We start from the raw sequence: 144179 nt of genomic DNA, 5'->3' as shown, positions 1-144179 counted from the left end.
GTGAATGGATTTCTAAAGATCAGAACTGCTTAGGACTGTGTGAAAGGTGTAAATTTCCCAGAGAAACAGGGCAGCACCTAATCCTAATGACATGCATACATTATGAATAGCTTTGCTATGCTCTTTGGTAAAGTCAGTGGCTTTCCGCCTTTGAACATGAAAGGAAAAAGATGTTAGTAAGAATCCTTTAGGGGGACAGGAACTACATGTTTGCTTATGCTAAGTTATGGCAAAGTTCAGTTTTATTCTGTAAATAAAGAGTTGTCTTCATAAATATCAGCTATTTCCTTTAGTTTAAATAAAGTCCTCTTTATAAAAAAAAATCTAATTAAACCTCTTCAATAAATAAAGTGATGTGGTTGATTTAAAGATATATTAAGATGGCAAACCTGTTTTGGTTCCAATAAGTAATCAAGCATATTTTTCTTAGCACTAGCTTTAACTGACTCATCTTTACAAAGGGGGAAATTGCTGCATGAAATAGATCAGGCAAAAACCAAGCATAATGTTTAATTGACTTAAGAGGATGGGAACGAGACAGAAGAGAATCCAGCACAGTAACCTAATTTTTTATAACTGTTCATGCATTTTCTTAATTTACACTGATATTTCTTTTCTCTCTTTAATCTCCTGTGGCAGTAGATCTGGACATAATGCTTTAAATATTGTGATCTTTGATCTTATTTCAAGAACCAAAGCTTTATGAAGCCTTTATATATTTAGAGAAAGAGGCATAAAGCTTAAGCATGTGAAACATTAAATTTTGTTTTCATATATGAAAGATAACTGCCATATATATATGGTTTATCAGCCTAAAGAAACAGACAATATATTTTTAGATTACATTTTGGCTTTTCATATAAATTATACAGCTTCAAGACCATTTGCTTCCTGGATATTTCCTGGCACTCTTTTTGGGTCTGCATTTCTGAAAGCTGTCAATGTTACACTCTGAGTACCTGATACTCACGCACGTGAACTTGAACATCTTGTGGTTAGTATTTATGATCAGTATGTGGAGCTAGACTGAAGGGCGGTCACTTTATTTATCCTTTGCTAAAACCAATGTTGGTTAGTCTGTCACCTTCTTAAACAATAACTGCAATTATACACTTCATCACATCCATCTGTCAAAACATGAGTGAACATCGATTGTGGCGTATCTAGAAATACTCCACTCACTTCCATTTTGCTTCTTATATGCTGATGCACCTACTCAATATTAATTTCCTTCATAGTTAGACTGTGGAAAAAAATGGAATGGACTCTTGTGGGATAAAACTAGCTAGGTGATCTTGGTCAAGTCACATCACTTCTCTTGGCATCATTCCTCATATCTAAAGTAAAATCCCTTGTCTGAGTAATCTTTAAGAACTTTCCAACTCCACACTTCCTCAAAAATTATCATCTCTGTAGAGAAGTGGTGAAGATAATATTTATGTCAGTTGACATTCTGTTTTATAAGGTTTGAAAACGTTATTTTATCCTACCTGTAAATTGTAGTGGCGTTTCATTCTGGAATTTTGATTCGTCAGTAGTCAGCAGATACCATCAGTTCATCTTCAGAAAATGCCTTCATTCAACCACAGTCACTGAGATATGTTTAGGAAATAAAATAATAAACAAAACATAGTTCTTGCTCTCAAAGAGATTATGGGGTAGGGTCAATGAGGACGTGCACAGATAAAAGAGGGAGGGGTTGTGGGCAGAGAAGAGGAGGTCTCCAAGCAGAGGAAAGGAAGGAAGCAAAGTATTGAAGATGTGATGGCTCCTGGCTTATTTAGGGAAAGGCAAAGAGTTTGTTGTTACGAAAAATGACATTGAGATTGTCCTCAGTAAATATTGATAGCATACTCTTACACTTTAGCTGAAAAAAGAGACCAAAAATAAACCAGGCCCCCAAATAATAAAAGATTGTAAATTGACATTTACATGGAACACTAGAGTGATTTTTTTCATTGGGATGTAACTGACGTATAACACTGTATTAGTTTTAGGTATACAACATAATGGTTTGATATATGTATATAATGTAAAATGATGGAGTTATTTTAAGAGTGTTGCTTGGATGGTTGTATAACAGAGGAAGAATAATATTATATGAAATGATAAAAAGTAGTTTTGTAATTTAATACCCATCTTGAAACAATATTGCAATGCTGATCTCATCAGATGCTTTATATTTATATATTTAATTTCCCTTTGAGAAATCAGGTTTGTGCATTATTATGTCTTGTCCATAAAACCTGTTTATTTGGTGTGGGAATACCATCATTTCCTTCTCCACCACCAATGGCTACCTATGTGACTGAAAGGAAATTGCAGTGAATCTTCCAACAAGTAACTGCCACCCTGGGAATGATCCTCTGTGGATTTATGATTAAATTCTGGCTTTCATTGCTTTGGATGGAATAGCAGGGAAGGAGTGGAGAATCTGGTGATCTGGGAGAATCTGATGATCTCCATCATAATCCCCTCCCTCTCTTTCTCACTTTAAAATACAACATTGTGGTGAGGTAAGAAAAACCCTTGCTGTTCATTTTCCTCCACTACCAGAGGGAGAGTTGGGGGTAATTTTAACAATTTTTTAGAAACTTTTAATAAAATTTCGTGTGCCCACAAACACATCGATTCTATAAGACATTTGAGAAACATCTTAGAATAAAATTGGTAATAAAAACAATTCCAATTATATAAGGTCAATATATAGTAGGTGATTTTAAAAAATGACAATCTATGAGTGGGAAATCACAAGCCCATACAGCTTTGATTCAGTAAATTCAAATGGCGGGCCCTCAAATATTTTGGTATCATGTTTGAAAAAATAGTTGAATTTTTTTCCTAGTGGGAAGTATGGACTTTACTACAGTGTTAAATGTTTACCTTCTAGTACCTACAAAATGTTCTGAAACCAAAGGCCTATTTTGTGTTGTTAAGAAATTGTAACTTTAAACTTGCTGAAAAACTCATTGGCTCTAGTCTTCCTAAAAGAGTGTTCTTAATTGCAGTTTCTTTATTTATTTATCTAATAGTCAGTAAATTCCACATTTATTTCTGGCTCGTTTTCAAAAAGGATAAATTAACCTGAAAAGTAAAGATAAGAGTTCATATTTTCTGCTAGGAAGTGATTTCTATTTCTAAAACAGTGGCTGCTAAAGGCACTGTGTTAGTGAATGCTTGGGAGAGAGCAAGGAATTGGTAGTAAATCTTTGCAGAATGCTGCATGTTCAAAAAAAGGACTGGGAAACTCATACCTATAAAAGCAAAGCCCTGGAGTGGAAAATGATGTTTACCATGGTATCACATTAGTACTGTGCTTTAGCTGAGTTCCATTTTTCAGTCACAGGGGGCAAAGCCAGGATTTGAAGCCAGGTAATAACACAGTGGTCCTGTGAATTTAGAATCATAAAGTCTGGGTTCATGTTCTGACTCTGGTATTTTCTATCCATGTTGGAATCGTTAACTCACTCCATCAGGAGGCCTGTCACCACCCACAGCCCGTGTGGCGTCACCACTATATCTAGGGGACACCATCCCAAGGTCAGACCACTGTCCAGGTTCAACTCCAGACACCAGCATCCTGATCCCTTTCCTTCAAGAAGGAAACCAGCTCAGTGAGCCTAGATTCCCAAACAAATTACAGGAGGATCTAGAAATACTTTCTGCCTTAAAACTCTAATGTCATTTATAACTCTGAACAAGGGAATCCAAAATTCAAGACATAATGATTTGACCATTACTTAGGGAAATTTTTGGCCAAAGATCAAGGATGATCCCCTTCTTCCCGCCAGGCCTCAAGTTAATTTAAGAGTTAATTAACTCTTTTTGTAAGGCAGCTAAGTAAAATGTTCAGAACTCCAAGAGCTGGACATCAGGCAGCATGTTTTGATAACAAATTCCCTTTATTTTCTACGCAAGAAAATATTAAATAATATTCAATAAATACTATTTAATAAATATTAATAATAATTGCACTGATTCTTCAGCCTTCTGATGTTGAGCTCTCTCCTTGAACTCTTTCAGAGTTCTCACTGCAGCAGGAGATTCTCCAGGCTGTCTCAGCACTGACAGGCAAAAAGACATGGCATGGCTTTTTCCACCTGAGTGACTTCTCCTCCTCTTTAACACCTAAGATTTATTGACAGTGATGATGTCCCATTACAATATTCCCTTTCTGTATTGGGCACTGAGCAGTGAATTGCTGCCCCTAGCCCTCATCAAAGCTGTGCCGAAGGAACAATCCAATCCTCATGGCAGAGAGAATGCTTCAAAGACTACAGGGCATCTTATGCTTTCATTCTCTTTGCCTTGTTAGGAATTCTCTCATAGGAAAGGCACAGCCCAAGCCTTTTAGCCAGTTTAGTAAGTCCATGTATTCACAGGTTTAAGAAGTATTGTCACATAGGAAAGGGCCAGTACTTTCTTTCCACCTTCTAAGATGAAATTACAGAGGATCTCCTGGAATGGCTAACATTCAGGGTGGGAAGAAAAGGGGGGGAAATTACTTGCTCATTCTTTGAAACTGGAAACATAATAGTGGGAAAGAGTAAATTATATCTCAGTAAATTAACTTCCACTCAAAGGTAAATAAAATACAGGACTGGTTCCACAGGGAGTTTAGAATCTGGGAGGCAAATATGTACATAAAACTCTCCCATGAAGCCAAAAGGGACAAGAGCAGTAGTGTTATAAGAGAACACAGATAAAGACTCATTTTAATTTATCTTTTGCCAACTTTTAGGGATATGTGAGTTTAAGTGTATACTACACTAATTTAGTAAAAATCTCATACTTTGCCTTTATGCCAGGCCTAATATAAGGAATATTTAAGGTTACCATTGTTGTTAAATTGGCTCAGCTCTGATGAATGAAATGTCTTGTGTACAGAATGACAAGCTACTCATTAAATATACTCATTGTACAATGGGTGTGATGCCAGCCTTTTTTTCCCCAGAGTTTGTCAAAATAGGCATTTATTCTCTTACTCCCAATGCTTTCAAGTTAACAAATAACCACATTCTGCAAAATAAAACATGAAGTTGTTCTGTAATTAACAAAAGAAAAGAGATTCTACCTACTGAGAAAACAAGAAAGACATTAGAGAAAAAAGAATATGTGACCTAAAACATTGGTAGAATTTTCCATGAACAGATGGAAGGAAGCTCTGTCAAGTGAAGATTATGAACAAAGATACAGAGGTGGAAGGGTGATGTGTGCACTGAAAACAGCATGGCTTTCCATTTATCTGATGTGTCAGAGTAAAGAAACTCAACTAGTAAAGGAATTTGATCTGGTTTGTTCACTGATGTAACTTCTGTATCTGGAAATGTGCCTGGCTTCTAGCTGGTGCTTGAAGAAGTGAGTAGGTGAGGTGTCAGATGCCCAGACTATGAGCAGTATTTGAGAGCTCTCAAGGGCTAAGGCATTTGGATTCCTGCAGTGTGAGGGAACTGACTAGGATTCTGTAGAAGAACAGAAACCAAGCTCAACTAAGCAGCAATGGAGTTTATTTGTGACTATCATGACACCCCAAATCAGGAAAGTATCTCGATTTGGGGAAAGACTAGAGCCAGAAACAGGAAGTCATCAGGAGTTTGCTGGCTCTTTTTAAAAAATTATTTATTTATTAAAAAAATTGTTTTATACAATTTTTAAAGGTTACTTTCCATTTACAGTTATGACAAAATATTGGCTGTATTCCCTGTGTTGTACAGTAGTACATCCTTGAGTCTGTCTTACAACCAACACTTTGTACCTCCCACTCCCCCTCTCCCCACTGGTAACCACTATTTTGTTTTCCATGTCTGTGGGTCTGCTTCTTTTTGTGTTATATTCACTAGTTTGTTGTATTTTTAGATTCCACGTATAAGCAATATCATACAGTATTTATCTTTCTCTGTCTGAGTTACTTCACTTAGCATAATGCCCTTCAAGTCCATCCATGTTGCTGCAAATAGCAAAATTTCATTCTTTTTTATGGCTGAGTATACATATATCTCTCATCTTTATCCATCCGTTGATGGACACGTAGCTTGCTTGCATGTCTTGGTGGTCGTAAATAATGCTGCTATGAACGTTGGTGTGCGTGTATCTTTTCAGATTAGTGTTTTTGTTTTTTTTGGATATATACCCAGGAGTGGTATTGTTGGGTCATATGGTAGTTCTATTTTTGTTTTTTTGAGAAACCTCCATACTGTTTTCCACAGTGCCTGCACCAATTTACATTCCCACCGAGTACAAGGGTTCCTTTTTCTCCACATCCTCACCAACATTTGTTATTTGTAGACTTTTTGATGATTCTGGCTCTGTCTTTTGTCACTATTTCCTCTTCCACACCTGCATGATTCCTTTCTCTCAGTGCCCTGGCCCACTTGGTCCTGAGTCTGCATTGGGAGGGCGAAGTGGCGCCCACAGCTGTCAGAATCACATGTCGCACCCTTCCCTGTCCTGGTCCTCTGTAGCCAGGAGCACAGGTTCACCTCTGGGGATCAGGTAGGGAGAGCTGTTGGGAGGACTGTTATGAGCAGACACTCAAAAAATTGACCTCTGTAATAAGTGATTAGAAGGCATGAAAGCATGTGGTCAGGGGTGTTCTTATTTTCTCTAAACTATAAGGACCATTCATATGTAACATGTTAGTCTAAAATTTAAAAAAGTACTGCCTGTTAGTTCACATATTTCCCACTTCCTCTTCATCTCTAACATCCTGGTAATTATTTACCAAACATTGGTGCATTGGTCACCTGTCTCTCCAGCTCCTTTCAACATTGCCTAGACTCTACCAGAGACTGAAGAACACTATTTACCTGCACCTCACGACTTGCGGGATCTTAGATCTCCGACCAGGGATTGACCCTGGGCCCCAGCAGTGAAAGCACTGAGTCCTAACCACTGGACCACCAGGAAATTCCCTGAATAGCTTTAAGTGTTCATGCTACCTTGGCTAGCTTTTGTGGACGTATAGGATTTTTGAGCTGGCACAGGAAATGATCTTACTTAATTTTTTTCTTTTATAGATAAGGAGATGGGCCCATGAGTAATTTATAAATAAGGGTTAGTAGATGGTTTTCGAACAGAGACATGCAAATTACATTCCTGTGATTCTAGAACAGAGAAAGAAAGGAGAACTTTTGAGTATGTTGTAAAGAACAAATGGACCAAGAGCCTTAGTTTTATTGCTTTGCAAGCAAGGTGTGGCCTTGAATAAATCTCAATAAGGCTCTGAAAACCCTCAGTATTCCCAACTGTATCATGGGAATAATTATAATAATATTAATAGTATCTATCACACTGTCCTATAGTAAGGAATAGAACAATTAAATATTGAAGGTGATGTCATTTAATAAATGGTAAAGCACAGGCAAGATAGTTATCAACAATAAGTGGGTTAGATGGAAGACAACCAGGATGAAATATTTACTGCAAAGTATGCCACATGATTAATCTACACATAGTTAATTGTGAGCATATGCAGGACCAAATGCTAAAGACTGCTTCAGTTTTAAAGTACAGTGTGTAACACAGAAAGCTGCACTCTCATCTCCTGGAGTTATAAATAGTTTAGCATGAATTCTCCATTGTTTTAGGAAAACCTGATACACATGCCTTTCATAATTCTATTGATAGGTAATACTTAATTGGAGTCAAAATACATATTTGCTTACTAAAACATGTTATTATAACTAAGCTGTAGGTTGTGTCCACAAAATGGGGAAATATATTGCAGTTAAAGATAATAGAACCATTGACAGAGTGGGAACATAATCTTGTTTAACCTCTAATCACAGATGAAGGTGGGGAAATGTAAGTTCTCACAGAAGAGTTCAGTGACTTGCTCAAAGGCACATGCTCATGAGTGCTGAAGTAAAACTCACATCTTCTCACTCTGGGTTCTTCACTATAACAAACAATCTGCTATTAAAAAACAATATTAAAAATGAGAAAAATTTCAAGTAGATTCCCAATGGAAAGCCATTGATCTGTCATAAAGGGCCTCCCAATTTTCTTCTGGTGGAATAAAAAAGACAAAGTTTTATTCACAAGCTCTATAATTTGTAAAGATAATAATGATTCATAGTAGGAATAAAGTAATACTTTTTAACAAAAATAAAATTCAAAAACAACACTAAAGTTATTTGCTATACTTGAAAATAGCTATATTTAGTTTTAAACGTTTTCATCTTTCAGTCATTAGGTATTTGATATGATAGAGCAATTAGGAATGAAGGGGAAACAGAGGAAGCCATAGTGAGAGAGTCAAAAGGCAGAGGGAAATGATGAGGCTGAGAGAGAAAAGAGGTTGAGAAATAACACAGAAATCCGGCTGGTGAGAAAATATTTAATGTTTGGCCACTAGATGGCGATGTAATGCAAGGTGCTACTTCGACCTTTTTTTTTTTTTTAAAAACAAGCTATTTGCTGATTTGTATTAGGTACCATAGAGTGAGGCGAGGATGAAGCCGAGAGGATACTGCAGAGGTCTCTGGTGCATGTGTGTATGTGTGCGTGTGTGTGTTTGTGTATGTGTGTCCTGCCCCCGTGAGACTGCAGCCCTTGTAAATACTTGGTCACCTTTTGCAAGAAGGATCTGAACAATTGCAACTGAAGGCACGTTGTTATCATCTGGTCTTTGGGAGATGCTCTTCCTCATTGCAGATGGGTAATTTTCCTTTTTATCAGGTAAGCCGTCTGGTTGTTTCGTCACGATCTTAGGCACGTTCGTTCCGGTTATTTTGGAAAAAAAGAGCCCGTGGAAATACAGTTTGGGCAGAGCAGGAAGTCCATTTTTGCATGTGAATTCGGACCAACGGGTCCCCCTCCTCCCTCTCTTCTCCTCCCCTTCCCCTTCCCCCTCCTCTCTCCACCTTCCACGAACTGAAATCAGGTTTGTTTTGCAGTTCAGCATTTTGATACGAGATGGGATTCTTTGGCCTGAAATAGCTTGGCACCTGGCCAGTTCTTGCCTTTGCTTGCCTCCATCCTATTCAAGGTCTCCTTTTGACGCCCCCTCCTCCTTCACTGGTGCTTTAGAACTGGACTAGCCGAGCTGTGAATAGAGGTCGTAGTATTCCTAAGGATGGAGCAAAAATTAGATCTCAGTGTTAACCCCACAGGAAGAAGGAAGGCAGCGGGACAGCTGCTGGGGCCGGAGCACTGCAGGGGTTTGAGGCTCCTCCGGCAGAGGCTGGGCTTTTGAGAAGGAAAGCCTCATGCCTTGGGCCAGAAGGGGACAATGATTTAATCTCTGTAACTCCGATTGAGCAGGCTAACAAAGGAGCTGGAGGGTAGTGGGAAAGAATCCGTTGTTCCTGGAATGCCAAATGGGAAAGGTTGAATTACTGTTAATTGCACAGAGGTCACTGTCCGCGGTAATACTGCAGATGCTGTTCAGTTCCCAGTGTGAACCGTCCTGCTTTTCCAAACAGCACAAAGAAAAAAATGTCTCTGGGTGGACGTGAGGCTTTTTCAGAGGTCTTTGTTGCCACGGATCCCCTCTCTCCTACCTGTTTGAGGTATTTGTTTAAAGGCACTCCCCCTTCCCCCGCCGCCTTTACTTCCCTCATTTCTTTTTGTTCCCTTCAGTGACTTCATGACAACTGTCGCTCCTCTTTAGCAAATCAGTCCAAAAAGAGTGGTGGTAGGTGCTTTTTCACATGTCCCACGAAATGATTAAAGCCAAAGCAGTGTAACATTCTCTCCATATGTGCATGTGACTAAATATTTCTCAGGTGCAGTAGCAAACTTGCGAATTGCCGAATGCGGTTGCTATCACACCTATAAAATGTGGCTTCTTTTTTCTATGGATTTCCAGGTTCACGTGGTATTTCTGATGTGCTAGTGTAGTAACAGAACATATTTCTCCATTAAGTACTTTCAGTCATCCCAAGAGGCTGATGCCAAACAGAAATCGGAAAATTCCATGCTGAGGTTGGTGATCCCTGCTTTCGTTTGTCCAGTCCAGTCGGCAGGTCGCTTACCTTTCCTATTTGCTGCAATACCTGGCACGCCAGGGTGATGCAACTTGGAGCTCCTGCACGTTCACCAGTGTCTGACACTTTTCTTTCCCCTCATTTGTGCATTTGGGAAGCTGAACAACTCCGGTGAAAAACTTTTAAGCCTCTCCTTTGTGGCCGCTGCTTTTGTAATTGCTGTCAAGCCACTGCATCCCTCTTGAGCAGTGTTGTAATTTAGGCCTTCCTCCACAAAGCTCCTTGAAGAGATTTTTAGATGGTGTCTATTTTAGGAACATAATGTGTAGACAGGAATGGATGGCCACTGAGATTTACAGGAAAACAATTTCGTGGAGAGGGTGAGGTAACGTTATAAACCACCAGCACAGAGCAGCAGTGGCTGGTTATATCACATGAACTGAGCAAGGGAATTAGTTTCCAAGAAACTCACTGTAGCTCATGTGTATGGCTTTTTTTTCTTTCTTCCCTCTTCACATTGTTGGTCTGTTTTTTCAAATATCTCTCTAGGTGGCCAGTATGTCCGGAATGCTCATACTGGTAAAAATAATATGTTGGATTTTGCTGCCAATACTAATAGTCTCCGTTTACATGGCCCCCTCCTGCTGGGAAATCTGGTATCTGGAGACTCATTTATTAGGGCAGTTTCCCTTTAAGGCATGGTTGAGAGGTTTGCTCCATGTATGGGAGGGGAGGGGAAGGCACAATTGGAGGCCTGATTAATTATACAGTATCCAAGAAGGCACTGGGGGATCTCAGCCAGGATTCGGCTTTACCAACCAGCGATACCAGGGGCAAACGGACAGGCCAGAGACCCAGAAGTAAACTATTGCCACCAACACAGGGAATGAAAACTCTGGAATCTCACAAGAGGAGTCCAGTAAGAAACATTCTAGTTCCTTGTGTAGAGGGCACTGATTCAGAGAGGGAAAACGGAAGCGCATCTTCTCTGGGTGTTGCAGACAAGGAAGGGAAAAATTGGGGGTTCTTTTGGAGTTACCTCTAGGATGTTACAGACAAAGCACTCCTCATGGGTTTATATTTGTATGAGCTCACACAGGGACGCGTCCCTGCAAATTTTAGCCTGGGGTCCCATACAAGGTATTATTTTCCTCCTGGGTAGTTGGAGAGGCCTAACCCATCATTCCCTCCCTGTAAATACCAAGAGCATAGGCCAGATCTCCCAGCGACCTGTGAAGCGGAGGTAGGGGGGTGCAGGAAGAGATTATAGGGAGGGTGGAGGCAGAGTGACAATCCCAGCTATTTGGGGCTGGGATCTGTGAAGTAATCACTTCCCTTTGAAATTCTGATTAGTCAATTAAGCATGTTTCACAGATCAATTTAGATGATACTGCTCTAGGGTAGGGGTGGGGAAGAGATCGATTCTCAGAGCAACTGTGGTCAGAAAAAATAAATGAAGCCAAATTTTCCCAAACTGTCCCAAACTGTGCTTTTCCAAATTTTTCTTTTGTCCAGGTTCCCATTTATTAATTATTTTATTTAACAAAGATATATAGCATTTACTCTGTGCCAGCCACTATTCTAAGCAGCACCTTACAAATATTTTCTCATTTAATTCTGTGAGGTAGGTACTATTATTAGTCACACTTTATGGATGAGGAAACCAAGGAAGCACAGCAAGTTAACTTGCCCTTAGTTACAGTTTGTAGGTGGCAGAGCCCAAACTTGAACCCAGGCTGTCTGGCTGCAGAGTCTGTGCTCTTGACTATTCCTTATCACCTGTGTGGTGGTAGAGCAATGGCTTAGCCCAGATAGTAAAGACTCAGATTGGTGCCATCTGTACATGGCAGCTATAATTCATCTGCTCCTTTACATGCCAAAATTTCAAAATACTTTGGTTTAGAATGATTCTCTATATCTGCTTGATTTATTCATTTTTTAAAAATGTGCCTTTCTGTACTATTGGAGAGTCCCTGTTCTAGGTGCTGGAATATGGTAAATAAAACAAAATTCCTGCCCACGTGGTGCTTTCAGTCTAAAGATGGAGTTGGTAGACGAATCAATGTGTAATGAAATAATAGTGAATACATGTTTTTTGAAGAAAAATACGGCAGCATGAGGCAATAGCGAGGATGAAAGGGGCCTGCAGAGAGATAAAACAATGTTCAAGAGGTGCAGAAAGTAATTTTTATCTGAATGAGGTGAGAGAAGAGCATTCTGGGAAGAGGGAAGGGAGAAAACACAAGTCCCAAAGGGCACAGTGTCTGACAGGTATAAGGAATGGCACCTGCCTCATGAGTGATCACGATAGCAGAAGAAATGGCAGGAAATGGGGCCAGATCTGTGGAGTCTCAGTGAGTGTGCTTAGGACTCTAATTTCCCTGGCGTTTATAAAAAACATATCAGGGAACAATGTCAAGTCAATTTAAGTCCCATATTTAATGATAAGTTACTAGGTTAAAAAAAAGAAAAAACACCTAAACCAAGTCATTTTCACACATACACAACGTTTTAACAATTTGTAAAGTTCTGTGAAAAATGTTGTAGTTCCTGGTATGCAGTGAAAGTGGCTTAAAAGTAGTTAAAAGACACTCTTTGGTGGAAAAAATAAAAAAACCAGTTTGAATGAGGTCATTGGTTAGATTGCTATAAACTATCAGTTAAAATAAAAAGCAGCCCCTGTCACCCAGTCAGTCTTGCTTGCACTTGAGGACTTTCCCCCTGAAATGACCAAACTGAGGAGGTGTGGGCTGGGAGTGGACATTAAGGATGGAAACCAGTCTAGAGGGGTCACAACACAGTAGGTGTTGAGAGGGTTTGAACAAATCATATTTTTGCAAGTGAATTCATATTAATGTGATTTAAAAACAATATGGTAAAACACAAGCATCAGCTCTCGTTTTTATCTATATTAAACCTTTTGTTGTTATATTTCTGTTTCAAAATTCACATTCTAATGGTTTATCTTTTTATTGCCTGGCTATTTGCTCCCACTCTCTCAGTCACCTGCTAACACTGTAGTTCCTTTCTAGCAAATGTGAGTTTCTCTTCTAACTTAGAATAAACCTCGCTTCTTAGTTTATCCCTGTAAATGGTGAAAAGTCCTTGCCTCTCATATGGCCTCTTCCTCCTTTGATACTCCACCTACAACCTCGTCTTTAATTTTGATGAAGTGTCTATAATCTTTGGCTTTAATTTTTTTCTTCTGTCACTTGTGTTTTTGATGTCATATATAAGAAACCATTGCCTAATCCAGCGTCATGAAAATTTACTTCTCTTTTTTCTCTATGAGTTTTACAGTTTTATCTCTTACATTTAGGGCTGTGATCTATTTCAAGTCAGATTTCATATGTAATATGAGGTAGGGGTCCAACTTCATTCTTTTGCACGTTGACATCCAATTGTCCCAGCACCATTTGTTGAAAAGACTATTCTTTCCCCATTGAATTGTCTTGTTTATCTTGTTGGCCATTCCATATTTAAGTGCATCTGTGTTTTTAGCATGTTACTATTAGCAATAATTTCATATGCTGGGTACTAGGGGTGACTTTTTTCTTTAAAAATGAGCAGTAAGATTCTCCCTTCTGGAGAATCCATATAACTTTAAAGCATGAAACAATTGTCCCATATGCCTTTAACTGTTAAATGCTTTTTGACCTAACTTCATGTCAACTTTTAAAATTATAATTGAAAGCATACTCATTAATGACTCTACTGGAAATGTAAGGAGATGGTATAGAGTTCAGTAATGAGCTAACATTTTGGGAGAAAGATTACTTACTAATTATTTTTAAGAAAATCTCTACTGTATTGCACGTGCTGTCCCAAACTCATACAAATGTTATCTGTATAATATATGTTGCTAGTCTGCTCTTGCTTTCTAAGCACCATTGAGGGGAAAACGTTGAACTTGAGGTGGAGGTGTGCCTTTCAAATAGGGTGAGTTGTTGTATGAGTTTGTCGAGGCTTCCATAACGAAGTACCACAGACCTGATATCTTAAACAACAGAAATTTATTTCTCACATTTCTGGAGGTTAGAAGTTCAAGATAAGGTGTCTGCAGGCTTTGTTTTTTCTTTCTGAAGTCTTTCTCCTTGACTTGTGGATGGCAGCCTTCTCGCTGGGTCCTCATATTGTTTCGTGTGTGTGTGCGCGCGCGTGTGCGTGCGTGTGTGGGCATTCCTAGTGTCTTTTTTTGTATCCAGATTTCTTCTTATCAGGGCACCAGTAAGATTGTAATAGAAGCCATCCTAATACATTTTAATTTAATCCCCTCTTTAAAGGCCCTATCTCCCAATACAGTCACATTCTGAGGTTCTAGGGGTTAGGGCTTCAACACATGAATTTTGAAGGGGTCACAGTTCAGCCAATAGCAGTCGTCTTTGGCTATACTTACGACTGCTAAAATAATGAGCAAAGATGATTGAAACTGATAAGTCATTTTTTATTGTCAATGAAATTGTTGTTGTTGTTAATGGTAGTCTTTCATTATTCATGCCTTCTTCCCACTGGATAATACGGAGTTGTCTGTGTATTTGTTAATAGTCAAATAAAGGCAATTAATGAGGTTTGCATTTAAAGAGACAAGATGAATAATAAAGTCCACAGAAGCAAAATGGCAGTGACATTGATTCCACTTGTATGCCTACAATGTCATGTTCATTTTCACAATCTATGGTAAGTTTACTAAGCTAAGGCTCTTATTTGTTTCAATGAGAAAAGTGACAAAAAGTGATATAAAATATTAGGTATTCAGGAGAAACATAAATAAAATAATTAATTTCAAAGTGTTTCAATTAACCTCAGTTTCATTTGGGACACACCTAAGACTCTGAGACTGAGGTTAATTTAAGTATACGAGTAATGTCTTGTAAAGTTACTACAGCTCACATACTTGAGGGATAGCTAAAATCTAGACACTGGAAATGACAGGAGTAGGGAAAACTATGACAGTCAGGTAGCCCAGATTTTGGACTTTTTGGTGGTTTCTGCAACAAGCTGTTATCTTCTGGAATGAATCAGTTCAACTGTTTTCAGGCTTTTTTTTTTTTTTAAACATTCAGGTTTAAGATTAAAATTCCAGGAAGTGACCATCTGATTGGTCACGGTTAGTTGTGACTCTGTCCCTTTAGTTAAGGGTGAACTGGGTCCCTTGACTGACAGTCCCACCAAACTATGCCCCATTTGGAAAGAGTAATTCCACCAAACAAAACTGAAAACAATCTACATACACAATGTTAGAAGAAAGGTTAAATAAATCATCATCCATGCAAATAGTGAGATCTTATAGAGCTTCCATATTTCAAGGAGTATTTACTTCCATGCAAAATTATTCAGGATATAATGGTACATAAAAAAGTACCATAAAAACATAGCTATCTAGTATGATTTCAATGAAAAACAAAAAAAGTATATTTGCCTAGAAAAAAAAAAACTTGCAATAATGTGATAGTTATCTCCAGTTTATGGGATTGCAATTTCAATTTTCTTTTAAGAAAATAAAATATTACATCTTATTTTTCTAATAACAAATTAATACATGCTAATTACATAAAGCAAAAAAGAAAGTATTAAAGAATAAATGATAAAATGACCCCTACAATGCAAAATTATCAGTGGTAATAATTTATTTTATATAACAAAGTATTTTTGTACGAATTCTCTAAAATAAACATGTATTGCTTTCAAAATCAGCATAAAAGTTAGCATACATTATTTTTCAAATGGAAGTGGGTTAGTCTATTTTGTACAAAGATGTTTATTGTATCTCTAACCAAAATAGTAAACTCAAAGTTATTTAGGGAACAGTTGAGTATTTGAATATTTCATCAGCCCAAAACTCCTCTATATACTATATATAATATAGTATTTTTGAAAAATTTATAACAAATAGATTACTTTTGGGAAAGGATCTAACATAAAGTTAGTTTTGAAGTGTCAAAAGGGTGTTGTCCAGAAAATTGTGTAATTTGGTAATATAACTTCTCCCTTTAGAATTCAGCAAAATTTGGGGAAAGTCATCTTATATTCTTGGAGCATCTACTATTTGCAATGGATTGTTTTAGTAAGAACTGACCTCAGATTGAGAACTAAGAACAAACAAACAAAAATCCCTGTAAATATTGACAAGTATGTACATAAATTTTTACCTATTTAGAATAAAATTTCTCAAACTGAGAAAATCAAGTTATAAGGTTATCATCATTACCAAATAGAATGATGACAAGAGTAAATTAGCACTTTACACTATTGAGCCGGAGGTGGCAGGATGGAGCAATGAAGGTAATTATTAGTATTTGTTGCATTTGGAGATGTGAAGTTATTTGTGTTGAAGGTGTAGTGGGAGGGATCTGTGTGAAGAGGAAGAGATGGTTAATGACAAGTCTTAGGTGACAATATCAGATTTTTTTTTTAACATCTTTATTGGAGGATAATTGCTTTACATTGTTGTGTTAGTTGCTGCTGTATAACAAAGTGAATCAGCTATACGTATACAAATATACCCATACCCCCTCCCTCTTGCATCTCCCTCCTACCCTATCCCACCCCTCTAGGTGGTCACAGAGCACCAAGCTAATCTCCCGGTGCTATGCAGCTGCTTCCCGCTAGCTATCTATTTTACATTTGGTAATGCATATATGTCAATGCCACTCTCTCACTTCGTCCCAGCTTACCCTTTCCCCTCCCCATGTCCTTAAGTCCACTCTCTAGGTCTGCGTCTTTATTCCTGTCCTGCCCCTAGGTTCTTCAGAACCACTTTTTTTTTAAGGTTCCATATATATGTGTTAGCATATGGTATTTGTTTTTCTCTTTCTGACTTACTTCACTCTGTATGACAGATTCTAGGTCTATCCATCTCACTACAAACAACTCGGTTTCGTTTCTTTTTATAGCAGAGTAATATTCCATTGTATAAATGTGCCACATCTTCTTTATCCATCCATCTGTTGATGGACACTTAGGTTGCTTCTATGTCCTGGCTATTATAAATAGTGCTGCAATGAAAATTGTGATACATGACTCTTTTGAGTTATGGTTTTCTCAGGGTATATGCCCAGTAGTGGGATTGCTGGGTCATATGGCAGTTCTATTTATAGATTTTTTAAGGAACCTCCATACTGTTCTCCATAGTGGCTGTATCAATTTACATTCCCACCAACAGTGTAGGAGGGTTCCCTTTTCTCCACACCCTCTCCAGCATTTATTGTTTATAGATTTTTTTGATGATGGCCATTCTGACTGGTGTGAGGTGATACCTCATTGTAGTTTTGATTTGCATTTCTCTAATGATTAGTGATGTTGAGCATCCTTTCATGTGTTTGTTGACAATCTGTATATCGTCTTTGGAGAAATGTCTATTTAGGTCTTCTGCCCATTTTTGGATTGGGTTGTTTGTTTTTTTCATATTAGGCTGCATGAGCTGCTTGTATATTTTGGAGATTAATCCTTTGTCAGTTGCTTCGTTTGCAAATATTTTTTCCCATTCTGAGGGTTGTATTTTCGTCTTATTTATGGTTTCCTTTGCTGTGCAAAAGCTTTTAAGTTTCATTAGGTCCCATTTGCTCGTTTTTGTTTTTATTTCCATTTCTCTAGGAGGTGGGTCATAAAGGATCTTGCTGTGATTTATGTCATAGAGTGTTCTGCCTATGTTTTCCTCTAAGAGTTTTATAGTGTCTGGCCTTACATTTAGGTATTTAATCCATTTTGAGTTTATTTTTGTGTATGGTGTTAGGAAGTGGAGTGTTCTAATTTCATTCTTTGACATGTAGCTGTCCAGTTTTCCCAGCACCACTTATTGAAGAGGCTGTCTTTTCTCCATTGTATATTCTTGCCTCCTTTATCAAAGACAAGGTGACCATATGTACGTGAGTTTACCTCTGGGCTTTCTGGCCCATTCCATTGATCTATATTAGGTGTTAGCTCTTCTCTAAATGCTTGATAAAATTCGCCTGTGAGGCCATCTGTCCTGGGCTTTTGTTTGTTGGAAGATTTTTAATCACAGTTTCAATTTCAGTGCTTGTGATTGGTCTGCTTATATTTTCTATTTTTCCCTGGTTCAGTCTCGGAAGATTGTGCTCTTCTAAGAATTTGTCCATTTCTTCCAGGTTGTCCATTTTATTGGCATATAGTTGCTTGTAGTAATCTCTCATGATCCTTTGTGTTTCTGCAGTGTCAGTTGTTACTTCTCCTTCTTCATTTCTAATTCTGTTGATTTGAGTCTTCTTGCTTTTTTTCTTGATGAGTCTGGCTAATAGCTTATCAATTTTGTTTATCTTCTCACAGAACCAGCTTTTAGTTTTATCGTTTCCTTCATTTCTTTTTCATTTATTTCTGATCTGATCTTTTTGATTTCTTTCCTTCTGCTAACTTTGGGGTTTTATTGTTCTTCTTTCTCTAATTGCTTCAGGTGTAAGGTTAGGTTGTTCATTTGAGATTTTTCTTGTTTCTTGAGGTAGGATTGTACTGCTATAAACTTCCCTCTTAGAATGGCTTTTGCTGCATCCCATAGGTTTTGGGTCGTCGTGTTTTCATTGTCATTTGTTTCTAGGTATTTTTTGATTTCCTCTTTGGTTTCTTCAGTGATCTCTTGGTTATTTAATAGCATATTGTTTAGCCTCCACGTGTTTGTTTTTATTACATGTATTTATTTTTTTCCTGTAATGGATATCTAGTCTCATAGCGTTGTGGTTGGAAAAGGTGCTTGATACGATTTTAATTTTCTTAAATTTACCGAGGTTTGATTTGTGACCCAAGATAGGATCTATCCTGGAGAATGCTACATGAGCACTTGAGAAGAAAGTGTAATCTGTTGTTTTTGGATGGAATGTCCTATAATATCAATTAAATCCATCTTGTTTAATATCTCATTTAAAGCTGGTGTTTCCTTATTTATTTTCATTTTGGTTGATCTGTCCATTGGTGAAAGTGGGGTGTTAAAGTCCCCTACTATGATTGTGTTACTGTCGATTTCGACTTTTATGGCTGTTAGCATTTGCCTTATGTAATGAGGTGCTGCTATATTGGGTGCATAAATATTTACAATTGTTATATCTTCTTCTTGAATCGATCCCTTGATCATTATGTAGTGTCCTTCTTTGGCTCTTGTAATAGTCTTTATTTTAAAGTCTATTTTGTCTGATATGAGAATTGCTACTCAGCTTTCTTTTGATTTCCATTTGCATGGAATATCTTTTTCCATCCCCGGACTTTCAGTCTGTATGTGTCCCTAGGTCTGAAGTGGGTCTCTTGTAGACAGCATATATACAGGTCTTGTTTTTATATCCATTCAGTCAGTCTATGTCTTTTGGTTGGAGGATTTAATCCATTTATATTTAAGGTAATTATCAATATGTATGTCCTGATTACCATTTTCTTAATTGCTATGGGTTTGTTTCTGTGGGTCTTTTTCTTCTTTTGTGTTTCCTGCCTAGAGAAGTTCCTTTAGCATTTGTTGTAAAGCTCTTTTGGTGGTGCTGAATTCTCTTAGCTTTTGCTTGTCTGTAAAGGTTTTAATTTCTCCATCAAATCTGAATGAGATCCTTGCTGGGTAGAGTAATCTTGGTTGTAGGTTTTTCCCTTGCATCAGTTTAAATATGTCCTGCCACTCCATTCTGGCTTGCATAGTTTCTGCTGAAAGATCAGCTGTCAACCTTATGGAGATTTCATTGTATGTTATTTGTTGCCTTTCCCTTGCTGCTTTCAATATTTTTTCTTTGTATTGAATTTTTGATAGTTTGATTAATATGTGTCTTGTTGTGTTTCTCCTTGGATTTATCCTGTATGGGACTCTCTGCACTTCCTGGACTTGATTGACTATTTCCTTTTCCATATTAGGGAAGTTTTCAACTATAATCTCTTCAAATATTTTCTCAGTCCCTTTCTTTTTTCTCTTCTTCTTCTGAGACCCCTATAATTCGAATGTTGGTGCATTTAATGTTGCTCCCGATGTCTGTGAGACTGTCCTCAATTCTTTTTATTCTTTATTCTGCTCTGTGGTAGTTATTTCCACTATTTTATCTTCCAGGTCACTTACCCATTCTTCTGCCTCAGTTATTCTGCTATTGATTCCTTCTAGAGAATTTTTAATTTCATCTATTATGTTGTTCATCATAGTTTGTTTGCTGTTTAGTTCTTCTAGGTCCTTATTAAACGTTTCTTGTATTTTCTCCATTCTATTTCCAAGATTTTGGATCATCTTTACTATCGTTACTCCGAATTCTTTTTCAGGTAGACTGCCTATTTCCTCTTCATTTGTTTGGTCTGGTGGGTTTTTACCTTGCTCCTTCATCTGCTGCATATTTCTCTATCTTCTCATTTTGCTTAACTTACTGTGTTTGGGGTTTCCTTTTTACAGGTTGCAAGTTTGTAGTTCCCATTGTTTTTGGTGTCTGCCCCCAGTGGGTAAGGTTGGTTCAGTGGGTTGTGTAGGCTTCCTGGTGCAGGGGACTGTTGCCTTTGTTCTGGTGGATGAGGCTGGATCTTGTCTTTCTGGTGGGCAGGACCGCATCTGGTGATGTGTTTTGGGGTGTCTGTGAACTTATTATGATTTTAGGCAGCCTCTCTGCTAATGGGTGGGCTTGTGTTCCTGTCTTGCCAGTTGTTTGGCATGGGGTGTCCAGCACTGGAACTTGTTGGTCATTGAGTGGTGCTGGGTCTTAGCATTGAGACAGAGATCTCTGGGAAAGCTCTCGCCGATTGATATTTCATGGGGCTGGGAGGTCTCTTGTGGACCAATGTCCTGAACTTGGCTCTCCCACCTCAGAGGCCCAGGGCTGACAGCCAGCAGAACACAAAGACCCTGTCAGCCACACGGCTTTTGGGAAGTCTGAGGTCTTCTGCCAGCATTCAGTCGGTGTTCTGTAGGAGTTGTTCCACATCTAGATGTATTTTTGATGTATTTGTGGGGAGGAGGGTGATCTCCACATCTTACTCCTCTGCCATCTTGAAGGTCCTCTCTCTTCACACCTCCTGTTGCTAGTGGATCCACATTTCATCTGGAAAGGTCATAAATCTGGCAATCTCACTTCAGGCCTAGCCCATCCACCTTTTTTCCCTTTGTGCTTGGTCTGTTTCACTAGCTCAGAGCTGGCCCCATGCAGAGGCCTTGCTATTGGTCCTTCAGATCAGAGTTCCTCATTAAATGGCAGAGCCAACACCTCAGCTCGGGACTATCTAGATTATTTTAAAGCACATATTAATAATTTAAAAATTAAAGACAAATATTGAATAAAAAGGAACTAGAGTTCAGTGTTTCTGAGTATATATTCAAAGAGGAGGGAAAACTAAGAGAATTCTGTCACATGAAATATTTCAATCTAAGAAATTCAGTGGATTTGAAAATCCTGGAAAGAGTTACTTTGAGACTTGACAGATGTTCCCAGGCAGCAGTTTTGATATTACCCTGGAATGTGATATGCCATTTACAAAGGCCAGATATTTTGGGCTATATATGTCAGTGTGTTGGTACAAAACCAAAGAGGCAACAGACTGGTTTCAGGTGTAGAATACCATAATTTCTGTGCTGCCTGGCCCTTGGTGTTTCACGTTTTGGGTGATTTGAGGAGTCTGGAAGATTGCACACCAATATTTAAGGCATTCAGAGGACTATAGATCAACCTGTATGAATGAAGACAAGAGTGTCCTTTGAAGAAATTCCGAAAAGGAAGTTTGGACATAGTAAAAAAGTTAAATAGAAATCAGTAAGCAAAGAAAAGAAGAGGGTGAGCTCCATAAAACTCTCTATAAGAGGACAAAGAATGGAATCTCAGATTTCTCTTCTCTGGAGCCAAAATTTATCTTGCTCTCCCTTACTCTCATTTTTTTTTTTCATTACTAGGCATTTTGTTTTATCCTCGGATTTTGCATTTCATTTCTGACCCTCCCTCCATTCAGTGGGTTATGTGAAAATATTTCCACAGTAGTGTTCTCAGTGTGGTCAGAACCTTTGATGCATATAGAATGTAGTCCAAAAAATAGAAAAATTATTAACACGATTTCAGCAGTTATTTTCAAAGTATGGTCCATAGACCTCCTTGAGTTCTCTTGAAACCTTTTAGGGTGTCCCTCAGGGCAAGAGTATTTTCATAAGAAAAAACATTTTTTGCCCTTTTCACCGTATTGACGTTTGCACTTAGGGTGCAAGAGCAATTAAAACTCTTAGCCTTAACACTTATCAAGACAATGGCACCAAACTGTCCTAGTCGTTGTTGTATTCTTCATCACCATTCACCCCCAGTAAAAATAAGTAAGTAAATACATAAGTAAAATTAAAAGCCAGTTTTACTAAACATGAAGCAGGAAAAAGTATTAATTCTATTTCATCTAGACACATAAGTACACTTGTTTTAAGTGTTCTGTGTGCTGAACTGGGAAGTACGCATAAAAAGTAGCTTCCACAAACCAAGGTATGATGATGATTGACTCAAAAAAAAAGTACTTGTGCAATTATTTGAGTTGCAAGCTGAATTAGCCAGTTTTCTATGGAACACCATTTTTCCTTGAAAAAATGACTGACAGACAAATTGTGGTTATTTAGACTTGGATATCTGGCAGATGAATTTTTGAAATTGAGTGAAGTGAGCCTGTCATTTCAAGAAAAATAACTGAGAATATTTGTTACCAAGGACAACATTTGAACATTCAAGAGAAAAATTAGAACTTTGGAAAACTTGTATCTGCCACCATAAGTTCAACAACTTCTCAAAATTTAAAGGATTTTCTGGTGTGATGAGTGGTGATATTAACAAACATTTCAAAGATCTGCATAACTCAGTCAACCAATATTTTACAAATGAGCAGTGTATAATGATACAAAATCACACATGAATAATAGATCCATTCAAAGTGCAAGGTAAAGCAACAGATTTTAATGTAGCAGAGTACAAGTTCATTGATATGGTTTTGGATTCCATTTGCCTAGTTTTGCTAGACTATCAAAGAAGACTATTCACAAGGCTACTATTGAATATGTATTGAAATATATATTGAATATATTCAATATATTGAACATATATTGGAAAGGCTGTTAAAATTTTTCAACTACATATCCTTGTGAGGCCAGATTTTCTTCATCCAAATGTAAATTATAACATTGAATTCAGAAGCAAATTTAAGAATCTAGACATTAAGCCAGATATTAAAGAGATTTAAAAATTTATAAAATAAAGAATAGCAAAGTAATAAAATAAATAAAAAATATTTTTAAAATCTCAGTAGATTTTTTCTTTTAGGGCTATGATTATTTTTCACTTAAAATATTATTTTAACATGCTATTGCTTTCTTATTGTTATTTATAAATTAATTAATAAATATTTTCATGATTTCTCTATTTTAATTTCTAATATAGTACATGTTAATAAACTTAACCCATATAAACAAAAGCTTTTGGGGATCCTCAATAATATTAACAATATAAAGAGGTCCTGAGACCAAAAATTTATATGACAAGGACGAATTTGATAATTCATCTTATTCTGTGGTACACTTATGTCTGTTACAATATGGACATGCCTTAGTTGAAATTATTATAATGCAGGTAACTGAGTCCCTTGAAGTTATGCTGAATAAGGAAAATATTTATCATATTATACTCGTGTGTTTTCCATTACTGTAATATGAGCTGCACATATCAGTTTAACTCAGTAAGTTCTAGTAAAAGTAAGTAAAAAGTGTTGCAAAGCAAATCAGATATTATAAAAGATAAATGTTCCAATACTCTTGTTTGGATTTTCATCATCCCTCAACTAAAACAATGTAAAATTTTTCTATTGGTCTTTTTACAAGTACCCACCTTTCCTTCTTAGAATCTGCCATCCACACAGTCACGAGTGACCTAACAGGCACATCAGATCTCCACTGTTTATAAGAGATATCCAGGGGTAAAAGCCTAGTTTCTTCAGGATGGCTGGCTTCTGTGAGCTGTTGAGATTTATGTCTTCCCCATGGTCTATCTACTCTACTATTAGTCTTGCAGAAATAATTGTGTTTCTGTGCATATCTGAAGCTGCTTCTGTCTCTAAGCCTGTTTCTTTCTCTGCCTGAAAAGCCACGATCTCTTCTTCCCTCAAGAATGATTCATTTCCTTTCTGTGCTATGGCTGTGCCCAGTACATACTTAGATCGTTGCACCGACTGCACTTTACTGTGCTTATTTCTCAGCCTCCCTAAGCTGTACTGTGCCTTCTCTGCAATACGGTGCCATCTATTTTCTGATGTGACTGACGATCATCATCACTGCCTAGTTCAGTTTGGGAGGCACCTAAGTACTCAATAGATGTTTGCTAAATGAAAATGAAACAAAACAAAAACATTTTAGGGTAACCTTTAATAGCTGACAATTCTATACTTTAAATGATGGTTTTGCAAATACCATTTTTGTAAAAATATGCTTAAGAAGCACATAATAATTTTAATATTTTTATGCAAATTCCAAACTCCTATCACAGAGCTCATTTATGCTATGGTTAAACACTCCTTTTCAAAGTAATTCTGAATATGGTTTTTTTTTCTTATTTTTAACTTTAGATGTTATGATGATTCAATTCTGAGAAATTCTGTTACTTCTCTTTTAATCATTTGGAGTCATACTTTGGTTTTTGCTTGAGTCAAATTTTTAAAAAAATTATCCAAGTATTATCTTTTTATAGTTATAAAAATTAGTAATAGTTATTACAGAGAACTTAGAATATTTTAAAAGTATAAAAAAAAATATTTGCAATCTTATAATCTTTTATGTGATGTTTTGCCCATAAGAATAATAAGGTATTGCTTTTGATATTTAATAATTTCCTCTAAATAATTTTTTTTGTTGTTGTTTTTTGGGTTTTTCTTTTGTTGTTTCTTGGGCTTCCTATGGTGGTTTGCAATTTTTAACCTATCAGGTGTTATATCTTGAATATCTTTTTCATGCTGTCAGAAATAATTCAAAAAGATAATTTTAATGGCTCCATAATATTCCATCATAGCGTTTTATATTTGTTTCATTATTCCAACTGTCATAGAAATTTAGTTTCTTTCTAATTGGATAATTACTTTTGAGGTAAACTTAAATAAAACATTAAAAATACCAAGCATTTTACATTTCTATTAGTAGTCATTAGATCTTTTGTTGTATAAAACAGAGTCAAAAACGTATGCTTTTCTTGATTAGGAAACAGAACTCCCACAATGTCCACATAGTACACACAAGAAGAAGGTACAGTCAACTAACACGTGTGGGACAATTTCAGGTGTGTGGTTTTGTGCAGTGGGCTCCTTAGCTTTCACCTTTGGTTCTTCCTGGTCCCCACTGAGAGTAGAGGTTGAAAATAGGACTTGGCTCACTACTTTTATTCACTCCTCCTCTCACCATTTGTTCAAAATATATCCTTTTGCATTAGTTTATTAATTTTCCCAAACTTTTCCCTACTTTTAGAAATAGAGACAAAATAATTTAAATATTAACATTGAACAACTATACAAAAACCATTGCATTGTCTAACTGGTTTCTGATTTTTCTACCACTTTCCAGTAGCAAATAACACTCTTCTTAGACATCCAGATACAGTTTTAAAGAGATTTTAAATGTCCCTTAAAATATGTCTTTAACGAGCATATTGAATAATATGAGATTTAGAAGGGAGGTAAGGAAATGGTAATGGTTTTACAGTTCGCATTTTTTCTTCAAATATATGTAGTTATAGGTTTGATATTATCTAAGAAAGAATCATTAATATCTTCCATGATATGGAAGAATCACATTATATCCCCAAACCAGGGTAGCATTACAGTGTTAAAAACAACTCATTTTGTCTTAAAGTCTAGTAATTTATATCCTCTAGCAATAAACCTCAGTGTATGCATCTAGTTCTCAGAGCATAATCTACACGTCAGAGATTTGAAAGTAGTTGTTATTTTCAAGGTCACTCAAAATGACCTGAGAAAAATTTATTTTTTCTCCGGAATTTGGTAGTGGTAATAGACACGTAATTACCTTCTTTCTTCTTAGCACAACTCTAATTCTGTGCAGGTGCCACTCTCCCCAGGACATTCAAGGGTCAGGGGAAACTGATCTCTCCTAATTCTTCACCCAGTTCTAGGGGTGGGCTGATTGGCCTAAGGGTGATCCCATTGCCATTGCCAATGGTTGGTTTAGCAATGGGCTCATTATCTCATACTAATGAGATATAAGGGACATCCACCAGTGGGCTTCTAAGAAAACTCACTTCTCACCTAAGAAAATTTCACAACAAAAGATGGTCTTTCTTCTTCCTCTGGGTGTTGCCTCTCTTGATGTGACACCCTTAGCTGCTGCAGACCTCCTTACTCAACCATCACTGAGGGTGGTGGAATAGAGGCTTGAACAGAGCTTGGGTCCTTGGTGAAATTTTTGAATGAACCAACCCTGAAGGCTTCTCTTCCTATGGACTTCCTTAGTTTAAGACATCTTGAAGCCAAAAACTCCCTAACCAAAAAACCCCCAAAAAACCCCCCAAAACAGTGGTCTGGTTAGCATATAAAATGTAATGTTTTATAGTACTGTCTGAAGTTATTTAAAATTATAGTAAATCAATTCCATATTATATTTATGATTAACATCTATACTGATTGCTCAATTTGATAGACAAATGAGAGAGTAACACTGTCTTAGCATTGTAAATGCTAAATGTTTTAGAATTCACAGTTATTGGGCCTTGGAGTAGAATAGTCAGGAAGTTGGTCAGAGCAAGAAATAATTTTCTCAATCATTCATTCGCTCATTTATTATTCAGTCACTTAACAAATATGTGTTGAGGACCTACTATGTATAACACTAGGTTTCAAGATACTGTCTTTTAAGTTTTTGGATTCTAAGTAAGAAATATAAACTGGGTATATAAAAATTATTTTAAAAACATAGAATTCATTGCTTCTTTGAGACTCTGAACATATTGCATACCATCTCTAAACCTCAATATTACTGATATTAAGAAAATCAATATTCTTATTTATAGGTACTACTCTTTTAATGCAAATTCAGTACCACCGTTTACTTTCTGTCTCTACATTTGCCTTGATTGGTCATAATGGGATTCAAAATTTCAGCTTAAATTTTGAACAAAGATTTTTCTCTGTTGTAATAGCAACACAACACCAAAGGTAATTAATAGACATTCTATGAGGAACAATCATTTTTGACTTTAGGTGAAAAGAAAATTATGTAAACAAATATATTTATCATTCAAATATTGTAGTTATTGTTTCTATAAAATTCTTCTTGAACTCCTTTAGAGGAGTAAAAGATAAAGAAATGATCGAGACCTTCTGATTTGTAAACAGAAAAGAAAGGGAATCAATAATTATCACTGCTTACATGATTATCACTGTGGTATGAACTTCTTTCATAATTCAGTGTTTTCAGTATATTTACTGATTTGTGCAATCATTACTACAACTTAATTTTATAACATTTCCATTGAGCTGAAAAGAAACCTAATGTCCATTTGTAATCACTTCCCACTTCCATTCTCAATCCTAGGTAACCACCATTTACTTTCTGTCTCTGTACATTTGCCTTTTTTAGACATTTGATATGAAAGGAATAATGCAATCCATTATCTTTTGTGTCTTGCTTCTTTCACTTAACATGCTATCTTTGAGGTTCATCCATGTTGCAGCATGTATCAGTATCATCGTATGCATATACCATACTTTGTTTATTCATTCACCAGTTAATGGACATTTGGGAGCTTTATACTTTTTGGCTATTATGATAAGGCTGCTATGAATGTTCCCATGAAAGTTTTTGTATGCATGTTTGTTTCCATTTCCCTTGCTTAGATACCTTGGGGTGAAATTACTGGGTCATATAATTTATCTATGTTTAGCATTGTGAGACACTGCCAAAGTGTTTTCCAAAATGTATCATTTTACTTTCCCACCAGCAATATATGAGGATTCCAGTTTTTCTACGTCCTCAGCAACACTCGTTATTATCTGTCTTTTTGATTATACCTATCCTAGTGGGTGTGATGTGGTATCTCACTGTGGTTTTGGTTTGCATTTCCCTCATGGCTAAGGATGCTGAACATCTTTTGGTGTGCTTATTGGTTCATGTACCTTCTTTGAACAAACGTCTATCCAAATCCTCTGCTTATTTTTATATTGGGTTTTCTGTCTTTTTATTATTGACTTGTAAGAGGTTTTTAAAAATATATTCTGCATATAATTCCTTATCTGCTATATAATTTGTGAATGATTTTTCCCATTCTTTAGCTTATTTTTACTTTCTTGATGTTGTCTTTTGAACTACAAATAATTTTTTATGTAGTAAAATTTATCAATTTTTTTTCTTTGATTGCTTGTGCTTTTGGTGTTATATCTAAGAAATCATTACCTCATCTAAGGTCATGAAGAATTACTCGTATTTCTCAAACAATTTTACAGTTTTAGCTCTAACATTTATATCTATGATTCATTTTCAATTAATTTTTGTATGGTGCTATGCATGGTTCCAAATTCTTCCTTTTGCACTTGGGTATCTAGTTTTTCCAGCACCAATTGTTGAAAAAATTATTCTTTTCCAATCAAATTGTCATGGCGTCTTTTTCAAAAATCAATTGGCCAAAGTCCTATTAGTTGCTAATCAAAAGCTGAATTGATAACAATTTTTATTAAAGTTGTGTTCTCTTCTTATTTATTCAAGAGTGAATCAGAATAAAAACCATTGCTACTTACTTTATATATATCAGATGTCTATATATTAAGAAAACTATTTGGTAACTTTATGAGACCTTCCAATAAATCATAGATTTCACCGTACAGTGTTCTTTACTATAAAATGTTCTGTATTTTAGGTTTTGATTTTTGTTATAGGTTTTGAATTTTTAACTATTGTGCTTGCACCTCTCACTCTTGGGAAATGGCATTATTATTCCAATTACTTTACTGATTAATTCAGAAACTATTTATTGTGTGCCTCTCACAAGTAAAGCACTTTGCATAGTATAGTGAAGAATGCAGAGATGGATGCTGTTCTCAAGGTGTTTATGAAGTAAGACAGAAAATGAGACATTTGCAAGTAAATATAATAAGAAGTAGAAGTTGGCAAGTAATGTGAGAATTGCAGATAAATGTTTATGGGAATTTAAAGATGACTTGCTATTTATTTTGGAGAAGTGCTGGTGGATAAAGGGATTAACAGTCTATGTGACAGCAAATTTGGCTCTACAGTGGCCTATAAAAATAGTTAAGGGGATCACAAAGAATAAGCACTAAGTATATGACTGATGAATATAAATGAAATACATGTAGCTATTAAGAAATATGGCCTGTGATAAAAATAATTACAAATAATAATAATCATTGTACATGACATGCCAGTTACCTGTTTGTTGTCCCTCAGCTCCAAGTTCACCCTTTGGAACCTAGCCAGTGATTGTGCATTGGGCTCCTTAAGCATTTGTCCTGTACAGTGAGCATGATGTTCCGCTTTGTCAGTAGAGGGCGCTAAAAGGAACACTGCAGGAGGGAGGGGCTGCTCTCCCCGCTACATTTTGTTTTTACTTGCTCCTGGTGCATGACCTATTAGACATGTGCATGTATGGTGACATGTAGTGATACTCTTCCCCAGCCACAGCCCAGCTGGGGCAGTCCGTGATGACTTCAGAGCCCATATGAGGGCTCAGTGACCACCTAGCCCCAGCCCTCCCAACACAGAGGCCACTTGCTCCTGGACTCACGCTTACAGCTGTGAGGGCCCATCGACCAAACTTGGCTGAGCTCTGGAGCGTTGTTCTTGCTTGCCTGACAACTATGGCCCAGCCCTGGCCTGAACACCTCAGCAAACTATGCTGCCGTACAGAAGAGGGCCTCAGCTACCCCTTTTCCAATGAGGTCTGAACCACAACCTTAAGAAGGGGAACGCTCCTCTGTTTATCTTCCTTTGGGTGCTCTCCCTCATCCCTAGAATACTCTTTAGACTGTTCTTGCATCTTTATAGTTACTCTGCTATAATAACTTAATAATCCTTCATATTAAAGTTTTCCTGTTTAGATTTGTATGTGGTTTCTGTCTCTTGATTGGCTCCCCAACTGGTACCTATTGCTATAAGATCTTTTGCTCAGTTCATATTATTGATTTTCCAGTTCCTCAGTTCCTTAGGAGTGATAAAAGCTTAATTTCACACCACTATCCCTGAAAAAGAATTAGACAGGTGTGACGTATCTCCTCACATGGCATCATGGAAGATGGCTTTTTCACTAGTGAATATTGGATATGTTCTAGCTTCCCGTTCATAAATAAATATTAGGCATTCATTGACCAAATCAAGTGTTGTTGATCCTATTTCCAGTTCAAGTAAGTGCTTGGTTTCAAACTGAGTTATCCATATAACAGATTTTGTAGGGATTGACTATTTTGGCCAAAGTAAACCAAAAGAGATAGATTTTAAACTATTTTCTTATGGTCATGTATGTGATGATTATTTTAATGTAAAGGCTTTCAATAATGCATAACTATGTATGTAGAAGTTTTAAAATACATGATATCTGTAGTTCACAAAATCATTTGTTAATTGCCAGAGCCTTGATTTACATTCAGGCCTGGTGTTAGCCATGTTAATAACTAAATGGAGTCCCTCGTTCTTAACTTTATGATCCTTTGGCAAAAGGGGGAAACCCTGGATAAAGCAGTTTTTAAATTTTTATGATTGATTTCTTTTAACTCACAAATGGCCATACCTCAAAGATTTTAAAAACAACCAAAAACAATAATAGCCAGACTACAATTTCATTAACTCTGGGATCTTTTAAAAGTGAAAATATTTACCATTTTCTAAAGAATGTCCACTATCTTAGGGGTGAGGTACACCAAGCAAATATGTACAAAACATTAAATTAAGGAAACTTCATATTCTTTCCTCTATAGCAAAACTCCTAAAAAATAAGATAGAAGATAAAAGATATTCTACTCAGGACTTAACTGAAGTTCTTTGAAACATGTCAGAAATAAATCAAGAAATTGTTTCATTTCCTTTTAGAAGTGTTCACCAAAGATAAAGTATTTTCTGTTATTTTTAATCCCAGAGGAATTACTTTCTCAGGACCATGATATTGATTGTTTCCTTTCTCATAAGCAGCCCTGAGCTTTCTTATGAAGAGCAGGCTGGCAAGACAAAGTGACCAATTCACTTTAAAGATAAAGAAACTTTTCTGTTAAGGGCTGTTGACCAAGAAACATCAGTTAAAGATCCCAAACATAAAATGCACCTTAATTCACTTTCAAAAGGGCTTATCCTAAGGGGGAGAAATAAAAAATGTTAAAAGGACATGGGTGTTAAATGGAGTCTTAGAGATGATCTGATCCAACCCTTCATTTTATGAAAGTCTCTTGTCCTGTATAGTCCAACCCCACATTTTGTAGATGAAGAAGAAATTAGGAGAGGTGAAATGATGTATCTCTGCTCTCCAAAATAAAGATCTGAATTTTGAACCATCTCTTCTTCTTCTATATAAACCTCCCAATTCCCCTGTCTTCTCCACACCTACATTCTCAGAGGTCTTGATCCTCTACTTAGCTCTTTTTCTCCAGCATATAAGATGTATTTCCCTTCTTATCAAAACGCTCCTTCTCCCTCTTGCTATAGTAACATCTTGTCCTATTCATAGTTGAGCTTCTTGAAGAGAGACTCAGTCAGTGTCTCCATTTCTCATTGCCCATTTACTTTTTAAACCACCACAATCGTTTTTATATTTCTAGCACTCTAGAACTTTTATATGTTCACTAAGATGCCTAAGGACAACCATGCTGATAATCCAATGAACTTTTTTCTGTTCTTATTTTACTAGATTATGCTATAACATTAAACAATGTCGATCACTGTCTCTCTTACACTTTCTTCCCCGGTTTCCTCGTCTAGAAAATGGGGATTACTCCTTTTGTTTTATGTAAAAATTAACTGTTGCATTTTAAGAATGAAAACATTCCTGTTTTACTAATGTCTAGTTTCATCATTTTCCTTAGAAAGTTGCAACCAACCTGTTTATGGCTCTCGTCTTTCTGCTCAGTTCTTCTCTCTACTACCCATAAGTATCACTGATAAAATTAACTGACTAAATTGAGTTTGATATCAAATCATTCATTCATTCTTTCACTCAGCAGATATTTATAAGCATAGTGCTAGGCACTATGCCACAAACAGAGATATATTTCCAGCAAATATGGTACTGTGGAAGGAACCGAGGGGCTGGACTCAGATGAGTCACTATTCATATCCCAGCTCTAGTTGTATATTGTATCAATTTGATTAAGGTTTATTTTTCTGACTTTTCTCATTTATAAAGTATGATACTAATGCATATCTGCAAATTGTCTCCTAAAGTCTAAAGTTCATGTTTATCAAGTACATAGCACGACTTAATAGATAGATGCTTTTAATCACCATTAGCATTCTACTTTGTACTTCTTTCTAAGTGATCAAAAGACCATAGTAATTTTAAATGCCTTACATGTTCTTAGCTCTTTTCCTTTGTCTTCCTGGCAAATTTCCTCTTATTTTAGAAAACTCATTTCAGCTCTCACCTACTTGGGAAACTTCTCTTAGCAATGTTTCTGCTCCTACCCCTATCCTGAAAGAATTGATCAAAGAAGCCTCATCTGTGCTTCCTCTGTGTCCCATAGATAATTTCCTATTATACTTACACAACTTACATAACTTTTCTGTTATACTTCTGCTGGTAGACTGTGTGCTCCTCTGGAACAGAAGCCATTCTTTCATATGTGTATCCTAAACTCGAAATCAGACTTGGAACTTGTTAGGCAACCCAAGAATTAATTATTCTTAAATAGAATTGAACCACGCCTTAAGGTTCAAAAGTCTTGCTTTATACACAAAATAACATCAAAAAATTACTGATGTTTTATTTGTTGAATATTTTCTCTCTACCTGAATAATGAGATATAATATATTTATAATTATTACATTATCTAAATAGTTCTGCATATATTTAGCAAAAAATTTGTTTTTTTAATTGTGTCTTCTGAATACAAATATATATGTTTTGCATTATGAATAAGTGTTTTACATACTTTTCTTAAAGATAACTATCATTAAAATGTTCAAACTTTGGCTTTAAATTAGCAAAGTAATACAAAAATATAAGTCTTCAGTCTAAAAGTGAGGTTTTTTTTTTTAAGCATTGATTTAGATGAATACAGTAAGATTATTTCATCATTTTTTGTACTTTTTAAAGCTCAAATATTTATTATTTATATCACTGTTTTAAATTTCAGGCAATATTTTCTTAGCTTTTAACATATATGCCAAGTTAAGGATTGGCCAGCCAGATTGCTGTTTAGGCATGTAGTCATTCTCATTTTGAATATTAATATGATACATTTTTGTTATTATTTTATGTAATGTGCCAATATAAAACTTTTGAAATGTCAGTATTCTAAAATATAGAAATGGAAAAGATGTTTGGTTGGCAAATAGTTTTTTTAAAAATATTTTTTATTTATTTATTTGGCTGCATCAGGTCTTAGTTGCAGCCCTCGGGATCTTCACTGAGGGATGTGGGATCTTTCATTGTGGCGTGCGGGCCCTTCATTGTGGCGCACGGGTTTCTCTCTAGTTGTGGAGTGCGGGTTTTTTTCTCTTCTCTAGTTGTGGCGCGTGGGCTGCAGAGCGCATGGGCTCTGTAGTTTGCGGCACGCGGGCTCTCTCTTTGAGGTGCCTGAGCTCAATAGTTGTGGCGTGGGCTTAGTTGCCCCGCAGCATGTGGGATCTTAGTTCCCCCACCAGGGATCGAACTGGCGTCCCCTACATTGCAAGGCGTATTCTTTACCACTGGACCACCAGGGAAGTTCTGGTTGGCAAATAGTTTTAATATTCAAAATATAAATTTACTTACTGGCTCTTGTAATTATAAATGAGAAAGGTTAAATAAGATTTCTCTTTCATGTAACTTTAATTAGTAAATGGCTTACAAATCTCACATCCACATTACTAACTCAAAGGATGTAATTCTCTGCTTTAATATTAATTTCAGTGTACATACACACATATACACAGATATATACATACATATATATTTCTTGAGAATTGTTTATATGCACTTGAGAAGAAAACAATCTAAATAATGCACATTGCACATAAATATTTCTACAATTAACTCCATTTATCTGGATATAAGTTCTCTAATTCTCCAAACCTCTAGAACTCAACTTCCAATTGAATATATAGGCTTTTGAACATTCCAAATATCTTTTCATATCTTTTGCTTCAAATTGAAGTCTACATGGCCTCACATATAAAAATTTTTTAATAGACACCTATTTAAAACAGTTCTTTCAAACCCTGGCATTTGGAAAGAACAAATTAATAGGGACTAGAGGAGGAAGTAGAGATGGAGATATCCAGAATTAGGCATTCCCTTCCAGGCAAGAAGGGGAGAGAAGTTAAAAGCAGAAACAAAGTGTAATTACCATATATTTATAAACTCTTAAATAAAAAGAGAAAAAGTATATAATATTTTTAGAAGATTTCCATCAGTAATGGTGAATACATAGAGTATTTCATTAATTCTGTGAAAGGGCAAATTTGGGGGTGTTTGAGAAAAGTGATTAATGAACTTTAGGACCTTCATCTTAACTCAATATCTTGAGATAGCCTTAAAAAATGAGAAAACAGAACAATAAAAATCACACATATATTAAAATTGATAGTCACCTAGAATAATACAGATAAAAACAACTGATGCAGGCTTCCCTGGTGGCGCAGTGGTTGAGAATCTGCCTGCCAATGCAGGGGACACGGGTTCGAGCCCTGGTCTGGGAAGATCCCACATGCCGCGGAGCAACTAGGCCCGTGAGCCACAACTACTGAGCCTGTGCGTCTGGAGCCTGTGCTCCGCAACAAGAGAGGCCGCGACAGTGAGAGGCCCGCACACCGCGATGAAGAGTGGCCCCCACTTGCCGCAACTAGAGAAAGCCCTCGCGCAGAAACGAAGACCCAACACAGCCATAAATAAATAAATAAAATTAAAAAAAAAAAACAACTGATGCCTTGTGAATAGAAATTATGTCAGACCAATTTAATTTCCTTCTGTGACAAAGTAAAAAGTCATGTTGATTAAGGCAAAAATAATAGATATCTCTTATCTGTGCTTCAGGGAGGCTTTTGTATATCTGTACATGATCTTTTATCATTAATTTCCAACGTTTGTATAAGAATTATGAAGGACCACCACATGAAAGAAGTTGAACTTTCAGTGTCTGTTGATGGTAACAATACACTTTGACTGTCAAAAAAGACATCTATGAAAGAATTTATATTTTATTAAGTACTACCATATACAATTATACAATTAAAAGAGATTATGGTATGAATGTGTACACGGCATGTATTCAGCATGAATCAAAAGCCAGGGTGGGCATTATAGAGTCTTAGAATCTTTAGAATAACTCTGAATCTGCTTTCCTGCAATTATTGCCTTATTAATCTAATTTAATTTAAAGTTAATTGTTAGGGTAATGTTCAAGTGATTCAAGATGGTTAAGAATGAATCCATGATATCAGGGAGAAATATATTAATTACACTATTGAAATCAATCCAGAGATTATTACTGTTTAATAACTTTTCACTGACCTCAATGTTGAAATTGGGAATAAAAGTTTAAATGGTATATAGTAAATCATATTAATAGCTCTGAGGGATACAGGAATAGGACACAGAATAACCTTGAAACTTTTAGAAACTGGTTGATTAAAGCAAGACAGATTCTAGTGTAAAGTTCAGCCAAGGTGTAATATTTTGTGATTCAAGAACAAACTATACAAATCACAAGATGGTAGGAAAACTAGTCACAAGTTGGTGGAATCAAGACCCTTACGTTTAACAGGAAGTCAGTAAATATTTGTTTTTGCTGATTAATAGCAGGAAGAGGATCATAGGATATTTTTATATCTAAAGATCAATTTTATTTTTTCAGTCCTTTTTTTTAATGTCAAATTGATTTGTGCAAGATACAGGCTAAGTGGGCTTCCCTGGTGGCGTAGTGGTTGGGAGTCTGCCTGCCGGTGCGGGGGACATGGGTTCGGGCCCTGGTCTGGGAGGATCCCACATGCCGCGGAGCGACTGGGCCCGTGAGCCACAGCTACTGGGCCTGTGCGTCTGGAGCCTGTGCTCTGCAATGGGAGGGGCCGCGATGGTGAGAGGCCCACACACCGCGATGAAGGAGTGGACCCCGCTTGCCGCAACTGGAGAAAGCCCTTGCACAGAAACGAAGACCCAGCACAGCCAAAAATAAATAAATAAATTAATTAATTTAAAAAAAAAAGAAAAAGATACAGGCTAAGTGAATAAAGATACCCTATTACTGAAACACTTGACCCAGTAATTTGTAAAGAAAATGTATGCAAAAGTCAGGAATAATTTTTATGCTATTCTTATGACTATTATTCCTTTAGAGTCTCTAAGCAGATCAGTGAAGTTGGACAGAAATTGGAAAGGAGCAAATGAACAATGCCAATGATTACGTAGTATCCATGATAGGGGCTTAAAAGATTGAAAATTTTTCAGTTTGAAGAGAAAACTAAAGGGAGACATGGTAACTGTCTTCAAATATATGTAGCTTTGTCACAAGGAGATGTGATTGGATTTTTTTATATCTGTGGAAAGATAAATCACTGGAAATGGACATAAACTGTAGCAAGGGAGAACTTCATTTGTTTATTTCTTTTCTACTTTCAAAAGTGATTTGATCTGACTTACAAAATCAAATACAATATAAATCAAAATAGTAAAGACCAAACAAGCTAAAAGGAGTGGTGAATTAGATGTTCCCAAACCCTGAAGTGTTATAATGATTTTTACTTGGTTCTCAACTTAGCTTTGTGCTTCTAATAGTTAAAGGGGAAGGGTGGAGGGTTATAATGGGTTCATAGATAAACCCCTGTGTCTACACCGGAAAGTTAATAAAAGGGAGCCCACTGCAAATCTCTGCTAGCCCTACATTGTCTAGTATGTAACTGAGCATGGTGGTAGTTTAATAGTTTCTTTGGTGTTTGATTAATTGGTCGATTGGTATTTAGTGATCTTTCTTATTGTTGTTGAATTCCATTCTACTATATGCCTAGCCTAGTATGCCTAGTATGTCTATGCCAACTGAATAGAAATTTCTGGTATTTTTATCATCTCCAACTTATTTTCTGCATTTGGCCCTAGTTTGAAACATCTAAAACACTAGATATTTTTGTACTAGGATTCTTTGAATTCTGAAGTGCAACATTCTGGATGTTGTTCCTTATTTCTGCCAAAAGATTATATAATAACATATAAAACTGAGACTTAATTTGGAAAATGAATTTGGCTCAATTTAATATGCTGGGCACAACTTAGTGTCACCTGCACTAAAACTTATTCTGACAGATAATCATTCTACAAGGTCTAAATTGATCATTTAAAAGGACACTTTCGGGCTTCCCTGGTGGCGCAGTGGTTGAGAGTCTGCCTGCCGGTGCAGGGGACGCGGGTTCGGGCCCTGGTCTGGGAGGATCCCACATGCCGCGGAGCAACTGGGCCCGTGAGCCACAATTACTGAGCCTGCGCTTCTGGAGCCTGTGCTCCGCAACAAGAGAGGCCGCGACAGTGAGAGGCCCGCGCACTGTGATGAAGAGTGGCCCCCACTTGCCACAACTAGAGAAAGCCCTCGCACAGAAACAAAGACCCAACACAGCCATAAATAAATAAATTAATTAATTAAAAAAAAAAAAAAACTGTTAAAAGGACACTTTCAACCACTCAAGTCATTAAGTGACCCAGAGATGCCATTTGCAGGTAACCCCTTCTAACAGACCTATCAGGATAAACGTCTCTTCAAAATCAGTCATTCTCTAAGTGGCATTCTTTTCTTTCTTTTATAATGTTTAAAGTATAGTAATAATGGCAGCCTTTTTTCTTCTGGTCAAGATTTTTATCCATTCTTTATAACATAGAGATCTGATATCCCAAATAGGCATTTGTCCAAGTGCTTGAAATTATGTTAGACCATGTTTTGAGGAAGATTTGGCCTGGAAGGATTCTTTTAGTCTACTTTTTTTTTTTTTTTTTTTTTAGTCTACTTTTAAGAAAAGTTAGGATGGCTCAATTTCTCACTGAGAAAACATGTTGAGACAATAAATGTTTCTAACCAAATATCAGCCCTGTTGCCTAAATTTCTGGTTTTATAACAAGAACATTGAACTATGAAACAGTAGACCCAGATTCAAATCTCAAACGTCCTACAAACTCTCTGACTGGGGCTAGTCACCCCATTATATGTGATACTTAACTTCATTGGGCCTTCATTTTCTCCTTTATAAGGTAGATAGTTAAAATTTTAAGAATCTGTTATGTGCAAAGTGTTTTTACATGTTTTTTTTTTGGTAGGGGGGGTGGGTCAGGGAACACTTGTTTTCAAGGAATAAAAACACATTCAAGGTAGTGTAAGTCAAATGGGTTATTTACTGAAAATCCCATAGACCAAAATACAGCTAAGCCATAAAGAGACTGAACTGAACTGAGAAGTCAGGAGCCAGATCACAACAGCTCCCTCTTTCTCGGTGTTTGCACGCTTACTTTTGTCTCTGCTTCTCTGTCTTTTGCTGCTTTGGCTGCTGTCCTCTTGCTCGTGTCCGGCTTGCTTGTGGCCAGATAGTACTTCCCAGCCTCAACTCTGTATCACTCCGTTCAGGTTCCCATAATGTTCCGACTCACTCAGTCCACTCCAATCTAATCATTCTCCAGAAAGAGAATCCTATCTGCTCAGTTAAGCTTATGGATTGATCCCCCTGTGATCAGTGGGGGATCATTTCACCTACTAGGCTATGGCCGTGCGGAAGGGATGGGAAAGTCATGTGGTGCAAACATGTTTGTCTAGGTTCATCTTTCAGCCCAGGTTACACATGGGGCTGAGTAAGCACCCCAACTGTGTTATTATAAGAATTATTCACATTTTATAAGTGATGGAATTGAACTGAAGGAGGTCATGAAACTATTTTTAATGTCACAGTCTTATTAAGGATTAGAACCAAAATTTGAACTGAGATATCCTCATTCTAGGTCCTGTGATCTCACCACAAAACTTTCATGGTTGACAAAATAAACCTCCAGGTTATAAATGACCCTTCCTCCATTTAAATTATTGAATCATGGATTCCTCTCTAATCAATAAACAGATACTCGCATGAATTAACTTAATTCCTTAGGTGCCAAATGCTTGCTTTTGATATTTATAAAGTATGCCTGACCTAGTCCATTCATCCATATCAATGTTTCTCAACACTTGCCCTTTGATTAAGTATAAGCCCTCCATCTTAATCACCTGGACGGGTGGTTTAAAAACAGATTCCAGGCCCAACTTCAGACCTCTGAAACAAAATCTTGGGGTGGGCCTTGGACTTGTGTTTTCAAAAAGCTTCCCCGGGTGATTTTTATGAATAAAATCATATATATCCTCAAGGTTCAATGTCTATTTGATACATAAGCAATATGCCATATTATTTTAGTTCTCCACAAATTAAAAAATCTGTACTTAATTAAAGTTTAATGTTACATTCTTAAATTTTGTAGAAAGGAGAATGAATGAAGCTCTGAAAATTTTTATTATCGCTCCATGTTTGAGTTCCCTTAGTTTGGTGATGACATATATGTTAGAATGAGATGTGGGAGAAGGACAGTAGCGTTGCCCTTCTAATGACCTATGACTGAGCAGATGGCCTGAGGTCAGCCTCTGATTCTGAATTCATTCATTTATTCATTCATTCAAGAAAACATTTACTGAACGCAGTAAATGGCACACATTTTGGTTCTCCCATATATCAGATAGAATGATTTTGCTTATACCTCTAGGAGAGTTGGGAGAAAACATAGGATCCAAGAGATTTAGGTCTTATTGGATGTTTGAGCAATTTGCCTTTTTCCTTAATGCTGAAGTTGCCTTTTCTGCCTTTCTCTTTGGTGGAAAAAAGAAAAAACAACAATTGAGCAGTAGCAAAAAAGGTCTTGACTTATCTACGCAGCCAACAAGATTTGTCAGGTTATAAAGATACCCGGACTGCTGAGGAAAGCCTGCACTTGCATCAGACCTGTCAACTCCATCCCTACAGCTCAGTTAATGTCCTCTACCAGTGCTGTTGAATCCTTGATGTTTTTATAATCCTGTTTCTAGGCTCGAAATGAAGCTCAAACTAAATAAAGCATACAATAAATTTATCCATTTTTTTCCTTTATTCAAATCAGTAGCGTCTAAGTCCTTCTTGTAATGACCCTCTGCTTTGGTTACCAGATAGATAAAAGTATTTAAAACTGCTGTGTCTCTAGTTTCTAAAAATTGTCAAACAATTTTCTTTCCTTGTAGCCAGTGTTTACAGGAATTACTGTTAGATTAGTTATGTGAATTCTAAAAAAGAAAGAAAGGAAAAGCAAATCTCTTTTTCATCTCAGCTGAGAGCCAGCAGTGGTGCTCCAGAAAGAAATGATTTTACTTCCAGCCTCTTTGCAGCGTCTCTGTACTGCATTAGTGCAGTGTTGCAAAGCTGTGCATTGTATACCTTTCCCCGTCAGCCAGACAGCTGGTTCACTGTGTTTCCCACAAAAGTCATTGTTCAAGAGGGGGCAAAAAACAAAAACCCCAATGCAGGATAGACCATTATGTTCTGACATCTGTTTCATGCAGATTGTGGTACAATAACATGCTAGTAATTGAAATAGAATGTAATTGTAGTCTGAATTAGTTTTGGTAAATTGCATTATTTTAAAACACAAATCTTAGGGAAATGAAATTTTAAACTTGGATTATTTGGTTACAAGTAACAAATAGCAGTATGAATAAACCAATAGATAATATAAAATATTAGATTTTGGAATTTAGAATATGGAGGATTTCACTTTAAAATATGAAATTTAATGAACAATTTTTCAATTAATCAAAAAATTTGGAAGGCTGTTAGGTACATATTACTCTTCTGGGTGTTATGGGAAGTGAAAGGGATTTGTAACAATGGTAAAAGTATAACATATTAGCTACATTTTATAAGAAAATATCTGTCTTGTGACCAGTGAGTGGTAAAGACTCTACAGGCTGTGAACGCTGGTGACTGGGGAAGGCTTTATGGCCTAGACTCTTTTTAAGAAGAGCTAACTGTTGCCAAATTCATATTATCCTTTGATTTTTGCTAGGAATGTATTGTCCCACATCTAAGGTAGAAGGGAGTATATAATTGCTTTATCTCTCAAAAGTTTATAGGTTTATGCCTCACGCAAGTGTGTAAGAGCATTTTTCTCCTTGTTATTATGGCTGTTCAGGTTTATTGGTTTCATCCTTAGAGATCTGACTATACAGGATGTGAGGAAGCAGATATCATCCACACCAAAAGCTGGGTTTTCAGAACCTTCTATTTGAGAAGTCCGCTTAAAATGGAAGCCAATGTTTTTAATATAACCATCATTATTTACACATATTGAGGCCACAATGCAATTAGTTAACTTGATCTGTCTTGCGATTTTATTTTTATTGCCATCTCTTCACCATTTGTGAAAATCTACTTGCCACTGGTTTTAACATTATTATTAATTAAATAACATTATTGTTAATCATTATCCACTTTTGAAAAATAAATCCCATGACTGATTCCTCTCAGGAGTTAAGCACTGTTTTCAGGAAAAATTCTAGAATAAATGGGCTTTCTCTGGTACTACTACTTTATACTCTTAGCCCCATTTCATCCTTTTATATAGTCTCTCCCTGGCATTTGATAATTCTGTCAGAAAATCCCCACTAAAACTGGTTCATCCATAAGTATACTCCCACTGAAAGTAACAGTATCTGCCCAACCACACACCTGACCTCTTCCCACCGGAAAAAGAATTCCCGGCCCCTCAGTCTGACTGATTGACCCATTCTGATTCAGAGAAATGAGCTAGACATTGAGAAGTAAGCAGTCTCTTTAAATTAATTCACAGTGGCATATGAACGACTCATATACTTCACAGAGATATTGGTCTTTTAAAAGAGAATGCTTGTTAACTGACCCAAAAATGTTAATTAATTGAATGTTAGGCAATGTGAAAAGAAGTTTTAGCAGAGAAGACTTTCTTTGGATTTAGGGTTGCCAGATTTAACAAATAAAAATATGGGATACCCAGTTACATTTGAATTTCAGATAAGCAATGGATAATTTTTTAGTAGAAGTATGCCCCAAATATTGTATGGGGTATGCTTATACTGAAAAAGAGAATCTGTTGTTTATCTGAGGTTCAGATTTAACTGGGTGTCACATATTCTTTCTGTCAGCCCTATTCAGATTCCTTAAATCATCATGGCGGCTACTAGTATTCACCATGGCTTAAGCTGGCCCTGGCTCTCCCTACCCCAATCTGCCAGCCCAGCCCCAGTGATGACTTGATCTTTGAACACCATTATGTTTCCTCCACCCAACACTCTACCCAGAAAAGTGCAGCAATTTTCTCAACAAGTCAAGCACTCATCTAGACCAACCCTATAACTTTTAAAAAACAATCATACCCTGCCTAGTCCAGGGGCTTTGGGACTTTACTGGAGCTGGGGGTGAAGTAGCAGGTGAAAAGTATTTGGGAACTGAAGCAGAAGGAAAAATAATTTGAGTGTAAGCTTTAGTTGAATATAATAATAGTCTTTACATTATTTACAAGGTTTTATTTAACAAAGCATATAATTGAACAACTTCAGCTGCCACCTGCTATGGAGGGTAACAAAAAGGGAAATTTTTCTCAGCACTTAAATGTTAGAAAATATATTGAGATGCAAGAACAGAAATGGATCCAAAAAGCATGCTTTTTTCTTTCCTTTAGGAATTTTTGTTTTAACTATCTCTTCACTGACACCTGGATAAAAGGCATTGGCACCACGAAAATGGTTAGGTAGAAAGAATGCAGGACATGCATTGAACTTTGTTTTCTTGTCTCACAGGTTTATTAACATTCAGTTTGATGTACCAAAAATATCTTTAAATGAAATGAGTGTTAAAATGGACATCTAGATTAGAGAAAAATCACTCTGGCCTGATAATTTTGTGTGAGACTGTGAATACAGATGGCACAATGGTTGTCCAATTATTAAAACATGGTTTATCAGTAATAATTCAGAACAGCTTTGCAGCTCACTGTCCCCCCCCCCCCCCACACACACAGAGTCTCTTGACTTGTGGGGTTGGGAGAGATGTCCAGTTTTTAGTGCTTCAATGTTCAACATCTGTTACCCTCCACCCTGGGACTAAAAAAGTGAATTCAGTAAGGTCAAAAAATGCTTAATTCTCAAGTCAAGGGCCAAGTGGCCTAAAGTCTATTTCATAAAGCAGCTTATAAAGGGAATTTACTTACCTTCCAGTATTCCCAATATTGTTCTTTTCCACTTGCGAACTTATATCCTTCACAGCCCTGCTCAGTGCCTTGTACCTGGTATACATTCAATAAACATTTGAAGAATGAACAAAATTCATTGCACATATCATGTGTTGCACAGAGAGACAGGAATAGTCCCGGCAAGGCTCTGCTGTGACAGATGTTCTGGACATCTGGTCATATCCACTCTATACAAATCTGTGCTAATCATCAGCTGGTGGGCACTCAATCTAGACAAAGCTATAGCAATAGCTAGAGGGTCACTTTAACCCAGGCCAGTACACTACAGAAGTAATTGTAGTGAGAATAACTGAACTCACACCACAGACTGAAAGGTAAAGCAGCTAACGTAAGTATAATTGTATATAAAATAAGTGAATCATAATTGTATGTCACAGATGAGAAATAACATGTAAAGAAAATCTAATATAGTGAATCCTTGAATCAGGAAATCATCCCCATCTTTCATCTTTCAAGATCTATTTTCTGTAAGTTCTTTCAGCTTACCCTGTACTGGTAGGGTTTTTCTTTGAACAAAGAGTCCATAGTAATAACTGCACATAATGTTATTACTTTGTCTATAAGTGTTCAATGTTCAAATTTTATATATACAGAATCTCTTTCAACTGAATTTCGGCAGCTCTGATACTCCTGGTCTCGGTTCCTCAAAACACAGGGAGGTTCCCTTCGTCTTCAAGCCGTTCGGAAAAGTGAAAGTGTCCATCAGCAGATCCTCCTGCCCCAGGGCCATTCATTTGTGTGCAGCACTCTTCGCTCCCTCCTCCGCCATCTTTTTCTTCCCCCTGCAGTTCCATCCCGCCTCTACCCAGCCGCCCCTCAGTTCTGTGCTATATTTCTCAATATAGCTACTCTGCCCTTGGCAGTGTTGCTTTCTGAAGAGATGGTGCCATACAAATTCTCTGAGCAGGAAGAGTAACTTCAGATTGAGTTCATGCTAAAGAGGAGCCCCCTGGGCAGAATTCCACCCTCCAGGCTACTTCCTGTGTGACACCATTTCCACACCCTTCTGGCTGCAGCAGCTCTGGGACTTCTCTTGAACTATTTCATACCCTGAGCTGTCAGGCAACACTCCTAAGAGTAAAGGGTGGAAGTCCTCCCAAAATAAAAATAAACATAACTATGAATTCTTAAGAACACCTAGACATTCAGTAAAGATGCGACCAAAGAGATGGACTCTATTTCTCTGAGGAACAGAGTCTAATCATGTGTGCTATGAGTCCTGAAAGTGTTTACATACTGATTGAAAATATTGCATTCTTTCACTGAAATGATGATCAAGGTAGATATTTGCAAAGAGGGAATGTAACCGTTCCCCCACCCTCCCCGCCCCTGACATCTTGTGTTAAAATGCTAGAGCCAGCTTCTACTTTCCTTCAAAGGGAATCATACCAAGTAAGCCTGATTTTTTTTTCCTCCCATTATTGTCCCATAGCCATAAAAGGACAAATGCCGACTCTAGCACCATGTCCCCTGGCTGCTACTTATAGCTACAGAACTCCCACTTTGATGAGGGCTCTCAGCACAAATGGCTTGCACTGCCTGAGAGAGAGCAACAAGAGTAATGACATTCATTCTGTCTGTATCTTTGTGGGGTTTATATTAAATTACTTTTTGATGGTGGTTTTCAAAAAAAAATTGAGTGGACTCCTGACATTTCTGCAGAGGAGGGGGAGGGTGGGGAAGATGAGCAACAGAAGTGAGATGGGGGTTGAGGAAAAGGAAGGTGATGGGGAATCAAGGAGAGTTGGGACAGAAAAGATGAGCGATGAGAAAGGGAAGAGTGAGCAAAAGAACGGGACCGGCCTCTGCACTTCTGTGCTCCAACAAATCCCCTCTGTTCAAAACCTGCTGTGTGTAGCCTGGATCGAGGTGTGCCTCCGCCATTCCCAGTTAAGCAGGGCTGGGAGGCCCACATTAGGCTCTTAGGGCCCTTCACCTCACAGTCTGTCCAAATCTGTAACGACAGACACAGCTGTGAGCTATGAGTCTTCTACTCTGTATCCTCCCAAATCTCTGTGACCAGATCCCTCACCCACCAAAATAAGATTACTTCTAACATGGAAGACATGGAAATTTTAACTTAAATAATTTGTTCATAATTAGGGCTGTTACTGTATTCTTACTACAAATGAATCAAAGCTGTGCCAAAGAATTCCCTTCAGTTATTCTGAGTAGGATTATCCAAAAGAGAACCTGAATTTCACAAGGTTTGTAATCTGGGCTATCTGCCATCTGACTTTTTATAACTGGCATCTCTCAGAGGAAGAAGAAAAAAAAAAAAGCATCCTAATGATACTTACGTTCTTCATGACAGAACTACAGGTAGAGAGCCTGATAAGCTGAATCTCAGTCAAAAGTTGTTTAAGCGATACCATGTTTCTTTATTATTTGTTTAATCAATTTAGCAATCTGGTCATTGATTAGCGGCCTTCACAGACAGGTTAGTTAACTTTGCTGTGTTAAACAACCCCGAAGTCTCAGTGATTTACAGACTTGTTAGTGGCTGCAGGTTGGCTCTGGCGGTTCTGGGATGTGTCCTCCAATCCCAGGACCCAGGCTGAAGGAGCAGCCCCTGTCTGAGACTCAGGGCAGTCTCAGGGCAGAGGGAAAAGAATAAGAATCTGGGCTGACCACAACATTGCCGTGAAAACTTCTGTTTGATTGAAGTCTATGTTTTTGTCTCACGTTCCTTTGGCCAAAGCAAGTCACATGATCAAATGGACAATGGGGCAAAGAAGTGCATTCCAGGAGCCCCACCTACTGGAAGGGACTGAAGGCAACATGGCAGCTGGTGGAGATGTATAATCCCCTTACCATAATTAAATACCATCGTGGTGCCCAAATCACCCCTTCAAGTTCATAAAATCTGCTACTCTGTGCCATGCTTAGTACAGGAGTTTTCGGTAAGACCAAGAGCCTCCCTGCCAAGGATCTAACCTCCCAGCTGTCCCCTCTGAGATTGTATCACCTGCCTGGGGCACTGCCATCCTCTTCCCTGTCTAGAGACTCTCACAACTCACCTGTACAACTCTCTCCCCTGTCTCCTCTGCTCTGGAACTTCTAACCTCTTGTCTACAACGCATTTAAGATTTTACCACGAGACTTTAAGATTTTACCAAGAGCATGGACTTTAAGCAGCTCCTATTTACTGCTCTACTAAAATTCCTGAGGTAATAAAGACCTCACAGTTCAATTTGCTTGAAATGATAGAGAAAGAACAATGTATAAACAGAACACACAAACTTATATTTCACTAAACTATGCCATCACATAATGAGTTTTCTAAGGGCTAAGGCTCTCAGCCCAAGTCTAGGACACATACATTTCAGCACTTCGTACTGTTAAAGCATCTTGTTACTCAGGAATCCACTAAGTGCAAGATATGTCTTATACTAGGTAGTGGTTTCTGGAGTTCAGGAAACAAATTAATGGTATAAAGGCATAGTCCAGAAATAGCAATTGCTTATAAGACTAGACCCAATTAATTATTTTGCCAAATAAAATTTTCCACTGAGCAAAGAAAGATAGGATTAAAGACAGGATGATGTCTATTAGAGCTAAATTTGAGTAGGTGAGTTCTCTGTGGGGCAAGAGCATAAGCCTGGGGGCTACAGGAGTATATGCATGGTCAAGCACATTATGAGAACTGACACGAATGAGTCTATGTATTTTTTTAAATTTATCAAATGCTGCTTCAAACATATTGCCAAACTGGTATTACATTCAAAGTTAACTCCAACTGATGTGATATGAGGTCTTGTTTTTTGTTTTTCTAAACATTTAATTAAATGTTTAGAATTAAACATTAATTAATTAAACAATGTTTAATTCAATGTTAATTCAAGGCAAAAGATGCCCAATAATTGCACAATTTTATTAATAAAAAGTGATGGTTATCTATTTCTTGATTCCAAACATGCCTAGAATACAGTGTTTTATTTTAGTTCAACATATAGCACATGTTAATTGCACTCTTTGTGTTAACTTTGCATTAGCATCTGAAGTAAAGATAGAAACATAGAAAATATTCAACACAGCAAGAAATGATGTTGTCAGTTTGAACAAAGTAGTTTATTGATATTGGATCAACAAAGGCACTAGGGAATTTACTGAATTTTGTAGCTTGTAGTTCATTATTAGGGTGTTCTGAAAAATACTCTTGAAATGAATGAATGTACATGTAGACATATGTTAGGTATGTGACCTTGTTTTAAATGTAATCTGCATATAGCGTGAAAATTTAGGGGTGGTTAATAAAGTTTTGAAAGAATGTAAATGTTTTAAACACGCAGATGAAATATGTTGTGTAGTTAATCCCAGTTGTAATACTAAAAATTGGTCTTATTAAAAAACACATGAAATAAAGACTTTAATTATAAACATACCAAACCCAATTATTTCTAGAAAATAAATTCATAAAACAATATTTCCTAGGCTTGTGAAATTCTATGTAAAAGCAGTTTCTTTCTTGGGTGTTAAGAAATAATGATGTGAGATCACAACCATAAGAATAACATTTTGCCTAGTTATTTTTATTATTATTGGCAGTAACATTCTCTTGTAAAGTGGGTGGCAGAAACACCACAAAATCAACTGAAACACTTCCTCACGAACTGCCACGCCCAGATGGATTATGTCCCCAGAATAGTAATGGGACGCTGTAAGGAGCTGGCAGTCATTTTGGCAAGCGTCTGTTTGGTTTCTCCTCAGTTTGAGAATCAAACCATTTTAAAGACAGAATTGCAAATATATGAATTTTCCCCACTTCATATTATATAGTGTAAGGTGGTCAAGGCACATCAACTATCCACATAATGTTGGATAGTTATGTTATAATTTTGGTTAGAAAACCTTTGATTGGGGCTGATGAATTATACAAAGTGATCTGCTCAGTGGTAAATAGATATAGGTTTAGCAAAACATAAAAAAGTTACAGAAGTAAAATATAAATTGACTGTGGAAAGATAATTCATCAGGTTTCAAACCTGCATAATACAATTTCTAAATTTAAATATTATGATCACCTTTTTTTGGTGTCTTGTGTTTTTCAGATTTTTAAAGACAGTTTCCATTTCTGCCAAAATACTTCATTTACTAGATTTGTTTTGGGTTTTTCCAAGAAATGTAATTCATTGAATGAATACTAGTTTAACATGGCTACTTGTATTATATTTGCATACATTTTATTTAAGTTTAAAATCATGTATATTCTTGAAAATCATCTCGTAACTATTAGAAATGGGCAGGCACTGGTTTGGAAATCAGGAAATAAACTTCTGAATCCAGTTCATTAATAACCTAGTGACCCTGGACAAATCATATATTTATTTTGGAAGTAAGAAGCACGCAAAATCTAAACAAAGAAATGTCAATTTGCCTTTGATGCAGTTTGTTTTCTATTAAATGAGAGGGATGGATTAGATGATTTCTAACTTTCCTTTCAACGTTTGCTATTTCTTGATTTTATGATTTACTTATCTTTGATTGTCTTAAAGTAACTTACTTAACCTTTCAGAAGTTCAGAGGTTGAGGCAAACTAATTCTCCTCTGCCTGAAAGCCTGTCCTGTAAACTCGAGGGACCTCTTCCACATCAACATTAAAATATGATTATATGAAGGATTACATATAGTATGTACACTTGTCTGTCAGGAAAAACTTAAAAGTGACAACCTGAGAAAACATCAGACTGTATGTTTAGTTTACTTATCAATTAGTCAATTGATTTTTTTCCCCTGTAAATCTCTTCCAGGGTCAGATAAGGTATAAAATAATAGTAATTATTCTAATAGATCATAATGGCAGCAGTAGAAATTTGGAGGAAAAGGTGAGAAAATTTTCTTACCACGTTGGGGCGAGGGGGCACAGCAAGTGGAGAGGCGAATTATTTTTAGGCGTTAAAAACAACATGGAATTTAAGGCCGTTGTTGAACCAAAAAAATTCCATGAGAAGTTACCTCATTTATATTATTCCTCACCTAAATCCACAATCGCATCAGAATGAAAAGTTGTGGAAGTTGGGAATCTTTTAAGGGGAACATTAAATAACATCTCTTTTTCTCACCCAGATTCTGAACCAAAGAGAAAAATTAGCAGAGGACTAAGAGAGATAAGTGATAAAATATCACCTTATAGCTTCATAGAAGTTTGTTTGGAGGGCATAGCTGTGTAGTCACGGACAGAGGTGCTCCCCAAAAGAAGTTGCATAGTAATTAACTTATAAAAGGCCAAATTTCTTCAAGTACAAAGCATTGATAAGGTTGCCTTCATGTTTAAGACTTTTATGTGAAATGCCACACTGAAAATGAAATGCTTGATATGAGTTATTGTAGATATTTCTCTTTGGGTGGAAAAATTCAGATGCCCAAAGATGTCTGAACTGTGAGACGTCATGAGTTAAGTTTATTTTAATTGAAGCTCCTCTATCTGTGCTATGCAGCTAACCAAAACCATATTGGTCACCAGTCCAAGCTATCTCAGGAAAATATGTTGGCTGTGATAAATGCTTACTCAAGTCCAATATGCAATGCATGTGTAATCTTCTAAGGGGAAGAGAGATATGAAGCGTCAAGAAGCAAAACCTCATCTGGTAATAAAACTTATTATAATAATATATGTAATGAATTAGGAAAATCTTAGAAACAGTACAGAATATTATCATCATTAACTCTCTAATCTTACAAAGGCCTCCAAGAATGTGTAATATTTCACTAAAATGTAATTCTAATGCTTTTGATTTAGCTCCCCCTTTTTATATCAGTTTGGAGTCATCAGGATGTATCATTTCTTTCATTTATACTTGTACATTCTAATAAATTTTCCCCTTATTCTTCTTTCACCCACATTAATTAATATCATTTATGCTATTGCTATTACTTGACTATTTCTTTCCACTCACAAATTCTACTTTGCTTTTTTACAACCTTTTTTGTTTCACAGCCTCTGGTTTCCATTTATTTTCTTTTGGATTTTTTTTTTCTTATCTTCTTTAGGATTTCATATCTAATTGGCTTCTACTTTTGTTTTGCTTGTCTTCCTAAAGAATTCTTCTTCTTCCATTTTTCTATTGCCCGCTACACTACTTATTCCCAACTTTTAAAAAATTCTTTCAGATTTGCTATCTGTTGTAATACACTTCCTGGTTGTTTTTATTCCCAGCTGTGGTTACTTAGTTATTTCTCTCTCTCTTCTTTAGTTCTCTTTTTCATTTTGTCTAAATGCATATTCATATTCATTTTGAAAATATTTATGTCTCTTCAAAGTCTTTTCTCACCAAGAAAGTTATATTGTTTTGTCTCCTTTGAAAGGAGAAAGAGCTCCTCTGTCAACCCAAAGACGTATTTAAATGCTGGTTCTCATGTAAAGAGAAAAGTGTAAGCTAAAACTACAACCACAGATTTTGTGAGTTCCCACCCCCATATCTGATGAGGTATAATTTCATAAATTAGGACCATTTGAAGTATTCAGTTATGAATGTTTACACTGAAGAGTGAAGTTCCCTTTCAAGGGTAAATGAAAAACTCATGATTTATTTCTCTATTTTTTAGTAAAGTATGTACAGATTCCAAATATGATTTAGAACTTTTTCTATAATGTTACTGATAAAATATTAATATTTAATTATATTTGGCAGTTTTTAGATATTCCATAAGTAAACTTATGGGATAGATTATAATTTTTAAAATGTCTTTTATTCTTGTAATTAATGTAATATAAAAATTTTTAAGATAATATTTGAATATAAGGTCTACTTAGAGTTGAAGAAACAATTTCATTAACCTCAGCATGATGTCATTATAATATGGGTTAAATTGCTCATATATAAATGTAATTCCAGTGTCTAAGCTAATTTGTAATTTTATGTAATGCATTTGAAGTGATCATATTTGTCAGTGTAAAATGCTTTTCTTCTATCTTCCTGGTTGTTTACTTCTCCGGTTAGCACTAACAGCCAGTAATCAGGGAGATTTTCCTGGAGGGCTTTTCTCAAATGGACTATTTCTGGAGAAGAGGAAGGTTTTAGTCACTGTTTTGTTCTATCCACACACTTCACGGACAATGATCTCTAATATGGCACTCCCTCTGAAAGGCAGTGGTTGGCCAAAATGGTCATATATATTTAAAATACATCTATAGACAAAACCTAAACATATACACATTAAGGAAAGTGTTAAAGCAGTGAAATGGATGAAACCAAATGTATGGGCAAAGACATACCAGATAAATGCAGATGAGAAAAAAGTAGGAGCCATGACATGCTATCAGACAAAGATGTCTTCAGAGGGAAAGAAATTAAAGTGAGATGAGGACTATTTAAGGTAATAAAGGCTTCAACCCACTGCAAAGATTGGATTATAACCAATGTCTACACATCAAATAATATAGCATTAAAATTCATAGAACAAAAATTACAGGAACTATAAGCAGAATAGAAACACATTAAAAATAGACTTTAATTCACCTTTCACAACTCTTAATAGATCAACTAGAACAAAAACATGTGCATATAGAAAGTCTAAATAAGTAAGAATAAAGGTAAACTTAACTGAGATATGTTGAACTCTATAGCTTTAAAACAAAGAATAAGCTTGTTTTCTGTGTTCTTGGTGAAGTCACTTAAAAAATAACCTTTATTACAACAAAAAGGAAATCTCATATATTCCAACAGACAAAAATGATACAAGCTACATTATTGGATTATAATGCAATTAAACTAAACACAAATAAACAAATTACTGAAAAAAATCTATCATTTGGAAATTTTAAGCACTTTATCTTCCACAGCTCTCACAGTAAAGAGGAATTTGAAACTGAAGTTCATTTTAAGAATTTTCTGGTTATTTTTGTGTGTTTATTTTTCCATATAAATTTTCAAAGAAATTTGTATAATTCTAAAATTTTCTTGTTATTTTTGTGGGGGTTGCATTTACCTTATTAATTTAGGGAATTTTTGTATCTTTATTATATAGTATTCCTATCCAAGAATAGGATATGCTTTCCTACCCATTTGTATTTCTTTCTAGGTTTATTCAAAGTTTTTAAGAAATTCTTACACAGTACTTAGGAAATTTTCATCAATTGTATTTTCCTCCTTTTAAATAGACTATTTTTTAGGTCCACAGCAAAACTGAGCAGGAAGTAGAGTTCCTATATATGCCCAGCTCCCACACAAGCACTGTTCACTAGCAACATCCCACACCAGAGTGGTACATTTGTTACAATTGATGAGCCTACATTGACACATCATTATCACCCAAAGTCTAGTTTACATTAGGCTTCACCCTTGGTGTTGAAAATTCTATGAGTTTGGACAAATGTATAATGACATTTACCCATCATTATAATATCATACAGAGCAGTTTCGCTACCCTAAAAATCCTCTGTGCTCTACCTATTCAACTTTCCTTTCCCTCTAACCCCTGGCAACCACTGAGCTTTTTACTGTCTTCATAGTTTTGCCTTTTCCAAATTGCTATATATTTGGAATCATACAGTATGTAACCTTTCAGACTGGCTTCTTCCACTTAATAATACATGCATTTAAGTTTCTTCCATGTTATTTCATGGCTTGATAGCTCATTTCTTTTCAGTGCTAAATGATATTCCATTGTCTAGATGTACCACAGTTTATTTATTCGTTCACCTACTGGTTGTGTCCACATTTTGGCAAGTATGAATAGAGCTGCTCTAAGCAGCCATGTGTAGGCATTTGTATGGACGTAAGATTTCAGCTCATTTGGGTAAACACCAAGGAAGACAACTGCTAGATCATATGCGAAGAGTAAGTTTTGTTTTGTAATAAATTGACAAAATTTCTTCCAAACTGTACAATTTGGCATTCCAAATAGCAATGACTGAGAGTTCCTGTCATTCCACATCCTTGCCAGCATTTTGTGTTGTCAGTGTTCTGGATTTTGGCCATTCTAATAGGTAGGTAGTTGTATCTCATCATTGTTTTAATTTACACTTCCCTGATGATACATGATATGGAGCATCTTTTCATATGCTTATTTGCCATCCGTATTTCTTCTTTAGTGAGGTGTTTGTTAAGGTCTTTGACCCATTTTTAAATTAAGTTGCTTGTTTTCTTATTGTTGAGCTTTAAGAGTTCTTTGTATATTGTGGATAACAGTCCTTTATCAGCTTTTGTCTTTTGCAGATATTTTCTCCCAGTCTGTGGATTGCCTTCTCATTTTCTTGATATTGTCTTTCATAGAGCAGAAGTTTTTAATTCTAAGGAAGTACAGCTTATCAATTATTTTTTTCATAGATCATGCTTTTTGTGTTTATTTAAAAAGTCATTACCTTGCCCAAGATTATCTACTTTTTCTTCTATGTTATCTGCTAGGCATTGTATAGTTTTGCATTTTACATTTAGGTCTGTGATCCATTTTAGGTTAATTTTTGTGAAGGGTATATGGTCTGTGTCTAGATTCTTTTTTTTTTTTTTTTGCATGTGGATGTCCAATTGTTCCAGCACCATTTGTTGGAAATAATTATCTTTTCTCCATTGTATTGCCTTTGCTCCTTTATCAAAGATCAGTTGACTGTATTCATGTTGGTCTATTTCTGGGCTTTCTGTTCTGTTCTGTTGATCTATTTATCTAGTCTTTAACCAATACCACACTTTCTTGATGTGAAGCTGTAGCTTCTTGAAGTCAGATACTGTCAATTATCCAACATTTTTGTTCTCCTTCACTATTTTATTGTCTATTTTGGGTCTTTTGCTTCTCCATATAAATTTGCGAATCAGTTTGTCAGTATCCACAAAATAATTTGACTGAGATTTCATTGATCAGTAGATCAATGGACAAATAGAGATCAATTTGGGAAGAATTGACATCTTTATAATATTGAATCTTTCTACTCATGAACAGGAATATCTCCATTTATCTAGTTAGTACTGTGATTTCTTTGACCAGTTTTATATTTTTCCTCATCTAGACCTTGAACGTAATCTGTTAAATTTATACCTAAGTATTTCTTTGAGGGGAGTGCTAATCTGAATGGTTTTGTGTTTTTAATTTCTAATTCCACTTGTTCATTGCTGGTATATAGGAAAGTGATTGACTTTTGTATATTAACCTTCTATCCTGCAACCTTGCTATAATTGCTTATTAGTTCTAGGAGTTCTTTTGTTAATTCTTTTGGATTTTTCTATATAGACAATTGTGTGATCAGCAAACAAAGACATTTTTATTTCTTTCTTCTCAATCTGTATACCTTTTACTTCCTTTTCTTGGCTTATTGCATTAACTAGGACTTCCAGTATGATGTTGAAAAGTGGTGAGAGGGTACATCCTTGCCTTGTTTCTAATCTGAGTGGGAAAGCTTCTAGTTTCTTCTATTGTATTTTTAAACTTGTGTTTTTCCTATAAAGAAAATCTATTGAGTTTTTTGTTACCTTTGAACTCAAACACCTCAATTCTTTCACCACTTTTAGGAATTTTTCATATGTTTCTATTGAGTTTTCTAGGCATACAATCATATAATATGCAAATAACTGTATTTTACTTCCTTCATCCTTATTAAATAGTATAATTGTTTCTCATATCTAATTGGATTTGTTTGTATAGTGTTGATTTTTTTCTTAACTTTAATGAAAATATATCTAGGGTTTGTAAAGTTTGTTGTTGATTTTGGGGGTTTTATATATATATATATATATATATATATATATATATATATATATAGTGCATTAGTGGAGAAGTTAGCTTATTCAGTAATTAATGTTTGGACAACTAGAAAAAATGGATCTCTACCTCACTCCAGATAGAAAACAAATTCCAAATAGATCAAAGATTTAAATTTATAAAACTAAGCCATAAAAATGACAAAAATTCAAGAAGAAAACATGATATGTGATATGTCCCTCCACACTTCCAGGGACATGGATGCTTTCCTGAGCATGACACAAAATCTAGAAACCAAAGAAGAATTAGAGTTTGATCATCACATAACATTAAACATTTTTTAATTAAAATGTTTTTAATCTGTAGCATAAAACACCATAAAGTCAAAATACATACACTGTATGTTTTTTAAAAGCCCCCATATCCCAAAATTAAATGGTTCATGTTGTATTTAAAAGGTGCTATAGATTAAAAAGGAAAAGAAAATGAAAATGAAAACATGGACCGTTATTTAACTAGGCAGTCACAGAAAAGAAAATATAGCTCTTAAACATATGCTCATATAAGTTCAACTTTTCTCATTTTAAGACAAATGCAAATTAAAACAATTATATGACCTCATTTTTGCCTCAGTCAGGTTGAACGTATTGAAAGTATGATAACACATTATGTGGTGAGAATGGAGATGAGCAGGCACTGTGTTACATTGTTGTCAGGAGAATCAATTGGTTCAACCTTCAGAGAGAGTTATTTTGTGATAATATCAAAATTAAAGATTCACTTTTTGCACAAATTCCAACTTTAGAAATTGATAACATAAATATATTCACATATATGTGAAAGTATGTGTTTAAAATATATTAATTGCAGCTCTATTTATAATAACAAAAGACTGAAAACAACCTGAATACCCATAACTAGGTAATTGATTCAATAAATTATAGTATGTACAAAAAATGGAAAACCATGCAGCTGATAAAAAGAGTTGAATCTATGAAAACTGATAAGGAATGAACTCTAATATATATTTTAAGTGAAAAATGCAGGGTGCAGAAAAGTTTGTATTGCAAGATATTCTATGTATGTGCTTTTTTGTTTTTGTTTTTGTTTTTTAAAGCTTCTTTCTTTCTTTATTTTTGGCTGTGTTGGGTCTTCGTTTCTGTGCGAGGGCTTTCTCTAGTTGCGGCAAGCGGGGGCCACTCTTCATCGTGGTGCGCGGGCCTCACTGTCGTGGCCTCTCTTGTTGTGGAGCACAGGCTCCAGACGCGCAGGCTCAGTAGTTGTGGCTCACGGGCCTAGTTGCTCCGCGGCATGTGGGATCTTCCCAGACCAGGGCTCTAACCCATGTTGCCTGCATTGGCAGGTGGATTCTTAACCACTGCGCCACCAGGGAAGCCCCATATATGTGTTTTTAAACAGAAAATGTGTGAGTATACATACACCCATGTGATTAGCACATACCTATTACATATCTGGAAAAATATATGTAGACAGATAACAGTGGTTACCGCTGGGACCAAGAATTGATTGTTGGAGAACAACATGGAAGGGAAAATTTACACTGCTTTTTTTTTTTAATGTTTTGAATTTATATCATTTACACATGCTTTTTATCAAAAAACTAATTAGTTAAAAATAAAAACATACATACATTGATGTTATAAAACTTCCCTTAGAAAATGCACCATGCTTGTTATCCCTAAACTTTTACTTCTAAATAAATAAATGCCAGTATTTTTCTGATGCCTTATGGGAGCAGTAAAATTTTAAGGCAAAATATTCTTTTTCCATTGATTTAAATTTACTGGTTTAATTTTTCTATTCTTCTAGGCCCTAAGCCGAATTGCAGGTAGATTGTAAGAAACTCTGAAAGTTTTATTAGTTCACTTAATGGATGGAGAATACAAATTTAGACTTCCATACCTCCTTGTTTCTGGTCACCCCCTAAAAAATATGGTCATAAACCTCACAGCAATGGGAATCTCCTTCAGTGAAATTTGAGATACCTATAAGACCTCTCAAAAGATAGTTATGGCAGCAGTTTTATTATTGCAGTTCATATACACCAAAGCTGCAATTAACTGTATCATAGCTTGCTGACTTTATTATTATTATTATTATTTTTTGGCTGCTTTGGGTCTTCGTTGCTGTGCAGCTTTCTCTAGTTGTGGTGAGTGGGGACTACTCTTTGTTGCGGTGCTCGGGCTTCTCATTGCAGTGGCTTCTCACTGCAGTGGCTTCTCTTGTTGCAGAGCACGGCCTCTAGGCGCACAGGCTCAGTAATTGTGGCATGCAGGCTTAGTTGCTCCACAGCACGTGGGATCTTCCCGGACCAGGCATCGAACCTGTGTCGCCTGCATTGGCAGGCGGATTCTTAACCACTGCGCCACCAGGGAAGTCCCAGCTTGCTGACTTTAATGAGTTAATGCAGTGTCCAAATAAAACGTGTGGCCAAATGATAGCTTAGGCTCTGAGAAGTTTTGGCTCAGTAATATCTGTGAAATTTGAGCTGATATTAAATATGCCTTAAAACAATACATTTGGGATTTGGCCTCGGGCATCAGATCAAGTCTGACTGCTACACAGAGTCGAGTGTTTTGCCTCGGGTCCTCATATGTTTCTCACTATAGGACTATAGAATCAGCAAGAATATCATTATTGCTTTAGTGAAGGAAAACCTCAGTTCCTATTTAACTTACAGAACTGTCTTCTTTCCGATTATTTTATTTTCCTGAAATAAGAGAATCCTGCTATCTCCTGCACCTACAGCTATCTTCTCCCACCTGCAGCCCAATCTAGTAATTTCTTCCCAGCCTCGCCTTTCTCTCATTCTTAGTCATCTAAATGGCATCTGTCTAACCTTGGACCGTCTCTTTCTGTACGCGTTTAAGTAAGCCAACCCTAGCATGGCTGATGATGTGACAGGTCACAGTTCCAGTTGTCTGTATCTCAGAATAGATGAAGGCTCAATCAGGACAGCAGTGGCTGTTTGACTGGTCATTAAGTCTGGCTGCAGCAAACTGTTCTGACCGGCTTGGCCAGGAGCCATTTGTGCGGATTAGAGGGTTGGATTTTATATCCTCTCAGAGACAACTCCCTTTCCACTTCAGCCTGTTGATGAGCTAACCATGGTCTCTATGGGGCTACATCCTCATCTTCTGGGTGGCTCACAGAGTGAACAGCCCATTTGGGACAGGGTGGTATTTAGCTAATGTACTTTAATTAAGGCTATACTTGAACTACTTTCTTAAGTTATGGCACAGTTCCTGTCTCGGCAAAGCACAAGAATTAATAAACATGGGACATTTAACAAACCCGAGATAGAAAACATGTTTGTTAAGCCAAACTCATAGAGGCAGAAAGTAGAATGGTGTTTGCCAGAAGCTGGGGAAGGGGGAAATGGAGAGTTGCTATTTATTGGGCATAAAGTTTCAGTTATGTAAGATGAATAAATTCTAGAGAGCTGCTGTACGACTTCGTGCCTATAGTTGACAATACTGTCTTGCATACTTAAAAATTTGTTAAAAGTGTCATGTTAAGGATCTCAAGTTAAATGTTCTTACTACAAAAAAAGAATTTATATTTAGTAATTCCATTTGGATTTAATTGGAAACGAACATTTCAATCCTCTAGCTCTTATTTCATGACAGGAGTTTGTAGATATTAAGATCTCTTAATCTCCTTAAAATATCTGTATTTTTTTTTTAGGACTTTCATATGCAGAGTAAATGGTGATTAAAATGTGCAGGATGACAAGATGGAGCAAACAGTGCTTGTACCACCAGGACCTGACAGCTTCAGCTTCTTCACCAGAGAATCTCTTGCAGCTATTGAAAGACGCATTGCAGAAGAAAAGGCTAAGAATCCCAAACCAGACAAGAAAGATGATCACGAACATGGCCCAAAGCCAAATAGTGACTTGGAAGCTGGAAAGAACCTTCCTTTTATTTATGGAGACATCCCTCCAGGGATGGTGTCAGAGCCGCTGGAGGACCTGGACCCGTACTATATCAATAAAAAAGTGAGTGTGTTTTATCTGGCATATTTTGCTGCTAATTGCCTTACAGTATACCTTGGACTGTTATAGCACCAACACATGCTAAGTTAGCACAAAGCCTAAGTATCCTTCTGTTTAGGAAATAAAACACATTTGCATATGTTTTATGCATATACATGACAAATAAGTTGATTATATCATAACAGATGGAGCTGTCCCAAATGCACCACGATAGATACCTAAAAATAAATGTATGTTGTAGGCAGCTAACTTAACAAATTAAAAACTTCTCCCCAGAGATTGTATTTACAGTTTATGGGTTTTCTGTACTTGAAAATCTTGAAATTATCACAAATTATAAAGACCTCAAAAATATTGGTATTCATTTCTCATGGAACGAAATTTGATGCCACAAGCGTTTTCAGTTTCTATATTATATATAAATACTATGTTATATATAATATATCAGTTAACTTCCTGAATAAACTTTTTTTCATTGGGAAAAAACATTCCTATACAAACTATAGTTTAAAAATTTATTTAATCTTTTGGTGGAAATATATTGATATTGGTAAGGATGACCAAAAGTGTAGTATTCTGAAGAACATATAAATGATATTTGAATATCCATGCTTGAAATGAAAATAGTAAGCACCCAGCCTTTCATTATGACCATGATTTCACCAAACCAAGAAGAAAAGTGTAGAAAAAGATAAAATCAAAAAAGATTATTGTATTGATTTTAGATTAAATTTATGACTAGTTAATTTGCAATATTTTATTATCCTTTTCACCTAGAACAATATGTTTGTGAACTCGGTGGAAAGGTACAGCACAAAGATTGTAATTAAGCAAATGAAATCTTTTAGTTAAACATGGGCCTTAAAAATACCCCCAAAACGTTTAGGGATGTTTTTGGTTGCTGGCACAGTTATCGTGTTAGTTTTTATCAAGTGCATAAGTTTGGAATTTTAGTATTTGGATTCGAGACAGTTTTGTAAATACATTCTCATTGACTACTACAACTTTCAGAGGTAAAAACCTCATTATGTTCAGATTTTTTTAAAAAACTTTTCAGGATATAGCCAGCTTAAGTGTAACACACTTTTCCTTTTTAAAAACTGATTTGACCATTTTACTGTGAAGGAAGAGATTAATAATTTTCCATAGATTCATTATCTTTTATTTAACTTTGCTTATTAACATTGTATTATTAAATCTTAGTAGGTAAGCCATTATCTGTTTTATAACTTCCATTTAAGTTATGAGAAAAATTGAATTTTATCATTAAATCACTCCTTTGGAAATTAATTTAATATGATATCTGAAAAGCTAAAACCCAAATTAAGCAGACTACGAGGGGTTTATTTGTATAAAAAAAGTAAAATGTGGATAATCCAACTATTCATACGTTTTAACTTATTTAAAATTACTCTATTATTGAATAATGACTCTGATGTGTTCTAGGCAGAAATTCATTAACACTAAAGTATGTTACTTTATTTATAGCCATTGGACATAGCCAATCTATTTAGAGCTGCTATTACAGTGGGTTAGTGGGCTCCATGCTCAGCAGGCATTTTACTGCCCCCAGACATCCAGCCCCCACCTCTCCAGTAGTAATCACCATCTAAAAATTATTAAAGCCACCCAGAGTCTACCACTTCATCAAACAGGGCTGAAGTCTAGCATCCCATCTCCTGTGCTGTGTCCTTATCTATAAAACAATAAATGCATACATTGAGAAAGACCAAACTGATGCGTGTTGACAAGGGCAGCTATTCTTCAAGTAGAAACGAGATCATCCAATTAATCTTTTCCTTTAAATTAAAGAGTTTTTAGACTGATAAAAGTTGTCATCTAGAGGGAATGTTCCCAAACAAAGCCGTCCACAATTGGTTTATAATGAATGAGATATAACAAAGGATATAAAGGCAGATGGAAAACAAAATGATGCAAACCCATCCAAATAGTTAAAAGAAAGGTCTTAAAACTGAGGGTAAAAGACCAATCCTGAAGGAATGACTATTCAGATTCTTGTGCTGAAGTAACCCTTATAAACTTTGTTAGCTTCACATTCAAACTTGCCTTTAGCATCTTCTGTCCTTATCTTCAAATGCACATTGTGTGAGGAAGGAAAAATATTTTGGTATTTTGGAACAAATCACAGAGTGAAAGTAGCACAACCTGATAAAAGAAATATTGTTATCAGGAAGGAGGTTTCCCCAAAGTGAGGCACATCCATTGCTTTCACATTGAGCTGACATCCAGCAAGTCTCCAAATGTAAGTCATTCAACAGAAATACAAGTGAAACTTTTTGCAGGACTGAAATCCTTAAAAACTAACATGGCATGCTTAGGACATGATTGAGCTATGTGTTGGAAATTTCCTTCTTTTGCATTTTCATGTTTTATAACTTTCTATGGTTGTGTGTACACTCTTTCTAGTCTTAAATTTTCCTTCATAATTGGATTATTTCAGTATGGAGGAATAGTCTTAAATTCTGAATTAGCTTCCTCTGATTGAAGCTGGAATCCTTAGAAAAATAATAACCTTTTAAAAATAATGAATATTTCTTTTGCTACTTGATGACCAATTTCACTTTAGTGACTTGAGTATCTGAGGATGGCAGTACACATGCACAGTACTCCCAGCATAGATAAAGGGTCTAATGATGGAAATGTCACTGGGGAAAATGCTTCTTAGGATGAAATTTCCCACCATCACTGATATTGGGGATGTGTATTTTATTGCCTGAGTGGGTTGTAATATGCAAATATTAATCAGACTAGTGACTCCCCTAAGGCTTAACTCAAGCACAATACTTAATATGTCCTTTGTATGTATATACCAAGTCTCTGGTTTCTTTCTTAAAAATATATAGAATAAACAAAGCAAGCTTATTACAAAAAATGGTTGCAGAATCTATGTTAAGTTTTAGGTTAAAGTACAGTGGTGCATATATATAACGAATCTACATGTAAGGAATAGAAAGGATGCCAACCCCAGTGAAGCTCTCTGTGATCTTCTGTGAAGACAATGTCAGTGAGCTTATGAAAATGTCACTGCTGATGGTATATTTTCAGATGGCACATGCCCACATATTTTTATCTTCTTTGCCCTAGCTTAAAATGTACAAATTATATAATGTTCAAATTTTCTGTTGAAATTGTTAAAATAATTTAATCCATGGTCAGTGATATTGTGGTAGTAACTCGAGAAATAGTAGCAACCATCTCGTGAACACTCGTGGTTCATAGAAGCACTTCCAGACCCTCAGATGTTTTAAGCCTTCAGGAGTCCGAGGTAAGAACTAAGGAGTAAAATAACAGTGCTATCAGAGGAGAGTCACAGAATTTTCCATACGATGTTAGCTCTAGTCCCGTGATCTTCAGAACATGATTCCAGGTTGGGTTCCTTTGTTTGTTTATTTACTTTAGCAGTGTGACAAGGCACATTTTAGCTTGTGAACACACCTTTATTTCCTCATGGGATTTTTTTTTTCACAGTTTCCTTTCATAGCTTTGGTTGATTTTGCACCATTTGGCTATACATTCAAATTCTTCACCCACTCTTTATTGCAGAAAACTTCTTCCTTCTCATGTTCTCTTAAAATTACAGATGACTCATTAGTACCATGGAAGAAAATATCCTTTTGACAGTGTGACAGGGTACTGGAAATAGAATGAGGTATGTTAGATCTGTAGTGAAAATGCATGTTTGTTAATTATGGAATGTAGAAATGTATCCATTTAAAAATGTGCTCTTTCCTTGATTGTCTCTTCGACGTTTAAAGACAATTTATTCTCCCTTTTTATCAGCTCTTCTAAAGAGATGCATGCTCCCTCTTTACTGGGGCTGCATGAAGAATCATACAGGAACTTGTGATTTTAAATTCATGCCTGGTTTGTCATTCCACAGGAGTTTTTAATTGTTACATGGGGTAGGGAGAGTTGTTTGTTTTGTTTTTAATTGGGATTAGGGAGTTTTTCTTGGAAAAGGAGTTTAAAAGAAAATCATAAAAGTAGATGGTAAAAGCTCAGGATTCCATGAATTGTCATATTCATGATTTTTCTTTGTATATCATTAGCTCTTCTAGAATTACCAGTCACCCAGGCTCTCCCTTACTTGCAAGGCACTACAGTTTACTTCCAAATCTTTCTCTTACCCATTCATTATTTCTTCCTTATGTTCCTTTCTTCTTTGTCACCTCCCCTTCTCTGCCTCAGAAACAATCCCAAAGTGATGAGGATGGTAGTAAAATAATGACTGCATTTATTAAGTACCTGCCATATTAATAAGTTTCCCTTCAAGTGAAAGTGACCAAAAACCAACAGAAACTAGTTTTTGAAAACAAACTAAGCAACAAACAAGTAAATGTATGTGTGGGGTAAATCTGGTCTTAATATCAAAGGATCCAGTACCTAAAACAACATCATCAGGACACAGTCCTTTTCCATTTTTGGTTCTACTTTCACCTATGCTGGCTGCATTCACAGGCTGGCTCTTCCCACAAGATGATAGAAATAGCCAGCAGTAGCATGAAACTAACATCCTACAGCCTAGTAACCCCAAGAAAAAGAGCTCTCTTTTTCTTCAAAATTTCTTGCAAAAGTCCTGAAATTCAGTCTAATTAGGTCACATGGCCGCTTCTGAACCAATCACTGTAACCAAGGGTTTGTGATGCTCTCATTGGCCAGATCAGCATCATATGTTGACCAGTGTTGCCAAGGGCAAGGGGTGGGTCAGCTCCATCCAAGCCACATGGCCAGACAATGAGGCAGAGGTTTTCTCTAAAAGGAAGAGATGGAGACTTTGAAGAAGGTGTGCTAGGCAAGCAAAAACAGTAGCTCTGCCCTATGCACTGTGCATTAGGAAATTTACAGTTCTTAATTAACTGACATGTCCTTCCAAGATAATTCTTATCTTTGTTTTAAAATGATGAAAGAAGATGTGGTACATATATACAATGCAATATTACTCAGCCATAAAAAGGAACGAAACTGGGTCATTTGTTGAGACGTGGATGGATCTAGAGACTGTCATACAGAGTGAAGGAAGTCAGAAAGAGAAAAACAAATATCGTATATTAATGCATGTATGTGGAACGTAGAAAAATGGTACAGATGAACCGGTTTACAGGGCAGAAATTGAGACACAGATGTAGAGAACAAACGTATGGATGCCAAGGGGGGAAAGCCACAGGGGGGTGGGGAAGGTGGTGTGATGAATTGGGCGATTGGGATTGACGTGTATACACTGATGTGTATAAAACTGATGACTAAAAAAATAAAATAAAATAAAATGATGAAACTGAGATAAAGTTAATTTTCCTAAGATCATAAAGCTATTAAGTAACAGATCCATCAGCTTCCATGGCTCATCACCATGCTACTCTGGGTTTGCAGTTGTCACACTAATGATACCAGTGGAGAAGAGAAGTCAGTGATTGATAGACTCTAAATAAGCCTGTCACTGCTTTTCCTGCCCCTCCACTTATGCCACTTTGCCAGCTGTACTCCTCATCTCTTAGGCTGGCAGTATTTCCCAAACCTGACTTATTGCTTTACTACTTCTGCTCAATCAGGGGCATCCCCTGCCTTTATAAAAACTAAAATCTTTGAGACTCAGGGGGTCTGGATCAGCTTCTAAAATAATTAGAGAAGTACATTTCCCACCAGATTCTAATAGGGTGATAAGCACCTTTTTTTCAAAGAGGACAGATTCAGGAAACTTAAGTTGTATGCCTCTGTAAAGAAATGGCATTTATATTGGGATCTCAAAGGTAGAAAGAAGGGAGAGAAGACTTCCAGGGAAAGGGAATAGCCCATAAGAAGACATGTAATATAGCAGGACTGTAATAAGTAAAAGGCGAGTAAGATGTGATTGGGGAGGTGGGCCTGGGGCTAGATCAAGGCACCTTTTACGACATCTTAAAGAGTTCGAAGTTTAAGGGCAAAATGAATTCTCCGAAGACTTTGGGTAGAGAAGTGACAATGTCCACTTCACATTTTTTCTTTTTTAATAAATTTATTTATTTTTGGCTGTGTTGGGTCTTCGTTGCTGCACCCGGGCTCTCTCTAGTTGCAGCGAGCGGGGGCTACTCTTCATTGCGGTGCATGGACTTCTTATTGTGGTGGCTTCTCTTGTTGCGGAGCACGGGCTCTAGGTGCGTGGGCTTCAGTAGTTGTGGCACGCGGGCTCAGTAGCTGGCGCGCACGGGATTAGTTGCTCCACGGCATGTGGGATCTTCCCGGGCTAGGGCTCGAACCCATGTCCCCTGCGTTGGCAGGCAGATTCTTAACCACTACACCACCAGGAAAGTCCCCGTTTCACATTTTTAAAGATCAAACTGGGAGTCTTTATGGAGGCTTGGTCTAGATTTTTGACAATGAAGACAATAATGGATGGGATCAGAATCTATTTTGGAGGTGTAATGCTTAACAGATGGGAACAAATGGATGGCATTGTTTTCTGAATATGAAATTTGGGAGGAAGGAAAATGAGCGGCAAAGTTCCAATGTGAGAATTGGCATTGCTTTCAAGTACACAAGTGTTTGTATGTGTATATATTTGAGAACCAGAGAGACACACATTTTTAATGCTTTAATCCTTGAGTGTATATGGCACTTTGAATTCATTAAGGGGATTCACATGTTTTATTTCATTTTGTTTCATTTCATTCTTTAAACAACCCTGAGGTTAGTATTGTTATAATCTTCATTCAGATGTAGAAATTGACATGGAAGAGTTTGCCCAAAGTTCTCACACAGAAAAGGCTGCAATAAAACTGGGCCAATTAGTCCTTTTCTGTCAATGAAAAATTAGCTGAGCATATAATAGTGTACCACACCCATGCTATGGACTGAAGATAACAGGGATGAGAAATATTTGACCCCCAGATTTTATCATTTCACCCTGTGGTCATAATTTTTTCTCTCTGTCTGAGATAGAGGCAGAAGCATCTGTAACCCTGGCTGATAGGAGCCCAGCTGGGAACTCTCCAGCACTGGCCCCACTGCAACTGTTCTACCCAGCTAAAGCCTAGGGACAAGCAATTTTACAGACTCTTTTCTGGGTACAAATTTTTCTCTTTTGCATGAACTTAAAGCAAAGAGAAAAAAACTATAATGCCTTGAGCCCCCAGACACATTTTTGTTTGCCTCATGCAATATTGTTTACAATTCTGAATTAGTGTCTGAGATTTATAAAGCAGAAGATTGCACACACACATGTATAATTTTGCATATTTAGGATTTCTCATACAGTATCAGATCTGGCATCACTGATTTGCATGCCCAAAATTGGCAGGTCTCTCACACTGCCTAGCCTCTGTGGGGGGTTTTGGTTTGTGATCCCTGGCTTCAAGACCCCTGTGCAATTAGATGAGGGCTGGATATTAACGCTTGGTGGGCCACAGGAGGCACAAGTCCACAAGTTGTTCTTTAGGATGATTATCCCGCATATAAGGGGTAAGACAGAATGAGATTGGGAGAGAAAACATTTTTTAAAATATTGCACACTAACTTCAGAGTCAGGTAAAGAACCTGTGAGAAAGCTTTCCATCCCTCAGTGAGCCAGAAAAGGAGGAAAATCTTGGCCTGAATCCACAGGTTACTAAAAAAAAAAGATAGGCAAGGAAGTAGGTGAGACCATTTAGAGAGCTCACAGGAAAAAAAAGAAAAAAGAATTAGATGCCTTGGAATTGGCCCAGAACAAGAGATGTCCCCAGAGATGTGTACTAATCGGAATCTCTTGACTGTCTATGCAATTCTTTACACCCAAAACTCTGCAGCATCCCTCCTCCTGCCATGTGGTCTCATTCTGCCTTTTCCCGATGGAACCTCTTCTCAAGCCAGCAGCTTAGAGCTAGAAAAAGTTGACCCCACTTCTGGCAGAAGATAGCGTCAGGGAATTTCCCTAGTTTGAATGCCAGGGCAACATCAAGGGGAGAGAGGTATACCTTGCAACCCAACTTAGAAGTCTGTTACCATTTTCAGAGTCACACTTGCTTATACACAGGGATAAAGTTTCACATTGTCATTATACAGAATTCTATTTAATTAGGAATTACGTAGGTTTTTGAATCTATGTGTAAAAAAAAAAATACATATATATATATGTATCTCCTTTCTTTGGGAAAATATGTTCGAAGTTCCAAACAATTGACCTCCAAACACATTTTTGGATCACAGTGTAAGTACAAGTTGAAAATTGCCTCTTTAAATTTTGAGGCTAAGGCATAAGTGGAATCAACCAATAGTATATTCTGCATTTTTCTATTGTTCATGATCATTGCTCACCTTCCTCTGTTATTTCTTGCTTTTGCCAATACATTTACTTTTAGAGCAGTAAAATTGCAGTAAATTTGGAGTCAATCCTGTGATTTAGCAATTTTTCAATAATGTTTAGATAAACACAAAGCTGAGCATTAGGTTTAAACTATTTAAGGAACAAGACCCCTAGAGTGAAAGAAAAGTTAAGATAATGGACATATTTTTAAAAGGGAACTGGAAAACTATGGCTTGTTAAATTCAGTGTCCAACCTGAGTAAAATAATAAGCAAACACTTTCTAAAAACCCAGAGACAAAAAAAGACTACTAAATAGTAACGGGTACAGATTCATAAATAGCAATCCTACCAAACTGTTATAACCTAAGTGTTTCCTTATTGACTATGCAGTTAGATAATGGGGAAGGATTTTACTCCAGGTACACAACATGAGAACTGTTAATAAAAACAGATTCACAGCTCTCCTATTGCAGACTCACCTGAGTTATTTATTAAAAGTACAGAATACTAGGCATCAGAATCTGACCTACTGAATTGGAATCACAACACCTCTGTGAACTTAGTGTACTTATTCCCATTTTTCAAAAGAGGCAAATGAGTCACAGAAAAGTTAGTAACTTGTCCAGGATCTCAGTGCTGGAAGGCAACACAGCCAGATTTTGAGCCAGGCATCCAACTCCAGAGTCTGCACTCAATAAATACGTAAGTTAAAACAAATCCTACTTATGTTTTTCTAATTTGCTTTCCAGACTATTAAGCTTTGATTATCAGGGGTGTTTACCTGTTTGGGTTTTCGTTGTTGTTGTTTTCTTTAAAGCTAGAATTGACTTTTACCTGGCAAGTCTTGCTGAAGACAGTATAAACTAGCAGTACAATGAATGGTTTACGCCTAGGTCTGCGCTGCCCAATTCAGTGGACATAAGTCATGTATGGCTATTATACTTGAAATGTACTTGAAATGTGGCGAGTTCAAGTTTCTGAAGACATACAGTTGGTATGACAAGAGGATGTAAACTATCTCAATAATTTTTAATACTGACTTCATCCCCAAATGATAATTTACGGGATATATTGGGTTAAAGAAAACATTATTCAAATTAATTTCATCTGCTTCTTTTTCTTTTTCTAAACATGGCTACTAGAATATTTAAAATCACATGTGTGGCTTAGATTTGTAGTTCATGTGATATTTCTATTGGGCAGCTCCGGTCTAAGTAAACCTTCACTTACCCTTCTAGATTTCTGTTAGTATAGATAGTTGAACATTTACTAGTTTTCAAGCTTCTTGGGGTCATAACTTACTATTTACCCCAAACTACTTGGGGTCTTTGTTTTCCCTATAAACTTTAGCACAGAGCTTTGCAAATATTGTGCTAAACAACTAACACAAATCTTCTGCATTGAAGTCAATTGAATTAACGATTGAACTGAGAATGAGGTCCAGGCTGCTTTCCAGGTGTCCACCACGCTCATACATATTAACAGCTTATCATATAGGGACTTCATAAATGCTACTTGAGTTTGGTAGCTATACATGAAGAGATAAGTGACAAGCCTGATCAACATCTAGTATGTGAAGAGAGTTACATTCCTACAAATGTGTCTTTAAAGTGATATTTTATATATAGAATCTCATCTCTAATTCAGTCAAAATGCTGTTTTGAAATTGGTTCTGAGGCACAGTATTATTCTCAGGTTAAAATGATTTCATGAGTTTCCTACAGCCTTGAGCTGTAAAAAAAAAAAAAAAAAAAAAAAAGCCTTTTTCAAGCTGGATACTACTATATCAGCCATTTCTCCTCCACCATCAATTTTGAAGTTTTTCTTTTCTATTGAAGTGACTTAATGCAATAAAAATTGTCCTGAGGAGTTATGTTAATGAAATTTGTATTAAACTAGTTAGATTTAAAGGATGCTAAAATACTTTCCTCTAATAAGCCATTCAGTACATTCTTTGAAAATGTCAACACTGAACTTGTACACTTAGAATGGACCAGATGGTAAATTTTATGTTATGTGTATTCTACCACAATAAAAAAAAAATGGGGCAGGGGTAATAGTAACATCTTGGCTAGTCTTTTAATTCTTTCCTTTTTGATCCATCTCTTATCTGTGAAATGAGGAAGGCAAATATCTTTATGTTTGAAAATTCTAAAGTTACTTGACCACTTGTAAGTAAACAGTGTTCCCTTCTGACTCTCTTCTCCCTTCAATACTATCAATACCATTATTTGGGGAAACATGTATTTGAGAGTCTTTAGGGGCAAGTATCCTTTCATTAATCCTCAACACTTAGAAACTAAATGTTTGGCTTCTTCTCTGTGCAAGTAAATATAAGGAGGATGGATACAGATAGATGAGGAAATAGATACAAGATCAGTTACAAATAGCAAATTTGAAGTTCTAAATGGAACTTACTGACATAAAAATGGTAACAGAGTCAAGATTCTAATATTGGATTGCTCTATAATTCAGCTGTTTAAAATGAATCCATAAACACTTTAAAGCAACATTTGTGTAGTTTGTATGTAAATATATGTTTCAACCTGGGAACAGCAAAGTCCTCACAGAAGAAACCCTCTGAAATAGTCCCTTAGTGCCGGTGTTATCATCAGCTTCCCAGGAGCTCTATCAAAGATGTCTTATCTATCTATACGGCTTGTGAAAAATTAAAGGAGAACAAATATTGCTGTACAGGAAAACCTCATTAATTCCATTATACATTCTAATTGTAAGCACTTACACACTGTACACATACTTCTTATAAATATGAAGTTAAAATACATTCTTTGAATTTTTTAAATAAATAAAGAGAATATACCCTAAAATCAGTAAAAGTTTCCATCTAAGGCTTGAACAATTGGGAATTTTGTCCTTTTGCCTTTAACTTTTGTATCAAAATATTAATTCCTCTATGTGAAAGGACTTTTAGATTGAGGATTATTTATCAGCATCAGGGTGCCGTGGCTTTCGTTAGCTTTACCCTGCTGAGTTCTGGCCCTTTGCCCTGCCTTTTTGGGTTCCTCTTGGTTCAGCTTCTGAGTCTTGTTTCTTTTTCTTCTTGGTCTTTAGGGCAGAATTTCTTTCTCTCTCCACCCCTTTCTTTTGGCCTCTGCAGCTTTGCCTTTGGTTTCATCACCCTCTTCCTCCATCTCTTCTACTTCTTTTTTTGTTAGGTTTGCTCATGGTTTGGGTTGGGGGGTGGCCACAGAGTCAAAGACACAGGTGATCTCTTCTGCACGTGGTCTCATCTCCTCAGGATGAGCTGGATTATTATTCTTATCCACTGAGCGACAATCAGTACCATCTTCATCCCCCTCTTCCTCCAGCCCATGATTTAGGCCCCGTATGGGCTGTAACTTCTTTTCCAAAATTAGGTTTGTAATATTATTTGAAATGAGGGAATTCTTATTTTAAAAAGATATATTCTATGTTATGTTTTTACTGGCTCTCCCACTCCCAGACCACAATATTTCCATCAGGTTTTACTCAGCATAATTTTGGGGAAAGGAAGCATAGGCAGTTGGTTTGCAAGGTGGACCATATTCAGTCCTGATTTAGCTCACTCAGAGCCTTTCTGTGTCCTTGCATGTGTGTACTCCCTAGGGCAAAGGCATTTGCATTGCACAAGTCTGTGCACATTTTATGATGATCTCACAATGCCATTTAGGGACAGGGGCACTGAATGAATCAGAGCAAAAGAGGACTAAGTCTTGTAGACACGGGTGACTGCTCCTCCAATAGGCACAGGTGAAACTCTCCCCTCCTACAAATGGACATTGTGACACAGTTTTCTTTGTACTCTGGACCCACAGTCCATCAAAGATGAAAGTGGAAATATGGAGTCAAAGTTAGACGTAGAGCAATGCATCTCAAACTCTCTGTTGTGAAGGTGAGGTTGCTATTCTATAAAATACAATAAAATTAATTTCCAGAAAGTTGAAATGAAAAACAGACCTGCAAAATACACCCTGTCTTTTTATTATTACATTCAACAGATGTAAAATTAGTCTGTCGAATTGCCTTACAAGTTTCTAAATACTTATTCTCAAATCTTGTCACAGATCAGGAACAACTTGGAGACCAGCACTGGTTGGGGGACCATTTTCACAGCCCTGATTTAGGGCACTCTTACATATACCAGCCAGGAAGTGCTATTTTCAAACAGCAACTCAGTAAATGTTTTGGAGTAATTACTCTATTTCAATGTAGAAAACCCTGGAGGTAGGGGAGAAAAGAAATGAGAAATCTATAAATGACCTGAAGACTAAATGTAGAGAATAAACCCTTGTCAAAGATTTTTAGTAGAAAGTAAACATAAGGTTAATGCTTGCTATGTCGTAATGTGATCTACACAGATACGTGTCCTTAGTCAGAAAAACAGTATTTTTGAAGAATGGGGTTTAAATTTAAAAGATTTGGAGTTCCCTTCTCAAGATATGTTCTTCATAGAGAAATAGGTTCCACTCCCCCCAGTCTGAATGTACATAAAGGTCTTAGGAAACACTGAGTCAGAATCCTTGATACACGATTGTATGTTGCTGCTTTGTTTTTTGTTGTTGTTTGTTTGTTTGTTTCTACACACTGCTAATTGTGCTCAAATATGTCTAATTTTTAGAATGCCAGTTCCATTCACATCCATGGATCCTAGATTCTGCAGGGGCTTTGAGCTTTTCCTCTAAGAAAGCACTACATGAAACAGGCAGCCAGTTGGGACTAGAATTCAGTGTGTCAGCTAACTCAGAAATCCCAATACAGAATTTAGCACTCCTGGCCAACGGATACTCTCCAGGGAGCTTGGCCTCCAGAAATCAATTATTGGATTACATCCATCTAACCCAAGACTGGGTCTGATGGTGGCTGTTTTTATTTCCTATTACAAATAGAGTGATAATGTTTATTTTATAAGCAGAAATGGTAAAAGAATATTTATTTCAAAAATATTATTTGTTTTACTGAATGATTTTGCATTCCAGAGCATTAATTTTCAAGATATTTGAAATGGAAAAGCTGAAATCGCTGTAAAAGGAATGTAGTGTCCTAAGATCTGTAGAATGAAATGATAACGTGCACCCATTTGAGACTTTTTCCTTTAACTCAGATATTTAAAATATTAAGAAAATAAATAAATTACCTTGGCTAACTGTCTTATATACGATAAAATTGCAGGTAAGTATCAGGTCAAAGGTGAGTTATACCATTGGATGTTGTCTCTAGTTAAGAAGAGATCCAGTAACAGTTGGTCTTCACAGTGCAAATCGAAAGTTGCAACATTGGAATAATTCATTTTGACAAGTGATAGAAGGTGGGTAATAGAGTTTAAATGGTTTATACTTTTATACTTCTATGTGTTCCTATCTTACAGACTTTTATAGTATTGAATAAAGGGAAGGCCATCTTCCGGTTCAGTGCCACCTCTGCCCTGTACATTTTAACTCCCTTCAATCCTCTTAGGAAAATAGCTATTAAGATTTTGGTACATTCATATCCTTTTCATGCGATCAGTATTAGCTATTAGTACATAATCTATAAATGCTTTGTAGCTAAATGTAAAATTAACTTGGGAAATGTCCATATTCTGTGGTTTTATCACTCTCATTTTGTATTTTCTTTGGTCATAAAAGCCTTATTCTTAAAATTTATTGCATAGATGTCACTGAAACTTACATAGTCTTTAATATTATATATATACTATATATATATCTTTCAAATATATATTATACATCAAAGTCTTTAACATTATACATATCTTTCTAAAAACACTTATATGTATCAAGTCCTACAAATCTAGTGTAAAATAGACATATTTATTTTTAAGATATTGTACAAAGTTTCTGATTTTCTAGAATTTGCAGTGAATAATGATATAATAGCAAAAAATTTACATCCAGAGCCAATATAGAGCTGTCTATAATACAAAGCATTTTAGTGTACCTTAGAATTAACCTTTAAGCATATTTTCCATGGGAGAAGATCAGGGGGCTTTGGCCAATATTTAGCTAGTTTTTGAACTTTCCTAATGAAATCTGTGAGGAAGTACTGGAATATTGGCTTAATTGCAAATTTAAGTCATTGAATTATGACTCTGCCATGCAAAACTGATTGCTTAGTAAGGGCTTTGGAAGTTAATGAAAGACGCTGAGATTGTATTTCCAAGTGGTCTTTAGGGATTTGGCTTTGAGATTCTCATTGGTGTTAAAAAAGGATTCTGCAACTAAATTCATCTGTTCATATTCATTGGCAAAAACCTTCACTTCTGATTATGTCTCATTTGGTGGCTTTGGCAATAATAAATATAGAAATACTGTTATAATGATCATAAACTTACACTACCTGATTTTTTGAAAAAAGATTTTAAAACCTAAAAATCCGTTCTATTTCTAAACTGATAACAAGAGATTCCTTATGGTATAAATACGGCATTATTAAAAATCAAAGATTTGAAACACAGAATTTATATGTTCAGAGTTTTTACATTTATGGAGGTTTCCTCATCCTAGTTTGTGTTCCTAGTGCCATCATGTGGTCATTTGATGAAAACTTTCTTTTTCACATACGGAAAATTTTTGCTTTGGCAGTAAACCGTGGTGGAAAGAATATTGGATGTGAAAGTAAGAAACCTGTGTTTTAATCTGTGGCCAAGTTATCTAATTTCTTTAGAGCTTACGCATTATTTCTCTGATTTCTAAAATATAGGGATTAAACAGTTGTTTTTTAAGGTCCCTTTCAGCTCCATAATTCTGTTATGTCATAGTTAGTCATTGGTTTTAGCTAACACTTAGATCATGTCTACTAACATACAGACCTGTTCCAAGTACTTCACACATATTAACCCATTTAATCTGTACCTCAAACTGATGAGTTCCATACCTGATTAGCTCCACTGCATAAAATTCAGTAGAGACACAAGAAGCTTCCGTGGCACAGAGAGGCTGAGTGACTTGCCCAAGTCACTTTTATGTTGCTAAGATCACCTTTATGTTGAATTTTAATTACATTCACATCATGTTAAGTCATGGCCTTGAAGAATATTCACTTTCAGTCTTATCCAATGCTGCTACATGTTTACAAACTCAGTTGAAATAGAGCAACCCGACCCTTAACACCATGCTGTACTTTAACTATATAAATTTTAATGTATTCAACTATATTGTATCACATGTATTTAAGAAATTACAATTCTGCAGGGATGTGCCTTCCTCAACAATTTACTATTTTAATCAACTAAATTAGTTCAAGTCAGTGCTCTCTGCTCAAAAACTGGACCACTCCAAAGTGCCCACTGTTTTCCCCCTAAAGTCTTCTGGGAGGTAAATAGATTGATTTAATAATAGTAACAAAAGCCGCACTTTATACTCTTATAAAGCTTTCTCATACATTATCTCACTTAATCTATACAACTACTTTGTGAGGGTGATATTATTATCCAAGTTTTATGGATAACAAAAATGAAATTTAAAGAGATTAGATGACTTGCCCATAGGGTATTTGGCCCTGAGTCCTGGCCAAACTGCAGATTGAGCTTTTCAATGTTAGTTTTATGTAATATGATACATGGATTTGGGTTTTCTTTTGTGTGTTCCTTAACAATGACCTACATTATTCAGCATGCTAATTATGTGCACTATTTTGACGAACTGTGTGTTTATGACAATGAGTAACCCTCCTGACTGGACAAAGAATGTAGAGTAAGTTCAACTTAACGTTTTAAGCGACCTACGTGAGTATGTATATGTGTGTGTGTATAGATGAATAGCCATACAGACATATAGACATATATCTATATCTATATATATGTATTTAGTATTTAATCTCTCTCCTTCACGTGTACTTGGTGGTTACCAGAAGCCCATCATTCTTGGACACTCGCCACTTTTCCTGTAGGATCTACAGTGACCAAAGCAAATGTGATGAAAGTACTCACAGAAAGGAACCAATATGGTAGACCTTGGTTCCAGTTCATTTCCAGATGAATTCAGTGAGTCTTACACTTGCCCTAAAAGGATAATATAGAGCCTCACAAAGTTTTCACTTCCATCAGACACATCCACTCCATGCCAGGCCTATATCAGTTTCAAATGTGGTCACCAAAAAATTCGCTGAAAAAAAAAAAAGCCCACAAAATTTGAGATTTTCAAACTTGAAAATTTAATTGACTGAGGGCTAAGCTAACCGAAGGGAAAGTTAGGGTAGGATTTTCAGAAACCAGATGCGTTACTAGTTGTATTGATGGGCTCTGTTCTGGGATACTTTTGAGGACAGAGAGGCCAGATGTGTGATAAGTGCTGCTGGGTCCGCTTGCATGGCCGGCGTGGTAGCCAGTATTGCTCTGTGCCTGCTGACCCTTAAAACAACCACCACGGGGGTGTTTCCAAGGGCTTTTTCCCTTCCTGGAAACTTCCAGGTTGGACCCAATCAAAAAAGGGATAAAGATTCTGAAGAAAATAAAAAATTTATATACAAAGGATTTCTAAAGTATTAAAGCTACCATGTGAGGCCCACAGGTCTCAAGTTGCCCTAGTTGCCGTGATTTCATTCTCCAACTTCTGAGTCGAAGATTAAAACTTTGGAAACATCTAAGTTTCTACTCAGAAATATCTAAATTTCTGCTCATTTAAACTGAGTAGAAGATTTAAATTTTGGAAACATCTAAGTTTCCAGTCTAAGACTCAGTATTTTATTCTAAATTTTCACCTCTTGTGACCTTAAACTTACCCACTTTTGATGTTAACAAAATTCTTTTTTCCAAGTAAGTTAATCTAGCTTATCTTAAAGAAAGAGAAAAACTTGAGACTAATTTGTCAATGTTCCCTCATTCATAAAACATGGTTGAAATTGAGTTTTTTTACTTTCTAAAGGAAAATCATTTTATGCTTCTGCAATATTGTTGATCAGCTACTCCGTCATGTGAATGTACTGGGTAATTCTCAGAGGATCTCTTCATGTATGTCAATACTAAGACATTTCAGATACACTTTATACAGTATATGGTTCTCACCCTACTCTTAGGACAACTTAAAGCCAACTCTTCATGTGTTAAGGAGTTGAATTTAAATTTACAGCTATGTTTTATTTCCCTGAAAATAATATTAACTTGCTTAGATTCGTTTTATAATATTCGTCTATTCCCTTAATGGAGTGACAAGTAATTGAAATTGCTGTGAAAGAAAATGATTAGTTTATCCATTCTTTTTGGATACTTGTCTCCAGGTACACTTTCACAGGAATATATACTTTTGAATCACTTATAAAAATTATTGCAAGGGGCTTCTGTTTAGAAGATTTTACCTTCCTTCGGGACCCATGGAACTGGCTCGACTTCACTGTCATTACATTTGCGTAAGTGCCTTTCTTGGAAGCTTCAAAAGAGAACTATATTTTGTCTTCTATAAGTGCTCATGCTTTTGAAGAATAAGCTTGCTTTAACTGTAGAATATTTCAGTGTGATTTATATATTTAAGCTCTGGATTTTAATTTAGCGCAACAGAGGTCAAAGTGGCATTTCACTTTGGCATAAAGGCTTTGCAGTAATTGAAATTACAATTTTCACATGTAACAAACATCTGTCAGCAAATTTCATACATGCTGCTTTTTCAACAGGTGCACACACACACACACACACCCTAATATGAAAGCATAAATGTATTCATAATACATCTGTGAAAACGGCTTTTTAAAATTACAGCCAGAAACAATTCGGCTGACCCTACAGATTTCCATTGACCTTACCCACGTCACACACTCTCCCCAGCTTCTTTGGTAGAATAATAGAAAATAAACATCAAAACATTCTGACAAATCACACTAATAGAAAAAATAAGGTAGTTAATATATTATGTATTTAATATTAAATTGTTATTTCATCAGTCAATTGATAATTAAGACATATAAACAAACACACTCTCTCTGCCTCTTCCTATATCTTACCTGATCCTTTTCCTTTCTTCCTCTCTTCTTTCCCTTTATAATTTTCTTCATCTTTTTCTTTATATTAACCTTCTTATCCTTATTTCCCATCCAGATACACTCAGTATTATGCACAATTTCTGCAGTCCTGCTTTTTTTTTTTTTTTTTGGTCTAGTGATATACTTCCCCGAAGAAGAAGACACTCAGAAAAGTAACAGAAGGCCACTCAGCAGTAGGTAAAATTACAGTGTGGAGGAAGGTGGACCAATACAGTTCACTCTCATCCTTCAGGAGCTGACATTCTTGGCCTCTTACAGGTGTAAGGAGGTGGATGGATGGGCAGAGGAGAAATGGTGCTGATATTCTCACAGCTCCGGATGTTGCCTATCTCATCTTTTTTTTTTTTTTTTTTTTTTTTTTTTTTTAAATTTTTATTTATTTATTTATTTATTTATTTTTGGCTGTGTTGGGTCTTCGTTTCTGTGCGAGGGCTTTCTCCAGTTGCGGAGAGCGGGTGCCACTCTTCATCGCGGTGCGCGGGCCTCTCACTATCGTGGCCTCTCTTGTTGTGGAGCACAGGCTCCAGACGCGCAGGCTCAGTAGTTGTGGCTCATGGGCCTAGTTGCTCCGCGGCATGTGGGATCTTCCCAGACCAGGGCTCAAACCCGTGTCCCCTGCATTAGCAGGCAGATTCCAAACCACTGCGCCACCAGGGAAACCCTGCCTATCTCATCTTAATTCCATATCTAGTCAGGATGATTCTTCACCATTCCCTCTGGCCACAGCTCAGAAGAAGGCATATTGGGGCTACTGTTTCTTGAGAATAAAATAGCAGTAATGGCAGGAGTAACCATTGGGCCCCCATAAAATATTGTTCTTAATTTGCCTAGCTTTCACTTAAGAGTTACACTAGGAAATCCTGATCACATACAGATAGGCAGTAAGTCAATCTGTCTAAATTTCTCTTGGATGATTTCATGATTTTTTTTTTATAAGAATATTTTATGCTATTACCCATTTGGTTTTTGTTTTTTTTTATTTTATTTATTTATTTATGGCTGTGTTGGGTCTTCGTTTCTGTGCGAGGGCTTTCTCTAGTTGCGGCGAAGGGGGGCCACTCTTCATCGCGGTGCGCGGGCCTCTCACTGTCGCGGCCTCTCTTGTTGCGGAGCACAGGCTCCAGACGCGCAGGCTCAGTAACTGTGGCTCACGGGCCCAGTTGCTCCGCGGCATGTGAGATCTTCCCAGACCAGGGCTCGAACCCGTGTCCCCTGCATTGGCAGGCAGATTCTCAACCACTGCACCACCAGGGAAGCCCTGATTTCATGATTTCATGATTATTTTCTTTCTACTTAATTCTCCTAAATTACACATGATATTGATTGTATTGCTTTTTGAAATGGCAACAGGATTGTGTGCGTTATGAAGTTTACATCTAGTTAACAGCCTTAAATTATCTGAGTAAAGAAAACCATAGTGATAGACCCTAATTTCTAAATTGTTACTTACAATATTATCATTCAAAATCACCAAGAAGGTCTTTATAAAAGACCCAAGCAAATAATATAAATCCTGCTTAAATCTTGAATAACTCTTATTTAATTCTACAGGTATGTAACTGAATTTGTAAGCCTAGGCAATTTTTCAGCTCTTCGCACTTTCAGAGTCTTGAGAGCTTTGAAAACTATTTCTGTAATTCCAGGTAAGAAGTGATCAGTGTAAAGCATAAGGATCCTTGCACCTACAGCTCTTTCTTTGTATTCTGTTATTGTGTTTGTATGTGAACTCCCTATTACAGATATGTGACAGAGTTTGTGGACCTGGGCAATGTCTCCGCCTTGAGAACATTCAGAGTTCTCCGAGCACTGAAAACAATTTCAGTCATTCCAGGTGAGGGTTAAACACTGAGGCTCACCCATCATGTTTTTTTCAGCAACTGTCTCTTTTCTTGACATTCAGCATTACAGAAAATCAGGGGTCATCATCATTAAAATCATCAAAATCGTAACTATCAAAATTGGGTATTATTCAGAAAATGACTCTTATTATTTGAACATAAAATTTTATGTTTTCACATTTTTCATCATCCTTGGAGCTTAACAACTTCTTGCATGAGACACTGTAATATACAGTCTATGTGATTTGCACTTAGAGATGTGCTGGGTGTTTTCTCCACATCAGTCATACCAAGGATTTGTTCCATATCAAATGTACCGATCTGTAATTTCTTGTTCATTTTAGGCATTGGTGACAATGTATATACAATGTAAATCTTAATATTGCTTAAAAAGACAAGGGAATAAGATAATAAAGAGTAGCATGGGTCTGCATGGAGGATTATTATTATTATTATCATTTTTTTTTTTTGGCCGTGCCATGCAGCTTGCAGGATCTTAGTTCTCCAACCAAGGATTGAACTCGGGCCACGGCAGTGAAAGCGCCTAGTCCTAACCACTGGACAGCCAGGGAACTCCCCAAGGAGTTATTATCCTAAAGTGCAATTATACTCCAAACCACTTCCAGTTTTATAGCAAAACCTTTCCTACTTATGAATAGGAATTTTAAAATATTTTTATTCACGTAATTTGTTATAAAACTGACAACTGACCCCAATGAAAGAAAGTATGGGGCAAGTTTCATTAGCAAAACGGAGAAATACAAGACCTTAATATAGGCTTTGTGAAGACCATGAACTTCCAGCTATTTTCTCCCAACCTAATGGGATGTGGATATTCATTTCATGGTTTAGATTTTTTTACGTTTCCAGAGTTTATTTCCATAAGCACTTCAGCCTTCCATGAAGTGTTGCTCTCCCACTAGCATTGCAATCATTTTCAGACTTATTCATGGAGTGTATGTTTTCAAGAAAATTGTGTGAAGCTTTTGGTATTTCAGACATTCTAAGTCTTCATAGTAATAACCTTCTTTCTTTCAGGCCTGAAGACCATCGTAGGGGCCCTGATCCAGTCTGTGAAGAAGCTCTCAGATGTCATGATCCTGACTGTGTTCTGTCTGAGCGTGTTTGCACTGATTGGGCTGCAGCTCTTTATGGGCAACCTGCGGAATAAATGTGTACAATGGCCTCCCACCAATGCTTCCCTGGAGGAACATAGTGTAGAGAAGAATATAACTGTGAATTACAATGGCACACTTGTAAATGAAACTCTCATTGAGTTTGACTGGAAGTCATATATTCAAGATTCAAGTAAGAATTACTGTGATGTAGGTTTATTTTTTCATTGATCGTCTTTCCATCTAGGCATGGAAAATTTTTTAAATGATTGCATAACAGGTTGTGATCTCTTAATCACCTTATAATGGTTTGCACATACATTTAATTATTTTATTGATAACTATGATAACTATTTTATTGATAACCCTATGGGAGGCTGAAAAATTCAGCTAGAAAGAAATTTTCTTAGGATATTGGATTGCTGTACATTCTTCTCTTCACAGTGTACAATGCTGTATATTGTCTCACTTGAGACAATCAAATGACATAAAGTATTTGAAAACCCTTTGTAAACTCCAAAGTATTACGCAAATGTAACCCATTAAACACTAATTGCAGAATGTGTTTTATGTACCAGAAAGTGCACAGGATGCTGGGAAAATAATGGTGATGGCACATGATTCCAGGGTGCTTATAGTTTACCAGGTTATTTTTATTGTTGTGTTATGGAAAGCAAGTGAGACCTAAAGGTTAACATTATTCTTACATTTGTAGAATAAGAGTTAAAAGTAGTACTACATCAAAGAGAAGAAAATGAGAGTCAACATTTAGGAGAGAGAAATTTAAAATGTCATAAAACTGTGAAGTTATGAGAATCAGTTTATCTTTATTTCAAGAGTTTAGACGAAATAGTCAAACGTTTAAATAGGCTACTCTAGAAGGTTGAAAAAATAATTGGTCTGATATCCTCTTTTTAAAGTGACAATAAAATTAACAATTTCTTTTTCTATCATATAATTTTAGTATCTGCCAGTAGCAATATTTCAAAAGCACAGAGAAAGAACATGACTCATGAAAGGGAATGTCCTTTTAAAGGAAAATATTAAATATGTAAGACTTAGACTCTAGATGTGCTTAAATATAGCTGTATCTATTATTTTAAGGTGATGAGTAATTCTTAGAAAAAAATCAAAGAAGAAAGAAAGTCTTAGTGACTGGTTATGTGGAAGAAGTAGGATTAGTCATAAAGTTTACTTACTGGTGGTTTGATAATTCTTAAAGTAATGATAGCATAATAAAAAAACTAATCAGTGTCTTTTTATAGTTATAGATCTGGAAAATACCTTGGTTGATACAGATGAACACTTCCATGATGTTAGTGACATGCCAACAAATAATTTGCAAATAATTGTAAATCGCTGGATTAAGAGAAATGCCTTAAGAAAAATACATGTCAGAGGAATACATGAAATGTCCCTTATTCACTTCACATGATCCTTATAAGCCCACTGCTGTCACCAACTCCCTGAAATCTGCTTTTTTTGTTGTTGTTGTTTTAATCTAAGATCAAGGAACTGATTATGAGGATGTCACTTAGGATTTATTCACTCTAGGGAAAATTTATTGGACTCCATTTTTGTTACATTCAAAATAAAAGAAGTCAAGAATATCTGAGGCTATTTTCAGCCCTAAAAATCTGTTTCTTATCATTTTCTCTAATAATATTCCATTTGTTGAACAAAGATTATTTTAAACTAAATGCAAATATAAATAAAATGGTTTACTTTTGAAAGTAATAGAAAATTAAATTTATTAAAATTAAAGATAAACATTATGACTGAAAGTTATATTTTCTCCAGATTAAACTTCTAGATCAGTGAGTTTAATGGACAAAACTTCACTTATAAATATCTGGTACCAAAAATTTGTCCAAGGCTTCCCTGGTGACGCAGTGGTTAAGAATCCGCCTGCCAATGCAGGGGACACGGGTTCAAGCCCTGGTCCGGGAAGATCCCACATGCTGAGGAGTAACTAAGCCCGTGCACCACAACTACTGAGCCTGTGCTCTAGAGCCCCCGAGCCACAACTGCTGAAGCCAGCGAGCCACAACTACTGAAGCCCACACATCTAGAGCCCGTGCTCTGCAACAAGAGAAGCCACCGCAATGAGAAGCCTGCGCACCTCAACAAAGTGTAGCCCCCGCTAGCCGCAACTAGAGAAAGCCTGCGTGCAGCAACGAAGACCCAACAGAGCCAAAAATAAATAAATTAAAAAAAAATTTATCCAGAAACTGTCATATTCCTTTCACATTGTTTAATTTCATTTAAAAGTTAAGAAATTGTATCTTAATTTTCTTATGTTCAGAGAAGTAAAGACATTGAAAATTAAAATAGTTCCATTATGTATTTTTGTATCTCTTACAGAACTATATGTAAATTTCTCAGAAGATTTAGCATCTAGAAAATATTTTTCCTACAAAATCCAAAATTGTCCTTTTTACAAAATGACTCTTTAATTCCATGTGTTTCTCTTTTTGTCATCCCTTTACTTATTCATTCAATAAACTTTATTGAAAGGCTACTAGGTCCCAAACACTAGTAATATGGAAATAATTAATGATTAGACATTTTTTTCAAGGAGGAACAGTATTTGTAAGCAAATAATCACAATATAAGACAGTGAATGTAATAATAATGGCTGTACATGTTACTGGTAGCACAGTGAGAGGATTTCTTAATTTTGCCAATCTTTAAGTGGGAAGAAAGTAGAAGCTATCAAGAAATAATTCACAGAGGAAGTGACACTTCAACAGGACATTGAAAGAATCTAACGAATTTGCCAGAGACAGAAAACTTTGAGATAGTGAAATATTCGCCTATAATAATTATTTTAGCTTTAGTACAATATTTAAAATTATTTTTTATTTCACTTGTTTTAGCAGTTGACATGATTTATGCATCTTTTACTATAAGCTGCCTATGATATATTCTATAAGTTGGTAGAATGTAAATTATAATTAATTATTAGTCATTTATAAAGTGTTAAAAAATACAGAAGACAGTTCAGAAAAGTTAAAATCCCTTTATTTTGAAATATGTAGCTGTTTTGAGAAAGCAAAGAAATCCCTGCCATTCTTATCTACTTTTACAGAATGAAATTTTTATTTTTCCTGAGGAGGGTAAAAAAAACACTGATACCTTTTAAAATACTATGTTAGTACCTGTGATTATCACTAATTTTACATTCATAAAGAACAAATGCTTTGTACTATTAACTAAGTATCCAATCTCCTTAATATAATATCTAATATTTAGAGGGAATAATACTTGTGCCTTTGAATAAATTATATAATGTATTTAAAACTATAATAATGTATTTAAAATTATAATAATGTACTTAAATTATGAACTTTAAAAGAGCAGCCTGATCTTATTCTCATTTTGCAACGTCATGCAAATATTCATCATGTGACTTTTTTTCCTAAACAGGATATCATTATTTTCTGGAGGGTTTTTCAGATGCACTACTGTGTGGCAATAGCTCAGATGCTGGGTAAGACAATCATTTGTGTGTGTGTGTGTGTGTGTGTGTATATATATTTTCTCTTTTTTTGTACAAACTGACAGGTAACAGCCAACTAACTTTATTCATACTAATTTGCTATAATTAAAGTTATTTATAAGGTGAGGGATTATTTAGATATTAGACAAGCTTTCATGTTTCATAAAACAAGAAGTTATACTTTAGCTCTAATGCTGTTTCCCTTAGATGAGTACGTTTGAGCTATGAGATGACTCTGGATTATCCACGGTAGGAAAATGAACTAGACATATGTTAACACACTAATTACCAACAGAAAATAGTTTTGTAAAATATCACTAGAAATGCTATGCAATATTTTAATGATGATGTCAAGTGGATAGTAAAATTATGTTAAGTCAAAAGTTGGGAAATGTATTAATTGCTTATTTATCATACTTTTATCCCTTGAAATAGCAAATCTTCCTGGCTAGACAATATCATAAGTATAGCACGCTACCAGAATAAAAAGACAGCAGAACTTCTTATAATACTTTCTTTTGCCACGTTTACAGCCAATGTCCAGAAGGATACATGTGTGTGAAAGCTGGTAGAAATCCCAATTATGGCTACACAAGCTTCGATACCTTCAGTTGGGCTTTTTTGTCCCTGTTTCGACTGATGACTCAGGACTTCTGGGAAAATCTTTACCAACTGGTGAGAACCTAAAGAGACACATATTGTGTTTAATTGGAAGTATATAAGAAAACCAGCTTAGTTATGAAATCCAAACCACACCATAATATAATGGAAAGAGCGGAGCTTAAAATCAGATTTGACTTTCTTTACCCTATTGATTATAACACACATTAAGCATAGCAATGCCAGGAGCAGCAATTCTCTCTCAGTTCCCCTTGGCTCAAAACCTATTTCCCACCCTTCCCAGACACAGATCCTCCTAAACAGAAGGCATATATTCCCCTCAACTCTGTTTACCCGCTCAAGTATCATCCTTCAGGTGGCAGGTGATGAAAATGAATAAGCAGATGTAGAAGGATAACTTTGGTCTCTTCCTTAACTTTATTCAAAGCCTCAGCTCTTTGATGGAGATCTCCATGGTACTTTATTTGACTCTGCTTTATTCCTGATAAATCCAAGAATTCCCTCCTACACATCAGAATGTTGAATGCATGAGTTAGGGGAGAAGGAAGAGGATGATGTTAAAGAAACAGACAGTCAACGAGGTAGGAGGGGCTGTGAACGTCATAATTATTATTTATATCAGAGTCCTATAAGACACACAGTAAGTTGGAGACAGGTAAAGCCACCCGTTAGTGAAATAATATTGAAAAAAATAATTCTGGTGTTCTTATTTTCAGACATTACGTGCTGCTGGAAAAACATACATGATATTTTTTGTGCTGGTCATTTTCTTGGGCTCATTCTATCTAATAAATTTGATCCTGGCTGTGGTAGCCATGGCCTATGAGGAACAGAATCAGGCCACCTTAGAAGAGGCAGAACAGAAAGAGGCTGAATTTCAGCAGATGCTTGAACAGCTTAAAAAGCAACAGGAAGCAGCTCAGGTAAATTCACCAAATCAACTCAGGTAAATTCACCAAATCAAATATGTCCTGTCTCATGGTACAAACCTTCTTTATTGTTTTGGTTGTTACAAAAATACTGGAGAGAAAGTGAGAGACAGATAATTGTTTGTACTTAAGAGAAGCTGGTAGTATAGGGGATTAGTAAGGATTTCTACATTGTTTTGATCATCTTTAAGTCATTTAGTTTAATTATTCTAAGATGTTTACGATATGGACCACAATAGAACTCTCTCATGCTATTTTAATCATCTTAAAATTTTAGAATACAAGGGAAAATGTGATTTTGGGGTCTTCTCAGGTGAGACACTTACTGAATGAGTATACTGGCATTAGAAGAAAATCCTAAGAAATCATCTTTTCTTAGAAAAAATTTTATTGGTTATTATATAAAAAGATGTTCATGTGGTTCTTAGAAGATTGTCTATTACTTTCTTTAACCAAAAATATATTGTCTTGTAATGTGGTTGCTTAATTGCCTTTCTTACATAAATAAGAAAGTGATCAAATAATGTAATGTTCTCTGATACAGCAGTATCCAATAGGCATATGAAAGTCACCAATTTTATGGAGATCAGGGAACCTAAGAATTACTTGTTCTTGTCGTGAGGTGTCAGTACTCACAGTACAACAAAATGCCCTTCTTATCACTTCCATCTTTCCTTACTCTTTCCGTTCAGCATCGAAACTCACTGTCTTTACTAAAGAAGAAAGTTGTTTGGGGAGTATTAATTTATTTGCAAGAGTCCTTGTATTGAGAGTACTCTTGGAACAATGACAATAATCAAAAAGTGCCAGCCTAGGGCTAGTACAAGTTGTGATCAAAAAGCATTGCTTTCATCCCATGACCATGTGGCCAGCAAGAACCAGTGCCGACTTAAAGAAGCTGGGGATGGTCTTTGGAGAACTGAACGTCTTGTCTTGCTTAGCCGAAACTTCTGACCCTCCCTTCTCCAGTCTTCTGAATAGAGTATTGTGGAGGGGGTAAGGAAGGGATTTTATCACCTTCCATAAATTTGATTGATAATATTGTGAGAGTATTGGACAACCCTGTTTCAATAACTGGAAAGAGGATCTCAGCTCTTTATCTCATTCCTCCTATCTTTGGATTAGACCCCAAGTTACTGATCAGCTTTTCTTCCATGCTCCAGTTTTTTTTCAGTGAAAAAAAAAAAAAAAAAAAAACAGTGCTAATTAGATACCAATTTTTAGAGTAAATCAAATCCCAAAAGTAATATGAATTTGTGTTCTTGTCATTGTCTGATGGATCCTTTTGAATACGCAGTCTGTAAAACATCATACAAATGTAATCAATGTTAGCACAAAGGAAACCAAATTAACTCTAAAAGCCTTTATTAGATGGAAAGAAAAAAAATTCTCTTTTATACTTGCAGAGTTTCTTCGATGTAAGATTAGCTGGAGTCAGCTAAATTATTTTTAAAATGCTTTGCAAATGCTTTAGCTATTTTTTTAAAGGTGAAGTCTTCTCTAGCTCCATGCTAAGACCATTTCTCCTCAATGTAGCAGGCAGCGGCTGTAACTGCCTCAGTGCATTCCAGGGACCCTAGTGCAGCAGGCAGGCTCTCAGACAGCTCCTCTGAAGCCTCCAAGTTGAGTTCCAAGAGTGCAAAGGAAAGAAGAAATCGGAGAAAGAAAAGAAAACAGAAAGAGCAGTCTGGTGGAGAAGAGAAAGATGACGATGAATTCCATAAATCTGAATCCGAAGACAGCATCAGGAGGAAAGGGTTTCGCTTCTCCATAGAGGGGAATCGGTTGACGTACGAAAAGAGGTACTCCTCCCCACACCAGGTATGGCACTGCTGAGTTAAATGATGCATGGATGGAAATTAGAACACTGAAGAGAGGGGGAGGAATTAAACACAACTTATGAATTTTTATCAACTGAATTGACTGCTGTGTTAATTATATTTAAACCTATCCTTTCTGTACATAGTTATGAGAAAATCTTAGTTTGCACACGTAAATCTACAGCGGGGTGTAGTTGAGATAACACTACATTGAAAGTCAGGAGACCCGGATTCTCACCTGAACCTGTCTGCTGGTACTTGTTGTAACTAATGACATTTCATCTTTCTGGTCTGCAGCCTTTTTAATGAGAAAAAAAAAATGTAGATAACTGATCAGTAATGTCTTTTTGGTTATTTTATATATTTTTTTACCCCTGACTACTTTATAAACTATCATGCATGCTTCTGAAAATATTAGTCACGGTATACTTTATCAAAAAGCACATCACTCTGAATTTCAGAAGTCTTCAAGTTCCAACAACACTGTGCCTTTTAGCTGCAACAAGAACAATAATTAATTTAAAGTGATTTTAGAAAGACGGACTAAAACAATTTGTGAAAAGTGTTAGAATTTCTTGAAGGGAAAGAGCAACGGAAACAAATGTGCCCCTGTTAAGGTCATGCTACTGATATTTATTGAGTGTTTACAATGTCCATAGTAAGGTACTAAAGATGCTTGCTTTTGAATATGAAATATGGTGGTTCAGAGTTTTGTTTTTCAATATCTTTAAGTTGCGATCTGTCTCCCCAGTCATTAATCTCAAGGGCTAGAAACCGTCTCTTAGAAAAGTAATTTAATTTAATCCGAATGCACATAAAATGAGAATGTTAATCAAAAAAGAATGAGTCACATTCTGTTTTGAATGCTGAAGTCCCCTTCAACTTAATCTTGCAAAATAAAAGCACATTCCAAATGGCCATATTAATATGATTTTATTTTATTTTATTTTTTTTGGTTTCAAACTTTTAGTCTTTGTTGAGCATCCGTGGCTCCTTATTTTCTCCAAGGCGAAATAGCAGAACAAGCCTTTTCAGCTTCAGAGGGCGAGCAAAGGATGTGGGATCAGAGAATGACTTTGCTGATGACGAACACAGCACCTTCGAGGATAATGAAAGCCGCAGAGACTCCTTATTTGTGCCCCGACGACATGGAGAGCGACGCAACAGTAACCTGAGTCAGACCAGTAGGTCGTCCCGGATGCTGGCCGTGTTTCCAGCCAATGGGAAGATGCACAGCACTGTGGATTGCAATGGTGTGGTTTCCTTGGTTGGTGGACCTTCAGTTCCTACATCACCTGTTGGACAGCTTCTACCAGAGGTGATAATAGATAAGCCAGCTACTGATGACAATGTAAGGAAGTTTTAAATAGTTCAGGCATGGCTGGCCCATTATTGCTGCCCCAGCCAGTGTTTCTACAGAAGGGAACCCCTTGAGAATGATTCCTGGTTGGTCAAGCTGTGAATGCACCTGCATCTTTTAATATCTTTAAGAGGGTATCCACCTAAAACTTAAGGCCTCAGCACCTTCTTGCATAACACCTGAATGCATTTACTTATTAAACGTGCTAAGGATAAATTAAACACAATAGGAAATGACTGCTTCCAGTTGGAGGATTTGCTATATACCCATGCTGAACTTAGACAGCAGGACATCCTCTAAAGCTCTGGTGTAAGAGTAAATGAACGATTCTTATGTTTAACTGTAACGGGTGTATAATAAATCTTTCAAACGAATTCTTCAATATAGCTCTGCTTTAGTTTAGAAGATTTTCAAGAACACTGTGCCTGAATAGATAGCTTCAATATTATCTTAAAATTTCTAGTACTCATATTTGTCTTACTAAAAAAAAAATGCTGATATAGGTCTTCTCAAAACTAATCTAAATGAAGAGACACAAAAAAATATTAATACAGGCAGATAAAAGAATTGTCTGTGTACAAAGGTATGTTATGTGTTTGTGAATGTATATCCAGATGAGGAATTTCTAAACACATGCTGCCTCTCATTAGACTTGGAAATATATCAGCATGGTGAGGCATGACTAAGTCAGAATTAGGTGACTTATTGCTTTGGTACCCTGGATGAAACTGTTGTCCATGCAGCATATGTTGTTGTTTTTTTAACCTACAGGTTGTGTTGTCAATGATCATCTATGTCTTGTGTCCAGAAAATGAGATGGCAGCTACGAGTGTCGTAATTATTTGTATTTCTTTAAAAATAAAGGGCTACCTTCTCAACATAAAATGCCTTGATCATTTAGATGTCGTTTCAAGTTACTACTTTTTACTATTAGTTCAGAAATAAGGAAATTGTTAAATATGTCTCTCACAAATTTATCAATCATATACAAATTACATTATGTCTCATAAAATTATGAAATCAGAGGGTTAAAAAAAAAACCCCTCAGTTTTTGCTGTATGAGTAAATGGTTAACAGTTTGGACATTCCAGGCTAATGATACAATAAGTCAGCAATGTCTGCCATCACCAATTAAATATGAACGTGCATGTCGCATGTGTTTCATGAATTTCACAGTGTCACATTGGTTGTTCACTTATCGTATTGCTCAAGTTAATCATTTAATACATTAGCATTTTCTTTACAGGGAACAACCACTGAAACTGAAATGAGAAAGAGAAGGTCAAGTTCTTTTCATGTTTCCATGGACTTTCTAGAAGATCCTACTCAAAGGCAAAGAGCAATGAGCATAGCCAGCATTTTAACAAATACAGTAGAAGGTTTGTAACAAATTCCATTTCCGTTTCAGTTGTTTTCACTGAGCTTATATCGTCTCATTCGAAACGAATGTCTCTGTGAGTTGGAAGCAGTGTATTCTAAAGAGAACATAATAGGTCTTATTTAAGAGTTATTTGTTATACCTACTCCTGTATTCTAGAAGCTTTTTAAAAAGTTACTTAAATTCTGTGATATTGAAACTAAAGAATGTATCCTGTGTGTGGCAACTCCTTGAAAATGCAGACTAAAGCATTTCTGTTAGGGGTTTCTAATCCCATTAGCCATGGTGTTCCTCTCTTCTGTTCCACTTAGCGTAGGACTTCCTAAATACTCTCAAGATTGGAGGGGAGGAGTGGGTCATTCTCACAAAATAAAAACAAATTAAAAAGATGATTCTTGGCTCTACCCTATCTCTCTGTCCTATCTCTTATAGCCTGAGGATGACACCATAGCCAGACATTAACATAGGATTACACACTGTCTACACTACTCCAACCCATATTCCTATTGAGACTTTATTTAAAAGACCATTCACTTAACTTAAGGCAAAGTGTGGAACCACAGTATCAATGCATAAGAGAAGAAAACCATTCTTTGCTACCTCTGTTCTATGTTTATGTGTGAAGAAATATTTTGGGCCGTCTAAAGATTAAATTGTATAGTTTTTTTAAAATCAAGTATAAAAGAGGTTGACTGTCACAAATGGAAATGCGTTGGTTACTAAAAAGAAGTCTAGTGGATTTGAAAGGAATATATGTGTGTAAAAATATCTTTTGGTGGTTGTTTTTAATTTATTTTTTTTAAATCTAGAACTTGAAGAATCCAGGCAGAAATGCCCACCCTGTTGGTATAAATTTTCCAACATGTTCTTAATCTGGGACTGTTCGCCATATTGGTTAAAAGTGAAACATATTGTCAACCTGGTTGTGATGGACCCATTTGTTGACCTGGCCATCACCATCTGTATTGTCTTAAATACTCTGTTCATGGCCATGGAGCACTATCCCATGACGGACCATTTCAATAATGTGCTTACAGTAGGAAACTTGGTAAGCATATTGGAAGGTAAATGTGTTCAGTCTTCAAACTTTCTGTTTGAGAAACTCTTTACATTTAATAGCTTATAGCAGTCTTTCCACCACCCTTTCTACTTCCTGGCTCCCAAAAGATGGGAATTATATCTAGCTGGATATATCCTACTTTTGCCAAAAATAACAGCCCTTAAGATCAAAGCAGAAACTGAGAAAGAGAGTAATAGGCACAGGCCTGCAGTACTACTTGAAAAGTCAATATTGATATTTATAACTATTTCAAGGTACAGAAGCAGTCCATAGTTTAAGGACACACTTTCTGAAATGATGTTATCACAGTTTCCCTACCTGTAGAAGGCTAAAATAAAATTGCAGATCTTTTTATCTTGCTTAGTCATCATCATTATAAGCAATAGTTTAACAACTCAAAAATGTCTCCAGCTTTTCCGCTTCCAGGATCTAGGTAGACCATGCATTGTTTAATCCATCTATTTTAGATCAAAACCATAAAATATTGAAAACGTCCAGTACATTTTGTGTATTATATGATTAACAGCACCACTTTTGGTGAAGGTTGCCACTAAATTCTTTCTCTTCTGTGCTTAAAAAACATAAATTATTAAAGTGTTTGTCTGTTGACTCAACATAGGAATATTAGCTTTTATTTGCTGAAAGAATGGTCTCTAAAATAATGTATGCATTTTCCATAATATTTGTTTTAGGGTTTAAGGTTTTTGATGGTGGAAAGCAAATCATGTAAAGCATCCTGAATTACAGTATTTCTATTTTTTAAGCTTTAGTATTTATATAAGTTTAACCAAAAAGTTTGTTCGGATTTTTCCGTAAGATGTTACGTAAGAGGATTGGCCAACCCAATACTATGGAAGTAAATTAATTTTTTTCATGTGTATAACAAATACTGATAATAGTAATGCACATATTATAATATAGATACATATGTATAATGACAACTATCTGATTAGAGGGAAATGTGAATAAGCTTATGGATACGTAAAACTGTTTATGGGAAAATCTTGTCAGTAGTTGTGCTGTATGAAGTCTGAAGGAAAATGCAGTTTGATGTGATGGAAAGAACAGTGGTTAAAAATAGATTTGCTCTCGATCCTAGTTTTGCCGTTTTCTAGCTGATATTCGGCAAGTCATTGCACTCATCTGAAGACCTGTTTCCTCATCTGTAAAGTCATGGTTATAATACCTGCATTACGTGTTTAATAGCGTTTCTGTTGAGGATAAAATGAAATAACTTATATGAGAGCTTTTCATCAACTATAAATTACTATGCAAATGTAAGCTAGTAATATAATCATTACTAGTATAAACATTTTGTTCTAAGAGCAAATATTATGTCATTCTACTTTATCATTATCTGATGGAATTAGAGTAACTTTGTTTTGATCTTAGGTTTTCACTGGGATCTTTACAGCAGAAATGTTTCTGAAAATTATTGCCATGGATCCTTACTATTATTTCCAAGAAGGCTGGAATATCTTTGATGGTTTTATTGTAACGCTTAGCCTGGTAGAACTTGGCCTGGCCAACGTGGAAGGATTATCAGTTCTCCGTTCATTCCGATTGGTAAAGCAAAACAAAACAAAACAGCACAAAGACAAAAACCTTTCCAACAAGCATCATAGGTTTTACATCATAGGTTTTACCACACACCATTAACATTTAAAGTTTTTGTGTAACATTTGCATTGTCAAAAACAGTCCCTAAATGGAAAAAAAATTGTTCCCACTTATTTAGAAAAAACTTTATTGCAAAAATCCTAGTCACATAAAGTTTCATATATTGCTTAGTTACCATTCTGACTAAGTATTATTTCTAGAGATGACTACAGTTAATATTTCTGGATCTAAGAAAATATTCTAATGAAAATGTACCACATTTTAATAGTGCTTTGAAAATATAAACACCCTTTTATAGTGGTGGATGGCAATCAGATATAAGATGTGCATGTAGAAATTCTTCCTAATTCTACCTCTGGAAAATATGCTCCTTCCCAAAATCAGACAAGAGAAATCTGTAGGATTACTTGCTATGTCCACTGATTCACATATATGTCCTTGCAAATCAGGGAAAGAATTATAAAGTCATGGGAAGTATTCCAGGGTTTTAAATGCAGGTGCATCTAGCTATGTCAGTGCTCCAAAGGAACATTATGAATAATAAACACTTTTCTCTACTTATAGCAGGGCTCAACGTGATGTTACTTTGCATGCTATTGACAAATGAGTATCTTTGAGCAGAGATCATCGAGATCAGATGTTAATATTAGTTTCAGACCTGGTATGCCTTACAACCACCTTCACAAAACAAATTAAGGACAGTTGGTCCCCAAGTAATCATTAAAAATTCACTCTCAGGGAAAATGATCTCAGGGTTAAAATATGGAAGAATCAGATTCTTCCTAGGGGGGGTCCAAAAATTAGCCATGCACCTGAAAGTGATCAAGGGCAGGGCAGATGTTGTAAGAGAGTCTTTTTGTTTTGGTTTTTTTGTTTGTTTTGTTTTGTTTTTAGATAAGTAGCTCCCTATGGGAAAACCTTTACTTCTTATTTGGTAAAGTGCAACATTTGCTCACAGCTCTCTGTCCTTGATAGATTAGGAAATGTGTCTTGGAGTTAAGACAAGCACTGCCACAAAGACATCCAGACAGCCTGCTCTCCATGCCTTTTGCTTAGGAGAGTGGTGTTATGACAGTGCAGTGGCCCCAGGTCATTTCTAATTGGTTAAGGTCCAGAGGTGGACAGATTTAAAAGTTTGGAAAGCAAAGTGCAAGAATGCAAGGTGGCTCTTGCATATTTCCCCAGTGAAGATTGGTAGATTGTAAGTTCTGCAATCAGTAGTGGTCCAGATATCCACTAGCTTTTTTTTTTTTAATGTCTTTTGTTATAGATATATCTTTCTTATTGAGGTATAATTGATATAACGTTATATTAGTTTCAGGTATACAACATATGATCCAATATTTGTATATATTGCAAAATGATCACTACAGTAAGTCCAGTTAACATCCATCACCATGCTTAGTTATAACATCTGCATAGCAGATGTTGTAAGAAATTCAATTTTAATCACTTCTTAGTAAACCTCAATATATGTAATGCTTTTAAAGATTGATCATAATAATATACATTATTTTTTTTATTTTCCAGCTTCGAGTTTTCAAGTTGGCAAAATCTTGGCCAACGTTAAATATGCTAATAAAGATCATTGGCAATTCAGTGGGGGCTCTGGGAAATCTAACCTTGGTATTGGCCATCATCGTCTTCATTTTTGCTGTGGTCGGCATGCAACTCTTTGGTAAAAGCTACAAAGATTGTGTCTGCAAGATTTCCATTGATTGTGAACTCCCACGCTGGCACATGAATGACTTCTTCCACTCCTTCCTGATTGTGTTCCGAGTGCTGTGTGGAGAGTGGATAGAGACCATGTGGGACTGCATGGAGGTCGCCGGTCAAGCCATGTGCCTTACTGTCTTCATGATGGTCATGGTCATTGGAAACCTGGTGGTACGTACCCATTTAAGAAGTGTGTTTCAGAAATACATTAAGAGCATAATGAAATGATGACCATTTTGTCCAAAACAAAGACTATGATTATTAATTTTAAAAGTCTCTTACCTTTGATACACTTACAGCCTCACTTTGACAACACAACCATATAGCAGTGACCATACAATATTTATACTCAACTCCATTTTGTCAATCATTTTATCACGTTTATTATGTGAATTCCAATAGAGTAGCATATTGAAGACAGGTCTAGTAGGAAATGTTGGGAACATTTCATAAATTCAGATCCAAGGAAGGGAGAAGTCTGAAGAATAAACTTAGAGAAAGCCCAATCTTACTTGCCAGTATAGGACTAAAAAGTGGTGCCTTTAAATGTTCCTAGTTATTTCACCTTTTCCTTGCCCATTCATGGTAGATAGCATTCAGTCACTCTATGTCATATGGCAGATGCATGAACCAACCTGGATTAACCAATCCTTTAGTGGCTCTATTAACCAAACAAAAGTTGGCTAATGATGCCTGAGATTACCCAAATGGAGTAACTGATCAATCCTCTCTCTTAAGTTTGGAACATTACTGTTATAGTATAGAAATATATAATATACTCCAAAGGATATGTACATTTATATTACAGTCTCATGGAAATATTAGCGACTGATTATGAACAGTCGCCTAATTAGTGAACAGTGGGGTATGAGAAATACAGTAGATCAAGAAAACATGTGTTGATGCCTATGTTAAGCTCATAATTCTCATTCTGGGTCATAATGATTATTTTTCAATTAATATCCAATTTAATATCTCTCTTCATCAAAAAAGAAACTATAAAATGCATTTAAATGCATAATTTTAAACACGAATGAATTTTAAGTTTAGAACTCTTATATAGAACACGTATAAATCTTGTCTCTTATAATCATACAATTTTAAATTTAGTAAAACCATAGGTCAGCTCATTTAGCATCTTCATTTTATAAGTAGGGGAACTTGAGACCAACAGAAATCATGTCTTTGCCCACGGATGAATAGTGAAGTAGCTATCGAGCCAGACCACAAATTCAGATCACCCAATTTCTTTTTTTTTTTTTAATTAATTAATTTATTTATTTTGGCTGTGTTGGGTCTTCGTTTCTGTGCACAGGCTTTCTATAGTTGCAGCTAACGGGGGCTACTCTTCGTTGCAGTGCACGAGCTTCTCCTTGCAGTGGCTTCTCTTGTTGCGGAGCATGGGCTCTAGGCGCACGGGCTTCAGTAGTTGTGGCACACAGGCTCAGTAGTTGTGGCACACAGGCTTAGTTGCTCCACGGCATGTGGGATCTTCCCGGACCAGGGATCGAACCCATGTCCCCTGCATTGGCAGGCGGATTCTTAACCACTGCGCCACCAGGGAAGTCCCTAGATCACCCAACTTCTGATCACTATGCTGTGGTGTTTCTTTCTTGTCTAGTTGTTAGAATTTATAGTTTCCTCCACACTTCGAGAAATAAGTGATCTCAATCTGCTCTTCTTCACATTGGGGTGAGATTATAATGATGTTTGTATTATTTTTAAGGTCCTGAACCTCTTTTTGGCCTTGCTCCTGAGCTCATTTAGTGCAGACAACCTTGCAGCCACTGACGATGATAATGAAATGAACAATCTCCAAATTGCTGTGGATAGGATGCACAAGGGAATAGCTTATGTGAAGAGAAAAATATATGAATTTATTCAACAGTCCTTCATTAGAAAACAAAAGATTTTAGATGAAATTAAACCACTTGATGATCTAAACAACAAGAAAGACAGCTGTATGTCCAATCATACAACAGAAATTGGGAAAGATCTTGACTATCTTAAAGATGTAAATGGAACCACAAGTGGAATAGGAACTGGCAGCAGTGTTGAAAAATACATTATCGATGAAAGTGATTACATGTCGTTCATAAACAATCCCAGTCTTACTGTGACTGTACCGATTGCTGTAGGAGAGTCTGACTTTGAAAATTTAAACACAGAGGACTTTAGTAGTGAATCAGATCTGGAAGAAAGCAAAGAGGTAAGATTTTATAGATGTGGGTGGGTATAAATGTATATGTGTATACTTGTATTGTATTGCCTGTATTTATGATTATATATTCTCCATGTAGAATATTTTTGCCATCATATAAAATACTTTTTCATTGAAGAACCAAAGATTTAAGCTCAGTGAGGTGATTAATAAATTGAAGAATAATATAGTACATGCGTAAGTTTTCTCAGCCTAAGTAATGGATATTTGTTAGATAATGAATGAATGAATGATCCAAGAAATGAACAAACATCATCAGATTTAATCCTTGTAATAACCTCAAAAGTATGTGTTATGTTTCTAACTTTTCAGATAAGAAAACTAGCTTAGGAAGTTCAAGGTCAGGTAGCTAACGAGGGGGTATAGCTGAGAATTGAATTCATAATCTTTGTTTATGCATTCTGTTTATCTGACACCATACTCATTAGCTCACTTACATGGAAGAGAACTGAGCAACAAGAAATAGTCTATGTCATTCCTCCGATTAAAATTACACTGATCTGCATATTAATCTTCCAGGCTGCCATAACAATGTACCACACACTGGGTGGCTGAAACAATCAAAATGTATTTTCTCACATTTCTGGAGACTGGAAAGTCCAAGGTTATGGTGCTAGGAGGGTCAGTGTCTGGGGAGAGCTCTCACCTTGGGGTGCGGATAGCTGCCTTCTGTGTCCTCATTTGGCCGTTCCTCAATGCATGGGCATGGATAAATAGCTCTGGTCTCTCTTCTTCTTATAAGAGCACCAGCCCTGCTGGATTAGGATTGCACCCTTATGACCTCACTTAACCTTTATCACTACTTCACAGGCCATATCTCCAAATAGAGTCACATTGGGAGTTAGGGCTTCAAAATATTAATTTTGAGGGAACACAATTCAGTCCATAGCAACTGACTTAGAAATATTAAGCTAAAACTCTAATGGATATAAAAGATGATTCCAAAGAAGTCTAGAACAAACCACCTTCATTTCCCACTTATTGTGTGGAAGTCCCAAAAATGGTAAGGTGCCTTAGGTTACACAGTCCAAATTTTTAAATATTTATTTAAAGACTATGTTTTAGAACAGTTTTAGGTTTACATAAAAATTGAGAGGAAGGCAGAAAAATTTCCACATACTCCCTGCCCCCCACACATATATAACCTCCCCCATTAAAACCATACCCTACCAGAGTGGTATATTTGTTACAGTTGCAGAATCTACATTGATGTGTCATTATCACCCAAAGTCCATAGTTTACATTTGGGTTCACTCTTGGTATTGTCCATTTTATGAGTTTGGACAAACGTATAAAGACATTTATCCACCCTTATAGTATCACACAGAGAAGTTTCATGGGTCTATAAACACTCTGTGCTATGCCTATTCATCCTTCCCTCTACGCTAACCCCTGACAGTCACTGATCTGTAACTGTTTTTGCCTTTTCCAGAATGTTATATAGTTGGAGTCAAATAATATGTAGCCTTTTCACACTGGCTTCCTTTATTAGTAATACACATTTAAGTTTCTTCTGTGCCTTTTTATGGCTTGATAGTTCATTTCTTTCGGTGCTAAGTAATATTTTGTCGTCTGGATGTTTAATTATCCATTCACCCACTGAAGGACATCTTCGTTGCTTCCAAGTTTTGGCAAATGTGAATAAAGCTGCTGTAAACATCCATGTGCAGGTTGCTGTGTGGATATAAGTTTTCAGCTCATTTGGTTAAGTACCAGGGATGGCAATTTCTGGATGGTATGCTAAGTGTTTTGTTTTGTGAGAAATTGCCAAACTGTGTTCCAAAGTGGCTGTATAGTTTTGCACAGCCACTAGCAATGAATGAGAGCTCCTGTTGCCCGACAGCATTTGGTGTTATCAGTGTTCTGGATTTTGGCCATTCTAATAGATGTATAGTGATACCCCATTGTTTTTTAATTTACATTTTATGATGACATATGATGTGGAGCATCTTTTTATATGCTTCTTTGTCATCTGTATGTCTTCTTTGATGAGGTATCTTTTAAGAGCTTTGACCTGTTTTTTGATCAAGTTGTTTGTTTTCTTATTGTTAAGTTTTGAGAATTCTTTGTACATTTTGAATAACAGTCCTTTATCAGCTTTGTTTTTGCAAATATTTTCTCCTAATGTGGCTTGTCTTCTTATTCTCTTGACAATGTCTTTCACAGAGCAGATATTTTTAATTTTAATTAAATCCAGTTTATTAACTCTCTCTGTCATGTATTGTGCTTTTGGTATCGTATCTAAAAAGTCATCACCTTGTCCAAGATCATTATATTTTCTCCTGTTATCTTCTAGGAGATTTATAGCTTTGCATGTTTACATTTAGGTCTGTGATCCATTTTGAATTAATTTCTGTGAAGGGTATAAGGTCTGTGTCTAGATTCATTTTTTGCCTGTAGATGTCCAGTAGTTCCAGTACCATTTGTTGGAAAAGACTCTCTTTGCTCCATAATATTGCCTTTGCTCCTTTACCAAAGATCTGTTGACTATATTCATGTGGGTATATTTCTGGGGTTTCTATTCTATTCTGTTGATCTGTTTGTCTGTTCTTTCACCCATACTGCACTGTCTTGATTAATATAGCTTTATAGTATGTCTTGAAGTCAGGTAGTGGCAATCCTGACTTTGTCCTTTTCCTTTGGTATTGTGTTAGCTATTCTAGGTCTTTTGCCTCTTCATATACACTTTAGAATAAGTTTGTAGATATTGCCAAAATAACTTGTTGGGAGTTTGATTGAGATTGCATTGATCAATAGATCAATATAGATCAAGTTGGGAAAAACTGACATCTTGACAATATTGAGTCTTCCTATTCATAAACATAGAATATCTCCTACTTTATTTAGTTGTTTCTTTCATTAGAGTTTTATAGTTTTCCTCATATAGATCTTGTACACATTAGATTTATACCTAAGTATTTTATTTATGGGGTACTAACATAATGGTATTTTTTCATTTCAAACCCCACTTGTTAAATGTTAGTCCATAAGAAAGTGATGAACTTTTGTGTATTAACTTTGTAATCTGCAACCTTGTTATAATCACTTATTAGTTCCAGGAGGTTTTTGTTTTTGTTTTTGTTTTTTTATGTTTTGTAGATTCTTTGGATTTTCTACATAAACAATAATGTCATCTGCCAACAAAGACAGTTTTACTTCTTGCTTCCTAATCAGTATACTTTTTGTTTCCTTTTCTTGTCTAATTGCATTAGTTATGACTTCCAGTACAGTGTTGAAAAGGAATGGTGAGAAGGGATATACTTGTCTTGTTCCTGATCTTAGTAGGAAAGCTTTTAGTTTCTCATTATTAAGTACAATGTTAGCTGTAGGTTTTTTGTAGATGGTCTTTATCAAGTTAAGAAAGTTTCTCTCTATTCCTAGTTTACTGAGAGATTTTTATCATGAATGGGTGCTATTTGTTGTCAAATGTTTCCTCTGCGTCCACTGATATCATCGTGTGATGTTTCTTCTTTAGACTATTGATGTGATGGATTACATTAATTCATATAGTCTAAATATTTTAAAATACTTTAAATACTAAATATTTAAAATATTCAGAGGATCAAATACTATCAACGATATTTTATTAGGGATTAAGTTCTACTAGAATATTACCATGTCCAAGGTAATGCATTTTGACAGTTGTTCAAGTAAGATATCATAAGCATGTGAATTATTGCTTATGTCCCTTTAAAGATGTTTCAAGCTTTTATAATAAGTCTCTGAATAGGCTAAGTCATCCACTACTCTTCAGAGTGGAGCTAATATCAGAGCTGGAAGCTGCTGCCTTGACCCCAGCCTGTGGGCTTCCTTAGGTAAATCAGATTTGTGTAATGATAGGGGGAGAGAGAGCATGTAGAGATGTAATTGTGGGTAGATCCTCATTACATTTCACATGTCTATGGAAATGGATTTGGGAGATAAAAATTACAGATCATTTTTGCAAAGCATTGTGAAATTTTTTCAGGATTTTTAATTTGAATATTATTTCAGTTCAAACTTTGTTCATTAAAAACTTGAGTTTTGCTAAAGAATCTGATGGAGGCTGATTTTTTAAGTTGTTATCTTTATATTTACAGAATTGGTTCTGAAGTTCTGTTAAATTTGGCAGTATTCTTCCTAGTCTGATTTTCTTTGTCTTGAATCTTCATACCTTTATTTAATATTTGATGAAGACTAATAACTACTACATGCTATCTGTTGCATTAGAACATGTTTTTCTTTTTCTACTGAAGTATAGTTGATGGACAATATTATATAAGTTACAGGTGTACAATATAATAGTGATTCACAATTGTTAATGGTTATACTACATTTATAGTTATTATAAAATATTGGCTGTATTTCCTGTGTTGTCCAGTATTTCCTTGTAGCTTATTTTCTGACTAATAGTTTGTACTTCTTACTCCCTTACCCCTATATTGCCCCTCCCCTCTTCCCTCTCCTCGCTGGTAACCACTAGTTTGTTCTTTATATCTGTGAGTCTGCTTCTTTTTCATTTATTCACTAGTTTTTTTGTATTTTTTAGATACCACATATAAGTGATATAATACAGTATTTGTCTTTCTCTGTCTGACTTATTTCACTTAGCATAATGCCCTCCAAGTCCATCCATGTTGCTGCAAATGGCAAAATTTCATTCTTTTTTATGACTGAGTAGTACTCCATTGTATGTATATGCCACATCTTCTTTATCCGTTCATCTGTTGACAGACACTTAGGTTGCTTCCATATCTTGGCAATTGTAAATAATGCTACTATGAACATTGGGGTGCATGTATCTTTTCAAATTAGTTTTTTGTTGTTGTTGTTTTCAGATATATTCCTGGGAATGGAATTGCTGGGTCATATGGTAGTTCTAATGTTAGTTTTTTGAGGAACCTCCATACCTCCATACCACATGGCTGCACCAATTTATATACCCACCAACAGTGTACAAGGGTTCCCTTTTCTCCACATCCTCACCAACATTTGTTATGTGTATTCTTTTTGATGATAGCCATTCTGACAGATGTGAGGTGATATCTCATTGTGGTTTTGATTTGCATTTCGCTGATGATTTAGTGATGTTGAGCATCTTTTCATGTGCCTATTGGCCATTTGCATTTCCTCTTTGGAAAATGTCTATTCAGCTCTTCTGCCCATTTTTTAATCTGGTTGGTTTTTTGTTTTTTGTTTTTGTATTTTTTGATGTTGAGTTACATGACCTGTTTATATATGTTAGATAGTAACCCCTTACTGGTCATATCATTTGCAAATATTTTCTCCCATTCAGTAGGTTGTCTTTTTATTTTGTCAATGGTATCCTTTGCTGTGCAAAAGCTTTTAAGTTTAATTAGGTCCCATTTGTTCACTTTTGCTTTTATTTCCTTTGCTTTAGGAGACAGATCCAAAAAAATATTGCTATAATTTATGTCAAAGAGTGTTCTGCCTATGTTTTCCTCTAGGAGTTTTATAGTATCCAGTCTTACATTCAGCTCTTTAATCCATTTTGAGTTTGTTTTTGTATATGGTGTTAGAGAATCTTCTAATTTCATTCTTTACATGTAGCTGTCCAGTTTTCACAGCATCACTTATTGAAGAGACTGTCTTTTCTCCATTGTATATTCTTGCCTCCTTTGTCATAGATTAATTGACCATAAGTGTGTGGGTTTATTTCTGGGCTCTCTATCCATTGATCTATGTGTCTGTTTTTGTGCCAGTACCATACTTTTTGATTACTGTAACTTTGTAGTATAATCTGAAATCAGGAAGCATGATTCCTCCAGCTCCATTTTTCTTTCTCAAGATTGTTTTGTCTATTTGGGATCTTTTGGGTTTCCATATAAATTTTAAAATTATTTGTTCTAGTTCTGTGAAAAATGCCATTGGTATTTTGATAGGGATTGCATTGAATCTGTAGGTTGCCTTGTGTAAGATGATCATTTTAATAATATCGATTCTTCCAATCCAAGAACATGGTATATATTTCCATCTGTTTATGTTATCTTCAATTTCTTCAGTTTATTTTTCCAAGTACAGGTCTTTTGCCTCCTTAGGTAGATTTATTCCTAAGTATTTTATACTTTTTGATGCAATGGTAAATGGGATTGTTTTCTTAATTTCTCTTCCTGATAGTTTGTTGTTAGTGTATAGGAATGCAACAGATTTCTGTATATTAATTTTGTATCTTGCAACTGTACCAAATTCATTGATGAGCTCTAGTAGTTTTCTGGTGGTGTCTTTAGGATTTTCTATGTATTGTATCATGTCATCTGCAAACAGTGACAATTTCACTTCTTTCCAATTTGGATTCTTTTTATTTCTTTTTCTTCTTTGATTACCATGGTTAGGACTTCCAAAACTGTGTTAAATAAAAGTGGTAAGAGTGGACATCATTGTCTTGTTCCTGAACTTAAAGGAAATGCTTTCAGCTTTTCACCATTAAGTATGATGTTAGCGGTGGGTTTGTCATATATGGCCTTTATTATGTTGAGATGTGTTAACTCTCCACAAAGTGGGTTTATCATAAATAGATGTTGAATTTTATCAAAAGCTTTTTCTGCATCTACTGAGATGATCATATTGTTTTTACTCTTCAATTTGTTAATGTAGTGTATCACATTGATTGATTTGCAGATATTGAAAAATCCTTGCATCCCTGGGATAAATCCCACTTGCATGGTGTGTGATCCTTTTAATGTATTGTTAGATTTGGTTTGCTAGTATTTTGTTGAGGATTTTTACATCTATGTTCATCAGTAATATCTTTGTCTGGTTTTGGTAGCAGGGTGACGCTGGCCTCATAGAATGAGTTTGGAAGTGTTCCTTCTTCTGCAATATTTTGGAATAGTTTGAAAAGGATAGATGTAAGCTCTCCTCTAAATGTTTGGTAGAATTCACCTGTGAAGTCATCTGGTCCTGGACTTTTGTTTGTTGCGAGATTTTCATTACTCAAAACTATTTTATTACAAAAACCATCCATAATGAATACTTTTCTGCAAAAATTTGACATAATTTATACTCATACATTTTTATTTGTATTGATCAGGGCTAACAGGAACACTGATCTCTTTATTAAGCAGTGATCATCCACTGAACCACTGGAGAAAGTTCTATTTCTTCATACTCTTGTCATTTTATATCTTCAAACACTGCATTAATTGAAAATTTAATGTTTAGCAGAAACTTTAGAGATAATTTAATGCACTATTTCTCAAATTATGAGTCATAACCCAGTAAGAGTTGATAAACAAATTTATTGTACCACTAATTTAAAAATTTTTTTAATTTAATAAAATAATGATATCAGAGCACATTGCACATTTAGGAAGAACTAGTGAGTGAAGCTTTTGTTGCCTGTGCTGAACTATAATGCACTGCTTTTCTAATAGAGTATAACCACTAGGTCCATGGGTGTAGGGCCTGAAGTTCAGGAGTTCTTAAGTGTGAGAAACACTGTTTCAGCTCTTTAAAGGTAGTGATCATGGAGCCTTCCTGACCCTAGGCAGAATGTGTGGCTTCTTTTTTGGTTCCCAGAGATATAAGGCACAAAGTGTGGGTAATAAACAACTCATGCTCTAGGCTCATGCATCTTACAAAGTATCATATTATTTTATTATAACCACTGATATGCATGTATGTCTCTCCTTTTATGTTGCGACGTATATACTTGTACATTTTTGGTAAGAAGTAGGCACTCAAATCAAAATTTTCCAGCTCATTTAACTCTTTTTAATAGAAGCAGTTTGAAGGTATTCATCACAGTTACTCTGATGAGAGCATTCTTGAAAATATAGTTTTATTTCCCATCATCCAGACTCCATTTTTCTCTTGATTCAATCCAATATTGAACTTCGTTGTTTTTATCTTTGTTAAACATTTCACCTTGTCAATTTATATTGGGCTTCAAGGAAAGTAATAATCCCTTATCTTTTTCCCATGAATTGCTGTTGAAATACAGTTGTTTCTCATCCAGTTGATATTTTTATATTAAATACTGAAACTTCTATTCATCCCCATTACATTTCAATTTCTTTCATTCATTTTTGAATCTGGCTTTCTATAAATATTCTTTTATAGATTACTATATTGTCCCAATTTTCCTTTACCATGCACTTTTCTTTACCATGTCTTCCTTTTTGGTTAGAAATAAACCCATACAAAATTGTTTCTCTTCATTGCTCCCCTAGTCTTAAATAGTACTCGCTTCATCAAAGCAAGGCACAAATCATGAGATGCTCTGCTTTTAGTGGAATTAAACTGAAAATAGATACCTCAAAAGATGAAGATTCTTTATTCTACATTAGGAATGCAGCCTATAATACGTTAAAGTAACTTTGCCATTTTGATTTTTCTGTTTTGGCCTTTATTCTTTTGCCTACCTTAATGTATTCAACAGTTATCATGTGCTAAGGAATGTATTAGATAATGAAGGATACAAATGAGCCATGATTCTGCTTATATATATATACATATATGCATTTAGAAACATGACTCTCTTCGTAAATATATATGTATACAAATACATATATACATGTATCCACACATATACATACATTTGCATTTTAGAAAGATAACTTTCAACCTTTAAATATGCATTTCCATACTGGGACATACCTTATTGACTACAAATATTACCTTTCATGACCTCTGTTTGACCTATTCCATTTTAATATATTAATGTTTCCATTCCTGAATTTCAATAATGAGTCTTATCTACAATGGGCATTATTGAAATTACATTAGTGCCTTGGGTTAAAATTACTGGTGCTCATAGTTTATTATCCATTTTTGAAGCATTTGTTTTTAGACATGTGAGGCTGTAATTATAAAGTTGTTGGTAATGGAGTATTCTCTGAAGCCAAATACTGGGTTATATAATTCTATTTTAGCCACATACTGTGTGACCTTACTTGACTATCCAATCCTCAATTTCCTCATCTCAAAAATGGGGATAAAAAAAAAATGGGAATGAAATCACCTACTTTTGGGGGAATATTATTAAATGAGATAGTAAATGTAAAGGACTTAGCACAGTGTCTAGCAAATTGTACGTATTCAATAAATTGTTATTATTATTATTACTAGTAGCATTCCCAACACTCTGTTCCTGGTAAGTTTTCTATTAAGAATTACTAGTAACATATTCTACTATTTGTCCTTTTTTATTGTTTGCCTTCTGCCCTCTGTCATAAACTGTTTTACATGTTTATCTGGAGAGAGTGATAAATTTTGTATTTTCTGTCTAATTTTTAAACTGTTTTCATTAAATTCTTGATAATGTTTAACTCATTTAAAATATTTTTAAAAAACTATTTTTCTGAAGGGCATTCCAGTAAGAAAGAATAAATGAGCAAAAACCTAGAGCTATGAAGCATAGAGTGTGTTTAGGAATAATTAGCAATTTGCTGTTGCTGGGACATAAAATCTAGATGAAAGTAGAGGCATAAGCAAGGAGCAGATATTCTGTTTCCAGGAAACCAAAAATAGACTGATATGAAGAAACACTGTAAAATGGAGGCTGGTACTTGTTTTACTTCCTCCATAATGTACATACTCATGCATCACTGTCCCCCATTCCAGGACAAATTTGAGAACTATCTTTTCTATACTTTCCCCCTTTTGGTCCCCAAAAGCAGAAAAGGCATAGCATGGGTCACATTTCCTCACCTTTTTAAGTCCCAATGGACCTCAACCTTCAAAGAACATTCAAATAACCTAAAGCATTGTTTTTAAAACCTCAGAAAGTTTCTTGACTCATGGAAATAAATAGCTAGAAATATGGGTTTTTACTGAAAAATAATAGTAAAGAATGGAGGCTTGGACAGATTTTGAGGAGTTTTGAAAGCTGGGCAAAATCGCTGAGACTATGCAAAAGACAAATAAAGTCATATCTCCCCAATTAGAAAGTAAGTTGTTTTGGCAATGAATTGTGTTTTATATAATTTTAATCCTCTGAAGCACCTCCTGTAATGTTGGGTGCATAATAAGGGCTCAATATCTTTTTGAGTTTGGGCTGATTTTTATGAATACTAGACTAAGAGTCTGGTGGCCTTAACTCTATTATGGGCAATCACTAACTCTATATTATCCAGTTTCCTAATTTATAATAGGAGTACATCTGTTCTGTGGTGCTTATAGGAATGTTATGAGGATCTAAAAGCCGTTTAGAAGTTAAAAGGACTCAAAAAACATAAGGTAGTGATAGCTACTGATAGCAAAATTACTACTCTAATCTGTTTAAATAAATACTTTTAAAATGAATTATTAAACTTAGTCCTCTTTGGAATAAAAACAACATATTATTAAAGTAGTTAGGAAAAAGTACGCTTGTTTTTGCAATGAGTGAGCTGCAGAGTGAGTAAAAATGTCATTCGAGTCTTTGTATACAGTTCTTGTTAGTAACAGGTGTCATTTGTTGGATGCTTACCATGGACAAAGCACTGTTTATAGGGCTTTACATGTAGTGTTATGTCATTCAATCTTCACACCATGAGACAGATACTATTATTCCAAACTTACAGATAAGGAAATTGAACTCAAAGAGTTTATGTAGCTTGCCAAAGTCACACAAATAGTAAGGATTGATCCTGACCTAGAATCCAGGCTGTCAGTTACAGTCTATGTTCTGAACCATTACATTAAATTTCCTTAACAATGTCTAAAAAGGTACTATCTCTGACCTCTATTTGAAATGAATGACACTGTTTATTGAAGACCTAAGAATAGGTACCCACTGTAGAGTTGGTGTTGACTACCAAGCCCTCATCACTGGACACAGGTTAATAATATAGCCAGGAGAATCTCAGTCTCCCTCAGTCCTGGAGGGACCTTTCCCTCCTCTGCTGGCCTGTAATTTAGACTGATCTGCTTCTGACCTGTGGAGTTCTCCTAATTACAGAGCGCTTATTCTCAGAAACTATGGTTACTCAAAGTTGTGCTTTAGGAAGATACCCTTCTGAGTTTAATTCTACCTATAAGAATCTTCCAAATAATTAGGAAGCACTTCTGTGGTTACATCATTAGCTTATAAAGTCTTTGAGAACAGGGGAAACACCAAACATGTCTTACTCACCTTAAGTCCACAGCACATAAAAAATGTTTATTAAATGAATGAATAAATGCGTAACGAACAGTTAATTCTAGATCCCATTTGTCCTCCCAATGATATTACCTGTGTTAAAATAATATTTACTTACTGCTTTGCCGATATTTTCTCATTTAATACTGTTATCTTTACTGAACATGATATAGATTGAAGAACACATGATAACTTTCAACCTGTTGTACATTGCTGAATATCAGCAAATTAAATTTGTGCTACCACATAAAGGTCTACAGTGAATGCCTTATGTGAACAATAGTCAGTTTTAAAATGTGCATAAGAGCAGGAATTAAGCTTATTTCATATAACACAGTATGGCCCACATTCATCACAGTGCCTAGCATATAGTAAGTAAATGTGTGTTAAATAAAGAAATAAGAATAGGAAGTCTTTGATTAATCTGGAATCAAATGGATATATACCGAGACTTTTGCAAATATCCAAATTTACGAACATCACGATAACAATTTTCCCTGTAGAAAAATGTCAGACAACATATCTGGGGATATTAAGAATCTACTGGGAGATAGGTATATATGCCTCCACACTTTTTTATCTATACTGTCTCTTTACCTCATGGTCTCTGATACAACACGTTTTGCCTCCATCTTGTATTACAGTTTCTTCTTCTTTCTAGGCCCTTACCACAAGTTTGTTTAAATGGTCAAGACTCTCTCATTCTAAAATAAAATAAAATCATGTAAATTTTAAAAGTTATTCCTTTGATTTTTTCCCTTTCTTAAGTTTCTTTTGTAATTTCTTCCTTGAATTCATTGCTGATCTTCTTTAAAAGATAACTTAAAAAAAAAAAGAGATAACTTGTGCTCGCTGTCTCCCATTTCCACTGCTCAGTCATCTTAAAGCATCATCTCTGGTTTCCACCTTTACTTTTCTCTCTCAAAAATCACCAGTGTTCTCTTAATTGCCAAGTTCAGTGGCTCTATTTTACTTGATATCTGCATCATTTCCTAATTCTTTAAGAGTCGTCATTCCCTGGCTTACAAAAGTCCAAGCTACTTTCCTCCCAACCATATGATCTCCTTCTCAAATAGATTACAAGAAGCCTGAAGTCCTTCTCAACTTCTCTAATTGGAAGCCCCTCATCAAATTTACTGCCAAATCCTGTAGATTTTATCTCTTAAATCCGTCTCCAATCTTGACCATCCCCCCACTCCTCATCCTATTATTTCACCAATATCAATAGAATTACCATCTGAAACACATTTCCATGGGGGGGGAGAAGGGCAGTCTTTATCATGAGCAACTTGATGGTCTTGAGAAGATCTATTTCACCAGTCTAATATCTCATGACTTATTTCAGTTCTAGTCACATAGTTCCATGAAGATTATACCTTTTGACTCCATAATTTCTTATTAGAAATTCTCTTCTTATCCCTGTCATTCTCTGCAAAATCTAGCAAAACAAAAAAAGGAACTTTGAGTTGTCTTTCAAGACACTGTCAATTTATTCACTCAAACATATTGTTGTTTGTTGCTCATGATACCTAGCAATTCTTATTCTGGGCAAGGCTCTGAGACGCCCCTAAGTAGAATTACTACCTGCATAACATGAAATGTCTATACTGCACTCTATTTCTCTGTTGTGTATCTGTCTATCCTACTTACTAATCTTGTGAGCAACTTGAGAACAAGAACTGTGGTCATATACACCTTTGTATTTCTAGTAACTAGCACTGTACCTGGCACAAATGAGGTGCTTGATCAATGTTAATTGGCATCATGTAAGTTAATCTCACTTTTCCTGAATACATTTTTATCAGTTATATTTTTTGAAAGTGTACAGATAGAATAAACTAAGCAAGACTATTCCTAAGTCAAATTAAGTTAGCAGCTTACTCTTTAATGAAGCTTCTCCTCCCTGGGGAGAGGGCAGGGAGGAAGGAAGATGGAGGAGAAAAGAAAACAGTCAGAATTTTCGTATCATTGCCTGACAGATGCTCAGGGAACACTTTGTAGAGTCCCATCTGGGTATTGACTGGGAGTGTCCCTTCAGCCCTTGCCTATTTCCTTGTCTTGAGCTATATAGTTCCTCAGGACCATGATCCCTATGAGATGGCAACTACTCTCCATGAAGAGTACTACCATCTAGCCAACGGATACCCAAACTCCCTCTCCCTTATTACACCTAATTGATCACCAGGTATCACCAATGCTACCTTGTCTTTGTCTACTCTGCATCCCCACCACCTCCACCCAATGTCAGACCTCCATCATCTCTCAGTTTTACTGCTACAGCCTCCAAAAAGGGCTCCCACATTCATATTCTCCTCACTAGTCCAGTTCCCACATAATGATAAGTGGTCTTTCTAAAAGGTAAATCTGGCCATAGCTCTTTCGGCTTTCTAACCTTTCAGGAGCTGCCCATTGCTCCCAGTCTATACTTCTTAACATGGCCTACAAGTCTCTGCAAAAGTGACCATTACTGACCTTTCCAGCCTCATGTAATAGTACTTCCCACCCCTCCCCAGCCAACTACACTGATCTTTTGTTTCCTAAAACTCCTCATGCTTTATCAGGTTCTGATCTTCATTCCTGTTCCCTCTATCTGGGATATTCTCCTACCCCATATTTCTTCACCTGAATCACTCCCACCCCAACTCATCCTTCTGGCCCCAAATGTCACTTTTTTCTACCCTGTTTTTCTTAGACTGAGTTATTCCATGTGTTATCTTGTTCAGTCCTTATGACAACCATGTAAAGTAGGGATCATTTTACAAATTAGAAACTACAGCTTATGGAGGTCAAGATAATTGCCTAAAGTCCATAAAACCAGTCATTGTGATTCAAACCCAAGCTTGTCTGACTCAAAAGAGAACTCTTCACCCTTTCACTGTAGTTATACAGTTCCCCTATCCAGTAGACATGTAAAAAATATTTGTTAAATATGTTATCATTTAACATTAAAAATTAATGTCAAAAGAATATTAGAGATTCTGCACTCATTCAGCAAAATAAATTTAACAATGGAAATTATTTGGTTTACAATTTTGCTTTCTAGCTTGGGAATTATAAATGCAATTTTGCAATTTTTTGCTTCTAATTCATTTGCAATCACAATAATGTTCTCTTGGCCCATTATGTGATGAGAGGTTATACCTCCTTTGTTCCTTTATAGCTAATCACCTATATAAAAATTCACTTTTGACATACTTTAAAGCAGAATTCAGAGTATATCAGAGCTGTATTTCTTCACCTTTACCCCTACCTTAGGCAAGTGTTTGAATAACAGTAGATTTCACAATTAATAAGAAGATTTTATATTTATTAAATATGAATAATCCACCAAAGATTGTCCTTCCAATGTAAAGCTCGATGAAGAAATCATCTGAGTTGTAGGGATGATATGGGAATTAATGAGTTAATATTTGACTTTTCTAACTGCTCTGTGGAAATGCTAAATCTCAATACAGAGTCTGTTCCTTTGATATTATATTGTTGCCTTGCTGAGAGTTTTTAATAGAAGTCATTTTAATTTTTAATATGCTTAGTGTACACTAGAAATATTTACTAATGCACAGTGTACACAATGAAATATTAATACTAATATTTTTAAGGTTGTTGAGCATCTCAACTATGTATGATTTAAGATATATATCTTAAACATATATGTTAATAGGTATATATATATAACAACAGTAAAATTTCCACCTTTAAAATAGTATATGCCTAGCTTTTAAAATATGTATTTTTTCAGAAATAGAAAATATATATGTGTATACACATATATATACACACATATTCTGTATCCTTTTGACCCTTAAATTCCAGATGTATTTTTAATATATTTTTATCACATTATAAATTGAACTTCTAGTAAACCCTATAAATAAGCTCCCTGTAACAAACCAAGTCTAAAATAAAAGCATAAGCATCCTAAGATCAAGTCAGAGAGCAACAACAAAAAAAACCATTTAATCACTTACTCAGAAATATTGTGGAGTGTACTCTTTGCTTTCCTTTGTTTTGCTTCACCCTCAAGGTCAAAATCATTTACTATAGTACAGAACATTTTTTAAAAGCATGAAATGTTGCACAAATCCATTGAGGAGGAAAAATGCTCTTCCCATCAGGGTTGTAGTTATTAAGTGGTTATTGAATGCCCTGATGTACAAGGCAAAGCGGATGCTGCAGTTACGCTGTGGTTCCTGCATTCTCTCTGCTCACTTATTGTCAGCCTGCCAAAATTACACGGACAATGTAAGTCCTTACAGAAATTGAGCTATTGAGATTTACACGTGAAAATATACATATTTTTAAATGAACTAGCTTGTTTGGAAATTAGTAAATTAAAGGTTGATTAATGGCTTAATAAACATTAAAATGGATATTTAAATAGTCTATTAATCTCAAAGACCATGAGAACCAATTGCTTTATTATGTGAATGGTGAATTTCAAAATAAAATTAAATTTCAATGTAAGAACAAAAGAAGGAAAAACTAATTGTCCTTATTGGTTTTTAAATCAATACAAGTACTTATTTGAGAATGTTTTAGTTTTGCTGTTATCCAATTTATTTAGTATTTTATCTGAGTTCATATCTCATGTGCTAATATAGAGATGGACTCTTTCCATACATCCAAAAATTCTTCCCATTTTGAGTAATAGTGTTATTACTCCAACCAAATAAAGAACTCAGAACCGCATCATCTTTGATTTCAACAATGAGAAATATAAGAATATATTAATGAAAGTATATTGGTTGTGAGAGTTTTAATACAATTCTTTTAGTCTGTGATGAATCAAAGAAAAATTAAATAAGGACATTGATAATTTGAATAATATAAATAGCAAAAATGTTATAAATGTATGTTATCTCAAAAATTATATGTACAGAGAATTCTTATTTTCAATGGCCCATGATATTGACATATTTATACAAATTTCAAAGTAAGTCTCAATAAATTCAAACAAGCAGACATTGTAGGGCTATTATACCAATAAATTCAAGATAGAAGATATCATATAGGGTTATTAGCTAATCACAATGCAGTTAAATGAGAAATTAATAACAAAATGATAGAAAAAATATAACCACTTGAAAAATTTAAAATATCCTCCCAAACAATAAGAACTTTTTCTTCCAAAATCTATGAAATTGGACCAAACAGTCATTGAATGTCTTACTATTAACAAGGATGATCAAGAAAGGATGAAAGAACATGATAAAGAACTTAGTTTGAGAAATTAGAAAAAGAACAACAAAACAAAGGGAACATAAATAAAGAGAAATTAATGCATTATCAATGTAGCAGATGATATTAGTATAGCACGTGGTTCTTAGGAAAAAAAAATCAATAAAACACACAAACTTTAGTGTTGTCAGCAGAATCCTAAGATGATGCCAATGACTCAATAAGCTAGAGTTCAATTTATTAATTTTTTATGTATTTTAATCTGTTTTATTTAATACATTTATTATTCAATTTTAAATTTACTTATTAATGTTCTTTATTTAGCTCATTAGTCAAAACCCTTGTTGCCTCCTGTGCATTGCCTAGGAACACTTCAGCTCAGTCACTTCTGTATCTGTTTCATTTTGTGTGTTTTTTTTTTTTCTTTTTCACACTAATGCTATTTATTTACATTATGTATGAACTTATAGAAAAAACACTAACTTTTTTCTCTGGTTAGCATAATTTATCTAAAGTATATTAACTGGCCTGAGCCTACTTGCCTGTGGTTTGGTCTTTTTTTTTTTTTTTTTTTTTATAAATTTACTTATTTATTTTTGGCTGTGTTGGGTCTTCGTTTCTGTGAGAGGGCTTTCTCCAGCTGTGGCGAGTGGGGGCCACTCTTCATTGCGGTGCGCGGGCCTCTCCTCGCGGCCTCTCCCGTTGCGGAGCACAGGCTCCAGACGCGCAGGGTCAGTAGTTGTGGCTCACGGGCTTAGTTGCTCCGCGGCATGTGGGATCTTCCCAGACCAGGGCTCGAACCCGTGTCCCCTGCATTGGCAGGCGGATTCTCAACCACTGCGCCACCAGGGAAGCCCTGTGGTTTGGTCTTTCTAACATTCACTTGTCATTTTATCTGATGTCAGTATGACAAAGGTGGGGCAAGTTTCCCTCGCTAGTGTGAGAATCAGGGTCCAGCAAGGGGGTCAGCCAGGATGTGGTTTACCAGGCTTCTTTTGCAAAATGTTGCTTTAGGGAGTTATTTAAACCAGATATGAATACTAAATTTAAAAATCGAATCTGTAATCATGTACCATTCCTGAAATGTATACAAACTCCTTCCAATTCCAAACATTAAACTGCTTCATTGTGAAAACTGATACATACCTACATTAAAATGTGCCTTTGGGCCTCTTGTTCCAGTCCGGGTTCATTGTTTGCAGTTCTGCATCATCACTTTAGCATGAGCCACACCTGTAATTCATCATCTATGAGTCCAGTTTAGGTTTTTCAAAGAGGACAAAGATTTTAAAGAACCTTATAAGGCAACCTGAATTTAGCATCCTTCCAGAAATTTATATCCCAGATACCCCCCCATTTTTTGGCCATGCCCAGGGCATGCGGAATCTTAGCTCCCCAACCAGGGATTGAACCTGTGCCCCCCCACTAGACCACCAGGGAAGTCCCTAGATACCCCTTTTTAAAAATATTCACGCCTAATTTTACAATGTTTTTTTTATGTGTTTGTATATGTATGAGAGATTTGTCTTTATTAAGTTTATGCAATTATTTCAACTTAGTTTTTATGAATACAATAACTAACTTTGTTTTCAAACACATTTTATCAAATTATGCAAGAGTAAATTCTATAATTACATTAATTTACAATAGTACAGGTTGATTTGAACACAAACATAACTTATTCTTGATAAGTACACAACTCACCAGGTGGAAGCAGAGATGCACAGGTGTACTAGAGTGTAGCCAACCTCCTGAGAAAATATCAGCACACCACCGGCATCAGTCATTGTGTTCTACAGAGAAAATGCCAAGCATCGTTAGCTTGGTAAGTCAGTTAGTATGGAGGTGGGCTAAATAAAAAGAAGTATGTGCCGAAAGAATTGTGCAGATAAAGTGGTGAAGATGAGAGAGAATTATTCTTCTTCCACAATGATGGGCAAAAACCACTATAAGCAAAAGCCAGAGAACATTAAGAAGTTCACCTTGACTAAAGGACAGCTTCTGTGAAAGATAGATTTGGGAAATTTGGTTAGAAAGCTAAGTTGGAGACAGAAATTTCATTTGGTAGTAATATCTGAAACAGAGGTATTCATTCATTCACCAAACATTTATTGGGCATGTAGCATAAGTCAGGCTTTGTGGTCCACAAAGGTCTAGAATTAGGTGAGGCTAGAATAAGGATGAACTTATTATTTATAGCTGTCCAAAAAAGAAGTGACAGTAGTGAACAGAGAGTTCATAAGAATTTGGAAGATGAAACTGAGAGAAGAGTTATTTCAAAGGTAGAATTAAATGACTTCACTGTCAATATTTGAAGTGAATAAGACAAGGAGATTTGAGTCTAGGTGCTGAAAGAATGATATTGCAAAGAATCGGAATCAGGAACTTGGTTTAAAAAGTAGGTTTAGGATAGAAAAAAAAAAACAAAACAAAAAGACATGTCTTTAATTAAGAGCATGCTGAGTTTAAGTGACACTAGGCACACTTCTACTGTCCTGCCATAGTCCAGGCAGATCATGGAATATACTTACATTGCTTAAGATGTGTTTGGAAATTAATTTGTAAACATCTAGAGGATCACTTGTCTATACCTGGGAACTTTCCAGGAGCACATCTTCCAACTGAGTACTAATAATGGGCATTTAATCATCTTTTATATCCTTTTAAAATTTCTAAAATGTAGATTGACTCCCAACTGTATGCATTAAAGGGAAAATATGCTTAGAAGTATAGTAACTGGTAACCTATTACAAAGTTGGGTTATAAGACGAGAATAGATAATTTTAAAGAATATTCTTAAGAATAAAGTTGGATATATTGGCAACAGCTCTCATCTGGAGAAATTCTGACCCAGTAAGACCTGGAGTAACTATACATTAAAAAAGGTATCAATTTATTTTATCATCATCTAGGCAAGCCACATCAGGGGAGGATATTTAGGGAGGAAATAAGTAGACATAAACAAATTAATTTTATATTATTTTAGGTTCACATCAGTACTCACAGTTGCTAACTGGAAAACTGAAATCTGGGTGACCAATAATGTTGTTTAGTAATGGATACAAAGTTTGATATGGAGCCTGATATTTAGCACTATGTGTGAACAACTGTGATAAGCAAAAGCTGGATTTGTCCAGAAATTTTAAAGACATTTCAAACAGTATTTTAAAAAAATTTCTCTGTGAGTTAAAGTAATATTATACCAAAATGTTTTATTATTGCTGGTGCTTAAGTTACTATTATGACATTTGTTTTATAACAAGTATATAATTAGTTTGGCATAATTACTGTAAACAAAGGTTAAATAGAACTCATGTCTACACCTACCCAAAAGTTAGTTTTTTGCATCTGATGAAAGAATTTTCATGAAGACACTGAATATATGTATTATGTAAAATTCCATTATTGGTTTACGTTATAAACAAGGTGTCTTTGTTTTTGTTTTTGTGTTTCACTTCAAGATTGAATGGTAGATTCTCTTCATCTGTTAGACTCATCTTGATAGTTTTTCTATGGATTATTTCTGCTTTTAAATTGATGGAAGAATGATAAGCATGTGAATACACTGTTTCTTTTATTTCAGAAACAGGGTGGTTGCACAGAAGTTAGAGCATGGGCTTTGGGCTCAGGAATAATTCTCTCAAATCTTGGCTTTCTCACTTGTTGGTTATATGACATTAGACAAGTTACTTAACCTGTCTAAACCTTAATTTTATCATTTGTAAAGTGATAACGATTATCACTAACTTCCCCTCTCCCACCCCTCCCTCTGGGGCTTCTCTAATTCATAGGACAGTGGTTTGCTTAGTACATGTTTTTGATGGCCGTTTGTAACTTCATAACATAGCAATCTGACTACATACATTGCAAATTATGGTAAAGGAGTTTCCATAGATGATTTCCTTATTTCCCCTTCTAATTCAATCATTCTTTTGCTCTAATCTTAAAATCTCTTCATTTCAAGGAGAATCCAGAATCAGTTCATTGTACTAATCCTTTCTTGCTAGGCTATTTCTTAGGTACCAAAATTAAAGTGATTTACTTTTTATGTCCATCTCATGCTCAGAAACTTAATGAAAGCAGTAGCTCATCCGAAGGCAGCACTGTAGACATTGGAACACCTGCCGAGGAACAGCCTGTAGTGGAACCTGAGGAAACCCTTGAACCTGAAGCCTGTTTCACTGAAGGTAAAGAACATGATCTTCATGTTAATCTTCCATTTATAGAGTGCAGTGTTTTTTTTGTTTTTTTTTTAAACATCTTTATTGAAGTATAATTGCCTTACAATGGTGTGTTAGCTTCTGCTTTATAACAAAGTGAATCAGTTATACATATACAATATGTTCCCATATCTCTTCCCTCTTGCATCTCCCTCCCTCCCACCCTCCCCATCCCACCCCTCTAGGTGGTCACAAAGCACCGAGCTGATCTCCCTGTGCTATGCGGCTGCTTCCCACTAGCTATCTATTTTACATTTGGTAGTGTATATATGTCCATGACACTCTCTTACTCTGTCACATCTCACCCCACCCCCGTGCAGTTTTTTTTTAGCTGTTGATCACCCAAAATGGACCACTCAGAATAGAACTTCGTAGTCAATCTATTTCAATTACCTCTTATATGCTAACAGATTTAAAATCTCATGTTATGTTTTGGTTATATCTGCCCATTATGTGTGAGGGACCATGAACATGGAGAAAAGATGTTTTAATGTAACCAAAACTAATGACTAATTTATAATATTTCCAATAAAATGGTGATTTCGGAATAAGTTGGCATCTTAAACACTAGTCAAAATTCTCATACACAAAAGTTACTTTAAAAATAATTTTTTAACTGTTAAAGTCAAATGAGTTGCAAATGCTCAAATGTATTTTTTTAACAAAATCATTATTTTCCAATGCTTGCTGGGTGAAACAGGAAATAAGCACTGCCCGATACCTGATCCTTGCACAGTATCTAGTTGAGCCTGACACAATATGGACAATAGTCTAAGAGCTTTGTTTTCTCCATGATTAATATTTCCCATGGTCTGAGTTTCTTGGGAATTTGAGTTTTGAAGATATGAATATACTTGCATATTCTCTATTTTGTGATTTTTTTTCCTCATAGGCCTGATATATATTTTCTCCCTCTTTTCCTGTATAAATTATACACATCACTCAAAGTCCTCAAAACTACTTTCATCTGACCATGGTGGAAAAAACTTCTTATTCCTCTGAATAGCTATAAATAAAGATATTCTTTAATTCACCTGATAACTAATCATATATTATCTTATGAGGGTTCTTCTCTTTCTCTTTTGAACCGTTATATGTATCTTTACTGGCTTTCTTCCTCCCTTCCTCCTTTCCTTCCTTCCTTCCCTTCTTTCCCTTCCCCTCCTTTCTCCCTTTTCTTCAAACATACCTGATTCTTTTTTGACTTGAGGCAGGGTTCTTTTGTTTATATCTGTTCTTAAACCAGATTGTAGGTTTCTTGGGGGCAAGTCCATGTTCTGTACCTTTTTACTTTTTTTCTCTTTTTCTTTTCTTTTTTTTAATATCCTCTATGGTGATTACAAAGGTGCTCACAAATTTCTGTTGCTTTAATTATTTTTTTAATTTTATTTTTTTTATTGGAGTATAGTTGATTTACAATGTTGTGTTAATTTCTGCTGTACAACAAAGTGATTCAGCTTTATATATATACATTCTTTTTTATATTCTTTTCCATTATGGTTCCTGTTGATTTAATTCTTGTTAGAGTGAGTGAAAGCAGTATAGGGAAGGCAACACCAAATCAAAGCAGGACTATGCAAATCACATTTTAGTGGACTAAATTAATCTTGAAAATTATATAAGCTCTTCTAGAAGCACCACAAGAGAACCTAAACAGTAATAAGCAGCATTGTTGGGTGAGAACTTTATTATTACTCTGCATCCTCTTTAAAAGGGACGTTTTCTGCTTATTATTAATTTTCACTTTGAAGTCCTTTCCTAGAGTGACTTCAACAAAGTGCAATAGGATGATATAGTACAAGGCAAAGCTACTTAACATGTACTTGTTCTTTACAACGTTCTTTCTTGGACAATAGCAGTTGGGTCAGAAAAAACAGGTATTATCCAGGGAACCATTTAAAGAGGCTGAATAATATTCACAACTTCAATCTGCTAATGGATGTGCTCTTACTACTCCAGGCTTAGAGAGTTATCCTAGCAAGATAGAGATGGCAGTAGCAATGAGAAGATGAATCCGGGACACGCCAAAGGGTATCATTGAAGCAGCAGAAGTTATTTACCTCCTCCTGTTTGAACATTATACTTGCAGGCTGTGTACAAAGATTCAAATGTTGTCAAATTAGCGTGGAGGAAGGGAGAGGAAAACAATGGTGGAACCTGAGAAGAACGTGTTTCCGAATAGTTGAACATAACTGGTTTGAGACCTTCATTGTTTTCATGATTCTCCTTAGTAGTGGTGCTCTGGTGAGTGAATATTAAGCAAACGTGCTATAATGCCAAGTCTTAGAATCACCTAATACTAATGACTTATTAATCCTTTCTGTAGCATTGTTTTATTATCCAATGCATTATTTTTCCTGAACCCTCATTCTACATCCATTTCCATGGAATCAGCCATCACCTCTGTTTGATAACCCCCAAACTGTTATCTCCATTTATGACTTCTTCCTTAAACATACGTGCTTTGCTATATCCATCCATCCATACACCCATACACCCATATACCCACACACCCACCCTTCTACCCATCTCCATTGCATCTTTAATTACCCCACTTCATTCTTACAGACTATATACAATGTATAACTATGCAGTTCTGGATTTACTTTTATTATGTATACATATACTTCTAACAAGCTATTTATTAATTTTTGCTTATTATTAAGTAACCCCCCAAATTTGTCTCTCTAGTTTATTCATTATAACCAAAGAACATGAGTATTTTATTACTCATATTTTAACAAGAAAGTAAGCATGGCAACTAGAGTAAAGTTCTGTGATTGGGGGATATAACTTCTAAGTTCTGATGAATTTTGTTTATGAATGATATTATTATTATCTCTTTATGGACAGTCAATAAGTCCTTAGGAAACACTTCTCTGTCCGTTTTGAATTGTGTCCACTGTTCTTATGCTACGCAGAGAACAATGGATATTGGTAACAATAAATACTGGGCAGCGTGCCTAAGGGATCATTTAAGGACTGGTTTCTCTCTATATAAAAGTGTTCATCAGAATCAATTTCTATTTATATGAAAATCGTTTACAAAAATATAAATGATAGCATATAGATAGCATTTTAGAAAAATGCTGACACAAATAGACTACTTAAGCCATAAGATAGATGTAGATAGATAGATAGATAGATAGATAGATAGGTAGGTAGGTAGATAAAGGATGGAAAGATGATAGAACTTGCCTGATTGGAACGCAATTGCTTAGGTTTCTTTAACTTAAAAGTGTATAATTCTAACACAGGTCTATATTTTTCTGCATATTTCTCTGATGAAATAAATTTTATCTACATGCCACTTTAGACTAGAAATAGTTTTTCACCACTTAAATGAATATATACTTAGATATAAAATATCAAGTGAGGTTCATATTAGAAGAAGAATACGTATTAGAGTCTAAATGAGAAGTAATTTCATCTTACCATCCTTGTCACACCATATCTTTGCTGAGAAATATAAACTATCAACAAAATGAAGGGGACAAATGAACTCAACTGTATAGTAAAATTAGGCAATGTGATGATCAATTACAATTTCTGCTTTATGAAAAATATAAGCCTTCACTTTTTATTTCTTCAACCTCCTTTCTATGGCAAAAAATAAAAATAAAAAAAGCCAACAGGAGGAAGCAAAAGATATGAAACAAAAGGAATAAATAACTTCAAGTTAGGGTAGCAGCATCAAGATGTGACATCAAGAACTATTTCCTGAACAAGTCAAATTAATTCATTAGAGTTATGCTTTTACTTCTTCCTTCCAGTTATATCAATAGAGAGCATAACTTTTCTCCTGATTCATTAAAAGATCTTTGAGAGAAAGAAAAGACAGTGATAGCTGCTCTTCCTCTGCCCTCCTATTCCAATGAAGTGTCATATATATAAAATCAGGAAAAGATATTTATATGTGGTCAGAAAAAATAGCTTATAATAGTTGTAATATTATAATAGTTTCAGAAAGCTAAAATACATAACTTTTCTTTATAGGCATTTGAGGATATATATATTGATCAGCGAAAGACGATCAAGACAATGTTGGAATATGCTGATAAGGTTTTCACTTACATTTTCATTCTGGAAATGCTTCTAAAATGGGTGGCATATGGCTATCAGACATATTTCACCAATGCCTGGTGTTGGCTAGACTTCTTAATTGTTGATGTAAGTATCCTCCTATCTTTGTCTTCCATTCAAGGTAATTTGTCTTATCTATAAACTAATTCTAAAATAGTGAATCTTTGATCACTCTGTTATGTTGACAGGATATGCTACTTAATAGACACTAAACTAATTCACTGAATAATAGTGTAGTTTTTGTAAGAAATAAGCTAATTTAGTACTGATTTAGCATGGGGAGATGGGATTTGTGGTGGTTATCTAGAATAAAAAGCTGGGAAAAAATGTATCAGAACTTTGTAGGGAGAGTGGTGAAATAGGGTATGTTGTTTAAATTACTTACCGTTGTGAATCAGACAGAATCGAGTTTGAATCCCAGCCCCACCACTGATTGGTTGTGTGCCACTGAGTAACTTACTTGGCTTTTGGCTCTGTAAAATGATGATGTTAGTGCATACAGAGTTAAAGACATTCAATAAACAGTGATGATGGTGGTAGCTAATGTCAATTTTTAAAAATTCTTTTTGATCTTCTCAAAGTTTTTAAAGGATATGTTTAAAGAGTAGATTATATAGATTATAACTCCATTATAGGAAGTAAGATGTACGGGGTGTAGTGAAAAACTCTACTTCATCCTGTGATGGGGAGTTTCCCCAGTGTAACTATAGATTTGCAGCAAGCCCGTAATGTACCAACAGCCCTTCACAGAGTTTGTAAACCTAATGATTAATATTTCTTCTACCCAAAACAAGTGGCTGCCTTTGAGATTTGTTAAAGGTAAACATCATGTTATATGTTATAAGTTTGGCATAATTTCAGTTTTGGAAAAGTGTGTTCAAAATATTACAAACTTCATAGGCAACAGTTTTATTACCCAAAGATGATAATCCAGCAGAACTATGCAGATTTCTTATGGAAAGTATTTCTAGAACTAAGGGTCATGCATATATATTATATCTCTTTAATTCTGAAAAAAGGCAAACCCAGAGATATTTGAAAAGCTTAACAGTGTTACTATGAAACGAGTGAATTGAAAAAAGCCTCAAAAGAGTGATAAGGGGTTCATATCCAACATATACAAACAGCTCATACAACTCAGCATCAAACAAACAAGCAGCTAAATTAAAAATGGGCAGAACTGAATAGAAATTTTTCCAAGGAGAAAATGCAGATGGCCAATAGGCACATGAAAAGATGCTCAACATTGCTAATCATCAGGGAAATGCAAATCAAAACCACAATGAAGTATCACCTCACACCTTTCAGAATGGCTATCTTCAAAAAGACCACAAATAACAAATATTGGTGAGGATGTAGAGAAAAGGGAACCATTGTACACTGTTGGTGGGAATATAAATTGGTGCAGCCACTATGGAAAACAGTATGGAGGTTTCTAAAAAAGCTAAAAATAGAACTATCATATGATCCAGCAATTCCGCTCCTGGGTATATATCCGGAGAAAATGAAAACACTAATTTGAAAAGGTACATGCACCCCAATGTTCACAGCAGTATTATTAATAATAATATAAAGATATGGAAGCCAAGATATGGAAGCAACCTAAGTGTCCATCAACAGATGAATGGGTAAAGAAGATGTGATATATATGTGTATATATATATATATATATATATATATATATATATATACATATATACACAATAGAATGCTACTCAGCCATAGAAAAGAATGAAATTTTCCCATATGCAACAACACAGATGGACCTGAAATAAGTCAGACAGGAAAAGACAAATACTGTATGTTATCACTTATATGTGGAATCTAAGAGTAAAGCAAACTAGTCAATATAACAAAACAGAAACAGACTCACAGATATAGAGAACACACTAGTGCTTATCAGTGGGGAGAGGGAATGGGGGAGGGACACAATAGAGGTAGGGGACTAAAAGGTACAAACTACTATGTATGAAATAAATAAGCTACAGGGATGTATTATACAACACAGGGAATATAGCGAATATTTATAATAACTTTAAATGGAGTATAATCTATAAAAATTTTGAACTACTATGTTGTACAGCTAAAACTAATATAATATTGTAAATCAAATATACCTCAATAAAAAAAAGAAAGAAACCTCAAAAGAATAATTGCTTCAGCATGTCACAAAGAGAAAAAGTTTCTAATATTTGAGATTTCAAGCATTAGAAGTTATATCATATTTCAACTGCTCATAATTTTTCACACTAGGCTTTAAATCTAAATATAATTTAATCCTTTTGAAAATTCCTGAGCTTTGCTTTTCTCTATTATGCTTATTCCATGTCTGAATTTTTTAGTGGAAGAATGATGATTTTATTTATTATTACGAGTTGGTTTTTAATAGCCATTTCCGAAATATTTTAGGAAAATAATTCTGAAGGGAATTTTATAGTTTTGCAATAATACTTTTATTTTTCACGGTTCTATTTTAATTATGTCATAAGGATCAGCGTATCACTCTAAAAAGGACAAAAGGAATTATAGCACATCTCAAGTAAACTAAAAAGCATATTAAACATAAGCCAACTTAATACACTTAAACATAGAAAATTTTGCAAAAATAGTATCCAGTGTATTTGGAACTATCCAATACCAGCTATTCTCAAACCAAAGAAATTCTAACTCTGGATACAGAGTTTTGGTCTTTATTTAGAGAATTACACATCTAAAATTTTTATTTCTTAGTTTTAGTTGCATATTTCATGCAAATGAAGTTAGTTTATTTATTTCTTTATTTGGTAAACATTTATTGACTGGCGATTTTGGGCCAGGTACCATGGCAGAAGCTCTAGATTAGTATAAAAATTTTGAGTAAGTTTCATGATGGAATTACTTTTAAGTTACACTATTTACATAGGAATAAACTTTAGATAAGTGAAAACACAAAGTATTAGCAAGACAACAAAAATTCATCTTCTAAAAAATCAACCTCAAAATTAATATGACAGCGCATTAATTTCTGTGGGTATCAATTATAATTAGTTGAAAATACCAACACAGGATAGATATTTCTTGCTTTTTCTGGTACAATAGCAGTTTTTATATTTTATTACTAACCATTGGCAAAGCCCTAAATTCAGCAGCAACTTAATAAAATAAAGGAAGAATAATCAATGACATTTTCCTATACCTGGACTTCTTCCTTTTTAAAATCAATTTTTACTTAAGTTTTCTAGCTAACTGAATAATTAATAAATCACATGACATTTAATTTTTTTATTCAACTAGTTTTTAATTAACATCATGAAAGCTACTTTCTTTGCATCCAACTAAAAATATTTCCTTAAAATTTTAAAAGGTTTACTGAAAATATGTAGCCATTCATCTTCTGAGTAATTATAAACAAAAATTGTAATTACCACAATGTTGTAAATAACTATGCTTCAATAAAATAAAATTTTTTAAAATTGTAATTATTGTATTACATAGTAACTGCAAATTGAATGAAAATGATTCTATTTATTTACTTTTGTGTGTGTGCAGGTTTCATTGGTCAGTTTAACAGCAAATGCCTTGGGTTACTCAGAACTTGGTGCCATCAAATCTCTCAGGACACTAAGAGCTCTGAGACCTCTAAGAGCCTTATCACGTTTTGAAGGGATGAGGGTAAGGAAAATGAAAGAACCTGAAGTATTGTATAGAGCCAAAATTATTAAAGTAAATTTTAAAAAAGGAAAACTCATGCATGCAAAAGGAATGGCAAATCCTTGCAAATTGCTACTTTTTCCTTTTATCTGTTGCATATTTACTTCTAGGTGATATGCAAGAGAACTTAGGCCTCCCTTGAAATGATATAATATCATTTATCTGCAGTGCTCATTAAAATGACCTTATTTCCTAATCCATTTTGGGAGTTTCCTTACAAACCTGTACACAAAAAAACAGATGTGCTATTAAAGTACTATGTGTAATGATGATGATAATAATCAACTAAAGTGAATTCTACATCATGTGCTTCTCATTTGTGGTAGTCTAAACTGTACTTAATGAGTTTTATTGAAAACAATATGAATCATACATGTGCCTAAATATAAGTGTAAAGGAAAAAAATTTTTAATTGTCAAAATTTTGTCTGTACAATGCCAAAGTTTGCATTATTTGAATGTATTAAAGGGTAGATATTAAATATTAAGTGAATTTAAAATTTTTTTAGTTATGTTAATATAGCTTCCATTTATAACTGCATTAATCTTCTTAATTTATATAAATAGCAATATCAACTTAAAGACTATATATAAATCTACACAATTTTTCATGAAAATGAATTTAAACTTTTATAACATAATGAATAGAAAATATAATTTTGACTCATTACCATAGATGATTCATAAATTAACCATAACTTAAATATCATTTATATGAGTCACAGAAAATTTTATATTACTCCTTTTAAGGAAATATTAAGGCATTCCCTATGATTCATAACAGGTTAAAAAATTTGCCATTATTGACTTGTTACTTTCCATGCCTTTTTAAAAATATGAAGTATTAATGTATAAGATGTATAACATAAAAATTTAGTTTCTTTGTTTTAATCAAATTTCCTTTTACTAAAACAAAGCTGCTGAACTAAGTGTGGTTCCAACAGAAAAAACATTGCTCTTTTGCTGCCTAAGATTTCGTTATGTTTATAGAAACCAAGCTGTATTGTAGACTTACATTTGCATTTTCTAGTTTGTTGATAGCCTTATGTGTTCTTCTAAAATAAAATTTGTTATAAATGTCACCTTTTAAGAACATAAGACTTTCTTATGAAATCTTCAATTGAAGACTTCTGCAATTTCCCTAACATATATAAAAAATGTTTCCTCACTAGAAAACAATTTAACACAATATAATATGGCCTTATTTTATTTCTCACAGAGATCCTCACAGTTTACTAAAATGTTATTGGAAATTCTCTTCAGGATATGTGAAAATTAAGTTTATTTTCCAATAAAAATGTCACTTTTGTTTTAGACTGGTAGTTTCAGTTCTGGAGAAAAATATAATTTTTATACATTCTACTTAAACATTTTTTGATTTTTTTGGAAAACATTTGATTGATTCTGCTGAATCAAAGTAATACATTCGAAAAGTTTTCTGAAATCTGAACAATGCTAAACATTTGAAGCTATTGTAATTATTTCAAATTTGACCTTTTGGAAGTTTATTAAATCCATGAGTCAAATGGCCAGATATTTTCATATTTAACACCTTATTTCCATAATAATATTGACCCTGTGGGCCTTTAATTTTTACAGAAATAACCTTATCTATAATTTTGATCAATAATGCTTTTTATATTATAAGGAGAGACTAATTTTTGAAACTTGGAGTTTTAAAATCAAAATCCTTATAGATGCTGATAGGAGATGAACTAATCGTTTAAATTGTCAGATCTATGAATATGGTCCTTGCCTCTTAATGACAGCATATATACAACCCTAAAACGGCTGGTGATTTCAACATGTATTTGGCATTGTAGAGACAAAATAACCTGATTACTGATTCTATTTTTGTTTCTTTGTTTCTGGTATTTGGAATTTTTGACTTTGTAAACAATATAATCATGGATGATGGTGAGGATGGAAATAATAATGATGATTATATTTGGGAAGTTAGCTTTGAATATATTCAGAAACTCTCATTTTATTCTTTTCCTTAGCAGCATAAAATCACAATAGCTATGTCAAAGCGTAAATCAGGCTCATTTTATTTTTGTTTTGTCACTTTTTCAAAGCATGTGCTTTAGTGCAACATTACCAAATAAAGCATGTTGTACAGTGCTTGATAAGAAGTTAGAAAGTAAGAAATAAATTATCATCACTTTGCCCTTTATGTTTTGCATGTTTTATGCACATTTCTGGCTGACAGCTTTGAAACATTTATTGTATTTCAAATTTCCAGTCCAAATTTTCAACTTGTAAAACTGAACTGAGTGAATTGATGTCATGGATAACTTAAGTAAAATAAATTTTGTATTTTTAATTTCCTTGTCTAGGAAATCTTAAATACCTTCTTTTTCAAAAGAACTCAAGCCTTGATTGATAGGTAAACAGACAGAGAGCATCATATACAAAAAGTAACGCCAAATGTTCTGTCATATCAGATTTCTAACTAATAACAAACTATATATTTCTATTTTATATAGGATAATCTTGCTCCAACTTGGATGGGGTGGAGCGCTGGTTCCGCCCCTCAGCCCTTTATTATGGGTACTGTATTACCCCTTTTGCTTCCTTTCATCCTTTCACTGTGACTTTGTGTTAGTGGGATGAGGGAGGGCTTGGGAAGGGTACTATCACACCACAGTAAGGAAAATACAGTATTTACATTCTAATCCCCTATTTTCAATTGTCTTAAATTTTCTTTTGAGAAAAATACCTTTTGTGAATTTACACTCTGTGGATTTGAACCTCAACTGCTGATATCTTTATTAAGTTTCACTCAATATGATTTAGATGTGTGTATACTGAGTTATCCATTTATGGGGAGGTTATCTGATTGGTGAGGGTGGGGGACCCTGGTTTAGAATGGTTGCGTGAAGTTTTTAACTTATCAAGATGATGATGCTGTTTGAGGCATTTAAAAGAACACTTGCTATTTTCTACTTTGGTCTGGGGCCTGAAAATTGACATCAAGATACCAGCAGTGGCTTCCTTGCCTTGTTGGCATGTGTGAGCAGATGCTAGGGTGCAGTATTCCAGGTTTCATAAAACTGGTATTGATTGTGTGATCATTCTCATGTTTTATTAAGTGTAAGTTTATAGGGGTTATTTTTCAAATATAACAAAGCAAAAATATATTAAGATAGAGTTGAGTGAGCATATGTGATCTGTGTTTTAAATAAAGAAAAGTAAATATGAAAGGATCCACTTATTTGAATTATACAGACTAGAACACCCACCTAGAAATAAAACATCTTATTATGTGTATTAAGATAGAATTTAATGTATAAACTTACTTTGTAGACTACATCACTCCCAACTAACCTCTTAGTATCTTAGAAGATATCATAGTGAAAACATAAATAAAAATGAATCTACATTTTGTTTATTCTTAAGGTTTGGGAATCATGTGCAAGGAGGACAGTTTTTATTTTTGAGGGAGAGAAAAAGTTGGAATTTTTGTTTGGATAATTAATGTATCATATCTTTCAAAAATAATTACCGTAATTAAATCCCACAACACAAATGCAGACATTAGATTTTAAAAAGATTCTATTACTCTTCTTCATACTTTAAAATGTGTGATTTCTACTTTGCCTACTTTTGATTTTTATTCACATAGTTTTTCAGTATTTTGATTAAAGAAACATTGCAATCCATGAGTAGTATTGATTTGAAGTTCAAAGACAATTCATTCAGACAAGAGGACATTTCTGCATGTATCAAAATTCCCAACATTAATTTGCATATTTAATTGTCAATCCCTCATTTCATGTTGATTTACTTAAGAAGCAGATAATGAACCAGAGACAGAAAGAGTTTCTGTAAGAGTGAGTTGTGTGCTAGAATACAGAAATTCTATTTTGATGACGTTTTGCAAAACATTTGTGAGAAGCAACCTCTAGTATTAATTCATTAAGATAGTTCCTTTCTTAGAACTTCCTTTTATGCAGCCTGAAACCTCAATTTGTTCTTTCCAACTTGTTTAGTCCAGTTCTGTCTAGTGCCTTCACCACCTGGGAACCAATTACTGCAGTTCCCTAGAGCCAGAAAGGAGTTAATACCCCTCGCTCTGTGCTGAACCAAGGAAGGGCTTGGGGCTCATGGGAAAAGACAATCGTTTCTCTCATCCTTTATTGCCTAATTTAATGAGATTTTAAATATGAATGGACCTTTGTATAGTAAATCCTTTTACCTTCATAAAAATAAACGTTTTCTCTGGGCCAAATGTATGCCAACATTGTAAATGTATCTTGAAAGGCACTGCTGCTTATATCATGAATTACATAGAGTTAATTTTAGTGCAAATCCAATCCCCAGTTTCAAAAGAAACCCCTCAGACTTATTAGCTAACCCCAAATTATTTTGTGTTCAGCTCTTTATTCTCATCCCATATCCAGAAATAGCATTTAAAAATTATGTTTTGATCAATAAATGCTAAGCTAACCTTTACTTCATTCATTCATTCAATCACCATTTTTGTAGTCCTGTATTCAAAGCACCTGCTATATTCCTGTATTCAAGGCACTCAAAGGCTTGGAGAATTCACAAATATATTTTTTCATCTTTAATTAAAAAAAAATAAAAAGGCTACCATCTGTCAAGATTACGGGAATGCCATTCATTAACTCTAATACAGAGCAATCTGGGTACCGGATAAGTACGAGTGACTCTAAGGAAAATTAGTGAGGTCGAGTAGAAGGAACACGAGATGCCATTTCTAGTCTACGTTCTGAACTTAACCTAGCTTAGCTCATTTTTCTCATTTGCCAAATGGGAATGCAGTAGTAAAGTACCTCTATAGTCCTGTCCAGTGCTGGAATTCTGATTTTTGAATTCAAAAGAGGAAACACTCATCTCTATTTTGGAGGCTAAACTGAGAGGTGAAGTGAGGCTCCATGACAGAAGTGCTGCTTGAACTACAGCTTGTGAGAAGAGAGAGTGTTTCAGAAGGGGAGGTATTGGACACGGAATTTCAAAGGAAAGGGCATCTCAATTCTCTGGTAATGTTATTAGCACATGGTAATTACATTAGTTGGATTGGCATGAAGGCTAGGTGGCTAGGGAAGTTAAAACTAGAAATGTAGATTGAGGAGTGGTTTGAACATCAAGGTAAGGGAAATGTTTGATAATCAGTGGGAATCCATTGAATAATTTTAAATGAGAGTTGGAGATTAATTCATCTTATACGAATTAAAGGAAGGAGGAAATTGGAAGACTCTGAAAATGGTACAAGTATGTACTAACAGATGTCAGAACTAGGGTGGCGATCATGAAAATGGAGAAGTGATAGAGGTGAGAAAGGCTTTGAAGAAAAAAGTGTGAGACCTACAGATTGATGTGAAAAGAATTCAAGAAATAGGCGTAGGTAGCCAGTGTTCTGCTCATGGGCTAAATTGAGTGTTGTAGGTAAAAAACAAACAAATAAACGCATTTTACCATGTGCTTTGTGTATACACAGTAGAAACAGCTTTTTAATCTGGATGGTAGGCAAAATGTTTGGAAAAGGAGGGAAATAAATAATAACTTGATTTCAGCTTTCATATCTTGAATCCAAAGAAATCTAAGTGTATCCACACATTTAAAATGAAGTATAAAATAAAGACTTATTCATTCAGTTGTATTAATGCAGACGGCCACATGAGATAAAGGTGAGGTGCCATGTGTCAGCTTGGTAGGCTGCATAGCTCACATCATCTGGATCTGCCTAGATAATTCAACTGACTTCATTTTTTCATTCTCATTCCCCTCTTTGTCATTAATGGTTTTATTATTTCCTTTGGCCCACTTTCAGATTGACAAGAATCATAGAGGTACACAGGTAGAATTCAACTTAGCTATGAATGTTCAAGTCTGAGGCATCATCTGCCACTTAGGAACATTTTAGGGCCTGTCTTTATCTCTCTCTTAGCTACTCATGTGCATCTCCAATGGGAACTGTAGAGAAGGAAGCAAGGACAGTTCTCCCTCCAGTGTTGCTAAATATAAAAACTCAGAGTTTTAATTTGTGGTCCAGGAATAAAGATAAGAGGGGCAAAAATGGTTCCATTAAAAAAAAAAAGTAGATAATTATTTAGCACAGAACTTGATATAATCACATCAGATTTAGGAGCTATCATCCCCAAAATGGCATCCCTCCTTTTCTTATTTTCCTAAGAAACTGATTTCTACTATGTTTCATTTAAAATAAGTTTATCAAATTAAACTCAGTAAATGAAACAACTGATATGACTGGAGCTTGAAATAAACGATGTGATGATCTAATGAAATACATAATGCTAAATTGTCTTGCTTCTTATGCAAAAATTATTATTAGTCATAGCAATGCATGAATAATTAAGGACAAAATTATATTAGGTATTTAATAATTTTTTATATTTATACATCTGAATTTTTAGTTTACTAAAATATATCAGTCAAATCAACTCTTGTCCCAACATTTTAGTTTCATTCTTTAATATATTGCCTTTTTTAATGAGTTAATTTTCTGTTAGGAATTCTTACTTTTTCTAATAAAAAATTTTCTGACTTCATCTGACAGCAAATTCCTCTGATTTTGTTTTCCCTTTAAACTTTCAGTACTTTCTCCTCTCTTTTTAAAAACTTTTTTATCTTTGATATATTATCTAAATTCATTTCCCTAAATGTATTGCTTATGAAAGAATGCATTTCGTTTTAAGACATTTTTACTTTGCTTTTAAATATCTTAGAATAATCTTGATAGTAAAAAAAAAAAAAAAGAATGACTAAAGATTACTAAGGGAATGTCTTTTCTTTTAACCAACAAGAATTCTGACTTTTCTTTTTTTCCATTTGTGTATTAGGTGGTTGTGAATGCCCTTTTAGGAGCAATTCCATCCATCATGAATGTGCTTCTGGTTTGTCTTATATTCTGGCTAATTTTCAGCATCATGGGCGTAAATTTGTTTGCTGGCAAATTCTACCACTGTGTTAACACCACAACTGGTGACATGTTTGACATCAGCGAAGTGAATAATCATTCTGATTGCCTAATACTAATAGAAAGAAATGAGACTGCCCGATGGAAAAATGTGAAAGTAAACTTTGATAATGTAGGATTTGGGTATCTCTCTTTGCTTCAAGTTGTAAGTGAACACTCTTTTCTCTGAAATGTGTTTATTGTTTGGAATAATAACAAAGTAATGACATACAGCTATTATTTAGTTACTAAGAAGAAAGTTTATAACATATTTCCTTTTTTCTAATTTTGATTTATTAGTACAAGTTCATGAGCCCAGATGGGTGGAAATGTCAGTATATTTAAACAGTGCAGACATAGTTGATAGTGGCCAGGTATTTTAGTTCATTCCAAAGGTCTTTTCTTTCTTCTCATATTACTCTCTCGTCCCATGTGAACAAGTTGATTAATAAATCAATAAATTTGCTATTATTTTTCCTATTGCAATTGGAAAGCTTGTTTCACTGATAGATCACCCCCTCCCCCCAAACATACACCCTTAACACACCTGATTGGATTGTAACAAATTGGTGGGAATTAAATTAACTGCTACTGAGTTGTATCATTTGGATTGAAGATTGGGGAATGATATTTAGGTTTTAGGTTTAGATCCTCAGAGCGAAATGAAATAATGCCAGGTAACACTCAGACACAGAAATCGAACACAAGCAGCTGTTGTCTCACCCCAAATGGCCTTCAGTACAATTACTTAAGTCTTTTTTTTTTTCTCTAAATATTGATGTTTTCACTACTGGGTCTTTAAGACTGAAAAATAGTTCACAATTTATAAAAATGTAAAAGATGGTGGCCTCTTAAACATTTTCATTTGATGCTGCTTCTGACTGCAGCTGCATCACAAGAGAGCAGTGGGTAAAAACAGAGTCTAGATCGTTTGAAAAACATTGTAAAAATACTGTTCTATTTTGGCCACTGAAAACTCATCTTAAAAAAAAAAAAACTGCATAAGTTCTTTCCTGTGGTTCTGCAGAATCTTTAGGGAAGAAATCTATTTTGTTTCACCGGGGTTGTGTTTTCAATTGTTCAGCCAGGAGATTAAGCAAGCAAACAAACCTGGACTGGTCAAAATCCTTCTGCATCTCTTTCAGAGGTGTCAGTACTGTGATTCTTTTACAAGTTCTTTCCACCTTCTTGTTAGAAATTCTTATTTCTCTTGTAGATGTTTCTGACTTACTCTGAATGCTTATGCAATTAAAATAGAGATTTTTATAATCTGGCAAGTATGATTTCTTTAAATATTATAGTAGACACATGATGATATTTCCTTGGGCCCTTATCCTAACGCTTAACTAATAACCACACTTATAAATATCACTAATTTATATCACTTCCTCCATAAAATTGAGAAAGAAAAATGGAAAATTTCAAGCAATCCCTTAAAATGCTAAACAAGGGGTAAAGATCCTGTATGAAGCCATTAAATAAACTCTGCTACTGAAGTACTGATTTATACTTGGCTTTATACAGAATCATCTCTCTGTTGATTAGCAATTCATTGAAATGGTTCCTTGAATCACTTTTTTCTGTTCCTGTACCTAGTGTGTGAGGAACTTGTTCTATCATTGACCTCAGCCATTGACACATTCAACATTTCCCTCTTTGATAGACAAATAAGTTCTATTTTCTAGCTAAGAATCTTTACTTTCTCTTCACTGCCATCACAAGCACCCTTACTTGGCTTTCTTCCCATGACATCTACCACTTCACAAGTGTTAGTGTTATAAAAACAAAGATGTGTTGAGATACAGATGCTGAAAGCTTTTTGCTAGACTTGCTCACTAAGGAATAATCCTCTCAGGCCCATAGGGCTCAAAATTCATGTCCTAGGGCAAGTAACAAATTACTGTAAGTTATGACACTTGGAATACCAAGTGTACTCTTTTTCACTTTTCTTACCCAAATTAACTCACTCTCATCAAAAATTACAGAGAAGAGGGACTCCCTGGCGGTCCAGTGGTTAAGACTCCACGCTTCCAACGCAGGTGGCGAGGGTTCAGTCCCTGGTTGGGGAACTAAGATCCCACATGCCACAAGGCATGGCCAAAAAAACCCCCAAAAAACAAAACAAAACAAATGAACAGAAAAAAAAAAAACAAGGAGTATTATTTTTAAAAAATTACAGAGAAGAAAGTGGAATATAGCATTATTTCTAGATGTTATGCTTTAAAATTCTTAAAATGTTAGTTGCAACTGACTTTTTGTATACCTGTATGATCCTTAGAGAGTTACAATCAAGAGAAATCATAAAATTTCAGTCGCTTTGATCACCTTGTAGATAGAGTTTAGTGGATGATCGTCAGGTCTAAGTTGTAGTTGTTTTGCTGCTACAAACATTGACAAATGTGTTGGCATTTGTAAAGCTTTCTAAAAGTATTCCACCAAATCTTGATAGGACTTTATATTGCATGGTTCCATTAACTCTAAAGAACTGAGAAGTATTTGTGAGTTGGTTATCAAGCAGGAAGATATATCAAATGACCATTCTGTTTATTATATGGTCTAGAAATGAAGAGACTTACTGAGATATTGTTGGTCCAAAATCCATGTAAAATTTGTTTTGAGATGTCTTTTAAAAATGTTCCTTTTAAAGAAATATATCAGGAAGAATATTTATTAAACATCAGGTCTGAATTATTTTTACTCCAAAGTAAAACATGCATGTCCTTTTTAATAGGCCACATTTAAGGGATGGATGAATATAATGTATGCAGCAGTTGATTCCAGAAATGTAAGTATTCTTTACATCCTAAGTCTTTTCACAATATTGATTAGGCACTAAAATTAACAGAGCATAGCAGCTAAATGGAATGATTCTACAATGAATTTTTAAAAAGGGAAAAGTATGACTCAAGTTAATACTCAAGTATAGTAGTATTTATCAGAAAGATCTTAGTAAGATATATCAAAATGGAAGTCAAGCTAAAGTAACACATGAGTATATTTCATAACTAACAAATATCCGTCTATTAACTATTTTTCTATTTTGTTTCCTTTTTATCTACCAATTATATAATCAATAATAAGTTTGGCATGCTGGAGCAAATATGAAGAAATACATGGTTACTATCAGTAGTTTACCCTCCATATTAGACAAGTTAGGGATGTTGCCTAGGTAGCCTTAGATTTCTGTAATAGTCACTTTAAAATCCATTCTTTTATATGATTATAGCATCCATAAATTTACTGGAACCTTTACAGATACTGTTATCATTTCTGTGATCAACAGTTTCCTTTAAGTTTCTATCACCTAAGACCTACTTTTTTGATTTCTCCTATAATAGTCTTTTTCAGGCTTCAAGAAGAGAATTGAAATCCATGCTCATTCCAACTCTGCTCTTCAAAATTTGTAAAATTTAGTATTTTCTCTTTATCTTTCCATTCTGAAGTCCCATCTTCTATAATCATGAAGAATGAACTTTGCCCCTGTAATCTTTAAACTGATCTGATAAGCACACTTTTATCTTTCTTGATGTGCATTTCCCATAAGTGGCTTTAGTTTTGTGTTGAGTACTTTCCTGATATCCTCCAGAGATGAGTTATTTCACTTTGTTACTTATTATTTTTGTGTTGTGTGTTTGGTTGGTTTTTAACTCTGTTATCTTTAGGAGGACATGAATCTATTAGGGCACTATCTATAGTGACTTCTTTACCTCTTTACTAAGTGCTAAGTAAAAGCTCAAATGCTTATTTATTATGAGTACAATCTAGAGATTAAATTATCAGTTGAGGATTTAGCAGATGGCATGTCCAGTTATGTCTACTCAATCTGAAAAATTCAATGAATGTTATAATGTTATAGGCAGGATGCCAAACATCGAAATAAGTAACTCAATTCTTGTTTGCTAAATAAATTCATGCATCAGGAATGATTATTTCTAAACATAGTCTATGCATATTTACTGATGTAAAATTTTTTTCACTATTAATTTTAAAATTATTAAAATACAATACCTTAAAAAATCCCCAAATTTAGTACACTACTGTCCAAATGGCAAGATATTAGTTGTATTTATAGTTAGAAAAAAATACATTTCAAAATCATCATACTGTATTTTTCACATGAGAACACTCTGTTTTTCACATAAAAAATTATCCTAAAGGCTAATTTCAGAGATTTTTTTTTTAGAGGTAGCTGATTTAGAGGAAATAAAGAAAAGTACTCCTTAAGTGTTACTAGAAATTTTCTTTCCTATTCTCATGAAAAACACCAGTGACTACCAGCATCAAATGTATTGTAATATCTTACAAAATATTCTCCTTTTGTAGGTGGAACTCCAGCCTAAGTATGAGGAAAGTCTATACATGTATCTTTACTTTGTTATTTTCATCATCTTTGGGTCCTTCTTCACCTTGAACCTGTTTATTGGTGTCATCATAGATAATTTCAACCAGCAAAAGAAGAAGATAAGTATTTCTAATATTTTCTCTCCCACTGAGATAATAAATTATTTGAAGGGTTTTCAACACCAAATGAGTACTTTAACTCAGAAACCAAATGGGATTATATATTAAAATCTATTTTTGCATCCTCCCCCTCTGCCATTCACTGCCCATATCTTTCATGGTATAAAAAGCCAAGAATGACTGTATTCCATTCTCCTGTGCATAGGTTCACAAAATCTCTCTCCTCTTTAAAGAAAAAATACTCAGGTACCACATTTTCTCTTTTGAAAAATAATTAAAAAAAGAACTAGAAGAGAACCCAGGCATATACCTGTTTCCCAGAGTCAACCTGTTGTTTTATCTTTACAACTTCCCTCCTTGAAATATATTTTCCAGCAAAAACGTTTAAAATCTTTGCAGTAAATTAGGCATGAGAGGTAAGCTTCTTCTAGTGTTTCTTTTCACATTTTTTAATTTTTTTTGGCTCATTTTATGTATTCCCACTTCATTCTCCCTGATGTTAATTACAAACTATCAGTTCCAGCCTTGAATTGAACAGTTCTTTATTAATTATTATCACTTATGAAGCCCATTTTATCATCTCAGTTATATATGCATGTTATCAAAAACACAGAAAGTGAAGAAATATCATTACTCAGGAGTAACCACTATTCACATTTTATGTTTTTCTGTTCAGACTTTTTCTACACATATCCTTGTTACTGAAATTATTTGATCTATAATTATAAAATTTTTTGACTTAACATAAGTATTTCCCCATTTTGTTAAGTCTTCATATATATATTATCATAATTTTCTTAACCATTTTCCAATAGATTAATGATTTAGGTTGTTTCTAATCTTTAATAATTTAGTGCCTGGTCAAAAGTCTTTGTGCCAAAAAAATTTGAGCCTTTAATGATTTCTTTAAGATAAATTCCCAGAGTAAAGTGTTTTGCTTTCCCCAGATAACATGCCCACTCATACTCCCAATAATAGCGTATGGATGTGCTCAGGTCACTGCTGTTTCACTGGCATCAGACATTCTCTCTGTTTTTTGGTACTTGATATTTGAAAAGTAAAAATTGTATTTAATTTTAATTTTCATGTCTTTTATGACTAGTAGGTTTGAATATGTTTTCGAGGCCTTTTTTTTGCCATTTATTTTTCTTCCTTTGTGTACTGATCCTTCACCTCACTTGCTCAGTCTGTTTTCTTATTATATGAGTGCTTTCATTGTATGAGACTCTTTCACTTATGGAACATTTCTGTCCCTTAGCCCCCTTTATTATTACTGATATTACTCTGTTATCATTATCAAGCTATTTCGTTTCACTTATTAGCCTGAGCTCTAATCCTCTGTACCTACTGGCCTACCATATCACATACCTGCCATACATATGACCTCTGACTTTTCCCTTAAGTCATCTACCGATTTGGCCAGTTTCCTTTCTATCCTTTTGCTCCAATTCTTGGCAGAGTGAAAGTGGCTTTTTATGAGTAACTCTAAACCATCATGCAATATACCTACTCTAACTCTTTGCTACATATGAATAAGAAAATCATTGTCTTTAACTTCTGAAAGGCAGTGTGTGTAGTGAACGGAACCACGTATTTAGTGTCTCAGTGAACCAAATTGTACTACTTCCTGAGTTTACGGTCTTGGGTAAAATACTTAACCTCTCAGATTCTGGGAATTTTTCCTCCATAAAATAATAGTGAAAATAATAAAGTCAATTTTGTATGATTGTGAGAAATAAATAAGACTATAGTATCTAAAAACTAATTTTAATTTTTCAAATTTAAAATCCCAGGCATAATTATGCTAATTGGTTGAATTTTGCATTTCCTTTTTTAATTGCCCCTTTCCTATTTTAAGTTTAACATTAAAAAACTATGTACAGAGGGACACAGTTTTAACCAGTTTTGATTTTTCTTTTCTATACTTTGGAGGTCAAGACATCTTTATGACAGAAGAACAGAAGAAATACTATAATGCAATGAAAAAATTAGGATCAAAAAAGCCTCAAAAGCCTATACCTCGACCAAGGGTAAGAAATACCAAATGATATGGGGGAAAAAAATACAAAAACAAAAACTTTCATGGGTTTTCTCACAGAAGAGATAGAAGCTAACATTTCCAGCAGCAAAGATTTCTCCCACTTTTAGAGCATCATTAATTCATACCTTTTATGGTAATGGTAAAAATGATTTTTTAAAGGGAGAGACCAAAAGGAAAAAGAAGAAACAGAAAATGCACCCTTATCTTCAAGGCATTTAGAATTACACAACTAGAATCCAAACAAAATGGCAAAGGACACATAGGCAGTGTGATATGTACAAGGAATTTGATCATATAACTCAAGAATAATTGCCAAGTAATGTTAGAGAGAAGAGTAATCTTGGATGGGGTTAAAAAACATGCAGTTTTCTGATAGATTAACAAGTTGATGAATTGTTGAGTGAAATAACACCTTACTTCCATTTTATTTTTCATTAGAGGTACCAGGTGTTTTGGAGAAGGAAAGACTCTAGTATCTAATATTCATATATAAGGCTATAAAGTTAGAAATTACTAATGTCTACAGAAGTCAGAGTCAATAAGTACAATTCATGATGATAAATAACCAAATGTCATGTTTCCATGATGAACCAATGAAACAACTGCCGTGAAATGGAGGAGCCTTATCCCACATTGTACTGATTTTTATGATGATGATCTGTGAGGTTAAAACAACTCCTGGGGTGCTTTAGGGAATAAAATGCTAGTGAACATTCATATTCATATTGTGCTAGCCAAAACTTGCCTTCTTGAGAATGATGAAAAACATATACTGTCCTCTGTTAAGCCTTAACACTGGAAGTAAAAATGAGTCAACTATGTGTAGGAAAAATGTAAGATAGACGATGTCCTCGAAGTTCCTCAGTGGCCTAGGAAAATGGGCCAGACAATAGCCTGTAGTGAATGACAGTGGCAGAACCAGGGAGCAGATCTATGGATCAGTGACAAGAGACATGAATTTGTGACATCAAACCATAAGGAATGTCATTCTGGCCTGATTATCCCTGTGTAGACTCAGCATTCTGTGTGTGACAATGTCAGCAAAGACTGTTTGGTGGAAGAGCATCAGTATTGCCACACGTGGACTTTAAATGCATAATGTTATAGGTGTGTCATGAAAATGACAAGTTCCCTCTAACAATTCTTTGAGAATAAGGCAAGTGGAATGTTAATAGATACTATATTTTGAAACTGCTTCATGGTCCAACTGATCATGGGAAATTCTGGTATAACAAAATTAAGCAGGTTTCTTAACGTCTCATAATTTTAATACATCAATACGCATTTTGTGCCTCTCAGAGAAGTGTATAGTATGCAGTGTTTCTTATCAGAAATCCCCTTTTGACAAGGGATTGTTATTCTGTGGAATACATTTTGGTAAATAGCAATTTAGGTAACTAAATTAAAAAACAATGTGCTATAAACCATCTTTTACAAAATTCAGGGCCAGTGGTTCCTAGGTATAATACTAGACAGTCAGTTAGTGCAGAAAGTACTTATGTAGAAACTAATGTGTACAGGAAAACTCCTCTGTTGCTAAAATCATTTCTGATTCTCTACAGAACAAATTTCAAGGAATGGTCTTTGACTTCGTAACCAGACAAGTTTTTGACATAAGCATCATGATTCTCATCTGTCTCAACATGGTCACAATGATGGTGGAAACTGACGATCAGAGTGAATATGTGACTAACATTTTGTCACGTATCAACCTGGTGTTCATTGTGCTGTTCACTGGAGAATGTGTGCTGAAGCTCGTCTCCCTCCGCCATTATTATTTTACCATAGGCTGGAATATTTTTGATTTTGTGGTTGTCATTCTCTCCATTGTAGGTAAGAATTATTTCAGGTCTCTAAAGTTCAGCTCAATAAAAGTAAAAGTTAGACTAATCAAGTTTCAATTAGAGGTCATCTGACCACTCAGAGAAAACCACTGTGAAAATTTTGATGTATTTCATACTGCTGTGTTTCTCTTTCTTACAAAATGAGGCTCCTACTATGCATAGAGTATTGTATCCTATTCTGTCCATTTTAGACTAGGTATATTATTTGTCAATATAGCAAAGTCTCATTCATTTGAACCAGAAATGTGCTGTTAACTAAGATTGAAATGTTTTTGACTTGTTGAGATTGAATAGTCTATACAATATATAAATAACTCTGTTGAAGAGAGGACTAGAAATTTAGTCTGGTACTCAGGAGAGACAGTGCATCAGAGACATAGACACAGAGTCATTAGCATGTATACAGGAGTGGAAGCTGGTGGCAAATAAGGAAGAACATAGAGTGAAAAGAGAATAAAGCTAAGAACAAAATGTCAGCAATTGCAGATGGTAAGTTCTTTAATGCAGGGTATGGGATATTTTGTAGATTACCTTGAAATTTACAGTAATGATGCACAAAAGAAGTGATGTGGCATGGAACATCATTTCATCAGTCATACACTTCAAAGCCTGGAATGTTAAACAGGTCACGTGACCAATAGCTCATCTCATTCAAGATACAACTCTAGCTCCAGTAAAGTGAAGAAGTCTGCCTGTGGGCCTGAAGTATTCATTCTTTCCTAAACCAGATAATAATATGATTGGGTCAATATTTTACGATCCAATAGGGGGCGCCTCCGTTGGGCAGATTTTTATGCCATTCCCCGCTCTGAAGAAGTTGATCTTCTATCCAACTCATATGTTGTATGTAGCCTTTGATTCCCACAGTAATCTGTGGTGTAATTAGTTGTGGATAGGGTACTTAGTTGTATTTACCTCTCTTTCTCTCTTTCCCTCTCTCTCACTCATATACATACACACACACACACACACACACACACATGCTTACTTACTCTTTACAGAATGAGGTAGTGTAACTCAAAGGTACTTAATTTCTTGAGCTCTTCTTCAGCTCAATCACTATTTCATTATTTAAAAGGCAAATGGAGAAAGAAGCTTTAAGGAAGAGAGCTGAGAGACCAGTGTCAGACACAGGAAACCAGAAAGAGCATCAGCTTAAACCGTTTTAGAAATGTGCCAGATCATATATATATATATATATATATATATATATATATATATATATATATATATATATGAATATTATAGTAGAAACTTAGGGAAACATCAAGTTCATGGAGAGATGAAAACAGCATTAAAAACTGCAGATAAAAAAAAAAACTGCAGATACTTTTAGATGGGGAAGGACTGAATAGAGGGTATATATGATTTGGCATTTTCAGAAAAAAATCATTGGATTCTTATAAACGTGTACGTATACTGTTGGCTACTGCTCTTAAGATGGACTTGAGAATTTTTAATTTGATTTTTTAGATTCAGTCTTGGGATTTTGTATAAGCTAAAACTGGTCTATAGATATCCCTCAAAGACAAAAGGTACTATAAAATCCTTATTGAACTGAATATTGTCATAGTCACCTTGGACTGCCATAATAATTACCACAGACTGGGTGGCTTAAACAAGAGAAACTTATTTTCTCAGAGTTCTGGAAGCCAGAAGTCCAAGTCAAGGTGCCAACATGATGGGTTTCTGGTGAGAGCTCTCTTCCAGGCTGGTAGATGGCTGTCTTCTCACTGTGTCCTCAGGTGGCAGGGAGAAAGAGAGAGCAAGCTCTCTATTGTCTGTTCTCATAAAGGCACTAATCCTATCATGAGGGTTCCAACCTTATGACGTCATCTAAACTTAATTATCTCCCAAAGGCCCTATCTTCAAATACCACCACCTTGGGGGGTTAGGGCTGTAATGTATGAATTTGTTGGTAGGGTGGTGGGTGTGTGGGGGGTAGGACAGAATTTAGTCCACAGCAAATACTGAGTTGAATTTAATGCTGAATGCCGAAATTAAGGTTTATCTATAATATATGTATGTATTGTCTGTATGTAACATTGAAGATTAAGTAACTGAATTTCAGTACTGTGAACTTTACCTGGGAGCCTTAACAGAAATTTAAATATTATTTTAATGGATAACTTCTTCACTGGTCGATACTCTGATCTTTTATCCATAGGTATGTTTCTGGCTGAGCTGATAGAGAAATATTTTGTGTCCCCTACCCTGTTCCGAGTGATCCGTCTTGCCAGGATTGGCCGAATCCTGCGTCTGATTAAAGGGGCCAAGGGGATCCGCACGCTGCTCTTTGCTTTGATGATGTCCCTTCCTGCGTTGTTTAACATCGGCCTCCTGCTCTTCCTGGTCATGTTCATCTACGCCATCTTTGGAATGTCCAACTTCGCCTATGTTAAGAGGGAGGTTGGAATTGATGACATGTTCAACTTTGAGACCTTTGGCAACAGCATGATCTGCCTGTTCCAGATTACCACCTCTGGTGGCTGGGATGGATTGCTAGCACCTATTCTCAACAGTAAACCACCCGATTGTGACCCTAATAAAGTTAACCCTGGCAGCTCAGTTAAGGGAGACTGTGGGAACCCATCTGTGGGGATCTTCTTTTTTGTCAGTTACATCATCATATCATTTCTGGTCGTGGTGAACATGTACATTGCTGTCATCCTGGAGAACTTCAGTGTTGCTACTGAAGAAAGTGCAGAGCCCCTGAGCGAGGATGACTTTGAGATGTTCTACGAGGTTTGGGAGAAGTTTGATCCCAATGCCACCCAGTTCATGGAATTTGAAAAACTCTCTCAGTTTGCAGCTGCTCTTGAACCTCCCCTCAATTTGCCACAACCGAACAAAATCCAGCTCATTGCCATGGATCTGCCCATGGTCAGTGGGGACCGGATCCACTGTCTTGACATCTTATTTGCTTTTACGAAGCGGGTTCTGGGGGAGAGTGGAGAGATGGATGCTCTCCGAATACAGATGGAAGAGCGATTCATGGCTTCCAACCCATCAAAGGTCTCCTATCAGCCAATAACTACGACTTTAAAACGAAAACAAGAGGAGGTGTCTGCTGTTATTATTCAGCGTGCGTACAGGCGCCACCTTTTAAAGCGAACTGTAAAGCAAGCCTCATTTACATATAACAAAAATAAAATCAAAGGTGGGGCTAATCTTCTTATAAAAGAAGACATGGTAATTGACAGAATACATGAAAACTCAGTTACAGAAAAAACTGATCTGACCATGTCCACAGCAGCTTGTCCACCCTCCTACGATCGGGTAACAAAGCCAATCGTGGAAAAACACGAGCAAGAAGGCAAAGATGAGAAAGCCAAAGGGAAATAAACAAAAATAAATCAAAATCACTGGGTGACAAATTGTTTACAGCCTGTGAAGGTGATGTATTCTGGTCAACAGGACTCCTTTAGGAGGTCAATGACAAACTGACTGTTTTTACACAAATCTACTTAAGGTCAGTGCCTACAATCAGACAGTGACCCCTTGTCGGAAAACTGTGACTCTGTGAAAAGGGGAGATGACCTTGACAGGAGATTACTGTTCTCATTACCAGCTGACACTGCTGAAGACAAGAGACAAAATGGCTACTCAGACTGTAGGGACCAGTTCAAAGGGGTGCAAACCTATAATTCGGGGGTTGTTTAACATGAAACACTTTAGTGTAGTAATTGTATCCACTCTTTGCATTTCGACTGCCACATTTGTCACATTTTTACAAAATCTGTTAGTGGATTCATCTTTTTTTTAGTCCATATGTTGTTTATTATATGTGACTATTTTTGTAAACGGGGTTTCTGTTGGGAAATAGACTAAAGGACCTCTCTAACAGGTATGCCACCAGAGGTTATGGTAATTGCACGGCCTCCCATCTGCACAGAGATGTGGTTTGCATGAGGGCATGCTACACTCAGAGATCATGCATGAAAAAAGTCACGAGGAAAACAATGAATTCTTAAATTCCATCCATGTTTCTGGGAGGGGTAATTAGGTGAAAATTGGAGGTGCTTTGCTGACCTTGTCAAATCCAGCCCCTAGACCAACTATATCATTTTGGGGGGATAGCCCATGAAATCTTAGCAGGTGAAAACTTCACTCAAATGTCTGGAGTCATAAGTGTTATATTTCTGTTTATTGTATTTAAAAAACTGAATAAGTATTGCTTCCCCCCTAAAGACGGAATTGACAAAAAGAACGCTTTATGAATTTCTGCTTAATCCTGCACTTTGTTTAGCCATCTTCAGCTCAG

General features: G+C 35.4%; 1 protein-coding gene across 6 annotated transcripts; it reads left to right on the top strand.

The window, feature by feature from the left end:
• Window positions 1–58706: 58706 nt before the first annotated feature.
• Window positions 58707–143260, top strand: LOC132368524 (sodium channel protein type 1 subunit alpha). 6 transcript variants are annotated; one of them, XM_059927212.1, is made up of 26 exons: window positions 58707–58976; window positions 72612–72730; window positions 74845–74934; window positions 76457–76585; window positions 78952–79043; window positions 80089–80358; window positions 83595–83658; window positions 84201–84342; window positions 85005–85211; window positions 86757–87038; window positions 88008–88355; window positions 89644–89776; window positions 90585–90823; window positions 92228–92401; window positions 93985–94341; window positions 95897–96379; window positions 116698–116818; window positions 118941–119095; window positions 120848–121021; window positions 124463–124585; window positions 131454–131735; window positions 134301–134354; window positions 135893–136030; window positions 137956–138060; window positions 139634–139904; window positions 142083–143260. In XM_059927212.1, exons 1-26 carry the CDS (start codon window positions 58713–58715, stop codon window positions 143258–143260), a joined length of 5994 nt encoding a protein of 1997 aa, XP_059783195.1. In that variant the 5' UTR covers window positions 58707–58712. The 6 variants fall into 6 exon arrangements, with proteins under 6 accessions (XP_059783195.1, XP_059783194.1, XP_059783193.1 ...); XM_059927211.1 differs by having other exon boundaries at window positions 58713–58976; window positions 88008–88212; window positions 89630–89776; XM_059927210.1 differs by having other exon boundaries at window positions 58713–58976; window positions 88008–88304.
• Window positions 143261–144179: the final 919 nt, after the last annotated feature.

The sequence above is a fragment of the Balaenoptera ricei genome, chromosome 7, assembly GCF_028023285.1.
Source record: "Balaenoptera ricei isolate mBalRic1 chromosome 7, mBalRic1.hap2, whole genome shotgun sequence".
Lineage (NCBI taxonomy): Eukaryota > Metazoa > Chordata > Mammalia > Artiodactyla > Balaenopteridae > Balaenoptera > Balaenoptera ricei.
This window is presented reverse-complemented; position numbering and strand designations above follow the sequence as displayed.

What these genes read in the sequence shown, in the direction of transcription:
- LOC132368524 (XM_059927207.1), top strand. Translation starts at nt 58,713, where the DNA reads ATGGAGCAAACAGTGCTTGTACCACCAGGACCTGACAGCTTCAGCTTC. An exon ending in AGCAACAGGAAGCAGCTCAG is followed by an intron (nt 85,212 to 86,753) that starts GTAAATTCACCA and finishes TCCTCAATGTAG; the next exon opens with CAGGCAGCGGCTGTAACTGC. An exon ending in ATCTCTCTTTGCTTCAAGTT is followed by an intron (nt 131,736 to 134,300) that starts GTAAGTGAACAC and finishes CCTTTTTAATAG; the next exon opens with GCCACATTTAAGGGATGGAT.